Below are 144,179 nucleotides of genomic sequence, written 5' to 3'. Positions count from 1 at the left end.
TCAAGTAACTGTGTTCAGTTGCTAAATAAAAATGCTATGTATGTTAAGTATGACTTAAAAGAAATGTCTCTAAAAACTCCTGCTCTTTCTGAAACTCCGTCTTCAGGACGTCATCACAAGTGGCTCCTCTATTAACCCTTTAATGACATTTTTACTTACTATAATGAGCTCAGCAGACGCACCGTTCCACCGGGTGTTTGCTAAGTGCTGCTGGCTAGTCTGAAGGAGCCGACCGGGGGAGAGCTGCTCTGTGAGGCAGAAGCTTGGAGACTTCAGCTCAAAGGAGGAGCTGCGTCCTGAAGGCGGAGCTAGGCCCACCCAGGTGTTTTGCACAGCTGAACGGTTGCTATGAGAGATTAAAGGATTTCTCAAACATGCATGAAAGAATCAGGGAAACACGTTGGGTACATTTTTTGATGAAGGAACAACATAACATGATGCAAAGCTCAAAAAAGTCAATTTTATATAATACTGCCCCTTTCGTCCCCATTGTCTCCGGTTTGTTTTCACTGCCGTCCTGGAGGGAAGAGTGATGCAGTTGCCTTTTCTTTGCCCGTCTATGTTTAACCGTCGGGCTCCACCTGCTTACGCGGGACTTCGGGCACCCGGGCGATTGTTTTACACGAGGTTACAGGAAGGTCAGACCCGGGATCGATGGGGAAACGGCTCTGCTGCTCTGAACTCTTTATTTTTGCCGAGCAGGATCCACTCAAGGGAGCCGGGATATCGGAAGCCCCAAATGTGAGGATCGTTAACATGACTGGTGGAGGAGGAAGAGGGGGGACAAGAGGAAGAAGAGAAGGAAGTGAAATGAATAAGGGGAAAAAAAGAGAGCTGTTACTAGTGAAATTTGAATCAGACCGGTGGAAAAGGCTCTAATGGGCTTTTTGTAAGATGTTGCTCGAGCTAAGCAGAATATTATCCTGCAGATCCGATTCACAACTCAAATGACAAAATACTGACTAGCCTGTCATTTAAGTAAAGGGATAGTTCATGATTTTTGACCTGAAAATCTGCTAAAAAGTTGTAGTAAAGTTTATTTGTGTAGCACATTTTAGCAACAAGCCAGTTCAAAGTGTTTTACATAATAATAAAAAAAAATCCTATGGTAAATTATGAAGCAAGCAAAGTGAGTAAAATTGATTAAAGAATGCAGTGTTTTGATTCAAAAGTGAAACATTTCAGGGTTTAAATTTTAAAAGAAAAAGGTGAAGATGTTTTCAGAGGCAAGCAGAAGCAGCTGCTTCTGGTTCAGTTACTTTTCACATGTTCATGTCTTATAAATAGCTAAATCCCAAAATATGTCCAGTGGTATTTCCACCATAGTTTGAGAACCCAGGGAGTTTAGTATAAATCCAGATTATTCTGAATGCGGAAGCTAATGACTAGTCCGGGAGGATTTAGGACCAAAGTGCTCTTGTCTTGCACCATCTTAAGCCTCCGATTTCCAAAACGTCAAAGTAATCTTCCTGTTTGACACACGTACTGAAAATGGAACATGTGAATAACCGTCTTAAATATACAAAATTCTCACAAAAACAGTAAACATTTTTAATTGCCTGAAGAAGGGAATTGAAAGCAGAGTTAGAAAACCTCCTGCGCTCTGAAAACGCTGCGCCGCGTAATAATGTTCACTGCGCCTCATAGGAACCTCGGGGGGGTTTGCTTTAATGTTTCCTCTCTGCTGCGATGAAGAGGGGCGGATATTGCAGATTGGAAGCATATAGGGAGTTTAGAGCGTCTCGCGCCGATTATGAGCAGTGTGACATTCACTTTTTGAAATGCTGAACCAAAACGACTTTAGCTTGAACAAAGCTCTGAAGTTTGGTTCTGGTTCCGCTGGCTGCAAAGGAACAGAGCAGCCTCAGGGTGCTGGAGACTGAAGAAGAAGAAGAAGAAGAAGAAGAAGAAGAAGAAGAGGAAGAGGGAGAAAAGTCTCACCTATAGTTCACTTATGCAAGTCAGAAGCTTTTGATGTTTTTGAAAATGTGCTTGTTTTTTGTTTTTTTTTTACGTTGCTGCTTTGCTATTAGAGCTCCAGCTGACGAGTAAAAGTATATTTTTTCATACTTTATTTCAAAGTGGAGCTTCACATATCTGCTGATATTCTTTCCCTGCAACTGTCCTGCCCGATTCCTTCAGACTAGCGGCAGCAATTAGCAAACACCTGGTGGATCTGCTGAGCTCATACGAACTACTTCTCAGTGAAACAGGTAAAAACGTTGTACAAGGGTTAATAGAGGAGCGATGTTATGACTTCCTGAAGTTTCAAACAGAGCAGGAGCTTCTTAAAGAGCCAGAGACCCAATTTCAAGGAGTTACATTATGAAGTCACATTTCGTTTAAGTCATATTGGATATATATATGCAGCATAATTATAACATAACTGTAACGTAACATATTTACTTGATTATGCTTTAAAATGGCACCATGTGGCTGGAAAACACATAACACTGCTCCTTCAAAAACAAACTGGAAACTGTGCGCCTTTCTCCTTCCACTGATTAACTATTTGGTGTTGATCCATCACATAAAATCCCATTAAAAAAACAAAAAGATTGAAGTTTGTGGTTGTGACGACATTTTAAAGAGGCATAAATGCTGTTTACATGGCCGTTTTCCTGTCTACTCTGTGCACAACAAAACAGATCCTTCAGCAGTGCATCAGACGTCTCTTTGGTTCCAGGTCCATCTGTTTGACTCTAGCCGTCACAGTGAGGAGCGGAGTTTCGGCTGACGCTGTGGGAATCAAGCCATCCGAGCGTTCGTCTTCAGGCGATGCGTTGCGTTCAGCCTGCGCTCGAGAAAACATCAAATTACTGCAGATTGTTTTGGAGGCATTCGACTTCGGCGCGGCGGTTTGGCACAAGCAGCAAAGCCGATCCTGAGCGATGCATGTTTAGTGAGCTCTGACACGGCCCTTCCTTACTGAATAATCACATGTCGTTTGGGGGCAGGAAGATTGATGCTGCTCCCAGTGAACTCTAGGATATCCCCGTCCTCAGTCGGGCAACATTCTGGGGGTTTGTGGGAAACGGGGGGGGAGAGAGTGGGGGTGTAGGGAAACCACTTCCCCTGCTTGTTAAACAAGACCATTAAAAAGCATTATGCGCCGGTATCTGGAAAGGCTTTTTTGCGTGTCATTGCTTGCATCTGTTGGAGGGCGTCTCTGGGTTTCGCGTTTCTTTTGATTATTTGAAAATGCTGTAAATCTGCTCCCCAAGCGTTGCGGAGGTTAGTGGAAACAATGAGGCCAAAGAAGAGACGCAGCGGAGGGAAGCCGTGACACCAGACAACGCGTGGAAGCGTCCGACAAACGCCAGGCAACATCAGAAATTGTGTTTTGTTTCTTATTTCCTTTTTCTCGTTTTGGAAAAGAATAAACTGTGTAATTCGATTATGGTTATAGACAATAAATAGCCTGCACAAGCTCAGCGAAAGGCTGAGGAATGGAGATCAAAACTGACGTTTCTCAGGGTGGCTTCAAAGTGCATCTTTCCCAACATGCTGCACATCCCGTGATCTGAGCCATCCAGAGCCATGTCATATACACAAACCCAAATACTGATCACATGCTGGATTAGGAGGCTGAGAGAGATTTGGAAGAGGCCTCATAATATCCTTCCTGCATGGGTCAGCAGCTTGACAGATCACTGGATTTGTGGGTCGGATATCTTGACAGTAATTATCAGGTAATCACATTAGCCTTTTTCCCTGTCCAGACATTTAAAACTCAATACTTTAGTTGTTATGGAAAGTTTTCAATGGATCCAGGGTTGGGTTTTTTTTTTTTACGAGGGCTGCACCGATTAGTGAATCCTGGATAGTTTCTGATCCTTGGTTTCTGTAAAGCAGTGACCTGTTGAGTCAAGTGTAATATAAAAACAACATTTTTTACTAAAACTGCAAGCAGTTATCAACGGGTTCCAAGCCCTAACCAGCAACTGCAGCCCTTGCTCCGCCCCTCTCTGCACAATCTGCTCCACACATCCCGCCAGCCTGGCGTTTCCACTGATCATATATTTACGCAATTTCAAAAATAAATTCTCTTAATGGAGACGTGCAAATTTTGAAAAAAAAACAACTTGTCATTAAAAAGTTTGAGGTGGCTATCAAAACTGTCTTAACCTCACAAAACTTTAGTGGAAACACTTTTTTCCGCATCTCTCTAGTCACACGATCAACAACCACGAAGATGACGACGACATGAAGTAGTTGGGGGATCATGGGGTTTTTATCGCACAAACAAACTTATTCACATGCGATTTTAATTGCGTTTCTTATTTAATGGCAGTGCAGCCAGTGGGAAATTGTGTATTTTTGACATTAGCTGAATACCGACAAAGTTTTCGGTATGTTAGTATTAGAAACGCAGGTAATGCGTCTTTTAGCATGCGGGCCGAGTTGGACGTTTGTGGGACAGTGCTTACCTTAAAGGTGGTCCCGTTGCACTACATTTAGCTTCATGGGTGAAAGTGAACAAGTAACTCCAGCTTGTGGCCAAACCTTTCCTTGCGCCCTCTCCTCCCCCCAGTCATGGGCGCTCAGTAATCTTTTTATACCAGGAGCAGAAGTGGATCTGATTCACATCAGATAGAAACCAATCATTTAAAGCTCATCACACAGTCTGTGGGATAGTGTTATACTCCTAATGGGCAAGGTGATGTAGAATTACAGTCCGATATTATTAGAACACTTTCTTTTTAGCCACAGATCAAATATTGGTTTCCTTAAAATGTTTTTCTTTTTTTTTTTACTGGCAAGTTGATTAAAAAGCCATTTTAAAGACAGATTTATATTCCTGGGGTACCGGTTCTAAAAGCGTTGGAGAACAACAGAAAAGCTCCCTGAGCTGACAGCAGCTTGTACAATGCAAATGAACAGACACTTTGGAAGTTTGTCAGAATACAGGGAGTTATCAGATTTCTTTGGATTAAAAAACCACTGGCACAGAAATACAAACTTGGTCCCTTTGAGAAAAGGGGGAGCAGTTGTTTCACTTGCTACATTGTTCAGACTTCTCTCAATAGCTTAATTAGAAACTTAACTTGTAACTAAATCCCTTTCAAACATTTTTTTTGTTATTTTTTTAAAATGAGATCAGAGCTGTGGCGGAGCCAGAAAGCTTTCATAGAGGTGGCCAGGCTGGGACCGCTGCTCACGGCGGTGGCCAACAACCGATCACGCCAGAACCACAATATACATATTCTCAAAAATAATTGACTAAAGACTGCTGATATTTCCTTGAAGGCCTTGCTGTGCTAATAAATACAGGAGTATATTAATATTTTCACTGCTGCCACCACATGTTCATTGAGGGGAACTGCATGTTGAGTTACCTCACCATGGGAACAGTCACTTTGCAGGAGAGGATTCAATGAGTGGCCAGGGTCATTCTTGGCTCCGCCCCCGGATCAGAGTGTCTAGGAAACTTTACTTATCCGTGCCTTCCTGTTTCTGTCGTGTGTAAACATGACATGACACCCATGTCTCTTAGTCACTCTTCAACATAGGAAAGACAAGAGGAAATTCTGTTTAGGTATATAAACTTGGCAATAACTACATTCAGATCAATAAGTCAAAATGGCTCAAACTGGATGGAAGAAAAGTTCTCCCTAGCAACTATTTGGAGTTTACGTCTTTTACAACGAGAGCAAATTGTAGTAGATGGAGCTGTATACATGTAAAGCCACGGAGTGTTTGTTCAGAATGCTGTTTGATTCACGTGGATAAACGCAGAGAAGTGGAAATGACATACGAGGGGGGAAAAAAACCCCATCCTGCTGCGTACACTTTATTGTTGTTAGGAAACAATTAAAGTCACTCTAAAGTTGGTGTAGATCCAACTGTGGAAACTCTTCAAGAGTGCGCCATAACACAAAAGCTTTGCCGTGGAGTTTTTTCCACGCAGATGTTTATTTCAGAATTTCATTGCTATTCCATTATCTTTATCTGCCACAAAAGAAAAGAATAAAAGGAGTTTTTCCTAGAACATTTCCGTGACACATTGTGGTCTCAAAAAACCTGGCAGTGCGCAGCGGAGCTAACATTCTTGGACAACCTCTGTTTGGGCTCTACCCAACGCGGCAGAGCCCCGGGACCAAGTTCAAGTCGCAGGTCTGGCACAGAGCGGGGGGAAAAAAAAGAAAGAGGGGGGTTAATATGATTAAAGTTGCGCCTGGATAGAGACTTCCCCGTTAGAAGTCAGAAGAAGAAGGATTAGATTTGTCATATGCGCAGAGGAGCCTTTGCTGTGGTTGTCCACACTTCGCTGCTCAGGAAGAATCCGTTGAAGCGAGTGTCCGTGCTGTTAGGGATGTTCATTGGACAAAGTAATACGAGGGCAGCGTCAGCTGGAGAGGTACTGGGCCGACTGCCCAGAAATAACACCCTCGCACGCACGGATATTACAAAAGAAAAAAGCTTGCAAGCCGTTGAACACAGACGGCGCGTTATGCACTTCCTAGAGTCTTTAGGGCCATGAGGTATGCATGTTAACACATGATATTGTCTCGCATTGTTCCACCACCATTCCAGATCCAGGAGATGTCCCTCTTATTAGGTCAGCTGAAAGTGGAGAATTAGCACAATCCCCCCAGGCAGGGATTTATCCCACATCTCTTCCAATTAGCTCCAAGAGCTCCAGGAGATAATTGCAGTGCACTGGGAAGAGACAGTGGCTCCCATAACCTCTCTGCTGCTGCCGCTGCTTCCTCATTCCTTCTTCTATTTAACGGTGACGTCTGCACTTCCTCATATAGAAAGACGGAAAAGAGAAAAACTTAAGGAACTTAGAGTGTAACTATAGGCTCAACATCTCATCTCTCGTGATTAATCCAGCTCTGCGGCAAGCAAGCGAACCCCCTCCGTCTCCTTCCCCCGAGCCTGGTTCGGCTAAGTACTTACATACGCCACTAAGAGTTTGGAGTTGGGAGAAGTTTTTGCATGTGTTGTCATTTATAGCGCGATCATCTTTAATAACAGGGAGGGATTAGCGCCACTGCCTTTTGATCCTATAATCCGTGCTCCTCAGAAATCCCAAATTCTATCGGCTTGCCTCTCTGCCGGACCGGCTGATCTGCTGGGAAAGACAGAAATTGACCTCAAATGAGGTGGCGTCCTGTGAAATGCCCGACAGGTGACAGCCGTAATTCACGGCGCAGAGGAGAGCAGTTGGTCTGATGCGGCGGCCACGGGAGATGAGCCCGTTGGCTCACACAAGGGCCGTTGTCAAGGGAGATTAAAGGACCTCATAAATATGCCTTTCCATTTTTCGGTGCTATATATCACAGGGCTGCATTAATCATCACTACCCATCCATAGCATAGTGATTGCATGCGAGATGAAAGCTGAAGAACTTCATCTCTCCACCTGCACCACATGTGGCACTGCGGATCCATCACACATGTTTCCCGTCAGACCTGGAAATAACAGAGTGCGCATCACCGTCTCTGCTTCTGTGCAAGTATATTTGAAACCTTGAAATGTACAGAAATGTTTACTCTGTAGTTACCGATTTGGGACGACTTGGTTTACCTTTAAGTAGTTAAGAGAAAGAAATCAAAGCAAGATGGAAAAATGATTAAAACACTTGGAGAGGACTTCCTCTGGGCTCTTCATTAAAGTGACACGGACTTCCTTCCTCGGCATCGTCGGGATTGATGTTCCACTCGCGTTTGCGGCTCGCTCTTCTTCCCCGCAGAGCCTCAGACAGCGGGATGGAACGGTTCGGTTTCAGTGGCTCCGGATCGCGCACTGGAACTAATTAACCAGCCAGGCCTCAGTTTATGTTAAACAATGTCTGAGAGCCCCCAAAGCAAACGACGGGAACTGACATTACGTCGGTCTGGGGATGAGAGCAGCCGCAAAAAGGTTTTCGGTGGCAAACACTGACTCGGTTGCAGGAGCTGGAAAGTCTCACTGGCATGTTAAAGCTGTGGATCAACTGCTCTGCTGGCAGATTGGGGTGTTTCTTGAGGGACATTTGTGGGATTAGGTACATGTAGTAGAGTTGGTATCAAAACAGAGATGGCGACTCAAATTTGAGACTCCTACTCAAGTCACACAAAAGTCACAAGTTTGAGACTCGACATAGACTTGTGCCCTAACTAGACAAGTGATGAATATTGATAGAAAGGGTGTTTTCACACCTGATAGCCCGGTAGACTCGGTTTGTTTGGGGACACATTTTTGATTGTTATGAATATCGCCATGTTCTACAAACAAACAAGGCGATCAATCCAGTTTTTGTCATTTATTGATGATCTAAAAAATTACAGCGCCACACCAAAGGGAAAATAAAACTGATAAACAGGCGTAAAACAACTTTAAGCTGCTTATATTCTGCTTTTCTTCACTCAGTGTGTTGGTTTTACTCTACATGCCATGGTAACCAACAACACCTTTGCTAAACCCACAGAGGAGGGAGTAATATATTGACCAGAATGCACTGCAGTTAGCTTCCTGCTTTTGGAGCAGTCGCCGGTCCGCTCGCATTCGAACTGCGTCACAGTTCACTTCACTTACCCTAACCCTAACCCTAACCCTAACCCTAACCGAGACCGAAGTTTTATAGTCCGTATTAAGAGTTCGATTGCGCAGTCACACCTCCCCAATTGAACCGGACCTTCTGGATAAACAAACTAGAGTTTGATTTAAGTGGACTAAACTGGGTTTGTGTGAATGCAAGCAAAATCCATCCGATAAAATGTTCAATAGTTTCCATGGACTCCGATCCAGAACCGTAGGCGGGGGAAATGCTGTGGCTGCTGAATCTCTCGCGGCCGGCTTAGCTCACTCTTTGGTTACCTAGCAACAACAACTTGCTAAGTATCGTGATCAATTTTCAAAATATTACAAAGCAGGGCATAGCAGAACTTTTGGATGGTGAAATAAATGTTACATTAAAAGACAAGTGTTGTTGTAGACGTCAGGCTCAACTTGGAAAAATTAAATATTTCCACAAAGTGACTTTCTCCCTTAGAGGTCAGCATCTAATTGGGTCATACAGAAGTCACCTGACTCGTAGCTCCTCTGCTCACAGGCCTGTGGGGACTGACAGGAAGTGAAGCTGGGGTCAACTTGGGGCGCCTTTCAGAAATTGTAGCAGCCATAAAGCAACGCAGACTCCTGAAATTCCTTAGTGACAGATTTAGAAACGTCAAGCTGTGCAAGACGAAGCCGAGCTGCTTGGAGATGCTGCTCCTTGACACCTTCTGTACACCAAAGGAAGCAAACGTTACCTGCAGGAAACTACAGCACAAGGTGAGAACATGAGGGAGTTTAAGGCTTTTAACGAAGGACGTCATTAACTGAGGTTCATGCAGTGAACTATAAGCCTCATTCCTTGTGCCTTCTTTTATCTTCCGACACTTCAGAGGCTTCAAAGCTTCAAACCACTACCTACTTTCGCATCAAAAAATCTATGAGTCTTTGATTCTATGCATAATTTCTATTGAAGAAAAGAACAATCTTGAGCTACTTGATATGCGGGAGCACCCAGATATGCCTTTTCAGAGTAAAATCAGTCCCGGTTCTCGCAGGTTGTGGCGTCCGCATTGTTATAATTCTGATATCTGCAATAGGTTATTTAAAATATAGTTCCAAAAGGGAGAGGCAGGTTTTATGTCCAACATGAGAATACATTACCCAGACTCCGGCAGAGCCGACGCTGACAGTTTAATCTACTTATGGAAGCATTTTTGTAACTTTAACCCAGTGAATCCAATGAAAGGCCGACAGTCAGGCTTATTCTGAAGATGTTTATTTGTATGATATACTACATCACGGTAAAACAGCGCGCCATTACGATGGTTTATGCTCCGCCGTAAAAACAAAGTCCGTTTTGTGGGAGAAGACGGAATCAGTTAAAGCGGAGGAATGTGGAAAACTCCGGCAGGTCAACAGAGTCTCACTGGCCCAAAACATTTAGACGTTTTTTTTTTTTTTGTTATTTATGATGTCGGATTTCGGGCTTTCTGCGCTCCCCTCCATCTCACCTTCTGGGGTGGGAGGGATCCACAGGAAGCCTGAGACCAGACTGACTAACTTCTGGTAACAGGTAATGAGCAGAAAGGAATGAATTCTCCCCCACTGGTGACCAAAGTTTGGTTTTGGGTGAGTAAAGCTAAAAGCTTTAGAAGAAAAGTGAGCTCAATAAGAGTAGACATTTCTTTTTTGTTTTTTTTTCCTTCTTCTTCTCCTCTGGTTTGTGCTGCCTAACAATAACCATTCTGGAGAAATGACTGCCAAAGCCGCAGCTCTTATATAGGAAACTGTGACCATCTGTGACGCAGCTGCCTGCAGTCGACACGCCGGGCGGAACCGAACCGCCTGCATTCATCACGGCGTGCCGACCTGGGCATTTAAACCCCTCTCAGTGGATGCGGTCTGCAAGGTCTCACAACCAGTCAGGTCCCATCATCAGCCTCCCGCTCCGACGCTGCCATCCTGAAACGCGGAGCCGCTCCCGTTTAGCGTTTTTGTGACCCGTTCCCACTCGCAGCTGTCGCCAGAAAACCGCGTGGAATTCCCCCCGCGCTTTAAGGGGTGGGACGTGGCCTGTGAGAAGGGAAAGCTACTGTGCGGACGGGCCGTCGTGTCATTACGGGCTGCGGCGCGCGCAGGACGCGACCCGTATTTTTGTCAACCCCGTGATCAGCGACCGGCCTAATTACACACTAATCAATCAAGTGTAATGAGACCCGGGCGCTGGCAGGGCGGGGCTGAGCTCCACGCCTGATCCGCTGCGTCTTTTTTTGAAGGGCGATTCCGCAACCACGCTTGTTTCATTCACACACTAAATTTTGTTTTATGTTGCCGTTTTGTTGTTGTTGTTGTTGTTGTTGTTTTCGTAGCCCCGATCAAAACAAAATGTTACATGACAGGGGAAATGAAAGATTTCGACCAACTACAGCATAGTGTGGTGGACCGAGCTGAAAACAGAGGAATTATTAGAAAAATATGGTTTTTCTTGTAACCCCAAAAATTATATTTACAAAAAAATATATAAAAAATTAGCTCATAAAAAAAGGTGTAGTATATATAAAAAAATCAAGACTGAACTCTTGTAAAAATCTGAAAACACCAACTGGACGTACAAACAAAACACAACTGACCTGGAAATATAAGTGACGCACACGCACACACACACACACACACACACACACACACACACACACACACACACACACACACACACACACACACACACACACACACCCACACACACACACAGGCTGATCAGATCATTAAACTAAATGACTAAGCAATGCAACCACTAACTACAACAAACATAGTACAGCTACGTTTGTTCAAAAGAAAAAGTAGTGTTGTCAATCGATTAAATCAAGCAGGTAATGTAGTCTCCCAGTACTCAGCAGCAACTAACAGCACAAGTAGAAGAAAACTTTCTTGGTTGTCCAAGAACCGGATCCTGCACTAATCACTAAATGCACTCGAGTTTACTTTGATTTTATTTCACAGACGGTAAAACGTCCTGCCGTCCTGCTCCAGGTCAAGTTTACTTGTGTAGCACATTCCATCAACAAGGCTCTTCAAAGTGCCTTACGCCATGAAAACGTGACACAGTGACCAGTTAAGAAAAAGGTGATAAACATTACAGTTTATCATCAAAATCCATCAAGCAAACACACATCAAATATGCTGTTCAATTTTCCAGTTATTATGAATCAAAGGCAGCTCCTAGCAGGTGGGTTTTAGCCTCGATTTAAATCAACTCAGTGTTTCGGGTGTTTTGCTGTTTTCTGGTAGTTTATTCCAGATTTTTGGTGCGTAGAAGCTGAATGCTGCTTCTCTACGTTTGGTTGTGGTTCTGGGGATGCAGACCTGAAAAAGTATTTTGCTGTATTGTGGTGCTAAGCTGCTCTGTGATTCATTAACACATTTTACAGTCTATTCTCTGAGCTACAGTAAGCTGTAGTAGGAGGACTTTAGAATGGAATACAACAGAACAAATAAAGATGACACTGGATGGTATAATGGAAAGTTGTAGCTCTTTTTTGTTAGCCACCTAAACCTTGGATATAACTCGATACTTGTATATAGACATGAATATACAACATATAGATGCTGTTTTGACCCGACTTGTTGCAGTAAGGCTTTATTTCTGGACTCGGGAGCCAAAGACAGACTTCTCCCAACACAGAACTTCTAAAACTGTAAACCATCTGTCCGTGAGACGGTTTCATCACCGGACCAATGGTAAGGTAGACTGGCCTGAAAACAATGAAGCCATTTACCTCAAACATCCCAGATCTGGATAATAAAGATTTCCTACACCGACTCGTCTTTCACTCTATTCCCACAACCTCTCTGGGACAACCTCTGAAACATTTGTCCCTTCTTTCAGCTCCGCGGCGCTGGCTGCGGTTCTTTCATGACATTTCGGTAATTAAAGCCAAATGGCACGTTCCGCGATTAGACTTGCAGCTGCTTGCATTTAATTCCATACAATCAAAGTGTCCCGTTGAGCTGTCACAAGCTACCAAAAGCCATTTGTCACAGTGGCGGTAAAAGAAACACGCACGTCCAGCGGAGACGGAGCTGCTGTCGTTTTTAAACAGTTTTGTTGTTTAGAAGGAAAGGCTGTCTCAAAAACCCAAAGTAGCTGTTGAAAATGAAGTCATTGCCGTATAAACCATATTTTACATCAATCTCCCCCAAGACTGAATTGTTTGTCGAAAAAAAAATCCAAAGCAACAGAGTCGGGGAGGGAAACTTTTAGCAATCAAACCCTGTCAGAGACAAGAACACACATACAAGAGCTTAACGGTCCCAGAGGTGACACGTGTGGAAAAAAAAAACAAAACACAACCCAAATGTTACCTGATATTCTGTGTCATAGGTTCCTCCAGATGGGCTTTTCCCCCCCCCCCAATACCCTGTGACCTTTAGAGAGCGGCGATGGCATTTGATCCAGTGAACATCCCCTGAAAGGCCTGAATGCGAGCTTGTTTTGTTTTCAAATCTGTTTCCTTGTGTTTTGACTGTGGTGCATGTCCACCAGGGATGAGCGATGGGCTGATCTCATGCTTTTAGACATTACGCCACGCAAAAACACGCAACGTACGTGTTGGAAAGTATTCAGCCTCCTTTGCACTGATACCTTATGTTGTCATAAGACAATGTCTGAAGCTCTGATCATCTCACTGCTCTGAATTTGAAAAGAGCAACGACTGGACTGCAAACGAGACCTGGCAGTCCACCGAAGCCGACAGGTTTTTAGATCAAAGCGTCTTTATGTGTTAGAATGGCCTAGTCAAGGTATAGACCTAAATCCAATTTAGGTTTCAAAATTGAGTGCTTTTTTTTTTTTTTAAACAAAGAATGGCGAAAAAGACCAGGAAAGGAGTGGAGACATACCATGATATTAGGACAAAGGATCCCCAAAATCTGAATAGAAATACAACCCACACTTTTCAGATTTCTTTTGAAAAAAGAAGGGGCAGTATTATGCGTTTTTCGGACACATAGTGCCATTTAATAGCATAATCATGATACCGGGTCTCTATTTCTTTAAAAACTCCTGCTCTTTCTGAAACTCCGCCTGCAGGAAGTCATCGCAACATCGCTACTCTATTAACCCTTTAAAGTTTTTACCGAGCGGCTCGTATAATGAGCTCGGTTCCACCAGCTGTTTGATCATTGCTGCTGCTAGTCTGAAGGAGCTGATTGGTGGGGATTGCTTTCTGAGTTGCAGCTTGGAAACTGAAGCAGCTAGGAGGAGCTGCGCCGCGAAGGCACCAGGCGTTTTGCACGGCTGAATGGTTGCCATGGAGATTAAAGGATTTCGCAAACATGGATGAAGGGAACAAAGCAACACTTCAGGTATACTTTTAGTGAGGGAATAACATTATAACATGGTGCAGAGCTTAACAAAAAGTTACATAATACTGGCCCTTAAAAAAAATCTTTAATTTTTTTTTCATATGGAAAAATCAACATTACTTGTTAATGGACAATAAAACATAATTAGATTTGAGGTTGTAAAACGTCAAAATGTAAAAGCGCTACAAAGACGTTTGCAAGGAACTGTATGTGAAGTCATCAGTGATGCTCTGCTCATTTTTCACCCTCACATCACATCTGCTCCTCGGTTGAGTAATAATGTAAGAATAGTTCTGGTTTTTTTTGTTTGTTTGTTTTTCATAAAAATTTCCTGGCTTTGTACAGCAAATCTGAGAAAAAAAATAACTCAGGGGTTATAGGACAGAAAAGCACATCGCTGAGGTCTGTCTGTCAGAATGAAATATATTCCTTTTCATAAAAAGAAACTTTCCAGTCCCGTCTTGTCTTTTCTCGACTGTGGGCTCTTTCATCCCACTGTGTGTGTTATTTCATTTCTTTGGATGCAAGGCGTGAAATTTGAACGCAGTTTGAGAAAGTTGTTCCAAAGCGACCCCGTGTTTGGAGGACGATACATCGGGAGTCGGTACTTCAACGTCTTCTGGAAACCAAATGCTCTGCGAATATCGCCGCTTTTCAGATCCTCTTTCCACCGTTTGCACTTGCAAAGACACCGACGGACCGTCCTTCTGAGGGAACCCTGTGAAGAAACTCTTCCACTTCAGCACCGAGGGGGGGCCCCCGTGTCTCCTGCATCCTGGAGACGAGAGGCCTAAACACTTCAGCTTGAATTTAGTGCGACTGTTAAACTGTTCTGATGTAATTACGAGCCATTAAATGAAGAGTGGGATTGCCCTGTCGCCAGCGGAGCAAAAAAGTCAACCCACATGAAGGTGATTTCAGGAGATGCGGGGGCTTGTCCGGGGGGGGCCTGCCGGACCTCACACGCTCCCAACGCCAAACTGGGACTCCTGATGACAGAAATGTTCACCAGCTACAGCATGCAGGCGCAGACCCGCGCACCACGGGGCGACTTGATCGCGCTCCCAGCTCTAAGAGGGACCAGAAGATAATCCCAGAGTTTACAGAGCATGATGATTTGATTTAGCATCACATTAAGGGAACTCGCTCGCTGCGCTGCCGCCTCGGCATGAAGGCCCTCAACAGCAGCTGAAAACGTTTCTTCCTACTCTCATTTACGATGTCAGATTCAAACTTCTGTGTGATGGTGATGTTTCTGAAAAAAAACCCCAAAAACAAACCCAGAAATGCACTTCTTCCACAAGGATCAACAGCTCCACAAAAGACCAAGCTAAAAATACAGATTTTCTCAAATTACTTGGGAAGTCTGACTTGGCAGCGGATCAGTCCGGAGGGGTAAAATTACATGGTGAAAATACAGAGAGAAAACTGAGATAATCACAAGAAGAAGCTGGAGAGAAGGCAGAGCGGAGAAAGCCACCAGGGCAGATTCATTTACCAAACCGACACACATTTTCACAACACGCACAAACATAAACACGCACGCACGCAAGCAGTGCTCTAAGGTGCTAAAAACAACAAAAAAAGGAGAAGTGCTACTTTCTGCACCTAATTTACAGAGAATCAGAAGCAAAGTGTGTTGCGTTTTTATTTCACAGTTGGAAGAACAATAAACAAAAACATCCTCAGGTCAAAGTGTGAAAGGGAGCATCGGTGTTTTGTCGTCATCAGCTGCTGTTCTGTTTGTTTTGCTGCTTTTGCTCCATGTTCGACTGTCCAATGAAGCAAAGACGCACACGAGTTGTCTTCAACAAGTCCAAGTCAAGTCTCGACTGAAATAAACAGAGTCTCTCATCTGACGCATGTCGGACCTTACAGGGCTGCAGCTCTCGACTTCTGTTCTGTTTTTAGAACATTTAACCAAACAGATAAAAGCTGTTATGAATGGTTATTAAATGAGCAACATCACTATCTGGAGCAATTCAAATAAAAACTATTGACAGTTAAGTTACAAACAAAAAGCGACTAGGCTTATTAATAAAGTGTGATATCATGAACCAACTAATAAACTTTTTATTCAGAGAGATACTTTAATATTTAGACACTGTGAATTTACAAATATTGGAAATGATGTATAATGGATTGAACAAAACGTTTTCCTTCTGGACTTCATACATTAAGTTGAGAGTGTATATATATATATATATATAATTTATGAGGTTTGTTCATTTTTGAACATGCTGAAGAGAAAGTAAAGTAAAATCTAGATGCATTTCAGTTATTGGTCTGAAACTTTGGAAAAAATTCAAAGATCTGAAATTATGTGCTTCTGTGGCGAGCTTTAAACGAGTTAAAATGTAAAGTTCTAAAAGCTTACACTGTTATATAGATTTATATACGCATTGTGTAGCCATGGATATATGTAATGAGTGTATATTTATATGTATAAACATGATATTTAATCAAAATTCTGTACTTTCAACTGGATATTTTTGGCCCTTTACCAAAACGTTTGAACACAACGGCTGCACGCCGTTCAGACAGACACAACTGACTTTATGATTTCATTACAGGATCCAGTCTGGAGTGTAGATTTACACCAAGATAGGAAGTGAAATCTCATAAACTGGTCTCATCTCATGGTTCGTTTGACCAAAAGCAAACCAGGCTTCTCAATCGAAGCGTCAGGATTGTTCAACCTCAGTGATCTTATCGGGTTTCCCCATCATCCCCCGCTGTCAGACTCACAGAGGAGTCATTCTGCTCCTCATCCTCGCAAAAACATCCCTCCTTCGCCCTGTGGGGAGAAAGAGGTAAGGCTGAAAGGCTGCAAGTGTGACGGGTGTTACTGTGTGCTTTTAGATGTGTCCACACAGTGGACAGTTGTGTTTGGGTTTGACTTTACCTGCATTCTGGAGAGAGCCTTACACAACAGCAGAAAGAGGCAGAAACACTAGATTCGATTCTGAACTCAGAATTAGCTAAATTAGCCAAGTTAACTTATATAACTTCCTTTACTCAAGTCAACTGACTTTAAGTAGGAGAAAGATGGCTAACTTTCAGTTAGTTAGCTGAACGTTAGGCAAGGTTTGCTAACTTTAGCCAACTGACAGCTAACTTTCAGTGGGCTAAGCTTGAGCCCACTGAAAGTTAGCTAAGGTTTAGCTAACTTTAGCCAACTGAATGTAGTTGGAGAATAAATTAATCTTCATGTTTTTTCTTAAAATTAACATTTTGATTAATTTTTTCCTGGCGCTCAAAATACAAGAACATTTGCCTCAATGTAACCTTTTAGCCACAGCTTCTGCACGGCTTTAAGGGCCACGTCTTGCTCCACCCAAATATGCCAGTAAAACTGTTACACCTGGTAACCTTGTTAGATTATTGTATACATTTGCTTATTGTGTGAAGTTGTAACCAAGTATTTTCAAAATAAAACACATTCCTGTGAGGGCCGAAATTTAATAGTGTCAGATTTATACATGGTAACGATGAAAATATTAGCTTCAGGATATGTGCAACAGAATTTGTTAAAAATTCTTGACATCTCTTGACCAGAGTGACATGTTGCGTATGTCTATCTTGTCCTGTCCAGATGGGGGGGTATGGTGATGTTGTATTTTGACAATCAACATTTCTGCCTTCACTCTAGTAGCATTGCTTCCTTAGAAACCAGTTGACAGGCTCGGCTTCTGGCAACAGGGACTTGAGCAAACTCTGGCGTGAATGACGCTGAGTGGTCATTATTACAGACAGGGCAGATGGACATATGGTGGTAAGTGGCAGGTAGTAGAAAAGCAGGTCAACAACTACTGATATGCTTCTCTTTTGCCTAGGCAATGATGAAATGCCCCCAATCTGTCATTTGTTGACATGGTGGCAATCTTGACATGCAGAGATGTTTGGGAACCACAATACAGATTCTGAATCGATAGTTTTACTGTCGTGTTCTGTGTTTTCTGTGTGTTACTTACGAGTTTTCTGTGTCCTTGAGTCTCTTCGTTGTCCTGTCCTCCCCTTGATTGTTCCCAGGTGTGTCTCGTTCTGTGATTACCCGCTGTGTATTTAACTCCACCTGTGTTCCTTGTTCCTCGTCGGGTCCTTGTCAATGTCGCTTGTCAATTCAGTGTCGCGTCTAATGTGCGTTCCTGCCTGTTGTTTGGACTGTGTTTCTTCATTAAATTTCATTATTCAGCTTACCTGGGTCCGCTGCGTCTGCCTCACCACCCCTCACCGGACCACTTCATGACATTTACCTGATTTAGGACCAAAGGTTTCACTACCAGAGATGTAGCCACCAATTGGTTGTTCCTGTAAACAAAGGCCAGCAATCAGTAGCAATATTTTGTTCTTTTCAATAAAAATCCCCAGAATGCTATTTGGCAAGCTGACGTTCCCTGAAGGGTCATAAGATGCGTCACAGAAGCCTCATACTTTATGTCTGAGATATCCTTCAAAATATTACAAAAGCATAAATCACTCCTCTCAGTTAACTCTACTGTTCGCTCACCAGAAAAACAACTAACATGTAAATTTAATCCTAAGTAACCAGCCACTAAAATTTGCTGGATTTCCTGGAGACGTCTGCATCCACTCCAGATTGTTGTGATCATGTTGTCTCTGTGACAGTCTGTCCATTTTCTTCCTGCTTTAACCATAATTTCATTCCAACAAAAAAAAAAATGACATTGTGAAGCAACCCACTCTTAAAAGTTTGAAGAGCAAAAATCATAAAAGTACAACGTTTGACCTGTAATTAAGATTGGGCAACTTGGTGAAATGAGTTCAGATGTCACTATAGAAACGGACATTAGCCGTGTTCATCACACTTAAACCGATTACCTTAAATGGAAGTCTCCACGAGTCGCATCTTACTTGCCTTCTTGCTTGTTAACGTTTTTTGTTTTTTTTTGTCCTTACTCTACATTCAGAGCTCTGCAGGTTACTTAGCTTCTCGCTGCTCTGTTCTTGCCGACATAGAAAGGAGCCATCTTGCATATGTATGGCGATTTGTCCTGAACAAGAGCTGACCTGTAGCGCTCCGACGTGGTGAAGGGAAGTGACCCTCAGCCTCCCACCGGCACGACTCCCTTGCTGGTCACCCAAGAATATAGCCCTAATTGAATTCAATGAAGACAAACGAGTGTTAATTGGGAGGATAACGATGGCCGCGGCCAATTATTCACAGCAGAAGCAGCCTTCAAAAAGAGAGAGTGGGGTGGGGGGGTGGCCTCCTACCAACCACAGGCCTGTTCTTCCCAGCAGGAAGAGGAGGAAGAGGAGGGAGGCAGTGAAGGTTGTGGTGAGGAGGCTGAAAGGAGGGAGAGGAGGGGAAGGTTTTACAGTTTGTCGTGCTTCTTTTCTTTCGAAGGAAGCAATAAAGCACTAAAGCGCATGGTAAAAAGGGATAGTGCAGAGGTCCCCAGTGTTGTGACTGCCCCCTCCATGCCGATGGTAAAGAGTTGCAGGTGGGGGAAGCTTGGGTCGGTGTGAAAGATCATCACTGCGAGGCCTCTGTGGGTTTGAACTGAAGAAGTGTTGGACTTATTTGAAGTAACGAAGGAAGTCGTAACGCAACTCTTTTTTGCGGTGACAAAGATGCAGATTAAATGTATCCACCATTAAACAAGCTTGTGACATCACTATGAAGAAACCAAAACAAAAGTAATGCCTTACTAATAAGAAGAAGAAAAAAAAAACAGGTCAGGTTTCATTTTCGACAGTGTATGAATTACCCTGTAGACAAACAATATTGCATACGAAGAGAGCTGCAGGATCCAGATATTCATCTTTTTATTGCAGTCCAGCAGACGTCTCTCAATATTTAAAAAGTATGAAAGCGAAGGCCTCTGCTGCAGCTTGGCCTTCTTACATTTCTTATTGCTTTGCCATAAATTCTTCATGAGACAATATGATCACAAAGTGTTTGGAAACAAACAAATCCAAGAGGCTTTTCTGATTCATTTTTTGGACGCCTTTGAGGCATTAACTTCTGAGTAGAACTGAAATATTTAATGGTAAAGTTTAAAAGATAAAAAGAAAAGGTGGCAATACTTATTTTATATACACTTATTCCTGATGGTACTTTTATGTGATTTGGACTACGAGTCTGTGATAAAATCTCATACTTTCAAAGGAATTTGCTCAGATATTTTCTTTTAACATCCAAACAATGTTCTTGAAACTTTTCCTGTATCCCTTAAACCTATAAACAACTAGTGACACATAAGTTTCTACCATTTCAACTGGACATTTTCTTATTTTAAATGTATTCCCACCTCCGCATTAAAGTGAGGAAAGCTAAGCTACACGCCGCCCATCTTCAGCAGACCACAGCCATTCAAATCCAGAACCAAGCAGATGTAGCAGGTTCATTTGACTCCTAAATTCAAAATATGTTTGACTTTTATATTTGCAGTCAGACGACGACAGGAAGAAAAGGCTCTCAGACGTCACCGTCATGTCGTGTCGTTGTCTCTACAAGTCAAGTATTCGTAGTGCCATCGGTTTGCTACTCTCGTGGAAAATCTGCGCGTGTTGCTCCTAGAGATTCTATCAAGAAAAGTATGATATATATATATTTTTTTTTAATGTGCTACAATGATGAGAAAAGGATATTGAGTCATTTGCTGACAGGAAATAAACTGGTGGGTTTTGTTTTTGACAGGATTTAAAGCAACATCTCTGTATCTAGCTGCATGTAGAACGTAAGCTAGCAGCTAGCATCTGTTTGGACTTTGGTTCCAAATGTGAAAGAACACAAAGATATGTTTTAATCCTATTTTTTTTTTTTTTTTGGCACATTATGCTTTTACAAATGCTCCCATTTCGCAACATCTGCTGACACGTCTGCTGCTTTTGGAGGATTTGAACCAAGCATTTGTGTGGTCTTGTTTTGAAAGAAAATGAGTCGGACAGAGAAACGGAGGAGTTGCCAAACAGCACACACCTATCTGGTGTGTGCTGGAGCTCGTTCGGAACAACGTGTATCGCAGCCTGTGGCATTTTGTATCTGGATAAAATCTGTCATGAAGCAACCAGAGCTACTTGGGAATGAAATGGCAAAGGGGAAAAAAACAAGGAGCAGAAACGGTGGCAGCAGCAGTTTACCGACGCTTATGGAGCTGGCCTGTTGTGTCGTTAATATTTGGTTCGTTAGAAAAAGCCGACATGAGCTCAGGTCACGCTGGTGGTACACTACTAACAACTTTGATTTTGTTCTCTGATATGTTTAAATGAAAAACAATTTAAATCACTTCACAATCCCTTTCAACATAATTTAAAAGAAGCTCTTCACGGTACACTTTTCAGGCCAACTTTTAGGATTTATTTTCTGTAATTTGAATAACAAAAATAGAAAAACATGCGACTGCGAGAAGATTGTTTTTTATCCACATAGTTAAAACTGTATAGAAGGACAGCATAGAAACAGACATATATTAATTACCAGAAGCCATAAATAATACGCTAATGGACACTTGGCTTCAACAACCAAGGCTTTATTTATTTTTAAAGACCATCTTAAGAACAACTGATAAATGGAGGCAATTGTGTCTAATTATACCCCATGCTTTTTTATAAGATGCCAGTGTTTTTCAATTTAAATGCATTATAATGGTGGCTGAATCAATAATTAGAGATATGATCAGTGTTGATGATGATGCTCTACAGCCATTTCTGCACTGATTTATTGGAAACTGGAACGTTGTGGCTTTCTTTTCATGCTGTGATTCATTCACCCAAGAAAATCCAGATGCAGTCGAAGATAAAAGTCGCCACTATTTAGTTACGTAGGAAATCCTGAAATAAATGGCTTTTAGCTTTGATTTTTATGACGTACATAAAAACAAAAATGTGCACACCAAGAGCGTTCTCGTCTTATTAGTTAAAGCAGAAGTCAAGTTAACAACTCTGGCCATTAAGATCATCTCCTGTCAGTCGGCTCTATGGAAACAAGTTCTCTCTCTCTCTCTCCTCCGCACTGAAAGAAAAAAGCTGTTCATTTTACTTAATTTTATTGTGTACATCCGTCCCACACAATGCAAATAAGTAGAACCGACATATTTTCCCTCTTTCCCTCAAATACTTAAAGTTCGTCAAATCAACATATTTTATTTACATGAGATTACTTGAAAATATTAAGTTGAAACTACAAACATTTTATCTCTTACCATAATGTAAATATATTATGTATTATCAATAACTTTTTTTATGTCTCAGCAACACTATTGTAATGAATAACACCAGCTTATTTTTCATTGCCAGTATTACTCAATGAAATTGTGTTGGGCGAACACAATTCTATCATGTTAATGGAACACATGTTACAGCTTTAAATCCTACTTAATTTTTTCAAGTTCTCTATATGCTGTTCTACTGTAAAAAATTAAAGACTGATATTTGACAAGAAAGACAAAGAAAGCGAGTGCTACTGAACAAATTAGTTTTATTTGAAAGAAAATTTAAATCACACCATTTTGTACTTAACATATTTTAAATTGAAGAGACATACATTTTTTTAAATTTAGTAAATACAATTTTTATGAACATGAAGGAAAACCTGAGACATATTTCTATAAAAGATGTACAAGATTATGAAAAGTATGTCAAATTTCTACAAACTGTTTTTGAACATGTATTCAAATGACATTAATTAATGCTGCAGTACATAGCTTTACAGACTTTTTTAACATATTTGTTAAAACTATCAGTATGTTATGTCAATATGAGACAAAGCTAAACTTTTTACACCAATTATCTGTCACATGTCTTACTGATTACTATGTAATACCATAGTGATAGTCTAAACAAATGTGTAAAAACAAGAACATTTTTTTACAAGGGAAACACTACATCTTAAAAGTTTATCTATAAGATATTAATATGAAAGACTAAATGATTTAGAAAAGTATGTAAAATTTCTAAAACAATTCTGAACATGTAATTTGCATGACAATAAATCAGTGTAATGTAACTTTTATAGCAAATTTCTTTAACATATTTGTAACACTAAGTAGCAGTAGTGTTATAAGTAGCACTACATACTGGAACGTAAAAGCTGCTGAAGCCCAGTCTTTCAGGTGAACGTTCCTCATTAAAAAAATACATTTGTGTCCTCCAATAAAGAATACAACAAGAAATACAAAAACTGAACATGAGAACATTACCAAATTAAACATGAGAAAATCTCTATTCACTCATAGAGGTGGTTTTTAAGGGACAATGCCTTGTTTGACAGTTTACCTCCATCCAGTTCCATTACTATTTTCTGTAATACCTCGAAAGTGTAGCGGAGGTCAGCAGGGTAGGCGAGGTTCATTGCATATATCAGTCCAAAAAGCATTGCAACAGCTGTTGGCACACTATCCAAATTGGACAACACTCTGATGCCTTCAAGAACGACCCCGATGTCTTCATCTGCTGAAGAACAGTCTTTAAGATGAAAAACACCGATGGTGGTGGCTCCAATACCCTCTTCAATATTAGCTTCATCCACACCCTATGTGAAGAAATGACAAATTAATCTCTTTCTCTAGACCTAGCTGTATCTAGTTCTTGATATATAGATATAGTTAACATAACATAGAGAAAGAAATAGATATATAGATAGATTTATATAGATCGACAGTTTTAGAGATAGATTTAGAGAAATAGATAGTTTTAGATAGATAGATATCTCTAGTCCTTTCTCTACAGATATCTCTAAGTATACCTACATGTAGATATAGACAGATCTATGTGTCTATTCATGTAAAGATAGATCTATCTCTAGATATCTAGAGACATCTAAGTCTATATAGATACAACTATATGCAGATCTAAATCTATTTCTATATTTAGATTGATCTATCTATCACTAGGTGTAAATACACATTAAGATACATACCACATATTTATGGCTGAGCTTGGCTGGATCTTCTCCCATATATATGCAGACTCCCTTAATGACACACTCCTGTGCAACATCAACATCTTCACACTGAAGGAAATTCAGTATGAAAAAATTAGAATTTTTTTCAAGCCTTGTGCTTCACAATGAAGTTTAATAATGTACTTTACCCAAATGTTTTTTATGGTGAAGAGATAGAAACTAATAAAGTTAAAAGTAAAGTTTTAAACGAAAATAAGCAAGAGTAAAAGTCCAAGTTGACAACATTTAAAACAAGAAAAATGTAATTTTCTATATTATTAGTTGTGTTATGGCTACATCACTTACATCATCCATTTGTGCAACAATTTGTCTAAGCTTTTGTCCGAGCTGTCCTCCTCTTCTTTTGAAGAGCTTCCTCAGGTTGTCACAGTGGAGATCCAGTTGAGAGAAGAACTTTGAATGAAGCGGTATGGTCGTAATTCTCTTAAACTCAGCATTTATCTGAAAAAATGAGCACAAAGGAATGATTTTCAAATTATAAACATCTGGAAGAAGGCCACAATCACTCATGTTGCCAAAGTGAACAGTGAAGTAAATGTGCCTAGACATCTTAGATTAACACAGTATCCAAAAAAACATGTATGAGACAGGTCATACCTCTCTAATGTCAAATAGACCAGGCCATCTTGACATGAAAGCCTCCACCATCGGTGCATCACGAACAACTTCATGTCTTCTGTATGCAAAAGTTTGGACCTACTTGACACTTTTTCTGAGCACCCCTTACAACTCCACATTACCAGCACCACCTAAACCTGTAACACACAAAGATAACCTTGAGTGAGATAACTGAAAATCCAGCAGGTAACTTCACATATATAAAAAAAAAAATTAAAAAAAAATCTAAGCTCTTCACCAGATTACCAAAACTCAATGTCCTGACAAATATCTGCCATCAGCATAAAATTCATGGGTGCTAAAGTTTGGAAGGCACATTTGAAACTTAAATTTGTTTTTTTATACTAAATCATCTTGGCTTACAAAAATGAATTAAAAAAGCAATTCCTATCTAGGAGCCATAATTAATTTGCATCTGTTCTACAACCCAAATGTTCTAAACACTTTACATTGAGTCTTCCCTTAAGCTATTGAAAAAAGGGTGAGCTCTCAGACGCCGCCGCCGCTGGAGGGGCTGACACTTGCGGAGCGGCGATCGACAGCGAGCCAGAGACGACTGTTGGGCTCACAGTAACAACATCTACATGACAAACATTCTACCTGTCATTAATAAGCATGTCACATTCACAAAACAGTACTGTTCCGATGCAGGTGGTTCATAAATCTGTAAAAATGTTCCTAGCACACTATTTTTCGAATATTTCTATAAAAATTTTTTTAAAGAAAAAAAAAATGTGTTACCATATATTGCAGTTATCAGTAGATATTTACAAAGGACACTTTGCATAAGTCTTGAGAATTTGGAAAACATTCGGATTTTTACTCATACCGAATACTGTGCTCCAGCACTGCGCTGGACCATTGCGCCCCAAGCGAACTGTGCTGGATGGCCTTGGCATCCATACAGCGGCGCTGATGCAGTCGAACCATTACGTTAGCAAATTGAAATATGAAGATGGAGGGGATCATTAATGTTGCGCAGTGCACCACAGATAAGGGAAAATAACCCAGAAACCCGTCGAAGTACTCAAAATCCCTCATATTCTTATTTTGTCGTTCTGTCAGCGACGCTACATGCAGAATTGTTACCATAATAACGAATATCGGTTCTGTTAGTGTATCATGTTTCCACAAGGGTATAATCCCAGAAGAGGTGGCTCATTTGCTTGACAGTGCTAATATGAAAGAACAAAAAACATGCATTTTCTATACGAACAGAACATTGAGAAGCCAGTCGGTTCTAAATCGTCACAGTAGCCATGAGGGAAATAAAGTAACGGACACTTCTCCTGGTGGCATTTCACTGCTTGGAAACTATTGAAACCACCTCGTTGATCTATCCCAAGCACACAAATTAAAAATATGATCGGTAACAACCGTCTTCTGTGGACAACTTTGATGGACTATAGCATACTGTTCTGTACTGCTGTATTTAGCTACAGCTATTAGCTATACTAATAAGAATAGCTAGCAAAATGAAAACAAAAGAACATGCAGATAGTTTAACAACGAGCTATTATACAAGACAATAATCATGTGGAAACATTCTGAACTACAAAAAATATATATATTTAGATCACTTACCTAATCGATATTCCTCTAAAGATTTGTCTTAAACGTTCTTGTCGCTGAGGAGTCGGAAGAAACTAGGCGGCAATCGCGATATCTTTACAAATATCTTGTTTGGCTTCTGATTGGTTAAGATTAAAAAGACCGCTCTTATTATTGTCCAATCATATTTGATAGTGTCTTTTGATATATTGCATCATTTCCGGTGATGATAAAACATGATTACAATGGTTTTAGTAATGTAATATAATTACGTTAAACCAACGTAAAGAAAATGTGTAGTTTCATTATTGTTGATAATTAAGTAAATGATTCTTTATTCAATCGTGTAAATACAAGAGACATGATTGTCTTGTGTAGTATTAACTTATTTTGTTTGTGCAAAATGAAAGACCCCTCAATTCTCATTTTTTCAGTGCGGGAACGCAGCGGCACTTAATCACCCTCGGCGTGACCCCGGACAGTGGCACGAGTTCAAAGCTGCACACAACCCCTGCATCACCCAGAAGAATCTGTCCAATCACCTCTGCATCCCACTGCTTCCCTCATTGGCATCTGTCCTCTTTCCATATATCACAGGTGAGCCCCGGCCATAAAGGGGATTACTCTGCGGGGGAACCGCGCATCCATTTCCACCATTAAACCCGATTCAGGTGCGCCTTCTCCTGCTCTCCATAGGCGTCCGGTGAGTAATGGATACCCTTGTGCCTCTCGCTGCCCTTTCTTATCTACTGTGGAGCCTGGAGACACTCACTGATTCACGCAGACAGACGGAGACAGCCACACACCCGCGCACTAAAATAGAACCAGTCGCTTTCCGTCCGAGTCTGGATGCTTTTATACCAGAGGAGTGTGTTCAAAAGAGGAATTCTGGATCGTGACCCACTGCGTGACTGATTGGCCTTTTGGACCGCACCGCGTCCTTCATCCCCTGTCCTCCGGGGACTCATAGACGCGTAATGTGCTCTCCAGAGTTCTGCCATCGAGAGCTTTTCCGCGTTTTAGCGTTCTTTCACTTCAGCAGGACTCTTTCAGGTGCCGATTTCCATCTTTGGAAACAGGAAGGGCGGTTTGACTTTGCCATCAGCAGCGCGGTGCGGAGCCGCTCTGAACTCTGCGAACACGCTGCAGGGGCCATTTTAACGCTTCGCTGCTGTCGCGGTGCTAAAAGCCCATGTCGCAGAGCGAGGCCTGGACACAGGAAGGGTTTTCGCGGCTGCGAAGACGACGAGTCGCCCGATAAACCTCTTTGAGTGGATGCAGCTCTCTCCGATCCGAGGGAGTACGGGACAGAACCGAGCCAAAAGGTTTTAACTTTCATGAAGAAAATAGCAAATTATTGAGTTAAGAGAACATTAAGAATATTTTCATAGCAAAGCAAATGTTTACATCAGGGCTCAAAACACTTGGCACTCAAGACTTTTCTAGACAATTTCTAGACAATTAATCACAATTTCAGAATTTTTTTTTGACGGAAATTTACTCTTGTTCTTTTCCCCTCTGGCACGCTGTCATAGTCACAGCCTACACAGGCATACAGTCAGAGTCTTGACTTGTGCGTTAACTGCCGGGATGGCCTCCTGCTAAGTCGTCATTATGGAAATAAATGGAAACAAACAGAAGTGAACAGAATCTCAGACCAACAAATCCCTTAGATCATTAATCGAGAAGATAGTCTTACAAAATTTGCTCAGGACTGCCGGAGTCATTTTTTGTCAGCCATCTTGCTCAGCATGGCTGGAATGCTTAAACCAAAATATTTGGTGCTCACACAGCTTTAGCACACAGAGCATAAGTAAAGCAAAATTTGGCAGCAGGTAAAATAGAAAGAGATGCACAATAGCACCCATGACCGCTAACATACAGTCTGTAGCATGATGCCAGGTCTGTTGGACTCTACATGTCTGCATTGGCCATGATGGAAAAACCTGCTGTTATGTTGCCATGGTTCCATAAAGACTGATTAAGTCCAAAAGTACCTACAAAATGTTTTGTACCACTCAATGCCACCCTGTAGCTGTGCAGGACTGTGAGGACAGAGTTCAGGTAACAAAACTGTCCTCTGGAGGCAGACCGCCATGTTTTATGACGGACATGAAATGCTCCAGGAGAGTTAAAGGGGCAGAATTATACGTTTTCCAGCCTCCAGTGTCGTTTTATAGCACAATCAAGTAACTATGTTACCTCCAGTTGTCATGAAAATGCTCTATATATCAAACATGACTGAAGAGAAATTTGACTATAATTTAGGGTCTTGAAATTGGGTCTCTGCCTCTTTAAAAACATCTGCTCTTTCTGAAAGTCCTCAATTAACCCTTTAACAATGTTTTTATTAGCGTTTCACTGAGAAGCAGCTCCTATAATGAGCTCAGCAGATGCTCAGTTCCACCAGATGTTTGCTAATTGCTGCTGACTAGTCTGAAGGAGCCGAGTGGGGGGAGGGGCTGCTCTGTGAGGCAGAAGCTCAGAGACTTCAGCTCTGAGGAGGAGCTTCATCCTCGAAGGCGGAGCCAAGTCCAAGCAGGCATTTTGCACAGCTGGATGGTTGCCATAGAGATTAAAGGATTTCTCAAACAAGCACGAAGGAAACAAAGCAACACTCCAGGTGTGTTTTTGATGAGAGACCGACATCATAACGTGATGTGAAGCTTAAAAAAAGTCAATTTTCATAACACTGCCCCTTTAAATTATTCCTGCACAAAGCTCCATCTGTTGCCCTGTCATCACTGCCTCAATTATATTCAACTCTGCCAGCTCGGATAAAAGCATTGCCCTTACAGGCAGCTGTTTCGAGTCCCCAACCCTGCTGCACAATTACTAACCAGCCACCATTATGGTTCTTCTTCTGCTTGTTGCGCACAGACTCTATACGACTGAGGCAATGCCACGGATTCCCCATCAGACGGCTTCTATCCTTCATCAAAGACTCCCAGCAGACCCATAACCCCGGCGTCTTGTTCGAACAACACGAGGGGAAAGCTGAGGGAACACATTCTCCATTAAAAGCATTTTCGAACACCTGGAACAGCAGGGCTGCTCGCAGTAATGGGAAATTCCCGCCTCGTCAAGAGAGGTATGGCGACGTATCCTGAGGGTCCAGGGGAGAACCTGGTGCTGTGTAATTACGGGAGTGGAACACATCGCTCAGCGCACCACTCAGACCCCACACACTGTATCAATGTCACCACACAGATGAGAAAATCAGACGGGGGGCTTTTTTAAAAAAATGACAAATGAGGGAAGGATTTGAAAAATGGCATCGTTTCAACAAAAAACCCCGAAAAGAAACAAAAGCGAGTCACGTTGCATCTATTCAAGATGTGCCTTACTTTACTGAAGGAGAAGCAACAACATGACAATACCTTTTTATTTTTGTTTTTCAGTGATCAAATTTTAATCGCAGCATCGGTTGCGGATGAACAAAACGTAATTTCAGCCACTTCACTTTTGGTGCGTTGAAACTTCCTCCTGTACGTTTAGTCAGATTTTATCCTGCTTTTATTTAACGCTAAACATTACAAAACTAAAATTACAATGACCGAATGAAAAAAAAAAAAAAAACTTTCAGTAAATGCTGAAATGTAGTGGATATGCTAAACTTTAAAAATCTGAAAAAAACTCTCCGGGATTGAAAGCAAGTTGTCATGGCAACACAAACATCTTCAGGATGTCTTATTCTGCCGCAGATCAAACCCTCATCTGTGTGTTTTTAATTCTCAAAAACACTTTTTCTATCATTAGAGCACAGCGTTTAATAATTTGATGGCTTTGTAAACTACTTCCAATCTAATCTATTTATTTGCGTTTGAACAGCGTTAAAATCCCAAGACCAACTCAAATTAGAAAAAAATAAAAAATTAACTCAGTAATGCACTGAGTAAATAAAAGTAGGGTTAACCAATTAGCTCCTGTGTTTTAGTATTCCCAATCCTGCATTGCTTTGGTGTGGAGTGCATTAGATATCTTTCTACATATTTCCCCATGAATTCGGATAACCATCTATGTGTTTTAGTGGCGGAAAAGAAGAGCTGTTCCACCTTATATAAATAGGCATGTCAGCATAGCTTCGTAAAAGTCAGTGGTTGATCATACTGTCCTAAATTGAAGTTCAACATTTCTAAAAAAAATCAGCCGGTTCAGAAGAACAAGCCCAAGCCTCAACCGTATTAAAGTCTGACACGACACAGAACAGTCGTAGACAAAAAGGTCCAACGACAAACCGTGGCATCGTCTCTGCTGACTTCAAGAAAACACTAAAGTGTAGTCGGCGACGACAGAAGCCGTGTTTGTGTATCTTGCGGCGACTTTGGGCCTGAAAGCTGGGACGCAGGTCACCTCATGACACGTATGAGAGCCGGCTGACTGACAGATGCTGACGGCTGGGCCTTGTGCAAACATGCATGTTGGAGACAGTGTCAGTCAACAGCTCCGATTAGCGCTGAGGCTATTAGTCAAGTCACACATCCTCCATCTCTCCTTCAGCAGAACTTGATCACAACAGAACTTTAATTGAAGAGTCGACAACGTGAAATGACCCACAGCCAGCCGAGAATAGCGAGCAATATTAAGAATCGTAGATACCAGAGTGGCTATGTTGCGTGCAGGAAGGATCGACAGACGTGTGAAGGTGAAACAAGAAAGTTCTTTCATTGAGACGTATAACTCACATAGACAGATTTATGTCTAATTGAAATCAAAATATGTTCTTGTTTAAAGAGAGAGACGTTGCAGCACCTTGTGGGACGTTTAGGTGTCGTCCAGAGGAAATGGTGAGAGAATGGCATAACGGGTTTTTGTATCTCGTTAAGACAAGAAATGCTCTCGTTCTGAGCTTTATATTTATAAACGAGAACGTTTCTGATTGTAGCGAGATACTGCACCTGAAATCATCTCCTAAATCTGGAAGTTAAATGTTTCCGTAAAGCGTAACGGAGGCCGTTTGCAAAAGCAATCTTCCTCACCATCTAATAGTTCTCTTAATTTGGGCACCTTAGAAAAACTGAATCAGTTCATCAGAGCAGGTTAAACGTATCTCAACACCAGTAGCACAACATTCCTCTCTTCTGGTCAGCCAGATGGAGCTTTGCGGCACAAGTCGAATTCAAATTCACAAATACTTTATTGATCCAAAAGAGAAAATAAATGTTGTTGTAACTCCTTAATTCAAAGTCTTCAAAGAGTTATTGTGGACAGTGGCAGGAAATATTTCCTGTAGCTGTCTGTACCACAGTGAACTTGAAGAAGCCTCTGACTGAAGACGCTCTCATGAAGAGGAAGGTCAGGGTTGTCCACTCCAGCCAGCATGGTCACAGAGTGGGCAGGAGCGTCTCTGTTCTGTGTTTGCGTGTCGAATCGTCTAGTATTTCTCTGAGGATGTGTAAACGGTTTAGAACGGTAGATCAGTTTAGGCTTCACTTCTTCCACCGTCTACATAATAGTAAAGTTTGGAGCAAAGGAGGTCTTGCTAACGTCGACGACAGTGCAGCTAAAATGATGTAATTTGGCCTTTACTTCTTTTTTTTTAATAGCTCCTAAAAATATTTTGGGGTTTTTCAAGTTAGTTTCACTTCATTGAACAATTTGATTCCTTTTTGTGTTTAACAACTTTTTCCTTTCAACAAATGAAGTACAATCAGCTGGTGAAGGACGAGCTGCAATTCATGTGTTTTACCTCGTCTATGTCTGTCAACCATCTCTCTGCCCAATTGGTAGTACATATCGATGATTTAAAAAAAATATGAATGTAGAATTTGTTTCACGTTGTTGGAAATTGATGTGTCTCAGGATGTGAATATGATAAATGGACTGAAGTTAAGTAACGCTTTTCTTAGGAATGCTGAAAACTCAAAGCAATTCACTGTCGAGACACATTCGTCCAATAACATTCACACACACTTTTGGATTTTTGGATTTTCACTTTTCCCTTTTTTGCTAATAACCAACAACCTTTTAGTTGTTTTCTTTTGTTGTGTTTTCTTTGCCCCGTTTCTGGGATGAAACCGAATACCTCAGTGTAACACGGTGATTGCAAGGAAAATAATTTAATCTCTCAGCCCACCTTGCTCTCACCCCATTGCTATGGTTACATAAAATTCACAGCCTTTCAATGCATTGAGCGGCAACAATTCAAGTCTAACTGACCCCTACATTTTTTGCTCGTGTTTTGGCACTTTGCTTGAATTCCATCTCACTACTTGCCCTCATGACTTAGTCTTACCTCAATGTTTTTCGTGATTGTAACTCGGGCGTGGAGGCGACTCAACTCCTAATTTTCAAGGCACGTTTCAAAACAAAAAGCTGCAGCACGAGCCCGAAACCAGAGCAGCTCAGTGCACGTTTCGCTCATGCCAGAATTTTTCCACTGGAAAGGCATTTGTCATAACTTCTGCAATGGTACATTATGGGATGCTTTTTAGTTTTCCTAAAAATACTAAGGCGTCAAGTTTTGTGATTCCACTTTATTAAATATTCTTCCTTAAGAAGCATAACAAAATATCCGTACTGCTAATGTGAAAATAACTCGTTCTACAACATATTGGAAGAGGGGGAAAAAAATCAGCCGACGCATGTCACCCTTTTATTCTGAATGGATTGTGAATAGTTATTTTTGTTAATATCAATTTCTCCCGCATTCGAATGGATTACCAATATTATGTCTTTCAGCTCTGCTGGTGGTGAGAGTCGTCATTATGTTGTATGAATTGTTAGTGAGACAAACTCTGGAACGAAGAGGAACCCTGGGTCAGCCACAGAGAATCCAGCAAGTAATGACAGATAAAAAGTTCTGAAGTACTGAGGAGTGATCACTGAAATGCTTCGCAATGGCAGCCAATGAGGGGAGCAGCACTGAGAGAATGAGGGAAGCTGAACATTAAATGGAGCAAATACACGAGGATCTATGGAAACTAAAACAAAAAAAAACCTGCAAAGAAAAAGGTCTGCTACACAAACCAGAGTCTAAATTGGCATATAAGATATACTGGAAAGGACAAGACTTAATCAAATTAAAGCTCCACAGATCATGACTGAAAGGACAGACATTAGCTGTTACAACTGAATGCATCATGCAGAGCTACTGGGGCATTCACTTTGTACTCTTATGTAGGATTTTCTGAATTCAAGGTAGGAATTGCAGCAATAATGCCTCCTTAAGATGAAAGTCCGGAAGTTGGACATGGCCATATGTATTAAACATGACAGCCAGATATGAAATATAGTGAAGACTGCAAGTTAGAAGTGTATATGAGCACTTACTGAGCATGCATCACATTAAACTACAGGTCAGTGTTGTGCATAAACACAAAAAGTAGAGATGTCTTTTTCAAGATGTTTGAACTCAACAGTGATCTATTTTTACACGGCAAGCGTGAAAGTGATGTCAGCTCATCCTGACATCTTTGATTTTTGCTCCATGTGAGTAAAAAAAACAAACAAACAAGCTGCCGCAGTCATCGGTGTGCGACTTTTCAGGCGCACACTGAAATGACTGAATGTTTTGTTTAAAGAATTTGCTGGATTTTTTAAGATGGACACCTGCCTCGTGTAAAGCGCTTTAAAAGTGACCGCAGTTACAAAGGCAGCCCAATGTGACTGCTTTTCATCTGAAGTTACAACTGATCGATGTTCTGATGACGGATGGGCGACAGCCGCTGTTTTTGAAGTTTCATCTTTACAATAAAGTTTATCTTAACTAAGGCAACAGGATTTAAATCTATCACAGATTGAAATGGATTTAAAATGAGCTTTTTGTTACAGGTGAACTGGAACAACATTGTCAGTGGGACACAAGTTGTCGTGTTGCTATGTGAACATACTCCTTTAAAGTCTGAGCAGAAACCATGGCTTAAAATAATTTGTTTTTCAGCTTACATTGCTAAAAGATGTTAGCATGAAGAGATAATATAAGAATCCTGCAAGTCCCTGTTTTGCTGTAATGTGTTTCAAGCTGAAATTGAGTTTGCTAGCACATGCTACTGATTAGGAAATAACATTCTGTTCAATATTTTCCACCTCATTCGCCACCTTATGCGTCCTAGAAGAACAAAAAATAGCAATATAACTGCCTAAATGAATTATATTTCAATATCGTGCTAGGGGCATCTGATATTTGAGCTGCGGAGTGCAGAGCGGAGGTCACACTTCGCATCAACTGCAGTTTATAAAACCTGCATGGTGTGCTTTTCCGGGTAACGTCCCTCTCCGACTGCCACGGCGCGTTAAAATCTCCGTTTGGCTCTAGCCGTTTAAAACTCCCCGCTAGATTAAACGGAATGAAGGCGGCGGCGTAAAGCCATGCCGGTGGCTGTGGAGCGCCCGGGTCTTTGTTTGTGTTGGAGCGACGGGGCGTGCGTGACCTCGGGGTGGGGGGTGGGTTTGGGTTTAGCAGGAGTGAGCCTGCTGATGTTTTGAGAGCGTCAGAAAGTGGCCGGGCGGACGACGTCGTTAAACACAAAAACAGCCAGCAGAAGCGTATCGGCTTTCAGTGAAAACACGGACAAATCTGGGAACACGAGCTACCAGCACGAAACGTGCGAGGACGCTTCGACGGGGCGGACGGACGAGGCCCGCAAAGCACAATACGGCCGAGCGTGAAAGTGCACATGTGACGTCCACTGTGCCAAACTGTTGTGTTTTACAGATCCTGTCTTGCTTGTGAACCTACAGCTGGTCCTTGGGAGTATTTCTGCAGAATGAAATCACCCATTTTATGTATTTATAGGTCAAACTCCTGTGACACCAGTAAAAGCAACCTCTCTGTGTGAGGAGCTTTTTTTTTGTTGTTTTGTTTTTAACTGTGTAACCTGATGATTGGCTGGAGAAGCCAAGAACTGGGTTCAGATTTTAACATGAGAAAGCAAATGCTGTGTGAAGGACGCTGAGCTGTGCAGCCTGGACAGGAAAAGAGGACAAAATACTTATCTGATATTTCTAAAAAGTCGGATACAGAATGGAAAATATTGTCAGTGGGCTTATAAAAAGAGTTTAACGATAAAAATCTTTCTGTCCACGTTTTAGTGCAGAGTGAAAAATCTCACTGTAGTGGTAGGAGAGAAAAAAGAAACAGCTTTAGAACTGATTGTGAGGTATGGTGGCTCAGAAAGGCACTGATACCTTTAGGTTGCTCCAACCTAACTCTAACCCTGGCAACCACAAACCTCTGTACATCTTAGGTGGTTTGTATGACAATGCAAGAAAAAAAAAAAGAAAAAAAAAAGATAGACTTCTCTAACCAAATTTAAAAAAATAGATTTCCCCGCCCCGTAAGTGAAACAAATCTGCTAGTAGAACTAGTACTTTCTATCCATATTCAAGAACTGACTTTAAAACAAGCTCCTACGTCTTGTTGAAAAGTTACTAGTAAGTTTTCTTACTTCTAGTGTGCAAAGACATTTGCTCTAGAAACTAGACTAGAAATACTTGGTCAGATTTTGTGTGTTTTGCAGTGAAGGCAAAGTAGGTCATGTTTTCAAACTGAAGGAAAGTTGTATTTTGACTTTCCACGTAAGTTTTAAAGAAATTTGGAATCTTGTTTTTGGACTGCAGATATGAGAAGTACTGTTTGGCTGTTTGTTCAAGACATACAGAGACAGAGCAATGCTCAAGAACATTTCTGGGCCAATTTGGGGCCGATCATATTAGCAGTACAATATTTAAAATACAGAAATTACAATACATTAAAACACAATGGACATGCCATACAGAACAAATATTACAATTTCAGAGCTAGTGATTATTCCTCAATCATAATTTTACAATTAAGGTTAACTGAAGAAGAAGTACCATAAAAAAGACGAACATTTCCAACCTTTTGAAACTCAGAAAGATCCTTGTTTTTTCTAGAAATTTCTAAGATGAGATGTCTGATGTATTTGGCGGAAATTTAACCGCCCTGATACATAATTGTTACGGCCAGTGGCCATGTATGTCTTCTTCTCTTCCTTTTCTGTATATCTGCAGCTTTCTAATCAAATTGACTCCACTGGGAACTGGATGCGGCCCTCCTCCTGTGCCACTCCCTGAGGTCTACAGCAGAGCTGATTGGCTCACCAATTGTCAGCTCCACCAATCTGTGATGAGGCCTCCCTTTTTAAACCCAAGACTTCCTGGAAGAGGTGCAACTTGCCACTTTGTTGGGTGTTTGACTGCTGTATATAGCTTTGTCTTTCTGTGAGCTTTTGTAAACTTTGATAGCTTTTGTCCCTGGCTGGGTTTTGTATTGCTACTAGAGATTTGTAGTTTGTTTGCTTAACCTTGTTTAACCTGGACAAAAGGTGCAGTTTTGCTTTGTTAAGATCTTTGGTTTACAACTCTGATTGTTTTGTGGATTTTGTTTTATTTGGTACTTTTGGTTGTAAGCCCCTAAGTTTTGATTATTGTTGATTTTTACCTTTTTATTTAGTTAAACCCAAACAATAAACCCCAAACCGTTTAACCTTTAACATCTAGGTTTCTTTAACGTTACTTCTTCTTTCCCCCAGGATGAGCTGGGTCGTAACAATAATCCTCACAAATGTATTGTTTTTTTTTTTTTACTGCAATAAATAATATTTCCCAATTTAGTTTAGTTTTGTCCGGGTTCCCAGTCAGACTCGTGTAGAAGGTCGACCAACACAAATGGGAATCAGAATCAAAATGAGTAAAAGCAAGGTGTAATACAAAACCTGCAGATACTAAATAATATTAAATAAAATGGACAATTTCAACGAAAACAATCAATGGGCTTAGAACGGATACAAAATGGACCCTGCGGGGACCAAACAACGGGTTTCGTGTGAAGCTGGCCGGTGGAACTGGTAAGGCCTGTTGATCGATAAACGCCTGATGTATTTACTTTGACCAACAGCCTCTTGGTGTTTTGCTGGCCTAGTTAAAGGTGTCTCGTCGGAGCGCACCTCATCATCAGCGGGCACTGACGAGGGGAGGGAGATAGTCATGGGCCAGACTTCTTCTTCTGCCAGGAGGGGATCAGACTGCCAGCCCCGAACAGCTTCTGAGAGATACACGATCCACTGCTTATTAAACAAAACTGTACTTGTGATTAAATCTCTCAGATGGGTTTCGCCTGAGGTTCGCTCCAGGTCTCTCTCTCTCTCTCTCTCTCTCCCCGTCTGCCTCCTGAGAAGTGAGGAGTAATAGGTTTCATACTGCGCCACAGGGGAAAAAAAATAGAGAGATGGCCTTGAGAACGCGAACTCAGAAAATCTGAGTAAGGCAAACGGGCAATCATCATCATCATCATCATCATGTAGATCTTATCCCACCAATGGCACGGTTTGAAAGATCCTAGGAAAGCGCTCCGAGGGGAAAGCACACCGACCGAAATGATTACAAGGTGGTAGAAAAGCTCAGTCTGGAATTCCAGAAACAATTTGCGTGTGGTTGGAAATACCGGCTCGAGATGTTTAATCACAGACGTCAAAACGTGCGGAGGGAATCTCCAAAATGCCGAGTCATTATGTAATAAAACTCTGGGAATAAGAATAAAAAAAAAACAACTTATATATATATATATATATATATATATATATATATATTTTTTTTTTTATTTTATTTTTTTTTTTATGTATGTTTCGCTTCTGTTATGTACGACGGACGGACCGGCGTGGGTATAACGTAGCGTGCAGGTGTGCTGGCAGAGAGCGGTCCGGTCCGGTCCGGTCCGGTCCGGGGATCTGATGCAGGCCTCCGACACCTCTGCGTGTGAGGAGCTAAGTGCTTTCACAGAAACATCTGGCGGCCTGGCGACAGGTCTTCTCTTGCCAATTAGTGTTTCCTCACACTCCTCTACGTTTCCTTACAGGGCGCGCGCACCCACACACACACCCAACCACACACACACACACCACACTATATACACTCAGACTGTCGATTCCCGCGCGGCTGGCCACGCAGGGAAGCAACGACATGAAAAGAAACCAATTTAAAAGGGCTTCTCTACCGATTTTAAACATGGGAGTTTATTTTTACAGTCTCCAGCTGGGCTTGTTTCGAGTGTGTGGAAGTAATCAGGAAACTGAGGGAGTGAGGGAGGGGAAAGAGAGAAATTGTGTTCACAGGTCTGAGAGTCACTAAAGGCCCTGTGGATGAAGTGCAGAAATGTGTAAAAAGCCAAATTGAAATGTTTGGTCTGCTTGATGCGATCGCCTCCAAATAGATGTTTTGTCTTCGTATGATCAAAAAATAAAAAAGAAATTAAATTAAAATAAAAGGAGGGAAATTGCAACCAAAACAAAACCATTTGTGAGTGTATCGGTCATTGGTTCTGAAAAGCCTCTTCAAAGTGCAATGAGTGTGTTGATGAAATGCAAGAAAATACCTGGCGTGTTGGGGTGTGTGTGTGTGTGTGTCTTGGTTTCATTCATCGGGCCTACAAAGTGTTGGTTTGCAACTATGAGACCCGTTTGTACATTTTAATGTACGAAGACATAAAGACATACAGCAGAATGAAAATGTTGTATCGTGTGTCTTTATATGAGCAGAGAAAAAAGTTTTCCAGATAGATTTAGCAAACACTGGTAATCTATCTCCGTCATGAATGGAGAAAAAACAACCTTAAAGGGCAGTTATGTGTTTTACAGCCACATAACATTTTACAGCACAATCAAGTAACTAAGTTAACTTCAGTTGTTGTAAATATGCTATATATATACATCAAATAGGGCTAAAGAAATTTGATTTCATAATTTAAAACCTTGAAATTGGGCATCTGTCTCTTTAAGAGACTCCTGCTCTTTCTGAAAACTCCGCCTCCAGGAAGTCATCACAACCCGGCTCCTCTTTAATAACACTTTTACCAGCGTTTCACAGAGAAGCAGCTCCTATGATGAGCTCGGCAGATGCTCAGTTCCACCAGGTGTTTGCTAATTGCTGCTGGCTAGTCTGAAGGAGCCGAGTGGGGAGAGGGCTGTTCTGTGAGGTGGAAGTTTGGAATCTGCATCTCAGAGCTGCGTCTTGAAGGCGGAGCCAGGTCCAACCAGGCGTTTTCCACAGCTGAACGGTTGCCACGGAGATTGGAGAATTTCTCAAACTTGCTTGAAACAATCAAGGCAACGCTCCAGATCTGTTTTTGGTGATGGAATAACATTATGACATGATGTAAAGCTCGAAAAAGTCAATTTTACATAATACTGCCCCTTTAAAACAACTATTGTGACATTAGAAGCAGCGAGTTAAGAAAGCAGTAGACTGCAGGTTGGCAGTTTAGATCAAATTAGTTCATGGTTTACATTTTGCTCTTCAGTCATTAAGGCCGTATTATGACAGAGTGAAGCTTTAGTGGTTTTACTCAGGATTTTCAGACTGGCACTCTTAGGACATGGTGAACATGTTTGTAAAAGACTTCGCATAGTTCAAGGTCAACGTCATAATTATCCCACCCTGAAAGAAGTCATCGTCATGTTGCACGCATCGTTTGTACTCCTGTGATGGCTCTAAATGAAAACTGCAAATATCCAAAATAAGATTAAACGCGGTCCACTAGCAGAAACATTCGTCAGGCGTAGGAATCTGACGGAGCCAGTGGCCTTCCTCCACCCAGAGCATGACTCTGCGCTGCCCTCCCGGTTTGACATGTTGCTCTCCTGATTGATGTTCACCTTCTGGGGAAGGTGGCTCGGCGCTTTCATCAGGTCCTCAGCAGGCAGGCAGGGAGGCGTTCAGGGGGGAGAGAAGAACGAGCATCACCCGACTCCGCACCGAGAGATAAAACAACCGTCCCGTGTCACCGAGCGGCACATAAAACAAGGCTGCGCTTCACAGATCGTACATCAACGTTATACCGTCTGACGCCAGGAAGCAGCGAGGCATGCTGGGTAAGTGACATACCTGGAAAGATGGATTTCTGTAATCTTGATTAGCGAACGCATAAATCTTCAGGGAATACGTTTTGAGCACAAGTGCTGGCAGGTCGGTTTGGTTCTAGCTGAGGTGAACCAATAATTTGGTTTGATAAAGAAAAAGAATTCGCAACACGTACACGTTTCATACGTTGGTCTCATTTCAAATTCACAAATTTTATTCATGCGTCACGTAGTAACGAAGTGGGGAGGAAACAATATGTTGGTATCTAAAATTAAAACCCTTAGATATGTTCCCCCAAAATAAAAGCCAACGTGACCGACTGCCTTTGAAAGTCACCGAAATGAAAAGAAAAGTTTCTACCTGTTCTAAATATACTGCCACAATGAATCCAGCTGTCCTTTAAATTAAAAAATGTATTTAAATTCAAAAATACTTTATTGGTCCCAAAGGAAAATTAAATGCAGCTCATATTAATTAAAAAATTCTTCAACAAGTTATTGTAGATGGCGACGGCTGCGGTCGGGAGGGATCTCCTGTAGCAGTCCGTATTGCAGCGGTATTTGAAGATGACTCTGATTTAAAGGCCTCTGAGGTTTGTTAGACAACATAAGTGAACAAACAGCATCTTAAAGACACAGGGAGAAAGCTGTGGAGACGTTTAGGACAGGTTATTAAAACAAGACTGCAGCTTTGAAAATCACATAGGGAACAGTTCAATTCTTCAAACCTGGAACAAGTACAACTCTACTACCAACCTACCAAGACACGATTCGACTGCAGAATCTGTTTTCAGGAAAAGCTCTGGTCTTTATGGCAGAGAGTCTGGATTGTTAAAAGAAAGATTTTAAATGGTTACCCTTCATGTTTCCTACAAGTTGTAGGAAATACAGAGAGGAAGGGCAGATGAAACCAAAACTTTATTCCTCGGCGTGCATGCAAAATATATAACTTCAAAAGCACCATCACTTCTGCCAAACATGGTGGTCATCATTCGGTATGGTCGCTTTTCTTTAGAAGACGAGGAAGCTAGCCGTCACGAAAGAAAACCGATTTAAGACTGGAGACCAGAAGAACATGGCTTAGATTAGAGTTTATTCATGCCGTTCTATGTGTTAGAATGGCCCAGTCAAAGCCCAGACCTAAATTCAATTGAGTATCTGCAGGAGGACTGGGAAGCTGGTGTTCACAGTCGCTCCCCGTCCAATCTGACCGAGTCTGACCAAGAAGCAAAGGCAATGATTTCAAACCAGATCTAAATACAAATGTACAAATCATTTAAAAAAATAATAATAATAATTCATTTTTATTTGAGCAATCGTGTTTTGGTAAAAATCTTTTACGTTCATGTTTATTTTGGATTTCATATAACATCTAGAAATGAACTGGAAGCCAAAAGCGTTCTCGACCGTTTTGCCCCTGGGTGGGACTTTTTGCAGGGTTTGTGTGTTTGTGTGCGACGGCAACACGTCATCACCTCTCTGACCCTTTGGGACCGGAGGCCACATACTGCGGCGTCCCGCTTCAATCTGGGCGTCTGAACTCATCATCGTCACATCAGCGTCTTTCCCACGTGCGGCGCGTGCGTGTCCCTTTAAAAATGTTCAAAACGAAGCTTTAAATTCAAGAAAAAATATGTTAGGACCAAACTACGACTTTTAAATTAAAACCTACTCACAGAAATGTTGGATGGAAAACAAAGTGATGATCTTCTTCAAGCTTTCTGGTTTTCTTCCGTTGTCATGGTAAGTAGGACCTCGTTTATTTCATTGACTTTTACTCTAAAGCACACACTGGTTGCAAATCTGCTTTTCACTGCTGTGTTAAAACTTGGCTAAATATATATAAAAAAAAAAAGTGTTTTCAAATGAAGACTGACCTAGATTCTGTTTTTATTGCTCAGAATAGAAGGACTTTCTTCAGTTTTCTTCAAAACCATAAACAAACTGGATGCCTTTCATTTAAGGAAACATGCAAAAATAATTTGAGGGTTTGGATAGATAATCCCATCTCTACAAAAGAAAAAGAAAATCAGATTATTTAATATTTTCAATTAAAAAAGGTCATGCTTATTTTATTGTAAAAAATATATATATATATTTTAATATATAAAAATATATATATATATTTTTTTGTTGGTAATTTTAGTTTTGAAAAATTACATTTCTTTTGGCCCGCAAGTATATTTGCACTGCAACAACATAAAATCTTACCAAGTATTTTTGGTGTAGTTTCTTAAAACAAGCTCCTAAATCTTGCTGAAAAGTCACTTATAAATTGGTATTGTCTTATTTCAAATGCCCAAAGATATTTGCACTAGAAATTAGACCAAAAGTACTTTGTATGTTTTGATATTTCTGAAGTTAGTTGACAATTTTGAAGTTAGTGACGAATAGTTTGGAAAGCCCTGCTTTAAAGGATCGATTTCACTGTTATTTATTTATTTGGGGTTCTTTTGTGGGAGACGTTGCAGGGGGGAGGCACAGTGGGATGACTTCAGAGGTCTTCATCCTTCACCTCAGCTCACATACTATTCTTTTTTTCTCTCTCTCTGCCCTTTGCACATCTATTTCTCTCTGCAGGATACCAGAAACACATTCGGCAGCTCGCCCTCACGGACACTTACCCCGAGTTTGATCCTTCACCGATGCGAGCGGTTTCCAGTCGCGGCCTGACAAACGCTTGACATCGGCGTCTCATTGTATCACTCCGCAGTTCCTCCTCGTGTTCTCAACCTTTCAAACCCGATTACGCCTGATTGTTCTGTTACAGTCGGAACATGCCGGAGCCACCTGTCGTCCTCCCCGCCACTTAGCTAAATGTGGTTTTCATCTCCCGAAACGTGGTTTTGATCTCTCCCACCCCGAGCTGAAGGGCCTTCTCCGTATTTTGTTTTTCCTTCCACCGCTGTGGAGGAGATTATGGGGTTTCGTGTACACCCCACCGGCTGGCTAAAGGGAGGGGGGGGACTGTTTATTTGCAGAACCGGGCCCTCGCAACTGTCTCAACAACCTCTCAGTCAAGTGCAACACACTCGCTTTAATTGCAGGGAGTTTAAAATGAGGCTCCATTAAAATGAATGAGCTTCATTAAACCGGTATTAAGGGACAGATGCCTTTACTAGCAGGGTGAACTGGGATTTGTTGGGGGGAAGTGGGAGCACTTGTTCTGACTCCCAAGTGCTTGAATAAACGGCTCTGCAGGTTTTTCTTGCCTTCGCCCCGCTCAGAGCGAAGCCCCACTGCGACCGCCATCGAGATTACAACCACCTGGCCAGGCGTCCCGCTCACTCCTCCGACCCCAAACCACGCATTTTAATCATGGATGAAATTCATTTATATGTTGCGATAATTGGTCCTAATTGTTTCTTTGAAGGGGGCCGAAGCCGACAGCATCTGGCGGACATCTGGCCTGATGCCTGTGAGAGAGACTTTGTGCCCAGCAGGAAGCCGACTGTGGACCTGATCTGATCTATACAGCCCATTTAGCCAGAGTGTGTGGCGGACCAAGCTGTGCGACTGACAAAGTAACGGCTAACACATGAGGACGCCGATGCCCCGCACCAGTGTTTTTCTCCTTTGGAGATTTAGTGACATCAACGTCTTCGCTAGCTGCGTTTCCGTTGGCCGAGTAATTGCGCAAATTGGGATTACGAAAATAAATTAGCGTGACGCTCAAGAGGAGAGCAGCAGATGTCACGGTCAGACAACAGCGAAGGGGAGCGAGGGAGTTGTCCTGTCAGACTGTCAGTTCCCGAAACCACACCAACAATACAAACCTTGTAAGTCAATGGGACCCGCAGGGTAAAAACCTCTTAAGGTCCACTGGACCTCGTCTCTTAGGAACACGGGAAGGTTAACGGAAACACGGCAATTTTGAAAAAAACTCATGTTTTTCTATAAAAAGTTTTTGCACTAGAAAAAAACTTTTCAGTTATCGAATTTTTTGTATTTCGCAAACCTGCAATGGAAACACGTTTTTTTGTTGTTTTTTTTGCATCACACGAGTCACGTGACCAACAACCGGATGTTGCCACCGGCGGAAAAGATGAAGCAGACGACAGGAAGTGGTAGGAGGACGATGGGGCAACATTTTCTAAACGGCTTATTGCACGAACAAACTTAATCATGTGTGATTTTAATTGCGTTTCTTATTTAATGGAAACACTCCAACTGTGAAATTGTTTGGGGTTTTTTGCCTTTAGCGGAATGTTTTGTGCCCATTTCTAATGAAAAAGCAGCTAGTCCTGCTTCTTCCCTCCGTCTCTAAAACTACTCCTGTGCTCGTTGGACCAGATGTTTTACATCATGACTCTGGTGAAAGACTCAATGATTGCCCATTTTCAGTTAACAGGTAGAGGGCGTCGGACTTTTTTAGAATCTGCTCATATTTCAAAGATCTCTCGGTCCCTTGGGTCTCTGGGAGAGAAACAGCAGATCCCCAGATCCTCCACCATTCCTTAGAGATATGCAAGAGACGTTTCATCTTTTGTCTAACCTGGACCGTTTGTGGAGAAAAAGCTTAGTCTGAAACATGCATGCAGCTGTAGTCAGAGCCCTAGTAGAGGCTACCAAACTCCATGTGATCATGAAAGTGACGGTAGGACAGAAAAGGCCACTAAATATCTCGTGTCATCATGTGCCAGGTACTTTCCAGTGATGTTATTATTGTTATATATGTATATGTTTGTTTTTCGGTTTTGTTTTCTCTCTGTAGGTTTAGGGTCAGACTTGAAGGTTGTGATCTCTCCATGCTGCTCTCTTTCCTCTACTCCTTTCCTTTTCGTCTTTGTGTCCATTACATTTGAAATAAACACAAGCACATTTGTAATAAAGTTCTATAACTCTAGCAAATGGAGCATCAGCTTGTGAAAGTAGATCTGTCGGGCCTCAGCTTGACAACAATTCTGATCGCCGCACGGCAGGACAGGACTCGTAAAACAGATCAATAAAAATGTACTGAACTGGTTATTTAGTTCTAATACATTGCAGTGAAATTAATCTTCAACTGCACATCTGTAAAAACTGTCCGGAGTTGCTTTGAGTCATTGACTTTGCAGCAATCCCTCCTCCTGAGCAAAGCATGTGGCTTTCTTTCAACAGGAGGAACCCTCCAGTAGAACCAGACTCACCAGAGCAGCCAACCTGGCCTGGACACAGCAGGCACACAAAGAACAGAGAAGCACCGGTCCAGGAGCGCATTCCCAATGTTCGAGAAATAACAGCTGGTTAGGGTACAAACCAATTACTCAGTAATTGACACATAGTCGATTCCTGCTGGGTAAACTGGGCAAAACACAACTGATCCCAGGCCAATCTGAATTCAACACAAAGGCTGGTGTTGAAGTCGTTTTAATTACATTGACACACATAAAGTCGGAGTTTTGAAACGGTGGCGTGGAAACAGAAACCAGGGTAAAATGAAAACCCGGTGGGCGAGGGGCGCTGGGGTCAGGAAAAGGATAGAAGAGGTGTAAGAATGTGTGGCGTTATGACCATCATCATAACTACGGCCATCACAACCCCAAGCGGTTTCATGTCCAATGTGGAAAATCAGATGTGAAGTTTCTGTGAGCTCATCATGACAGTCGCAGAGATCAGAGGACTAGATTTTTGGTTTTCTCTCCTAATTCCCTGCCTTTTTTTGCTTTTACCTTTTTGTTGATACATCTGCAACTTTCCCTTAATTTCTACTTTGTTGACTATTTATTTCCTCCTCTTGTCGTGCCTACAGCAAAAAAATGTAAACCATTGTTGTGAAATGCCCAGATGCTTACATCCATATCCTTAACAATAACCGTTTTGTAAGATCTAGAAACTCAATTTTACCGTTGTGGGAAAGCGTACGCAAACTGCCGTGCAACACCAAAAGTCCCATTATGCTACATGTTTGCTATTTGTGAAAGTTTGTGCACATGTATGAATTGTAGAAATTGAAAACAAGTGCTACGCATTTTCGAATCATACCTCTTATATTCCGATCAAGCTTAAATTTCCCACTTGGACTAATAAAGGACGACCTTATCAGAAAGACATGTTGGGTTTTTAAATAGAGTTTGTGTTTCATTAATGAAATATGGGATTTTAAGAGGAAAATTCACAATTTATCCAGTTGTGTGATGTAGGTGTGTTGCTGTATTAAATGTTTAGGAAAGGTTTTCTAAAAAAAAAAAAAAAATTGGTAAAGGCTTATTAGCTTCTGAGTTTTGCTCCATTGAATAAATACACTATAGGTAAAGTGTAAAAAAATTTTCCACACTTTTTAGTGACAACACGCTGCTGCAATAAAATATTTCAGGTATTTTTTACATATATCTTTTCCAGATGTCCCCACAACTGTGTCTTTTTTTCTGTCCCACAAAACTTTTGACTGCCAGCACACACACACCCACACCCACACACCCACACACACACCCACACCCACACACACACACACACACACACATTTGCATAGTTACGCAGTAGTCTGCATTTGTCGTGAATGCGCAAAGTTGCATGATTTAATAAGACATCGTATTAACTTTCTGGTTTATTACTCTTCGCTACAGACAGTTCTGAACCCTACATTTGGTTCCAATTCGGTTTTCAACGCCCGCAGGTACAAAACATACTGAGGCAGAGCAGTGGAAACAGTTGTGGTTCTTTACTTTGCAAAATGTGCCAGAGAAATATTAAACAAAATGTTCGAACAGCTTATAAATAAACAGATGTTTGGGTGTGAAGCTAAATGTGTCTGTGTAGCAGAGAGTTCTGACGTTAGCCCGTTAGCTGGCGTGTTCACGGTCGCTCGCTCCCACAAGATGGATTGGCGCGTCTCTCAGTGTTTAGCATGTTGTCAGTCTAGCATGAGACAAAGCGCTTTTTCTAGAGGATGCAGTTTCTTTTCGGCCTCATTTAGTAAAGTCAAATTCATTACAGTCGGAAGAGGGAAGTGGCGAGCGTGGCGATCAGTCCTTCGTAAGAGCAACTCAATGAGGCTGCTCCGTCCTTGGCTCAAAGCTCTCTAGCGAAAACCGAAGGCCATCAACTGACTGTAAATTTCACCCTCGTCTTTCTCGCTAAATCACATTTTAGACTGATTTCAGTGACAAAATAAATTGTTGAAGAAAAAGGAATAGAATGTTGTGTTCTTTTTTGCTGGCAGCGATAACAAATGTTGGCTTTGCATAGACATGAGATTCTTACAGCATGATTACCTTTGGTAAAATTATTAATATTATACTAGAAGACAGTACACTGTGCCATGGTGCTAGCACATTTAAAACAAAAATACAAAACACCATCTAAGTAATTTATTTCAAACAGAAAAGCTACACACACAAAAAAAATATTGTGTTAGTGTCACAGCAATATAATGTGATTCCTGCTATAATAATGTTATTTGTTGCTCTCAGAAATAGCCAGATTTTGATGTTTTATTCTTTGTTTGAGGGAAAGATGTCGTGGATTTTTTTTCAGTCGACTGGCCAACAGTGTGCAGCACTTTTTAGGAGCTTGTTTTAAGTCAATAACGCCTTAAGTTTGATGAAAAAGTATTTGTTCCGCTGGCAGATTATTTCATTTAGAAACTGGGAAAAATGTCTTGTTACAAGTGAAATAATCTGCTAGTGGAACTGGTACTTTTTCATCAATATTACAGGAAACATTGACTTCAAACAAGCTTCCATTTCTTGCTTAGAAATGACTCATAAGTCACTTTTGTCTTATTTCAAGTGTACTAAGATATTTGCTCTAGAAACCAGACCAAAAATATGTAGTAAGATTTTGTGTTTTTTGCAGTGCAATGCTCGGACACAATCCTGAGTCCATGCATGAGGAGGCGAACCCAATCTTCTGCTGCTGGAAGGTTTCATTCCTGATACTCTTGCTGACTCGGTAGCCAGTCAGTAAGTTAACCTCCCCGCTCCTCTCCTCGTCATTGAATGAACACGTCACATCTGGAAGCTCTTCCCTGCGTCTGGCGCTCAGACGTTTCCCCGCTCTCTGTCCCAGGAGGCCAGATTGAGAAGCCTCGACAACGATGAGAGCGCCAGAGCTCTGAGGTGTCTCTGTAACTGCTTTGAGGGCAAAAAGGAATCGGTACCAGTCGCATTACTCCACCTGCTGTGCAGGGATCACCTTTCCTTTAATGATAGGAAGAGAGAAAAGGATAATAAAAATAAAAAAAAAAAAAGACGGGTGAGATGAAGAGGGTAGCAAACCGCTTCGTGTCCCGGAGTCTTTGACACCTCGTTTGGTGCGAAAGGTCAGAGAAGTGGAACCTGCTGACAAGGATGAGGGGCTTTCTGGCGAAATGCATCGGCTTTAAGCAGATCCAGAAATGTCTGAAGTGTGTTTTAGAAGCTTGTTAGCTCAGCAGGCAGCGACAGAGCCACTTCAGGCCGGTTTCCTGTGGAAAATGTAGGCTAAGTGTGCTGCTGTGTTGCAGCGAGGGTGTCTCCTTGGCAAGAGGAGTGAATGAAATAATCATTAATATGTCTGAGGGGTGAATGATGTCATTCCCAGTGAATACGTGTTGCTGTGAGGCCATGTGGGAAGCTCGCGAGGAGAGACTGACACTTTGGGCTATGGCGTTACACAAGGACAGATGTGTTACACACACACACTGCTCGCAAGCAAAACTCGCGCTCCAGACGCACGTACATCTGCAGGCCAGTTCACCGAAACCTGGGCACGATCTGCTTCCAGTTAGAGCGCGCTCGGTTCCTGTTCGGCAAACGTACAAAGGAGCGGCTCCGGTTTCAGGACGTGCTTCTAATGAAGCTCAAACAGAAACACGTTTCTGATTGGAGAACAAAGGGCCAGAATCAAAAGCTGTTGCGGAGGTAACCTGGGCGAAATCGTGCTCCCAACTCCAAACACAGTCTCTCCACGAAAAGGGGCACACTTCAAACGTTTGAGCCTCCTGTTGCCGAAAGGAGCGCCAAGCGACCCCGACAGATGCAGCCGGCCCTCGTGCCGCTGCGATGCGGAATGCTAATTTGTTTTGAAAAGTCCGTGGCATATAGGCAAACTACAATTTAGCTTGTTTGGGACTTTCAGGGACGCAAGGACGAAAATCTGAAACTACTGAAACGCTTTGAAGACAAGAAGCGTTATAAATATTAGCTGAATGAGCCACAACTCCTTCATGAAACGCACACATCTTAGCCAGTAGGATTAATTACCTGACGCACCCAGAAACGGTCTTTTGGAGAGGCTTTGCACACTGAAACATAGACATTGATCACTCCTGTCTTAAAAGAGTTTCTGGAGTGAAAGTTAATATTTGTTCAATGCTGTGTTTACTGGGAGTTTAGAACTAATCCATCAAATTGATCTTTAAATATGTTACAAAAACAACTTCTAACTAACTCAGATTCATTATTCCAGGATTCTCCGACCCGTGATCTACTGTCCTGCAGGAGATTCAGTTGTCCTGTATCCACACAACTGACACACAACATACATTTTCAACTTTTGTTTGTTCCAGTTATAGAGATTTGAGACAGATGCAAAGCAAGACGTAGCTGTGAAGTGGAAGGAAAAGAGAAGATGAGGTTTTCATCAAAACCTGAGAACAGGCACAGGAAAGCTGGTCAGAGTTGAGACAGATGGATCTAAATACATACAGGACAATCCTCCAAGAAGATATTTGAGATTGCATCCAATCTGACTGTTTCGAAAGAATTGGAGAGACACATCCGCTGTGCCAAGCACTCCGAAAGACCTGCAGTTGTAACTGCTGCTAAAAGTCCCAATGCAAAGTATTAACTCAAGGATTTATCTTAAAAACTCGAGCCACACTTTCTGGAGTTGTCCTTTTTTTTTCGTCAATAGTTTGAAAAGCATGCATCAGTCTGCTTCCACTTCACACTTATTCCCTGTGGGATTGTTTAAGACGTGAAACACATTGAGGTTTGCTGACAAAATGTGAAAACATTTGCTTGTGTGTCATCAACTTCCAGACTTTCACCTTCAAACAACTTTTATCTGTTCAGATCTTCCCTAAAACTCGCTGAGAAGTGCAAATCTTATTTATTGCCTCCATCGTTCCACCAGGCCAGGTCAGCTTCTCCACTGGGACCTCCGTCTGGTGGTCCTCCGTCCCCCCCGGGAGTCTTCTCGCTCAGTCTGCACCTGCAGCTGGTTGTGTTCCCGATTGAGGAAAAGAAAACAAATACGGAAAATAACTCTCCCCCTCAGCCTAATGGAGCTTAAGAGTGCCCTCGATCATTTACCGCAAGAGTGTTTAAAACGACTCTGAGCACAATGGCTCTTGAAGAGCGGCCACGAAGCGCGATGGGGCCTCCGCTGCCGCTGTGCATGAGTGGCCCGGCGATAACATCGGCCTGAGCTGTGTGGTAGGCGGAGGGCGAGATGTGAGGTTTGGCGAAGAGGTTAAACATACGGGCTTGCCCACATTTACCAGGAGAAACGAGCGGAAAGCCCAACGCAAACACCATTGTGTGCTACTGCAGCACACAGACGGAGGGCGGCGGCATCAAAGGCGGCTTCAAGGACGGACCCGCCGCCACGTGAAACCTGAGGATTTAAACAAAGTCTTTCATTTCTCTCTTTTTTTTTCATGCTTTTCGTTCAGATATTGTCCTGAAAAAAAAAGACAATAAAACTCTGCTGTAATGTTAGACAAAGGGACGGTTCTCTGCCTTGTTCCGCCTTGACTTTCATTGTGCTGACCGGCAACTAGATTTCCTCCAGCTCCGCCGACAGCGTTTTATTATAACTAGAGTGTAATTTATGGAGAGTCCGACTGCGCAGTAACGTGGGCCGGACTCACTCATTCCTCAGAGTGACGGGGCCCGGCTCCCGGGGATATGGGATCAAGGCTGATGCCTGACAGAGCACCGCTTGGAGGTGAGAAGGGGGTGGGAAAGTTAGCTGCTCTTCCCCATTTTAACCTCTTTCCAACAAGTGAACATGAACGCAGACTCCTATAAATCACTGGCTTCTGTCGACAGGCAAGGAGGCAGAGCCGGCTGATGTAGTACATGTGTGCCATCTTGTTTTTTTGTCCTCTTAATAAAATACAGGACGACGGGCCGGGCTGCCGTTACAGTCCTACAGACTCGGTATATTTACAGACAGTAAACGTAGCGGCTCTGCAGCGCTGCAGTCGGTTGTCTTGCACCAGGAACGTCCGCGGCTCTTTCTGCATGCATGGGCTCGCATGTTTACCTCGTGTATGCGTAGGTTCTCTCCGGGTACTCTGACGTCCTCCCAGTCGTGTGTGTCGCCCTGCAATAGACTGGCTACAGAGTGACGCCATGGGCCCCCGCTCTAGCATCAGGTTCCTTCTGGCTGTGAAAAGAGATCCGATGTATGAAAGGCATCAGAGTACAGCAGGAAACTCATAGAAAAAGTGAATGTAGAGAGTCATTCAATACAGAGACATCAATAATTAGCTAAATTACTAGAGTTGTCAGTTTTTTACTACAAGCATGGAAGCATGGTGCTGTTTTGGTTAAAGCTGCAGTATGTAACTTATTTAAAAAATTTTGCTTTTTTTTTTTTTACATATTTGTCAAAACTGTATGCAGTGAAAGTATAGTATGAGACAATTAATCTTAAAAAAAGATCTTCTCTGACTCAGCTCAGTCAGAAACATCCAAGCAGAACCGAACCAGGAGGAGGTCATGCTCGTGTACACGCTGCTTAGCCCTGATAGCAGAGCCTGTCATAAATGCTAAGGCTAGTTAGCATGTCCACCGATGACGGCAGCTGAAACAGGTTTTATGCAATGGTGAGTCGTTCCTCGGCCGCTAGCACATTTAGCAGTACACAGGCGGATTGACAGCGCTAAGTCCCTCCTCCTGGCTCTGATTGGTTGTTTGTGAACAGGAGAGGTGCATTTCTTCAGACGGCAACAGAAGTACCACGAGGAAGTAGAACTTGAGTTTTTCACAGATTATCTGTCTCATATCACATGGTTACAGTTTGAAACAAATACGTAGAAAACATTTTTTTTAAATAAAAGTTACATACTGCCGCAGCCCCCAGTCAGTATGCGACTATGGAACTGTACACAAGCGCTTCCTGACTGCACGAATACACAAAATACATAAACGAAACCAACTAAACAAGAAGTGGGTATTCCATTAATATTTGCGTGAATTCACCTCACCCTTCTGCGGCTGCCTTTGGCTTTCCCTCACATTTCTGTGGCTGAGCAGGAAGGGACACACCTAATGCCTCTGCGCACCCGACTCTTCCCTTCAGATTACAGACCTCAGGAATCCAAGAGTGAAATCTGCGCCCAACAGTCAGCTTCTGCCTCGCTTAAAAGTTGTAATCAGAACCAATTTAATTCTATGCAATTCCACGGGCGGCTTCCAAAACAACAGCGTGTGAATGCACGCACGCATTCATCCATCCATCCATCCACAAAACTGTGTTTATCTAGCGCTGAACCTAAACGGGTGTGTGGGAGTGATGGGGCCGTCTATTATTCTGGAGACCTCGATCGTCTGTCCACGCCGCGCTTCCTGTTAACGAGGGGAAGAGAGAGTGAGTGCCTGTTGTTTACTGTATGTGAGAGCAGGGAGGCAGACCGATGGTGTCACGGTCAGCAGGCCAACAACAATAGATTCACTACGTTTGTTTGACCAATAACTTCCTGTGGAAGATGGATGCGTTTTGGCCGCAGCAGCTGTTCTGACAAACAGGCGCTTCCCTCGCATCACGTCCCTGCATCCAGAGATTATCATTCTGAGCATGTCTGCTTTATACATGTGCAGCTATGTGTGTGTGGCTGATTCACAGGGCCCAGACAGAACCCCCCCCCCCCCACACACACACACACACAATCCCACCAAACACTTTTCAGGAGGGCCAACAGACACTGGAGCCCTCTCTCTCTCTCTCCCTCTTTTTTCAGTAAAGTTTGCATCCTTGTGCGAGTTTGGCCGCATGTGTGTGTGTTTGTTCACTGGACCGAAACCCAAATCAGCACATGAAAGGTGTGCATCCCAGTGTTGCCGCTTCTCCCGGCGCTCTGACAGGAAACAGGCGCCGGCGGCGGTGTACGGTTTCCCCGGGACTCGATTTTAAGGCGTGCTGCAGAAATGTAAAACAGAAACGCAGCATGAGCGGGGCGGGGCGGAGGGGGTTAAGAGGGGGACGACAATAAAGCCAATGTTATGTCACTGGCTCTGTTCGAACGCCTGCTGGTCCAAATGCAGCGATGGCGAGTGATTAAAAACAGGTACTGGAAGGTTGTTGGTTTTTTTTTTATATAAAGCAGCCTAATGACTTAATCCTCCTGCTCTCGAGTGTGTTCAGAGCGAATCCTCGTCTGAGTTCACGCTGTGTGTGTTCTCCCCGGTCTTTCCCTCCTGATTCTCCAACCCAGCGGGAGTTTGGTGTCATTTGTGCTGTGGCATGTAAAATAGGTCCCCTCTCCCCCCAAAGATTATGAGGGCTAACACAATAACAGAGGATGGGATGGGGAGCAGAGGAGGGGAGGATGAGCAACTGTCTGGCAAATGAGGGAAAAAAAAAAAAAGAGGAATTGCGTTTGATCTTTCACCACATTTGCACTAATGTTTTGGCTAAACCTGTGGAGTCGACTCCATCGTCACGCTCACCTGAAAAACAAATCCCTACCTGGAAAGGACAAGAAAAGCGATGCTAGCTGCCGGTTTGTGCAGTATTATTTAAATGGAGAGTGATAAAAAAAAAACGGCCAGGATTCAGTTTCTGGCAGCTCATCACAGGCAGCTTTGGCAAAAGTCAAAAAGTTATTGAATTTTGTATTTTATTGTTAACCCTAACCCTCTGAAGTCAACGTTTTTCCTTTTCTCCTTTGGCTACATTTGTTGAAAGGTCTTTGCAGCATGTGCAGCAGTTTTGCACATCTACAGACTTTCTCTGCAAAGACAATGAGCTTTCAAGCCTCGTCACAGAGTTGCAACTGGATGAAGATCTGCTCTTTGACTGGGCCACTTCGACACATGAACACACTTTAATCTAAACCATTCCACTGCAGCTCTGTCTGCGTGTTTAGCATCGCTCTTTCTGACAGAAAGTCAACCTCCCACCTCGTCGCACGTCTTTGCAAGTTAATGTTATGGAAGTAAAGCGGTCTTTTTGAAGACATTTCAGATTTCTGTTTGTCACAGTTTTTGAAAACCATTAGTTATTTTCCTCCAAATTCACAACTCTGCACCACTTTGTGCTGGTGTAGTGCATGAAAATCCCAACAGTACAATAAAGTGGACGCTTTTCCAAGGCACTGCAGCTAGAAAACGTGGGGCTATTTGCTTTTTCTCTTAAGGTTTAAAAACTAAAGGAGACATCTTCAGTATTTCTAAGTGTGTAATATTCAGTGTTTTACAAAGATAAAACGTTTTGCTCACATAAGCAGGTGGGGAAACTGTTGTTTTGACAGAGGTGCCAAAAACACCGCATGGCATTACTCCATCCCACAGTGTTACACTATTATAAAATACCCTAAATACATGGTTATACATGTCATCGTGAACATGAATACGGATATAGTAATTACAGATTTATTTTAGCCACAGAGAGGCAGCAGAAACAAGCTGCAAAGAAATCCGACGGGCTGCGATTGAAGTCAGGGTGGGCAGCACCTAGCTGCTGTCTAATGATAGTTCCTCTCCCAATTTCCTCCTAATGAAATAATCTCCATCTACCTAACCTAATTCCTTGCTGTTTTGGCCTGAAGATCAGATAAGATAAGAACAATCTTTGTGAAGTCACCAAAAGAGAGTGAGGGGGGATATTTGTAGGGAGAATGAATGTTTATCTTCAGAAGATTTCCCCCACCCCGGTTTGGTCTCAGACATTTTATCATCCCCTACTTATCAGTCAGAGGTTGTTTTTTTAAGGTATTCCAAAAGTAAGGCTTTTGACAGAATGTCTGGCAGTGCAAAAAAAAAAAAAAAAAGAAAAAAAAGTGAAAGCCCAGAATACCCAAACACACCCTGTCCCATATTATTGAAATCCTTCGACATGGCGCTCCACGCTGGGCACACACATTCCACATCACTCCGGTCCGTCTGGGGGGAAACCTGCCTGTTGCCCCGCAACGCCGGCCAAACACAAGGGTCAGACAAGCGTGTCTGGGCAATTCCTAACGTGACAGTGGCTCACCAGAAACCCGGACTGGCGTGGTAATGATACTCCTGCGCGGTGGGCGGGGCCGGCGTTCGCCTCCGCGGACGCTGGTCGCAGCCCAGTCTGGCCCGCACTCACAAACGGGGAGGCAACACAGGAAACTGGGGCTTCTAGTAAAAACATGTAATTAGAAACACATTGACTGGGAGCCTTGGCGTGATACACCCATCACAATGGAAGAGACACATGCAGGCTGGGATGCACACATGGGTTTAAGAAAGGAGAGACTGAAATGAACAATGGACGACTGAGAACGAGAAGGCTAATGCTGCTAAGCTAACATTCACACCTTGGGATATCTGCTTTGGGTTTTAAGGCAGGAGAAACATACTCTGCCTTAAGCTGTTGTCACATAGTTACATCAGGATATGTTTGCTTGTGAATGGAAAAACACACAATTCAGGTCTAAACATCAGGAAATCAATGGGTTTTGGAGAAACATGAAGTCCGGTTGTGTTTTTGAACTGTGTGTGGAAGATGCACTGCTGTTCTAGTCCGTGTGTATTGGATGAAAGTATTTCACTCTTGGAAATTAAGGTGCATTCGCACCAGCTGTGGTTAGCCTGCTTTAATTGAACTCTAGTTTGTCTGCCCAGAAAGTCCGGTTTGTTAGTGTGAACGCCAAAAAAAGTGAGCTGTGGTCTTGGTCGGTTGAAGTGAACTCTGGCGCAGTTCAAATGTATCCATAGCGCAGGGAACTCTGGGTAAATACAACCAAAACAAACACGCTAGTGGGAGAAAGAGCTTGCGGTCTATCACAAAGACAAAAGAGAAATCCCACAACCCTAAAACATGACAGCATCCCATTTTTGTTTACATTTCGTGAAGAAGGAAGCTGGGCTCTCCTTGTACGGTTTTTGTGTCGTTTCCTTCAGTGGTTCTTGAAGGAACCACAGGCGAGGAGAGGAACAGGATTTTCAAAGGGTTTGCTTTGTTTGACACAGTGCAGTGTGAAACTGAACCGCACCAGCTGAAAGTGTAGCAAATGTTGCAATTTTGTTCCCCGAATGAACTGTATCGACCGGACTATCAGGTGTAAAAAAGTCAAAGTCTAGCTTTTGAGTTTCAAGCATCCAGCATGCTGATCAGAGCTAGGCTTCTGAATAGCATAGATTGACAGCAAGCAGCATTATTATTGTGTTATTTATGAGCTGAATTTTGTAACCCTGGAATGCCAAACACAGGAAAGTTAGTGGACACTCTATAAAGGTCTTTCTGTGTTATATGTGGTTAGAATAACGGCACCAGACATTACATTTAACTTCTCGTGTGTGTGAAAATGAACAGAATTCTAATGACGGCTATGTGAACTGGTCTGGGGGGAAAGAGAAAACAATGGTATGGTTGGCTCACCTTGACCTCCATTGACTTGGTCGTCCTGAAAGCAACATGTGACCTGGTTGACCCAACAGCTCCATCCAGTGCCTCACTGGACAGCCAGCCTAATCAACGGTGATCAGTAGAGTTTGATCTAAAATGTGGGTTTTCCTGAAGGTAAAAACATTTGCGGTTTAGCTAAAGGCGGTTTTCTTCCAAAACACAACTACTGTGTGTCCTCGCTTTGGTCTCTTCAACTGTCCGTCCTTGTTTGTATGTCATCAAGCACAGGTGAAGCTCATCAGCCTAATAATCAAGGTGGGGTGCACTAACATGGTGCGTTTGGTGCTTCAGGACATTTGAGAACCAGAGGACGGCTGCACCACACGTTGTTTCTCACCCAAAAACAATCCAAAACTCGGGGAAATTTTCCTCAGACATGTCACAGACTGGCAGACAGGTATGAAAAGATTCTCACTGAAGTTATTTCACCCAAAGGTGGTAAAACTAAAATTAAAGATTAGGGCATCTTAACTTATTCCACAGCCGGAAAACAATAGGACACAGCAGAAAATTTGGCATTCACCTGAAACTGAATCTCCTTCGCTTCCAGAGACCATATAACTGCGCAATTTGACATTTCAAAAATAGATTTGCTTAATTAAGACACATTAATAAAAAAAAAAAACGTACTTATTGATAAAAAGGTTTTGGCGCTTGGATGAGGTGGATATTTTTAGCCATATCAAAATTGTGTCATTTCGCAAAACTGCCATGGAAAAACTTTTTTTTTAATTGCATCACACGAGACACATGATCAACAACCGGATGTCGTCACCGGCACAAACCACGAAGAAGACAACGGCACGAAGTGGTAGGAGGATGACGACTTATCGCTTCAACAACCTTATTCACGTGGGATTTCATTTGCTTTTCGTAGATGATGGAAAGTCCAGTTGCAAACTTGTGGTTTTTCGACATTAGCGGAATATAGACAAAGTTTTGTGCACATTCGTAATGAAAATGCAGCTATTGATATCTAAATATTTCTTTGGAGGGTTACTGAACATCTTATGGTGTCTCTTAACTGTTTTATTCTAAAGCCGTCAAGGTACATGATGACATTAGGACTCGTTGTTCCACAAACTTCCTTTCCTCACATTTAGCCCCACATAGCATGGGTTCATCGAAATGGGATCCGTTACTAACCAATTCCTGCTTCCGCAGCATAAAATGCTACTTTTGAGTTTGAAATTGCTTCAGTATGGCCCGGAGCCCTCTTTGCTAGAGAGCAGTAGGTTGGTGGCACAAGCGGGCAGAGGCCCGGTCGCCAGGCCGCGCCCTTCACCGCCATGCGGTGAACCCAACTCCAAGGGAACGAGGAGAGCCAACCGTGTTCCTGGCACGGACACCGGAGACTTCCTGCAGCTTTTGTTTCTGGCTCATAAGCGCGGATGTAATTGAACATGAGAGGCAGAAATGAGTTAATTGTTGAGCAAACAGTCACACTAAAAAACACGCACCGAAACATGCTGTAGCAGTTAGATGTTTTTAGGAAGCCAAAAGCGCGCACGCACGGCAAGATTTATTAAGCATGAACAACCAGGCCGCATGATGAGAACAGCTTCTCCCCGCCGCTCGTGAGAATCTCACAGATTTCCGCGTGGATATACCGAAAGGAGCTGGGGTGGGAGGAGGGGATGGACGTGAGAAAGAGTCTCCGCATCCACAGAGAGGAAACCATCAGAGACGCTCTTTAGTGTGTGGCTTTACAGATCAGGCGAGTGGTGACTGTGGCCTCAGAAAGAGAGGAAAGAAAAAGAGCCTTAATTAGCCTCCACTCCCGTCAGACTGCCAAACTCAGAATAGGGGTTAGATTAACGAGAAATGAACGCTTTTAATCAACTCTCAAAAGCCGATCTTTTTTTTTGTTCTTCCCCCATTTCCTTCCCCCCTCAGTGTCAACAGTTCACAAACACGTAATTAGAGTAAGTGGGGGGGAGAAATGGCCGATTTGGTAGGTGATGAGGTTTCATAACATCTGAAAACACAAAAAGTGTGAAGTGACAATTCACATTTTCCAGATGCGGCGCAAACAGCTGGATTAATCATGAGGACGCCGAACGAGGAAGGAAGAAGGAAGCGGGAATAGCATTGGGAAAAGAAGAAGAAGAAGAAAACGCTCCTGAAACATTTTCTTTTAAAAAGAAACACTGTATTGAACAAGGATTAACATAAAAGCACGTAAACATATTTTATAAGGCACAACATCTTGGGCGACTTGCACATGAAAGAGAGATTAAAGAGTCTCTAATGAACGTAAACAAAAACTTTGGTTCTTCTTTAGTCCCTTTGTAGAAAACCGATTCGTCCACAAATGTGTGGAGAAAAAAGATCTTTTGAACTCGGAGTGAATTCATCTTACGCCAATGACGGAGTTCAAACAGCAGAATCTGCTGAAAACGGAGAACAAAGAGTACCTTCCTAAAGTATTCACACCCCATAAACATCATGACAACAAACCTCAGTCGATTTTTATTGGGATTTCACGTGTTAGATCGAAACACAACAGAACTATTAAACCGATTGGACGAGTTTAGTTTGCAAACTGTTAAAGCGAGAATCTGAAAAGGGAGTTAGGTGAATTAGCAATCGGCCACCCTTCTTCTGATTCCTCTAAATAAAATTCAGCACAACTAATTGATGAATAATTAACCAAAGTGCGATTTAAACTAAGTGGACATACAGCTGTTCTTTTGGGCCTCGGAAATTTGTTACACTATATCAGTGTTGGCAGGACTTTTAGTTGCGTTCCCCCCAAAAAAATCTTAGCCTTGTGTAAAACAGAGGAGAAAAAAAAACTACTGATGAAAGGAAATCATGAGAAGTCCCAATAAACGTTTGGCAAAAAGCAACACGTGGAAGAAGGTGAATTTGTGTAATGGGGCAAAATTGAATCTACACGCTGAAAACACAAAAGTATTTTTGGTCCAGTTCCTGGTGCAAATGTGTTCGCACCGTTGAAATAAGGCAAAACTAACTTACAAGTAACTTTTCAGCAAGAGATAGGAGCTTGTTTGAAGTCAATATTGATGAAAAAGTACTCGTTCCTTTGGCAGATTATTTCAATTACAAGAAGGCATTTTTCCCATTTGAGAAGTGAAATAATCTGCCAGTTGCACAAATACTTTTTCATCAATATTAAGGAATTGTTGACTTAAAACAAGCTCCTAAATCTTGTTGAAAAATTACCTGTAAGTTGGGTTTTCTCTTATTTAAAGTACACTAAGACACCTGCATTAGAAACTGGACCAAAATTACTTGTTAAGACTTTGGGTTTTTGCAGTGCCATTCGGATTTTTCTTTTGTAGAAGAAAAACACCGTTCAAAGTTCTGTGCTACTTTGTGTTTGTCTAACTCCAAAAAAATCCCACTAATACGCACTGATGCTTGCAGTTGTAACAGCAAAAACAGAAAAGAAAAAGTTGCAGGACTGCTAATGCTTTTCCAAAACCCTTTATGTCAAACATGGAGTGAACTTTAACCCCCCTTAAAACAGTGAAAGAGTAAGTAGATCCAGAACAACAAAGCTGCAGATCTGACTGATGAAAGCCTGTTTCTACTTTCTGGGTTTTACGTAAACAAAAGCTGAAAGTTGTGAGTCGGTGCAGATCGCGCAGCGACTTCCTGCTTTCACCAGTACGGTTCCATCGCATGTACAGTAAGCTCCAGAAATAAAAGGCGCAGATCCGAGGAGGTCTGGACGCCTCCTAAGAGCAGGCGTCACTTTAAACAAAAGCAGTGTGAACGGATGCAAATAAAACCAGGAGAGGGAACCTAAAGGGAATCGGATCACTGGTTTCCTTCAGATCTTGGCCGCTGGCCACAAAAGCAAAAGTCGAGGTACAACGAGCTCTGGTTGAAACGGAACAAAGAGAAAGAGGTCGGAAGGATTTGACGTGAAATGCAAGACGTTCCTGGGAGCAGACACAGCGGCTCCGGAGGCATATATAACATATGGGAATCTGTTTGTTCGAATATTAAAAATAATGCGGAAACAGGATGACGAAGAACTTCGGGGAACGGAGGGGGGCGGGGGGATAGAAATGTTCAGCTTCCACATGCCTGCCTTAATGTTTCCCATATTCTTACATGGCTCTATCGGTAATGCCAATAAGTCCAGCTATCTGTTCATCTCTACATGTTCGTACTTTACTGGTGCGTAAAACGCGAGACAGGGCTTTATCTCGGGGATCTCGCTTGTGCTCCTGTAATTGGCTTTAGCTCTCCGTCTCGCCGTGGACGTTCTCCATGTGGACCTTGAGGTAGTCGTTCCGAGTGAACTTCTTGTGGCAGAGCTGGCACTCCGCCATGGGCCGGTTGGGGTTGTGGGTCAGCTTGTGTCTGCTGAGCATCTTCTTCAAGCTAAAGGAGAGATCACACACCTGCAAAACAGGACAAATGTGGGCTGATAGGGGTCATGACAGCAGCAAACTGAAGAACTAGAAGAGCTACCAGTTTGCAGAAGTATTCGTATCCATTGAATGTTTATGAATTTTGTCACTTTACGTCAAGAGTTTCTTTATATTTTATTGGAATTTTACATTACAGGTCAACACAAAGGGACGCATGATTCTGAAAGATGCTTAGAGGTAGAAATTGTAAAAGTTCGACATGGGTTTGTGTTACATCCTCCAGTTGCCCATTTTTCTTTGCTCATCATTCAGACTACATGGAGAGCATCCTTAACCATCATTTTTAAAGTCACAGTTGGACTCAACCCGTTGCTATTAAACGTCCCTCGGACTCGACTTAAGAGCAAAGGAAGTCGTGCTTCCTCCGTTGTTGCTCCCGTTCTCTGGAATAAGTTACCCTTCAGATTAGATCTGCCCACAGTCTGGGTCATTTTAAATGACTTCTTAAAACTTTTTCTTTTGATGGCATTCAACTGAGGTCTGACGCTGTAACTTTTCTGTTTTCTTTTCTTTTGTTTTCTTTTCTTTTTGTCATTTTATTTTATTCAGATTTCATGTCTTTCATGTACTTTGGTGCAGTTCTTACATTTCTTCAACCTTCCTGTCTCAGTGTTTCTTAGTTAACGTTAGTTATGTTTTACATTAAGCCTCTGATTAATATAAAGCTGCTGGATTTACACTGAGATTACATTAAACACAAGTGACATATTTTAACTAATTAGATGATTTACAGACAATCTACTGCACTTTATTTTATTTAAAGGCATCTTAGTATCCTAAGTGAAGTTGCCCTCCCACACTCACCTTCTTCAAATTAAACAAAAGCGTTTGTGCAGCAAAATTATTTCTTTGTGCTGCTATCCTTTGAAAGATATCGGTGAGTGTTTCCAGAGGTCATCAAAGGTCAACCAGCACATTTACAAAACGAAGCATGTTTGGTGTCAATAAACTAGAGCTACAAAGGAGGACAGGTTGATCTCTGGTGACCTCTGGAAACGTTTTCTTTTTTTAATCTTAAAAATGCGCCGCAAACTAATGTTTTTGCTGCTCAAACGTAGCACAGTTGATTGACACCATATTTCATTTGAATTTGCGAATGTGGATTGGCTTGTTGAGCTTTATCGACTGCTGGAAACATTTACTAATATCTTTAAAATAACAGCGGCACAAATTAAATTGCTGCTGAACAAAACATGGACACCATGTTTCTTTCATTTTGTAAATATAGCTGGGTTGGTTGACCTTTGATGACCTGTGGAAACATAGAGATATCTTTAAAATGATAGCGACACGATTTACTTTTTTTTTTGCAGCACAAACCAGCACAAAAGTAGCACTGTTGATTGACACGATATTTAATACGACTTTGTCGATGTGGCCTGGCTGGTTGACCTGTGATGACCCTTGGAAGCATTTATTAATATCTTTGAAGCGATTGCGGCACCAATGAAAATTTTTGCAGCACAAACACTTGACACCAATTTAGTTTCATTTGAAGAAGGTGACGAAACAACTTCAGACAGGTTTGACAGATTTCATCTGTATCATGTAAACTGTTAATTATGTTCCACTCTGTTGGTCTGTTGTGTAAAATCCTCATTAAATCACATTGAATTTGAAGCAAGTTATGAAGCAGTTCAATGGGTTGGAAAACGTTTGTGCTTCCACTTACTGAGTTCTTTGGCTGACAGTGAGGTTTGGCTTTAGAACAGTGACATAGGCTCATTTATAAAGAAGACATAAAGTATGAGAACTCCCCTCCCTCCACCCCCTTCAGGGATGGGAGAGATTGTACGGCACTTTAACATTTATCCTAAATAAGTCATTTTGCACTGATGACTCCTCGCGCTCCCCTCTCTCCCCCCCCGTATCAATCAGGATAATCCAGCATTGGCCGGAATACCGTTTTGACATAAAGCTGGGAGAATCTCAGCATGCGTCCTCGGCTCCATCTGCGAATTACATTTAGAGAGTCAGACAGCACACATCTGTGGCTCTGCGGCATTAAACAGCCGCTCTGATAGCAAAGCGGATCACATCGGATATCTACATCGACGCGCTACCTGGCTGTTGCTAACCGCGGCTCGACAATCCGCATAACAGACCCAGCGTCGGCGGGCTATTTTTACTTTTTACAGTGACAGGAAGCTGTTGAGCAAAGAGCCTCGGCGTCTCCTGCCTCGACAACGTTTCGGTAGTTTTGCGACGGACGCCGAATCCGCAGGCTCTCTTTTCACGTCCGTAAAACGTGTCTTGGGAGCGTGCGATCCCTTTCTGTCTGACTCGAACATAAACCGTCTCCTCTAATAAAATCCAAATGTCATTTCTGTTATTTCCACTGGTTCTTAGGATCAAATTAATGACATGGAAATATCTCTTTTGAGGCTGGAGTAAAAAAGCAGCCAGATGAGTGTTTGATATCTTTGGGGGTCAGGAGGGAGCCTTTGTGGTGATGCTTAATTGTCAGTGAATGGGATGCTGATTTTATGACGTTTAAATAAAGCTGCAGATGGGTCTCTGGGTAGATGGGGTTCCTGCTTTAAAGCTTTCTGGGTCTTAAATTTGACATGTTTATTCAGGAGTTCTTCTGATGGTCACTCGTTAATAAAAACATTCAGTTTCTATGTTTTCTGCTGTATATGGTACAGAAATAAAAGACCAAAGGACACAAAAAGAGGTGGAACACAGTATTCTACCTCTTTAATCCCAATATGAAATCTGCAAAAATACTAAATCTTACCAAGTATTTTTTGTGTAGTTTTTAGTGCAAACATCTTAGTACACTTGAAATAAGACTAACTAACCAACAATTAGCTCTTCATCAAGATATGAAGAGATTAGTAAATCCTGAATATTATTATATTATTATTTTTACTAGTACTTTTTTCACTTATAAGAAAAGTGTCTTATTGTAAATGAAACAATCTGCCAATGGAACTAAAACTTTCTCATCAAGTTTAGTCTTATTTCAAATGTATTGAACTAAACTAAACTACACTTCTAGTGTCTTGTTTCACTAGAAAAGAAGATACAAATATCTGGTAATATTTTGTGTTTTTGTAATGTATTTCCACTGGCAGGTTATTTCAAATCAATATGACGGATTTATTGACGTAAACATGTCCCTATTTCTTGCTGAAAAGTCTCCTTCAGATACCTTCAGATACTTACAAAAGTAACTTGTAAGTTACTTTTGTCTTATTTCAAGTGTACTAAAAATATTGGCACTAGAAACTAGACCAAACAAACTTGGAAAAGGTTTTGTGTTCTCGCAGTGTGGAAAGTTCGCAATGAGCCGGATGAATGGATGGATAAACTTTTTTTTTTCAGATCCACTTTTTTCTCCACAGCTATCAAGAAAGGAAAATGCGGAAATGAAATTCCTGCTGATGATCTGCTGTTTAGCATCAGTGAAACGAGATAACTGCATCTGAGCAAACTGTTCCCTGTTTGCTTAACAATTTCTGGTTTTCTCGTTTTGGTTCAGAAGCCTTAAAAACTCAAAATTCAGAAGAATCAGATGTTTTAAGGTTTTACTGGCTTCGGTTACTCGCTTGCTGATTTGTAACCCAAACCCATTAGGGAAGTTTGGAATTGTGTTTGGATAGTGGATAAGTGTTTTTGGCAAGACTGTCTGCAAAATTTCATTTGGTGGAGCCAACTGAAAGAAGACCAAGCCTGCAAAGGTCTTCTTTGATCCTCTTTCAATGAGGGAAAACTCTCCAGATCTCATAAACAGTAACTATCTCCATTAACATCAACGCAGAGCACCACTGTTGTTAGTCATCTAACCTGAGGCCCAGCCGCTCTCTCTCTCAAGTGATTGGTCCTAGCACCTCCAGTGCAGTGCCTTTCAGAACTGTTCATACCCCTTGAACTTTTCCACACATTTACCACATTAAAACCTTGACTTATGATGTATTTCACTGGGATTTTATGTGAGAGACCAAAAGACGTAATGCAGAATGCAGAAAGAAGAATTCCACACCCAAGGACCCAAATAAGACTAGAAGATGTAGCAAAAATTGGTCTTGCATTGACTTTAAGGGAAGAATACAGACACTCATGCACTACTTTTTCTTGGTCCATCACCTAGAATACCATTAAATACAATGAAGTCTGTGGTTTTAACGTTACTCAATGTGAAAAGGTTCAGGAGACATGGACAGTTTTGCAAGGAACTGCAAAGTACGACAATTATAATCCCACAAATACAGCAAGAATCCAGTATCTCAGCGAAGTAAACAACATTTGGTCATATTTTAGCTTGGACTATTTGTTCTTACTTAAAGAAACCAGAACATAAGCCGTTACAGGTATTTAGCCTTTAGCCGCTACGCTCGTTAGCCGTGAAAAGCTACGCTACTTAGGAGAATCCTCCTCTGGAGTTTTAGGGAACATCTTTTTTAAGATTTCAAAGCAAAAAAAAACAAAAAAACAATTCACCCGTGATATATATCAGAGATAACCGTGTCTTTTGGAAACTGTTAGTCACACTGAATATAAAAAACATGTGCTTGTTCAGATGTGATGCCAAGCAGAAGTAGTTCATCACAGAACTGATGAGTAAATCAGCAGTAGGAGCTCAAAGTCACAAGGCCACATCGTCAAGAATCATATTTTTGTCAAATTATCTGAAATTGTGCCCCTGCGATTTCTTAGAGCTGCTTTCTACAACTGAATTATTGTTTTTGGTTTCAGTAACTTAGCAAAAGTTAGAGACAGTTTTCAGCCTGAAGGTTTGGTCGTAAACATGTCACAAACGTGATAAGGTTTTGGTGGGGGTGGGAATTTATCGTATCATTTAACATTTATCGTGATAAATTTCTTATCGTGATAGGGATTCTGATTTATCCTTGTCACGATAAATTCTAATTACCAATGTTAAAAACTGTTTGTCGATTGTTAGCTTTTCTATTTTCTCCACTGTTTGTTCAAAGGCAACATCAATAAATTTGAAAATGATTAAATGCATTTAATGCATATCACTAAACTGTGTGCAGTTTAGTGATATAAATAATACTGTTTTATGACTGGCGTTCTAATGAAAACCTAAATAACTGGTTCTTACCGTCACTTTTATCACGAGCACAACATTTTGTGACAAATCTTTAAGTCCTTCCTAAAACAGCTACAAAACACTGACAGGAAGTTCTGTTGCGTGTCTCTGCGAATAATTATTACTTCTGCAGTATTATAAGCAGAGGGTAATTTATCCCTCTGATCCTCTCAAAGTGTTTACGTGAGATCTGTTCACTCTGCCCCTCCGGAGAGGCAAGATCCCTATCTGGCTCGAACCGAGCTCCGCATCTGGCCTCGTGCCAGAACTCCATCACATGTCTCCCCCCCCCCAAAAAAAACAAAAACAAAACAAAAAACAGACGAAAACAGGGAGGAATCGAGAAATGAAGGGAAGCCTGCACTCACGTCGCACTGGAAGGGTTTCTCTCCCGTGTGTGTCCTCATGTGCTCGTCCAGCCCTCTTTTCTGGCTGAAGGCCTTGTTGCACTCGCTGCATTTGTACGGCTTCTCCTGCGGAGAGACGGAGAGACTAAAAGAGGGCACTTTGTATGACAGAACGCGGCCAGTTTTCATCACATATGGACAAAACCTGGAGGGAAAAGGAAGAAAAGGGAAAAAAGAGTAAACGACACACACATGTTGGAGTGTATACGCAGAGAGAGAGGAAAACAAACAGGCATGCAGGAAAGATGTGGAAGTGTCCCAGGTTAACTTTCACACCCGGACGCTCTGCCTGTACGCTCGTGGAGATGGGAAACGGCCAACATGGGGACCATCAAAAACACATGGATTCCTAAAAAGAGTAAAGAAAAACAAGGAACAGAAATTTGCTTTGAACGTGTTTCTGTAGCAGATTAATCCTCTGTCTCCACACCTCATCAGTTCACCAAAGAACATTTCCTCTGCTGCTTTTGGAGGCCTTTCTTAAGTCACACTGCAAAAACACAACAGCTTACCAAGTATCTTTGGTCTAGATTCTAGTGCAGATATCTTAGTACACTTGAAATAAGACAAAACTAGCTCATAGGTAACTTTTTCACAAGATATAGGAGCTTGTTTAAATCAAAGGTACTGGTTCCACTGGCAGATTATTTCACTTATAATAAGACATTTTTCCCATGTTATAAGTAAAACAGTCTGCTAGTGAAACTAGCATTTTTCATCAAATTTAAGGACTTATTGATATAAAACAAGTTCCTATATCTTGTGGAAAAGTTACCTATGATCTAGTTTTGTCTCATTTCAGGTGTACTAAGATATTTGCACTGGAATCTAGACCAAAAGTACTTGGTAAGATTTTGTGTTTTTGCAATTCAGCCAGTAGCAGCTATCTCGCCGTGGGTGTGTTGTCACAACTATACATGTGTGTGGGCGTGTGTGTGTGTGTGTGTGTGTACAGTATGCATGATGAAGAGGGAGGACGGTAGGCGTGTGCTGCTCGCTGAGGGGAAACACCGCTGACACTTTAAAGACTTTCAGGAGAAACGAGAAGGAGATAGCGAGGGGCTGGTTCCCACTGCCGCTCTTTCTGACAAGTATGGCTGATAGCGGAGGCTCTGCCCCATTTTGGGCTTAGTTGTCATGGGAACAGGGTGAATGCAGGAAGCAAGGGTCCTGGGAAAGGCGCTATCATGTGGGCTGGGCAAGGAGTGCCCAGTGACACAAGAGACAAAGGGAGGTAAAGATCAGGTTCACTGCGTATAGCGCTTGCGAGCGGCTTTAAGGATGCGACTGTTTGTGCGTATGTGACAGAGCGAAGGGGAAGCGGGGGGGCGGAGAGGGACAATGGAAATAAAGCCCCCTGTGTGTGAGAAGCCCTGCCCGCCCCACGGAAACGGATTCTGTTCCGATTAATGTAATGCTAATTCCCACTGAAATCCCTCGGCTTTCACCAGAATCAGAAGTTTTCCACAACTCCGAAAAGTAAAAAAAAACACTAAAACAAAAACCCATGGATGGACTTTTTAAGTAACACCCACAATGCATCACTGTGACCCCGGTAACATCAAACATCTGTACCTGGTGACCTCCGGCCTTTGAGCAGCTGTTCGCGCTCTGACCCCTGACCCGACCTTTCACCTGAATACGACCGGTCTCCTACAAAGCGCACATCCAGCGAAGCGCGGACCGAGTCTTGTGTGTTCAGTCCCAGAGCAGCAGATCTTCTCACGTGACGCATTAAATATGCAGGTATTTGTAAAGCGCCATGCGAGCAGGAAGCCGCTGTGCACCGACGGCCTTCAGGTCACCAAGAAACCAACAACCAAAAGGATTTTTTTTTTTTTTTTTTCAGACAAGCTGGCAACATGGCTTAAGGCAGTATCAGCCTGTCAGGAACCCTGCAGGATTGATTGCCATGTTATTGTAGGAGAAAAGCTGACTGGTCAGAGTGATGTAGTGCTTTTTCTACTGGGAGCGCAATGGGATCAAAGCTGCAGTATGTAAGTTTTTTGAAAAAAAAAAAAAAAAGAAGATTTTTTACATATTTGTTAAAACAGTCACTTTGTTATGACAGTATGAGACAGATAACCTGGAAAAAACTGAACTCTTCCACTTCCTCCTTGTGCTCCTACTGCCATCTGCAGAAAAACAGACAGCTTGGTCAGAAACAACCAATCAGAGCCAGGAGGCTGTCAATCATCCTACCCCTTCCACTCTGCTACGTTAAAGCTAGTTCCCCACAACGAAGCCTGCCATGAATACTAAGGCTAGTTAGCATGGCCACCGATGGCAGATAAACGGTTTACCTGGAAACCGTTTATCTGTTTGTCCACCACATTAATTATCCCATACACAAGGGTGATTGACAACGCTAAGACATTCCTCCTGGATTAATTGGTTGTTTCTGACCAGGAGCAGTGCGTTTCTTCAATAGTAGCGCTCGGCAGAGGAACTCAAACTTTTCACAGACTATCTGTCATGACAGAGTGACAGTTTTAACAAATACTGTATGTAAATAATGTATTTCTGTAAACTTTGCATATTGCATTTTTAAGGTAAAGAGAAACGTTTCAACCATGACAAAGTTCAAATTATAATTGTTTACAATGATTTGTGTCTCTGTGAATCACATTTGTTTCAATCCAGGTTCTCATGTAAAGACGTGATTTTCTGGAAGAGCAGTGAACAAACAGAAACTTCTCAGCTGTCCTACTTTAGCTCGTTTCACGGTAAAGTATGCAGATGGAGAAAGTGCACTGATTTGTTCACAGCTGATTAGGAATGGCTGACACCTCATCGTCAACAATCAAGTTCAAAAAAGCTTTCAAATTCGCAGGAAATGGTACAATGTAGCGTCTTTGACCAGCATGTAGGTGAAACTGGGAGCACGGCACATTGATGAAACCAAAGAAGTCTGTGAGCTCTATTGTTTTTTGGATTAAAAAAAGACTTGTAGGTCTGTTACAGTAACACATTTTTTTATGTACGATAAATTGTCCCAAAAATTATAAATGATAATATTGTCATTTTGAGACAATTTTCAAGTAATAATAATGCAAGTTTACCCTGCCAAAGACTAGAAAACTTTAATTTTGTAGAGATTATTTCATATTGGAATCAATCAATCAATCAATCAAATTTTATTTGTATAGCACATTTCAGCATCAAGGCATTTCAAAGTGCTTTGCATCATATCAAACACAGAAACACAATGCAACATAGAATCAACAATCAAAACACGACATTAAGTCAAGTCCCATCAATAAATTTATAATTGATTACGTTTCAAATACAATCCTAAACAGGTGGGTTTTTAGTCGAGATTTAAAGGAAGTCAGTGTTTCAGCTGTTTTACAGTTTTCTGGAAGTTTGTTCCAAATTTGTGGTGCATAGATGCTGAATGCTGAAGTCGGAGACATTTTAAATATGCAAAATAAAACAACAACCAAACCAAAAACAATAAATAAAAGGAAATAAAAACCACACACAACAGAAACTATAAATAAAAGGGATTATGAAGTCTCTGTGAACTGAATAGCTTTGCAAAAAATATTAATCATGAAAATGGAAATTATCAAACTAATTGATTATGCAATTAATTGATGAATTGCTTATTGTGACAAGCTTGGATTTGGTGTAATTCTTTATTTGCTTGTTTTTTGTATGAGTATCTCTAAATTTATGTTACCATATTGACTGTATTAATACAGAATAATTTTCAGTATATTTAGAAAAAATATTTTGATATTTATAGTTAAAGAGACATCAATATAGGGTCTCAAGAGTTTTACAAAAAGCATGGATCATAAATTGGCCATAAAGTGACTAAATTGCGGCACGTCTACCACTAATTCCCTTAAACCGTTGTTGTAAGTTGTCAAACTGCCCCAAACGATTAAAAACTCTGTTACAAAAACGTTTCATCAGTCAGAAGACCTGATTGGATAACATCCATTTAAACGTGAAATTTAAAAATGTGAGAAAGTAAAACCAGAAGCCTGATATCTGCGTCTGACATGTTCCTCCCAGGTTTGCCAGAGATGTGGTTTGTTGGATGAAACACACGAAACCCCGGCCTCATCCATCTGAAATCATGTGTTCATTAACGGTGAGCTGCGGCTCCTTCGGCCAAATGACATTAATTTTGGGGGGTTTTTTTTCCAACAGTGACTTCATCCGGCTCTGCTGTTTGTAACTGTTCAGCCCATATTTTAGAGAACCGTGAGCAAAGGCAGGTCTGGGAATATTCAGAGCAAAAACATCAGTCAGTCTAATCAGCAGCACACCGCTAAATTACATCTGCCTGTTTCTACGGAGACGGACGACTTGAGTGGGATACCTCCGCTGTTGACGCGCTGCAACAGGCAGGGCAGCGCGCTGTACTCTGGACAGCATTAAAAACGGGAACAAAACGCTTCAGTGAACAACGCTGACAGGCTGCAAATGTCACAGTCAGACTGACGATGGAAATATTATATAAAACACATTTTATGTCGATTTTGTCATAAGTAGCACACATGTTCAGATGCTTAGATGGTTAGAGAGTTTTGTTTTGGCTAAAAGCTCAATAAGTTGAAAACTGATGCCGAGGAAGGAGCAGCGTGTCCCAGCTCTGGAAATAAACTTGTGAGACATGAAAAGCCTGCCTTTAAGGCTTTAATTTTTCCCACCCTGAACACTGACTCACATTATGTTTACTCTACATCTTCATTTAGCTTTAAAATCAAAGGAAAAGCAGAGGGGAACAGCAGAACTGCTCGGATATCCCATATCGGTTTGAGGCATCTTTTTAAATGACAAAATTGCTGAGGGTGTACAGCGTTTCAGCCACCTCCAAAGTGATGCGTGCAACAGTGCTTGCCATAGTAATTTGAAAAGAAATGCTGCATATTTTTGTATACATGGCCAGCAAAATGGGTGTTTATATTGTTGTACTGATTAAATTGTTATTTTGTTCCCCAAAAAATTAGCTTTTTACCCATAAGAACAATTTCCCCAGTAAAAGAGAATACTGCAGCTCCTGTGTACGGATAGCTCTCGACGTAGAGGATAAAGCTCTCCAGAGAGCAGCTGAAACTCTAGTCATTAAAGTTTACGATGTTCAAAGCAAATCACTCAAGTTGCCTTGCTTTTAGCAGACAGCGTTTTTTTGTTTTTGTTTCTTTCAAACAGAAAGCAAGTTGTTAAAGTTTGTCCATAAGTGATTACCTGGAGCTACACTGACATGTTTCGAGCTGAATTACCAATGAGTCCCACTGAAGGTTACATGTTGATCCATAACGTAAAGAAAACTAATTTAATTGTTTGCTATTTTCCACTTTAAAAATGTGTTCAACCCAGTATAAATAAGTGGTCATCTTTTTCACTTGTTCTTTAAATTTTACTGAGTTCAATCATTTAGCTGAGGATGAGTTCACATCAATCGGCCATAACTGTGAGTCACCAAAACAAAAAAAAGGACGATAATGCTTCATCTTTCCATAAGAGTTTAGGTGTGATTATTTGATTTCTGGATTTTGGAAATCATTTAACACTTTGTGAATGGTACTGGCCAACAAGGTCTGATCATGCCCGGACACAAAGCTGTATCCATGACAACAGAAAGGACAGGATGTCCAGAAAGGGGGACGATTCTTGTTGTTGGAAACTCAAAAGTCCAATCATTTATTGAACAGTGAATCCATCCTGACTCTTTGATAAAGAAGCCGTCGCCGAGAAAAGAAACAACATCAGGGAGGTGTTTGAAAAATGAAGCCAGGGGAAGCAAAGAGATGTAAATGTTTTTAAAAGTCTCTGTGTTCAGGTAAGTGTCCACTTTCTGTACAGGAGTTACACAGAGAGATTGCAGTTTACACTAGCTAGCTAGCATGGGTGTGTTAGCATTGAGTTAGCATTAGCCTCAACCATCTCAAGTCACACTCAATGAAGATGTATGAGAAAGTTCCACAAGAAAAAAACAACATAAAACATACAAAATTAAGACAAAATTTAAGACCTATGATTATTAACGTTAAAAGTCAACTTACTTTTTAAAAATGAAATGAAGACATTTTAAGGCCTTAACTTTATTAAATGGATTTAAGGCATTTTAAGACCTTTGAAGGATTCACGAATACCCTGTATAAAAAGCGTGACAAAACTTACTGTAAGTGGTGAAAACAAACATACCCGAGTGTGGGTGCGGATGTGCATTTTCAGGCCGTCGTTCTTGCTGAACGCTTTGTCGCAGTAGGGGCACTGGTACGGACGCTCACCTAAGACATGAAAATCAGTTAGTAACACTCGAACTATAAAAGACTATTTTCGGCCAAACATCAACAACTATTTAAACTACAGCTTAAGAAAAAGCACATCTCTTAAACAGCTTTGTCTCTTTCTTTAAATGGAGTTGCTAAAAAGTCCCAAAATAAATGTGACTGAGCTGGATGTGTGGAATAGTTCATTCTCTCATCAACTTTCCACTGTGGATCTGAAGCCTGTGGTGGTTTCACTCTGTGGCTTGCTATCTGAGCTCCAACTGGCCAGGAGTTTCGGAGCACATTCAAAGATATCTGGCTTCTCCTGGCCGGATCAAAAGCACTCCAGTCGAAGTCTTATAGATCCTATCTGAGCGCACGCTGCAGATGACAAAGAGAAAGTGACGGGCTGTCAGTCAAACGGTCCGCTGACACATGGATCTATTTACTATGTGCTGATCCACCGGCCTGATAAGAGTCCCAAGAGTTGATTGCTTATCTATGGAGGAGAGTAGAGGTAATAACCTACAGAACTGTGCAGAAATTAAAGCAACACGAAGCTGACCCCCAAAACAGAAATGACTTAATGATAAGAAAATGTTGTTTCAATCTTTCCAAACCGATGTTCAAATCAATTCCTCAGTCAAAAGAATAAAAAAATAAATAAAACTGGAAAACATTCATCTGTCGAATTTACCGTTCTGGTTAGAAATTTGCATCGTGGCCAAGAATATTAAGCTAATTTACGAGTTTGATTTTTATACCTACAAACTGAATTATCATGTAGATTAAAGATGATGAGATTTGCCAATGTTTGAACCGCGTATGTTTGAAATTATTGTTAAAGTTTCGCTCGTCCAGCTGCATGCATGCAGACAGACTCAAATATCAACACAAACCCCAAATAAATTTTGGATGAATGACGTTTAACAAGTTAGGGGAAAAACTACACACTTTTTGTAGAAATGAGAATAACTCTGTCTGGTTATTTGACCACTGAGACAACATGGAGTTTATTTAAGCCAGCCGGTTTCCAGGTGCAATCTAAATTTTTTTGTGTAGCCTGCTAATATTTGAATACCGTTTGGAGCATTATCATTCCAGATGCTTAACATTAGCCTATTTATTCACCACAATAGCAATTATAACAAAGTTTGTCTCCGACAAACTTTTATTCAATCTGTACTTTGAGAGCAAAGTGAAGCTAACGTTAAACGTCAGTGTCAACAAGAATGGTTAACGAAAGTGTGTCACAATTACACCGGCAGTCATAACCCAAACAGAATGATGTCATCAAAATAAATAAGATGTGCAGAAATGTAGAAGTAGGGTACACCCCAGTATTGAGGGGTACAGCGAATGCTTGACCACCTCTACAATTTACCTTTGACCTGGAAACATTGAGGACAAACTGGCCGGTTGACCTGAGTGCGCTCTACAGTGTGTGGATTACCACTATGCAATTACCAAGCATAGTGGTGGCAGCGTCATGTGAAGGGTCTGTTTCACTTCCACTTGTACTGGGAAGTGTCACAGTGTCAAGAATAAATAATGACAAATGTTGTAGCTCCACTTCAAAACAAGAGCGACATGGCAGACAATGATCCAAACACTCAATCTAACTGGGCTTGTAAATGGATAAAGGAGGCTACCAGTGGGCTTCAGGGGAGGCTTTGACCTCAGTGTATGGACTGGGCCAACAGGTGGGTGTGTCCCCACATACAAACCAATTCAAACCAATCCTACCAATTCTGACAAGACCTTGGGTTGAACATTCTAATTCGGATGTGTATTGAGCTTGGGTATATAAATTTGACTTTACTGATTAGAGAAAAGTCAAGGTTAAGTTCAGAACTTGTGCACCTCTTAAAGTAAACCACTGAATTAGCGATGAAACCACCTCACCCAGCGAGAGCAATGGTTTAAGTTCATCTTTAACAGCACTAATGTAAAAGATGAATTTCTCACTGGTACCATGTTCACATACATAAAATTAAACACACTGACATAAACATTTTCTTAAACAGAAACATAATAACCTATTGTTGCTTAGTCCTTCCCTACAACAATTTAATCTCATGCCTGCTTTGCCCGACCGTAATCTGTCTTCGGTGACTTGATGTTGAGGAGGCAAGCAAGTAATTTTATTGATGGGGGACATGTGCTGCCCTTTTAAATAATAAGGTTAATTAGCTGTGTTTCTTTGGGATTCAAAATGCAAAGATGCTTATTGGATCACAAAACTCATCGTGGGAATATAAGAGGAGATTGATATTATCCCAGGTTATAAACACGGTTGTTCTAGAGGAACATTTTTTTCTCCTCAGGTTCAGATTCAATCCAGATCCAATCCGAAACCCTAAAAGGTTGATCCGACAGCACAGAAAATATTTAGTGGAAGTTTTGTTTTTTAATCTGTTTTATGAAAAGGTCAGCTCAGGAAAAAGAAATCATGTTCAAGGACTTTATCCTGACACTTCATATTTACGTCCTACAAAGCGCGTCTGTCAACGGAAAAGTTACAACAGCTGTCATGTAGCAGATATACAAGTCGACTTCTAAACCCACCCACCATAAATCCCCCACAAGAGGGCTTCAGAGGAGCAGCACCAATGACACCGGGTAATAAAACGTGCAACCTCAGGTTAATGTGGAAAGGGTTAACGTGACATATGCGGTCTGATCACACGTAGTGAAACATGCGCAGGAGGACAGCTTGGAAATCCGTCCCAAATCCCTCTTACCCCCGCAGTTCGGCAGGAGGGGTTTTTTTTGTTGTTGTTGTTGACAAACAGCAAAATCTGAATCCCAGATGTGTTTTGAGAAAGAAGAAAGCAAATCTTCGGTTATATGTAGCATGTGCGGTGTCGGGTTAAGGCCCCGCGTTAGCCTCGGGTAGTCCTGTTGGAGGCATTACCGCGCTAATGGCATGGTGTGGCAGCGTACTCTGCGGCTTGGAGAGCGTCCCTCGCAGGAATCTGGCTATTGTCAGCTAATGCACAGCACACACTCTGGCCTGCAAATGCAAGACTACACACCAATTCACCTACTTAACCTATACACTCTCTGGTTCTGAACATGTGTGACTCATCTGGAAAACGCAGGGAGACAAAGTGACGGAATTTGGTGTTATATAAGGAGGCCGTTTCCGTAAGGAGCATTTGAGTAAACCACTCAAGGCTACTCGAGTTTATGGCTGAAATGGGCAAGCTTGGAATAAAACACAACCTCTTAGTTGAAATAGGAAACAAACAAATGCTACTTGGAAAACTGCGGTGTTCCTCCAGCGTCGGTGTCTGTCGAGCGTGCCAGACGATGCGTGTCTGTTCTGCTGAGTGTTACTGTAACTAGAAACCCTCCCCCACCCCACTTATTCTCCAGATTGAGCCAGATTGTTTGGGGATTACGAGGGGTGGCTGCGAGCGCTGAGCCGGGGCTTTATGTGGGCCGAGATGGTAACTGATTTAGCATGTGCTGAAACTGTACACCGTCTCTTTGACCCTGGGTGTCTCCCCCTCCTGCCTCCCGCCCCCCCGCTGCGGCCCTCACACCCCTAGTCTGCTAATCGATCCGTTTGGCACAGACTTGTGTGTGTCGTATGCGTGTGCACGCCTGTGTGTGTCTGCGCGTCTGGTTAGCAGATGGTCGGCTTTGTCATTTTGCCTGCCGCCTTGTGTTCGTGTTACGGAGAACGCTTTGTAGCTCCGAGGCTCCGGATCTGAAAGACATTAGCGCTGTCCGTCAGAAATTAATTCTGGGCTTCCTCCGGTTGAAGCAGACAGTGACCCTCCACTGTCCCGGTCTCTGCGCCCTCTGCCTCATGCCGTCAGGGGCCACGGAGGTAATGCGATATAAGCGTCCTGAAGATGACAAGAGATTCCCATTGTCCCAAAACCTTCACACTTGACCTTTTTGATGAGGTCAGGGCATCAGAAGATTTCTCCGCTTTCTGAAACTGCCTGTTTAAAGTCGCTTTGGTGGAAAAGCTAGTCACCTTTGATCTACATATAAATCCAGCTGTTCTCTGAAGGCTCCAGAGGTTTGTTAGGGGAAAGCATGAAGACCAAGGAGCACAGCAGAGAGGTGACAAATAGAGCTGTGGAGAAACTTAGACCAGAAGACTGGGGGCGTGAAAACAACATCCAACGCGTTCATCTCACACAGCACGTTTCAGTCCATCTTTTGAAACTGGAAAGGGCATGACACATTTGAAAACTGACTAAGAAAATGGCCACCCACCTAACACTACAGGCCAACAGGGCTATTGCCACTCTCAGAGAGCTGCAGAGATCAAGCGGGAGAATCGCAACACTTCTATTAGCTAAGAAATCCTCAAATCTAGCTGCACGAATGCCACGGTTGCCTGGGTTGTCACACTTCAGTTTTTCGGAACATCAAACCAATGTAAGTATAAGTAAAAAATATCTTTTAAATGAAGGCGTTTATTACTAAGGGAGAAAAAAATCCAAATCTACATGGCATTGAGTGAAAAAGTGAACCTGATAATGGCTTGTGCCGCCCTTAGCAGCAACAACTGCAACCAAGCATTTGCAGTGAGTCTTTTCCAGCTGTGGAGGAGTTTGGAGCCACTCATCTTTGCAGGACTGATGTAATTCAGCCACTTCAAAGGTTTTCACAGCATGAGCGGTGTTTTTTATGTCATGTCACAGCATCTCAATAGGATTCAGGTGAGGATTTTGACTAGCCCACTTCAAAGTCTTCATTTTGTTTTCCTTCAGCCATCCAAAGATGGGATTGCTGGTGTTTTGAATCATTGTCCTGCTGCAGAACCTAAGCTGGTTTCAGCTTGAAGTCGGCAACAGGCAGCCGGATGTTCTCCTTCAGGATATTTTGGTTGACAGCAGAATTCATGGTTTCATTTATCACAGCAAGTCTTCCACGTCCCGAAGCAGCAAAAAAAGCCCCAGAACGTCACAATACCGCCATCATATTCTAAAGCTGGTGTGATGATCTTTATCTGAAATCCGGTGTTACTTTCACGTCAGACGAAACAGGACAAACACTTTCCAAAGAGTTCGCTTTTTGTCTCATCAATCCACAGAATGTTTTCCTGAAAGTTTTGTGGGGTCATCAAAACTTTTAGAAAAGCTGAGATGATTTTGCTCAGCAGTGGTACCTCTGCCATGCAGGCTATCTTTGGGAGCAATCACGTCTTCACACATGATCACGTAAGTTTGGATATTTTTCCTTCGTAATAATGAACAACTTCATTTAAAAACTACATTTTCTGTTTATTTGTGTTGTTTTTGATTGGTAATTAAATCAGTTCAGTGTTCAGGACAATCTAGGAAGAGGGCCTGTTGGAAGCTGCAGAAACCATGCGGCTGCGGTGGAAGAAAACAACCTTAAATATACACAGAGCGCTGCAGTTTAACCAAAACATATCCCTGTGCTAGAATGGCTGAATACAAAGGCATTACCGTACTGCTCGGATTTTTATTTGTAAAAGAAATATTGAAATAAAACTGTGATCGTTTTCCTTCCGCAACGCAATTACGCACTGGTTTATGTTGTTCCATAACAAAAACCCGATACGATGCGTCGAAGTTTGTGGTTGTAACATGAGAATTTGTGGAAAAAGTTCAAGGTGCATAAATACGTTTACACGGCACAGTAATTACTGCAGATCTGCAACAAAAAAAAAGGGAGGGGGGTTCTCAAACTCAGTACACAAAACAAGCCATAATCATCAAAGCAACAGCGAATAATTCAGGATAAGTTGCTTTTGCTTCAGAAGATTGTAACCATGACCACAGCTAAGACAAACAAAGTCATCTGTGAGTAAATAACTCCAGAGTTCTGCCAGATGTTAGTTGTTTTGGGGCAGCTGTTCTGTTGCAGACTCACTTGCTGTTTCAAAACATAAAAAAAAAAAAAGTGCCGTATAAATAGCCGCCACAAATACGACACGCAAATGACGCACTGCACAACTTGTAGTGTGGCTCTGAAAGTACGCTCGAAACGATGATTACCGCAGTTTTTCATCCGATGTTTGGACAAAGAACAGAGAGCTCCTTATCTCAGGCCACAGAACAATCTCAGCAGAAAATGCACAAAGAACATCTTTTTTTTTTTCCTTTGGGTCATTTCTATAATTATACAAATATTTCAAAATTCACATGGCAATGATTTACTCATGTTAAAAAAAGGCTGCACCGCTAGCCTTTGGTTCGCCGAGGCTCACATCAGAGCAAATGTCAGTGAACCACCCCTCATTCAAACCGGGGCTGAGGAAAAGCAGACGCCGGGATTTCCCCGCCCCCCCCCCGCATGTCAAAAAAAACCTACTGTAAACAACCTGTTAATAACGCAATATAAGGTTTGTCTGTAATTATTACCCGGTGGTTGGTACCAGTGGGAATCCGGCCCTTTCCACTTTCTATTTGGGTGTGAAACAATGTAACATAAAAGAGTGTTTACATTCGCCAACATATGGCTTTATTCAGACATGTCAGGACCTCGGTGGTGGAAAGATCAACACGCGAAGGCGAGCGCTGCTGCGGGGAAACTGTAATAAGATGAAGACTTTTAATGATCGCTTATGGATTCTGAACATAAATTCACCACCAAATCTCTAGCCCGCCACCGTCATCGAGACCACAAAGACCCCCCGGAGCATGTTTTTTTGTCTCGTGTATCCTTTTTAACCCCTGTAATCAGTTTCACTGTTTCCCAGTTTGAAGTCAGATATGACCCTTTGAACCACAGACAAGCACCGAGACTCGTTTTCACCGGAGCTCCTTCCTTCGCTCTTGCAGCTGGCTTTGACTAATGCTGAAAACATTGAAGAGGAGGCAGCGGGTGTGATCATTGTTGAGGTTGTCTAATGTTTTTCTTTTTTACCCAACCAGCTGTCTCTGTTTCATCTCAGGGCTAAGTGTTTTTATTGGCTAATTCAATATTCAAAGCATTTCCATAACAGGCCTAAATTCACAGCCTGAGCTGTTGCAAAGTGTTCATACCCCTTGAACTTTCCACCTTTTCTCATGTTGCAAACATAAACTTTGATGTATTTCTTTGGGACTGAAATGTCTGAAAAGTGTGGCGTACATTTGTATTCATTCCTTGTGTCAAGATGCTGTAAAATCAACTTTCAGAGTAATTAAAGCTGCAGGTTGCTTGAAGGCTGTCTCATCTGGTGCATTCAGTGCATTTAAGGTGACCTGCAGTTAGTTTTTTTTATTTTATTTTATTTAATGTTTATGGTAAAAAGTTCAGTCTTGGTCAAATCTGACCAGAGCACTATCTTCCACATTTGTGCTGACCCTGCATGGCTCGAGGTAAACTGCAACCTGGACATTTAATAGCTTTAGTTTTAATGATGGCTTTGTTCTTGCCACTTTTCTAGTGGGTGCAGAACTAATAGTATCTCCTTCCAGAGCTGTGCCGCTCCTCCAGAGACACAATGAGCCTCTTGGTGGTTTCTCTGATTAATGACTCCTTGCCTCTCAGATTGGATGAATAAGCATGTTGTAGTAGGTGTGAAGTTGTACTGGACTCTTTGCAAACAGGTGAACTCTAAGGAGTTTAAGTAAAGGTGCAACACGAATACAAATGTACACCGAGGACTGCTGTAATAAGTAATAAATCATATTTTCTCAATAATTTTCATTCTGATGATTGATATTTCTTGATTGAAATTTTTAGAGACTTTATATTCCATTTTATTTATGGTTTCTGTTGTTTTATTTTGGATAATTTAAAATATCTTCTGGTTTCTATGTGAAGTGTTCTGTACAAAATTAAATATATTCATCTTTGAGAGGGCAAACTTCCGTCATTATGCCATTATTATCAATATATTGCTTGAAAATGGTCTCAAAACAACAATAATATCGTTTATCGCGATAATTACAGGGACGATATGTAATCCATCTAAATTTATTATTGTGACAGGACTATCCATGTTCCCCATTTTATATTTGTTAAAAATGGAAGAAAAAAAACTCAATTTTTTTCATTTATCTCACATTTATGCATCACCGTATGTTGGTCTACAGCAGAATCCAAGAAAAAAAAATCTTGGTAGTGGAAAAGCTTTATGGATTTATGCTGTATGCATATTTTTCACACCAAGCATCTATCCATGCTGACCCACATTGGCACATCGCAGCTCTGACAGCCGTTAACAGTAGACGTGTCCTTATTCTGCTCCTGCTCTCTCAATTTGTAGGAATCACTGACATAAACATCTATAAGCCTCTAAATGCTCTTTCTAGACGCCGAATATGGGCAAAGACATTGAAGTCAAACTGGGACCCGTCCCCAGATTAATTTTTCCATGAGCTGAAACACACACCAGTTTGTTGCACCACGGCTCACAGACTAACAATGATGCTAGCTGCCAACATGACATGTCCTATGATGTCAATGTGACGGCGTGTCACTAGGTTCTGTCAACATTTCCCTTGGCAAGGATCGCTTTTAATGACCCCGCGACGGTTATTCACCACAACGTGGCACACATGGTGGGAAAGTCTGCTCTCACCGAGCTGTGATGTGAAGTAGTTGATATCTGCATTGCCGCCGGGCCAGAAAGAATAATTTAGAAAATGATAGAAACATCCATCATGAGCGCTAAGCTCCACGACGCCTCGGTCCAGCGTTTTCTGACAGCTCACACTTTATGGGTTGTCAGTGATCTCATAAAATCGACTGCTTTCTCAGAAGACGCCAGCCTCCGTGGCACTTCTGCTAATTTGTTCGAGCCCAACACGATGTTCCCTGACCAAATGAAACTGAAACGCGATCCAACTCAAACACACATTGCGTGCCTTTCTGTACCGCTCCATGTATTGGTGTTGATGTTCTTTCAAATTTCCCTTTAATCTGTTTCACACTACGCGAACATCGCTTGCCGACTCTGCCGGTGAAGCGCCGCGGTGTTTCGCGTAAAGTGATAGGGGTCGGGAGGAGATCTCCAGGGAACCCCCAACAAAGTCCTCAGTGTTTAGCAGGTAAATAATCAATGCTGACTTGTTCCTGTGAAGCAGGAAGATAAACAAGATTAAGCTTTCCTGTCTGTCATACAGAGGAGCAGGAGAGGTGAGGGGCTGTAACTCTGAGAGTGCACTGCAAAAACACAAAACCTTACCAAGTATTTTTGGTCTAATTTCTAGTGCAAATGTCTCAGTGCACTCCAAATAATGCAAAATTAATTCGCAAGTGAATTTTCAGCCAAAAAATAGAAGCTTGTTTTAAATCAATAATTCCTTAATAATGATAAAAAGTAGAAGTTCCACTGGCAGATTTTCTCACTTAGAAGATGGGAAAAATATCTTGTTATAAGTTCAATAATTTGCCAGGGGAACTAGTACTTTTTTTTTACATCTATCTTAAGGATGATGATTTTTTTTTTACTTAAAAAACAAGCTCCTAGGTCTTGCTTAAAAATTACTTGTGAGTTAGTTTTGCTTTATTTCGAATTGTCTAAGATATCAGCTCCAGAAACTACACCAAAAATACTTGGGTTTTTGAAGTGTGGTCTAAAGGAATCTTTAAGCTTTATCTTCTTTTATTAGACCCATTTTTTTTACAATTTGGGTCAAATTCAGGAGTCATATCTGCAATATATGTGTTTAGATGTATCATGATGTATATGATAATATGATGTCAGGGTTGTCACTTTGGGAAGGAGCAAGTTATTTCTCCCCTCATATACAAAAACAACAAACAAACAAAAAAATCCAACAACTACAGAACCAGAGGACAGATTTACAGCTAGTCGGGGTCGAAGGTCGTGCGGCTGGATGCTTTCTTGGCATGGTCTTTTCTCTGTTTGCTCCTTTCTTTTCCTTTAGGTGTCTCTTCGGCTCCCACCCCTCCCCCAGCATTCCTCGCTTTTGTTTATGCCATATAAATACAATCAGAGCGGCCTGCAGACCACACTGGTACACATTCTCTCTTTCTGTTGGTTTGTCCTTCACACGTACACATGTACGCAAACACACGGATCCGCCGTTGGCACGACACAAAAAGGAGCTGTTGACAAAGTGCGGTGGGCTTGTTAAGGGACCACCAGTCAACACACGCAAACACTCTGACACAGTAATCTTACATGCAGCTGCGACGAGTGTTTAATGGGCTTTTATAAGACTTATTTACATGTGGAGCTGTGCATGAGGCTAGCTGATGAGTAAGTTTGGTCAGTTTTTGTTTTTTTTTTTCTGTTGATAAACTCCATGCAGCAACATGGAGATGCTTCATCAGGCCAGTCTGTGGCCACAAATGGAGAGAAGACGAAAGAGGGACGTGGCACAACGAGGCACAGAAAAGGAAAAAGTTTACAGAGCTTTGAAAAAGTATTAATTCTGTCTTCTTGTAACCACAAGTTGTACTTTATTTTTATGTGAAACACAAGTTGTAATCGGAAAATCAGATTGCACATGAATTAGGAATCGCTCTCAAGTATCATCTGGAAAGTAAGGTGTGCATTTTTGTTCAGCACCCCTCTATTATGGACGAACCAGGGGCAGATACTACAAGCTCATGCTTCTTTCTGCTCCGTTTCATTTGTGATTTCTTTTAGTTTTTACATCAACTATTCATGAAATGAAATGAAAATTACTGGTATTACTTAACATTTATTTCACCTTAGTGTATGTGTATCCCATGCACATAAACTAAGGCACATATGATGCACATGTGATGCACATGTGAAAACGTGGGACTCACATGTAAAAACATGGGGATCACGTGGGTTTTTTCCACAAAGTATTCCAAAATTACACGTAAACGTGTGAAAATTTGTGTGAACCACATGTGCATTTGTTTATGTGGTACATGATTTTCAGGTGTGATTTTTACATGTAAAATTAAAGAGATTTTTATTACATATTCAGTATAATCACTCAATGTTTACGTGGAAAAAAAAATCTGATCATACGTGGTGCACATGCGAGAAATATGTGATCCCATGCGACACACGTGATTCCATGTTGAATAAACCATGGATCACATGAACGAAATACTTTATCACATGTGGAAAATGGGAACCACGTGTGAATGTCATGGGATTGTTTTGTAAGGCGAATATTTCGACTGTGCGAAGTGTTGCATGATTGGTCAAAATTCGGTTGCCGTGTTTTATGCGGAAATGCGCTCGGACAGCAATGTTGATATTTTTCTTCAGCTAGTCACCAAAATCCGGTTTTGGTATCCGCGGAAGACATGATTACTATTGAGAAACGTTTATTTGATGCGTTGAGAAATTGTGTTAATTAGTTCATCACTAAATAACCAATATAAACTCTGCCTTGCCGGCAACCGCGTGACGGCTCGTCGTCTGTTCGGTCATCCGCTGGTCGTGTTTGTGGACTGTGACAAAAAACCGGAGTTCCCATGCAAAAACCGGTCTCGAACCCAGAACCTTCGTCTTGCAGGGCAACAGAGCAGCCCCAGACGTGTTTTTCAAGTTTCACCATTTCGCCATGATGTACTGCTTTCTGTTGGCCTGTCACATAAAACCGCAATAAAACACAATGACATTTGTGACTAATTGGGGAAAAAGGTCCAAGGGGTATGAATACTTTTCCGAGGCTCTGTAAGTGGGAATAAATGAGAAAAAGGAGAAGACGGCCAGGAGGCAGGCGGAGAGACAGAGGGAAGAAAAAAAGAAGGGGATGGAAGCCAAGAAGCGTCTGTGTGGCCGAGCCAGGCCTCTGCACCAGTCTGTTGGTAAGGAAACACACAGGAATGTGTAGCTTTAGTTTAAAGCAGGCTGATGAACATCCAGGGCTCAGAACTGTGGGGGTGCAGGAAGCTGATGAAAGCAGCGCTGCAACATATTGCATCTTTCTAACGTCTAAACACGATCCAACCAGATTTGATGTACAGGAGAGGTGCTGCGAACTGAGATGTTTAAATCTTTCTGTGCCAAGAATGGCCACTGCGTTCTTAAAAGGATTGCTATGCCGCACAAGTGTTCAATCATTTCATGACCAGATTCATTTGACACCAACCTGTATGGCTGCGGATGTGAACCCTCAGCGTGCCGTTGCTGGCGAACTTCTGTCCACAGTAAGGGCAAATCTTCTCCTTCTCCCCTGTGTGAGTCTGACACAGAAATGATAAAGAGAAACATGTGGTGGATAGGAAGACAACATCAGAAAAAAAAACCATTCAATCTTTGATCCTTCCAGTGTTCTTAAAATGTGATCCAGTGTGACTGATGGATTTTAATATCAGAAAGTGTATTTGTCAGATACTCGTCATCTATTTGTCGACACCAAATCTGCTGCTTCATTTCATCACAAAAACGCTGTATGTGCAGGTTTTAGCCAATCACATGCAAGACTTTTTAAGACATTTTAATGCCAGCTTGAATGAAAGTTAAGACCGAAGAAACTATAAATATCGGGAATGGCATTTTCCCCAATAACCCAGCTTGAGGTTTTTTGGTACAAAATGCATCCAGCCTCGTGTGGGTTCGCAACAAAGATGAGGATGCAGCAAAAACAAACATCCGTAACTGGCAACAAATTTGTGCTTGCAAATTTGTGCAAATTTTAGCACAAATAACACACTGAAGGCGACGTCGCTTCCTTTCCTATAGAACTTCCATAATGAGAGGACAATGGACCTTACCAAGCTCCGCCCACAACCGACTAGTGGCCGCAAGTCTCTCAAACAAAGCCTCGCGGTGCGTTGTTTCTATGTAAACATGGCGTCTTCCACGTCGACTGATTCTCTGCAGTGTATTTCTGACTCGATTAGTGCATCATTTCTACCGGATTTTCACAATATATCAGCTACTACGATGGACAGAGGAACTAAGAAGTTCATGTCATCTTTTTTGGATGAGATCAAGGTGTTTGAGCCACGCGATGCCTCCAACATTGTGCACGTCACAGCAAAATGCTTTCGCTCGATGAGGAAAACGGCAGATCCACACACCCTCTACATCAATAGAGGATGCCTATTGTTCTTGCAAGGCTGGGTAAGTCGGGCATTCATCGTTTTGTAGGTTACTTTTGAAATCAGTCGGTGATTCCCGTGGTTTGTTGGCAAATGTTTGAGTGTGCCTAGGCCTGATACACTGTACTTGGTGCTAGAGTGGCTAACACGAGTAACAGTTTAGTCCAAAGCCTTTTCTGCTAAAATAAAATCTTTAGTGTATGTCAGATACAGACACGTTGCATATTGATCTGTTTAGCTAACGTAAGACTGTGTAGCAGACAGGCTTCAAGGTGTAGAAGTTGTATCAGTTCTGCCATTATGCTGTACTTAGCTAACGGGAAGCTAAGTGTGTTTGTGAGACGGCCACGCACGTGACCACGTAGAATGGGCATCAGCCAATGAAAAGCGGCCCCTGTGGTAAGGTCCATCGCTTGCCTTCCTCAAGACAACTGACTGAAGTGCTGAGCTCCTACAGGCATTGCGATGCGACATGAGAAATGTGAAAAATGATAAACTTTTGTCGCGCTTTGTACATGGGGTTTCACCCCAAGTGGTAACCACTTCTGCCTGCTCATCGCTCCCCATTTGACGAGCTCATCAACCATGACGGACACAAAAAAGCTAGCTGGCTAGCACGGACATATTAGCAGCTAGTTAGCGGTAGCCTCAATTGACTCAAGTCACATTTGAGTTGTCTGTATGGGACTGAAACTAAGATTAAACAGTCTCGTCAGAGCAAAATGTAAGACTTTAATTTTATAGATTATTTTTTATTCTTAAAGAGTTTGTAGTTAGCTTTTTCTTTGCAGGAGAGATGCACATTCTGACATCAGCTCTGCAAGATCACAGACGGCACACAGATGATGGAAATTTGCCAGGGTCCAAAGATCCTTCCAGCTAGGAGGCAAAGGTTTGTTTTTAAACTACTCCTCCTTCTCCTTCCCCTCCTCTCACTTTCAAAACCCGAGCGCGGCTGAGCGCTACGAACCAAACCAGGCTGCACACGCAGCTCCCACATCTCTGAGTTCCTGCTTCCCAGGCTGCTGTAAATCTTTTGAAACAACAATGACACTGAAAGGTCCAAACTCAGAGCGACAGCTTCAACAGCCGTACGGCGGTGCAGGAACACCTCCCCTCCGGGGCCCCCGTCCTTCTCCCCGTCGCCCCACCACGTCCCTCTTGACACCTCAGGTGTTTTGTTACAACCCCCCTACCCCGTCCTCCCGTCCACACATGCTCAGAGAAAAGCTGACACAGACGAGCAGGCTGACGCTCAACAATGCACAAACAAAACCCACTGATACGAACACATGGGTTCCAGATGGATCAATGCGGCTCGTACAACAGACAAAACCTCACCGGTATTTTTACCTTCACGCACCGACAGCCCGAGGGAGCGTCACCTGTGTGGAATTTATTGACGGTTGTTTCTAATTACTGCGTGTTTTCATTATTTTTATTTTATTTTTTTTCACATGAAGAAACAAAACCAAAAAAAAAGCAACCCAGTAATTTTCAATCATTTGTGCATTCTGCACATTCTTGTACATACGTGCAGAGAGGACACGGTGTCCGTGTTCACGTTGACAAGAACACACACGTTCTCATATAACGTGAATCCAGGCTCGTGGTTCGGGATGACTCATCGCTTTATTCTGAAGTGGCACAAGAGGACTGTAAGTGAGCCTGGATAATGGCCGTCACTCAAAGCCATCCTTAACCATGATGATCTTGTTTTCTTCTCCTTTCTCCTCCTGGAGCTGCTGCTCGGTAAACCGACACTTGATTAAGCCCCCAGAGGCCATCAGGCGCTCGACTAATGCCTGTGCATGTTGACAGGAGGCTTTACCCACAACTGTGGAGAAGTCTCATACCACTTAATGGTTTTATTTGTTCAACTGCTCCAAACGGAAAAAAGCTACGACTCACAATAGAACTGGTGCGGCTTCCAAAGCCAGGGAGATAAAAAAATATATATACAATCACACATTGCAGATGTACGTATTTCCTAGTAGGGATGAAATGATTAATCGGATTAATCGTGATTATTCGTCTCATCTAATTAAGTAATTGATTAATCCTTAACTTGAGCATAGAGGCCATTCAGAGAGGCAGTGATTAAGACAAAACTGTACATCTTGCATCTAAGATAAAGGTAAATATTTTCTTCACAGAACTCCTCAAATGGCAGTTTTAGTTTCACATGGTTCAGAAAAAACCTTCCATAAAGCACCTTTAGTTATTTAATTATTAATTGGTAAATACAAAAGGAATAATCAGCAGATCAGCTCTGCACTGTGTTGATGTTAGAAGTATTTTCTTTTTATCTGTAGATGCATCCTTCGCCTCAAAAAATTGAGTTCACATTATTGCATTTTAGGAAATACTTTTTTTATTTTCTTATTAATAAACTAATATTAGAAATAATTTTTTTTAAATCTATTTTTAAATGTATTTCTAATATGTTTCTTGCTTTACTAATTCGGTGACATCTGAAATCAGTTGCTTTCCCTGGATTTTCTTTAGGGGCGTCGTAGGGGGAATCACAATGGAAAATTGTACTATTTGAATTCTCATTTGTAAAGATTGTATATCTATTTGTGAAAATCTTGATAAATACACTGGAGTGTACAGTTGTAAAGTGAATATAGGTCAAAAACACAAGGTTATTAATACTGTTTCTCTGCAGAGATTTACTTAAATATGTCAAATATTTCATCACATTTTTTCTAACAAAAAATATATGAAGAATGGCTTTATGTAACTTGTAAAGTTTGACTTTAACCATATTGCGTGTTAATGTAAATCCAATTTTTATTTGTCTCATGTCGAAAAAACATTCAGAAATGCATGGAAATCTAACGTAAAGCTAAGCTTTCTTTGTCAAATGTTTGGTTTATAACGATACTTATGCTTTTTTATATACTTAATACATTTATAAAATATTTGTTGACCAAATTTGGGGCAAAGTCACATTTGCGATGACAATTTGGGAGAGCACAAAGTTTCCAGAAGCAACTGAAGTGTTGTGGTCAAATGGGGCGCATGTAAACACAGCCAGCAAGTCGTCGTCTCCTCGGCAACCTGACTTTGATCAGGCCCGGGCCCCAGGCGGCCTCCAGACGCTGGTCAGCAGCGAGGCAGTTCAAGAGTGGCTGTCTTCGGGTCCTACTGTTCTGGTACTTTTTCCCTTTTGCCGCGTGCCAAGAAGCTGCTTGGTTTCAATCTTGATCCACAACCGTCCCGGGCGGCGTCAGGTTTGGGGCTCGTAATCTGCAAAGAGATCTTTTTTGGAGCTGTGAAGCCCTGCAGAGCTAATGTTCTGACTGTCGTTTCGAATCTATAAAGGAATCCATTTGATAAGCGGCAGAAATCAAGATGGATGACTACACCGAGTTCGATAATCTACGATATTGCTGCAGATGGCCGCATCGCTTTATGATGACAAGAGGCCTCTTGGGATTTCAAACAGTGGAAGGTTTTTGGAGGAGCAACAGGGTCAGCTAGCAAAAGGTTTAGGTTATGAAACAGCATCACAAGCTTTGACCATCTCACAGAGAAACATTTAACCGTTAAGAGAATGTCAGAGCTGAACACCTACTGGCTGCAGGACGACAGGGACTACACTGTAACAACACAAAATCAAAGTATTTTTGGATGAGTTTCTGTAGTGCAAATATTTTAGTACATTTGAAATAAGACAAAAGTAACTTACAAGTTACTTTTCAGCAATAAATAGGGGCTTGTTTTAGGTCAATAGTTCATCAATTGTGATGAAAAAGTGCTAGTTATAACTGAATAGTAATCTGCCAGTGGAACAAGATAAGACTCGTATTATAAGTTCAAATCTTTGTTCCACTAGCAGAATATTTCACTTGTAATTTGTCATTTTTCATCAATATTAAAGAATTATTGACTTAAAACAAGCTCCTACATGATGGTAAAAAAGTTTCTTGTAAGTTATTTTTTTCTTATTTCAAGTGTGATAAGACGTTTGCACAAAAACTAAACTTTTGAAAGATTTTGTGTTGTTGCAGTATAAGCAAGCGCATGGAAGAAGGCACTCTTGCATGCAAAACATGATGGAAAATGAACACTGAACATCACCCTGTCATTGTTATATTGAGTAGGTCATTCCTATGCCAAAACATGGTGGTGGCAGCATTTTGCTGTGGGGCGGATTTTGCTCAGCAGCTGGATGGATCTAATATGAGGGAATCCTGGAAGAAAACCTGTTACAAGCTGCAAAAAAACCTGAGGTCGACCTTCCAACACGACGATGACCTTCTGTTAAAATGGCCTAGTCAAAGTCCAAATATAAACACAACCAGATTTGAAGCTACTTTGTAAAAAAAAAAAAAAAAAAAAAAAAGAGAATAAAAGAAGTTTTCCATTAAGACTTGAAACTGCAATTGTACCTATAGCTGGTTCTACAAGCTAATGACTCAGGGGTGCATTCCTCATTTTTCAGGTTTTTTAATCGTAAAACCTAAAAAAAAACAAAAAAACATTTTCTTTTCACTATTTGGTTATGAACAGAAGCCGAGAGAAGTTTCCCCATATACTTTTTCCCAGTTGTTTTCTCGAGATAACGAGTTGATGGGTGTGTGTGTTAAACCTGATTCTTCAGATGCCACCACAGCATGCCATGATTTCTAACTGTGACTCATGGCATCTTTATGTAACCATGACTCTTCATCTTGAGAAAACCATTGAGGAAAAAGTAAGATAATCATCTTGTTACCAAGAGAAAGGAATTAATGTCTTCTCCTGATAATGGAGGAAATGATCTTATTATTGTGAGAAACCTGTCGTTGTTTTATGATAACATAAATATCTCGTTATATTGAAAAAAAGAGACTGCAACCGTTCTCAACTTTTGTAGCTATGCCCCACTTCACATCTATTAAATAAAATCCCAAACAGACTAAAAAACTCTCCGATTTACGGTTTCATAAGTATGTTTTCTTTCACTTTATATAGTTTGAACTTTACGACAATTGTCACGACAATTTCGTCTGAACTCAGTTTAAAGAGGCTGCGGTCGCATAATCACTGCGTGCGATTGAAGCCCGCTCCACTCACCTTCTTGTGGCTCTTCAGGACCGACGGAGTGACAAAGGCCTTCTCGCACAGGTCGCACTTGTACTTCTTGTGGCCATCGTGCACCACCTGGATGTGGACGTTCAGCGTGTCCTTCCTCTTAAAGGTGGCGTCGCACTGGTCACATTTGAATGTCCTCTCACCTGCAGTGAGGACAGGGAGCCCGCTTTAGAGGGAGCTGCTTTGTGTGAGCTATTGTTGTCGCCTCTTTACACCAAAACAACGAGCTGGACCCCAATTTCACCATTGTGTGGGCAGAGAAAACTATAAAGAGAGGGCTTTTTCAGCTCCACACAATGGTTTTTCAGAATGGTCTGGCTGTGCTTTACTCTTTTTTTATTATTATTATTCTTTTACTGAAAACATACCCTGTTTTAATAGTTGTTCTGCTAACAGAGCTGAAAAGGGCTGCAGTCAGACAGCATGCAGACAACCCGAGCAGCTCCCGGCGCGGAGCCCGATGTCTGCCTCGGCTCTCTGCCTCCGCACAACAGCCTCTATTGTTGGGGAGTCCGTGTTTCCATTATATGGAGATCATTCAATTTCCACAGCCTTCTTCGGATGGAGTCTAGCGAGCGGTTTCAAGCCCGGTGATGGTCAGTTCAATAAGACAGAACACAACTTGGAAACCGAGGATCGGCGTGTTTTCGATCAGCCGGAGACGTTCGCCTGCCGGTGATAAATGTCAACAGCGGATCGCGCGCAGATTCTATTAATACGCAGAGCCGGGCTTTTTGCTGAATCTGAAGCTGTGCATGTTTCCACACAGTAACACACACGCACACACCCCCACATGCATCCCAGTAATGCACACACGCACATGCATACTTACAATGAGTTATTCTCAAAGCCTGGAAGTAGTAAAAACACAGGTGGTGTAAAAAAAAAAGAAAAGAAAAAAGAAAATCATCTTATGCAAGACTGAAAATGTATGTTCAGGAATTTTCCCGAATTTGAAACTGGACTGGATGACATGAATATTATCACAGGTTTCTTCAGTCATGCTTAAAGGGGCAGGATTATGTATTTTCCAGCCACATAGTACCATTTTATAGAACAATCAAGTCAACAATGTCACCTTCAATTGTTATAAAAATGCTATGTCAAAAATGACTTAAATCTGACTTTGCAATTTAACACCTTGAAATTGGGCCACTGTCTCTTTAAGAAACTCCTGCTTTTTCTGAAGCTCCGCCTTCAGCACGACGTCATATCAACGCATCAATCCAGTTTCTCAGAGTGCTGGATTGAGAAATAGTTCACATAGTGAGCTCAGCGAGTTTGCTAATTGTTGTTGCTAGTTTGAAGGAGCTCAGTGGGAGAGTTCACAGCTTTGACCACAATGCCAAAATTAACTGAAGAGTGCAGCAGAAATAATGTCCAACCAGATTGTGACGTTGACCTCAAGTGTACTCAGGTTATAAGGCACAGTAATGATTCAAAGCACACCAACAAATCCGCATCTAACTCGCTAAAAGAAAGTTTTGGAGTGCCCTAGTCAAAGCCCGAACATAAATCTAATTGAAGCGGTGAGGCATGATGCTAAATATCTGGTCAGCGCTCAAAATTCTTCCAAAAGTAGCTGAATTAAAACAATGAGTCAAATGAAAGTGGAGCAAAATTCCTCCACGCTGATCTAAATGACTCATTGGTAGTGATTGCAAACGTGATGGCAGTTATTAATGATAATATTGGTGATCAGCACAGGTTTAGGGGATCAATTACTTCTCTTCTAGTTGGTTGGGATAACTTGAAAGAACCATTTGAATTTGTATGTATTTAGAATATGTGACCTGAAATGTAAATGTGACAGAAAACAGTAAAACAGAAGATGCATAAGGGAGAAATCATTTTGTGCTGAATACAAATATAAACCAAAAGTAAACGTGTAACATTCACACATATTTAATAAGTAATACTTGTCCTAAAAAAGCTTCCACCACATACAAAGCGGCTGCAGCAGCATGTTGCTCCAGTTATTTTTGCTTCACAACATAAATGTTCAAAAACCCCAAGTACCCAACGTCTGCTCTACGTTCTGGAGCGGATTTGTTCCAGTTGTAACTCGTCTGGACTTAATACTTTTTATAACTTGATTTATGATGGATTTTAAATAATGTGACTTCTTTTTTGGCTGTATATACTATGCTGTGATTTTTGGGTACCCGTCTGCAATAATTGATTAAAATAAAGTTCGTGTAGCACACTTTCTTTCTAGTTTAGTTTTAGTTTTCATTCTGCTTCAGTGTAACCACTGTGAAAAAAAATAAACTATTGCTTGCGGACGCAGAAAAGCAAGTTGCAATCCTGATCAATATCGTTCTCATTAAGCCTTTGCAAATACCAAAAGGGTTTAAGTCACGGAGTAAGTTGTTACAGTTACCCTTTAGGAAAGTTATAGAGTGAAGGCGCTATGAGAGAATTATTTATTTTAGTTTCATTATTGAAAGCAGCAGATTTTTTCTTCATGAGGAGACACTCTTTGCTTTCCTCTGTACTATAGGAAATAAATGTAGATGAATTCTTTTTCTATTTGAAGCACTTATGCATCAGTGGAAGGAGGGAGCCGTCAGAGTCGATGCACATCATTTGCCCGAACAGCAGGGCTGTGCACAGCAGTGGAAACACACAAAGCAAACCACCAGGATAGATTAATAGTTCCAGGTGAATAAGTTTGGGAGGACAAAAGTTTAGGGCAGAATAATGGAAATGCACCTATAGAAAACAGATTAATAATGTAATTCTCCCTCCCAGAGTGCGGTGAAATCTGCTAGTATACTGCCTGCCACCTGGGACAGCAGCAGGAAATGCCTCCAGTTTTACAATCTCCTTTGTTATCTGGCTCTGTGAGAGAAATGGTGCTGCATCCTGCCAAGCCTCAGCCACAGGGTGTGTCAGCCTGACGATCTCTCAGAGAGAGGACACATGTTGTTAATCAGCCACAGGGACGAGCTGATAACTCATAACAATATGGGAAATATGGAAAGAACTATAAAACCCACAAGGAGACCAGATCCAGTGGGAAGGAGTAACATTTCTGGACCAGTTCATGGCGAAACGCATCGTATCTATCTGTCTGTCTATCTATCCAATAATCAATCAATCAATCAATCAATCAATCAATCAATCAATCCATCCATCCATCCATCCATCCATCCATCCATCCATCCATCCATCCATCCATCCATCCATCCATCCATCCATCCTCTTCACTTAAACTGGATCTCTGGGGAACAGAAACCCAGACATCTCTGACCCTGCCACCACTCTTGCGCTCATTTTTAGTTGACAAAAGTCAATCCAAATAAAGAGCATTCACACCAATATATTTAGATTTTTTTTCGCTTATTGAAAGGTCTACAACAAATAAGCACTTTGTACCAAGAAGAAGCCTCAACAATGACATACAGTGAGATTATGCTGCTTTTAAGAGAGGATGCAACAAATTCTTTCCCTCAGTACAGTTACATTCAGACGCAATTACATGCCTCATTACTCTGTGAAAATACACTCCAGAATTCTGCAGCTGCAGCCTTTATGGGTCTGGTATTGATAGTACCATTTGCTGGCTACTGTTTGCTAAAGCTGGTTGATTTAAAGTCAGCATAACATCTATAATTTTTTTTAACCAAGTTATTTATCATAGTTTTTAGGCAGCCTCTCATTTTTTTAAAACTTGTCACTACAGCTCTGTTCTCTTAAAGAGAAACAGATAATAAGATAATGTCCCACTGCAGTGACAGGCTCCTGCTTCAATTTGACCGTTTTAACACTTTCCACTTTTAACTGCAGACAAAAATGCATAATTGATGACGTTGCAACAGCACTTCAGTAAATATGGCATTGAGAAGGAAAAAGTAGAAGATCCCTTTAAGTGCTTTATTGATTTTTTCCCCCTCTTCCTTTTGTTCTTTTTGGTATTTCTACAGAAAGCAGAACTTAAAACTGGTTCGGTCTTAGAATAACTCTTTGCTGGGTCAGAGCGAATCAACTCTTGTCAGATGCAGGGGACAATCTGCAGCTAACATGGAGACCAACAACAAGCAATTATAAAGTTTCAACTTCCCATACTGTAAATTTCCCCATGCTTTTTGATTCACAACTGGAAAAAAAGAATTATTAACATTAAAAAGAAGATGAGCAACTGTCTGAAATCTTCCAGCAAGCATTGATGTGAATGCAGACCGATGTTTGCAGAATCAATTAGACTTAACAGGACATTGAAAATGCTGATCAGCATTGCAAAAAGCTTGCAGAAACACTGACTAATGCTTAGAAAATGAGCATACAGTCCTTGAATTTTTCACATTTTATCAACTTATAACCACAAACTTCAGCTTCATTTTTATTGAGATTTTATACAGAAGCTCAACATAAAGTAGTTTGAGACACTTTGAGACTCGCGAATAAACTACTTGATTGGGGGAACCTTTGTGGAATTTAATCCAGGTTTGAAAGTCCGATGAAGGCCTCCGAGGTTTGTTAGAAAACATTAGTGACCAAACAGCTTAATTAAGACCAGTGAACACAGTAGAGAGGCCAATGGGAAATATGTGGAAAACATTATAACGGAGTTGGGTCATAAGACTATAACAAAAGCTTTGAGCATCCCTAGAGCACTCTTCAATCTATCATCACAGATCCACAGCTCTGGTGGGAGAAACTGTTGACAGGACAAATCTTGGTGGATCAGTGGCAAGAAGAAAGATTGGGGTGAAAGAAAGTAGTAGTGAAAGGTGGAAGGTCACCTGGCTGTATGACCCTAAACATACAGCCAGAGCTACAATGAGAACAGAGCCAGCCAGGTTTCCAAAACTGAGAATCACCGACTTTCTAAATCTGCCTTTGCCTAATTAGGGAATGCAAAGTTGGTTGAGGTTTGTGGCTGTAAAATGTGGAAAAAATTAAACTTTTGTAAGGGACTGTGAATGAGCAAGCAATCTTTGAAGAACATGGTCCATACTTACTGTTGTGGATGAGAAGGTGGCGCTGCAGAGAGAAGGGGGTGCGGAACAGCGCCTTACACTCCTCGCACTGAAAGGGCCTTTCCTCGGAGTGGGTCTGCAGGGAAGAGTCGGGCAGAGTCAGCGTCTCTCCTAATGAGCAAGCTGAGCCGCCTCCTGCCTCAGCTTGGCCTTTAAGACGGCTTCATAAACTGATTTTAATGGATCGTACATAATAGCAGCACCCAATTAGGTCTGGTGAGGTGATGAAGACAAGCGGCTTAAGGGGATTCTTGTGCAAAATGCTTCTGTTTCACCTGACCATGCCCACACCGCTCCGCCCCGCCATCCACTCCCCTATCAATCTGAATGACACCTTAATCCCTAAAGTAAACACGAGGAACCCGGAGGGCTGGAAAGGGCCAGAGACCCCACAGATAACAACCACCAACGAGACCCTGATTGATTACAGCCTTGCTAATGACTAACTTTGAAGTGACAGATTGTCTCCCCAAAGAAAACAATGAATCTATAAAGAGAAGACCTCCTACTCTAACTTAATTTGCTAAAAGACAAACAATAGAGCTCTGATTCTGCGTTTGCTCACCTTCTTGTGATTCTTGTAGACGTTGCGGTGAGCGAACTCTTTTCCGCACAGCTTGCACTTATACGGTTTATCTTCGCTGTGGATGATCTTGTGAGCCGTGACCTGATCCAAACGCTTGAATGACCGACTGCAGATCTCACAGGTGTAGGGCCGCTTCTCTGAGGGACAGATTGATGCAAGTTCTGCTTAGTTAGCAGAAATGAAACTTAAGAAAAGTACAAAAAGTTGAAACTAGATTGTCTAAAAACCACGTGACCTAATTCATCTCATTGTTTGACATTCAGTCAGACTAAAAGTTTCCTGTGTTAGGCCAGTTGGGATTTCTAAAATAATTTCTAGCTCCTAAATTTTAGAACAATGAGACATAGAATTTCTTCTATTGTTTCCTAGAAATTCAGAAGGTTATATGTAGCAAGCTGAACTTGCCAAGTGTAGACATTTTTGGGAACAAAAGCAAAAAAGTGAAGATATGAATTGAAACAAATCCTGTAACCACATGGGCTGAAAGACTACTCTGAGGCGAAGTAGCCATTATTCAAAAAATAAATGGAAAAGGCCTGATTACACCTTTGCAAAGGCACAGAGGGACAAAGACTCTATTTTATGGAGACATGTCTGATGAAACTAAGCTTGTAGTTTGGCCATAATGACCATCATTATACGTTGGAGGTAAAAGGAAAAACATTACCAGTTTAAGAACTTCGAAGTAAAAGCTGTTGCAGCGTCGTGTTGTGGGAGTTTGTGCTTCACAAAAAAGATGGTATTCGTAATGTTGGGATATTGAAATCAACATCTGAAGACATCAGCCAAGAAGTTAACGTTTGGCGGATGACCCTCAGTGTCCAGCCAAATTCATTACAAAGTGTCGGATGGAAAACAAACTCAGTGTTTTGGAGTTACCATCACAGAGCGCTGATCTCAGTCCCGTAGAAAAGGCGGCCTACAAACCTGACTCAGATACTCTAGTTCAGTAAGAGGTCTAGGAAACTTATGAGAAGCTTGTTGATACTCGAAGTATAATACCAAAGTCATACCATTCAAAAAGGCAATGCTACCAAAAACTATCAAACCTGTACATAATAATGTAAAGTATTACAAATTCTCATTGTTCTGGCATTTAGCAAATAGGAAATTGAAAATCCCAACTGACTTTAAACAGGGCACGTTTACTCGTGTAATAATCTGGTTTCCACTGTGCTCATTTGATGGAGTGTTTTCTTACCAGAGTGTGTGATCATGTGGCGTTTCAGCTGGTTGGTTGAGATGAATTTTTTGTCACATGCATGACATTCAAATATTTCGTGTATCTACAATAAAAAATAAATGACAATGAGTTTATGTTAAAGCCATGCAAATGTTTTTTGTTTTTTTTTCTTCCTTTAAAGCCAGGGCCGACGGGAGCTCGGGGGTATAATTCTGGGATGGTCAACTGTTGCAAAAATCTTGACTGTTTTCATTAGACTGATGTCCACACACAGAAAAGCAATTAAAGTGATGAAAAGTCTCAATCCCTTCATTGCTTCAGTGCGTGCTTCCAATAATAGCGCTTTTAATAGTTCCCACAGCTACAATAGCATATGCTAATGCAACACAGCTCCTCTTGTCAGTGCTGCTTCTGCAGAAGCTTGTTCAGCTAAATGATGATAATGGAAGTCTTAAGCTGCTTTTCAGCTAGAGTGTCATTATGGAAAGTTTGATTGCTCCTCGGCTTGAAAAATACTTCATGCTCGGGCGGAATTGATTGAAGTTGTGAGAACATGCCACGTTACGCAGTCATAAATGTGCCATATTTATAATAACACTTTATGTTTTGGTAGGGAAGGGATTCTTTGGAGCGTTTCCACCTTCCAGGGGAAAAGTAATTTGTCAAGATCTGATTCGATGGTGACACAAATTCTGCCTCTCTGATGTTTGTGTTATGACAGGCAACAGATCACTGTGTGTGTGCGTATGCGGGCGTGGGTGTGTGTGTGACTCAATTTAAATTACTGCCTCGTTTAATGGCTTGGTCTGCGAAACTGGTCGAGGTACAAGCGGCATTCATGACAATCTAGATTCACATCTGGATTTACGTGCATAAAACAATTTGGAAAAAATTAATGAAAGAAAATACAACGCTTTCAAAAAGTATTAACATTCTCTTAAAAACTTGTGCCCCATGAAGTCATAACAACCACAAACTCTAATGTATTTTGTTGGGATTTTCTGTGATAGATGAACATAAAGTATCATGTAATTTCGAAGTTGGAAAAACTGGTGCATGGTTTTGTACAAATAAAAACCCAAAAAGAGTGTCAACCATTTAAGATCAGCCAGGGTTAAACTCCAGCAGAAAGGTAACTCCAAACATAAATAGTCACAATTGAACAGTTTAGATCAAAGCATATCCATGTGATGTAATGACCGAGTCGCAGCCAGGAACTAAATCCAATCCAGAATCCATAGCAAGACTAGAAAATTGGTGGCAGCAACGGCTCTCCATCTAATTTGTGGCAACTTTAGTTAGTATGCAAGTGCAGAAAAACACCAGAAATAAGTCCATGCATCACTTTGTGTTGATCAGGTCACAAAGAATCTCAATAACATGAAACAAGGTTTGTGGCAGTAATTTTTGAAAAGACTCATGGGACAAAACTGATGCATTTTAACGTTATATTAATCTATGTATGAAGTCTAAATACTGGAAAAAAGAATGTCTTTTGCTGCTTTCTAACTGCAGTGAAATTATTCTGTCACAACTTTGTCAACTAGAAAAAGCTGTTATAGTTCTCCTAAAAAGTTCTTGCATAAAACCCACACATGAGTTTGGCGAGGTCGCCGTACTCCGATCGATTCATCAAAGTTTAATGCTGTTTCCTTAAGCTAGTTATATATTTTACTGTCTCTGGTTTTGTTGCTGCAATAGGATCAAAACACTTTTCCAGCATCCGCAGTGAAATAGTGATTCTCTGTTTCAGTGGCCACACAGGAACATCTTACTCTTACTGCAAAACACAAAGGAGATTTTAAACAGGAGAGCTCCGAGTCAAAGATAGCTGAGGTAGATTAAACGCCCCAGAGGAACAACCGTACTGTAAATCCCAGCTTCCAGGTGACTATAAGTCTTACAAAGTGTGGCATTCGAAGATGAACAAGCCAACAGGGGTTTTGTCTGTAGCTCGATCTGAGTGATGAATTTTGACAACAGAAAATTACAATTCCCAATTACCACCATTTTTAATGAAAGCTAAGCGATGACAGCCGCTGGGGTGAGTTATCGGAGACGGCCAGGATGCTCATATGTAACACCAAAAGTCTCTCAATGTGCAGCTTTGACCTGGCTGAAGAGCAGCTAGGATAACAACACGTCCAAAAGAAACTCCTCGAACATTTTTTATTTGGTTTTACAACGGATGTCATAAAGAATAAGAATAGACTGCAAACATATTCAAATCTCCGTAAACTTTAATATTCCCGGGTAATATTGCGAAAGACTAACAAAAAGTAGTGAAAAGGAAGGAAATGATACAATATGTTTTACAACTAAAAATATGAACAGTGTGGCCGGAGATTCCTAACAAGCTGTCGGCCATATTGATAGAGACCAGTTAAATAATGTAAATAAACTCATTTGTAAACATAAAATGACTCATGTCATGCTGTATATTTCACATGCACTCACTCACTTTTGCAGTACATGACGAACAATTACTCTCATTACTACCTGTGCAGATGGTTTTTTTGAACTGCTGAACTCTCAAATGTGCATTCATCTTCACAATGAGGTCATGTAAAATCATGTTCTGTATAATATTTCAACGTAATTGCCGACAGCTAATAAAGTCTGATCCCATAGTCAATTCCCTGGAAAACATGAGTGTTTTTTACGCCATGGCTCTAAACTGAGAGCATCAAAGCCATCAAATGTTCACTGTGGATCAAATGTTTTCTTCTGCAGATGTGACTTTATTAACGACGAGCCGTCGTTTCAGCAGTGAAACGACGGCTCTGTTGTGCGAGTATTGCTATTTACATTTTTTGAATTAGAGGAAATTATACAGAATGGTTCACCTTCAAGTTTGTTCACGAGCATACACTTCGACGAGCCAAACCTCCGTGTGTGAAATCACTGAGTGCACCACAACAACTCTTGATCATGTGGATGTAGTTACTGAGGGAAGAAGACTCACATTTTGCCTTTATTAAGCATCAGTGAGATGTTTAAAATTAATTCTAAATGGTTTTTCTACAAAACACTAAGACATGTTGACGGTTTATTTAGGTGAGAGATTGAGACTTTCATCAGGTAACAAAGAAATGGAAATGTTGACAGCGATTTGGAAATATCAGATTAAAATTTCTACATTCTGTTGGGATTATATCCAAAGACAGATGTTTACAGGTAGCCATGCTAACTGTGCTAATCATGCTAATCAGTAAAATTAGATAGCAAAATTAGAACTCTGTAGTCATTTCATCATTGCTTGAAAAAATTAGTAAAACTCTGTTTTACCACCTCTGTTCTCTCATACACCCAGTGTGACATCACCTCTTCCTGTATACTAAATACTCTCACCAGAAATGCTATAAAGAAATTTTTTGAACACTTTTACAAAACTTATAGAAAGGGGCAAATTGAATGTCGTCAATGAATTTTGATTGGTGAATCTCTCACTATTAATTTAAAACCAGTAATGATCTTTTCTTGTAGTTATTTGGACATTCACTTGGAGAATGACAGGACAACAAGCTAAAAGACTACACATCGGATCCCTGGTATTTGGAGATGTTAGGGATTACGGCCGCCAGCAAATAGATAAAACTCCGCAAATACTTCCTCTGATGTATCCTCAAGTGACGGAAATTAGGAAGACTGTGGTCTTCCTAATTTCCGTCACTTGAGGATAGTTCATTAGTTGAAGTGACCGGGTAGCAGTCAGTAAGCTTTTGACATCAACAGATGGTCTGAGCCTGAATCAGATCTTTGTCTGAGATCTGACTGAGGTATTACACAAAAAGTACATTTTAGTATTGTATTGTTTTGATGCTGGTGATTAGAAGCCAAAAGCAGATCAGAGCCAGACTCTTGATGAAAGATGAGGATTAAATCAAAGACAGGTGACGGAAAGCTGGACAGGAACAACAGAGGAACCACGAAACCAAAGAGCTGAAATTCTAGGCGGAGTGATTTCTGACATGGAAACCAGGTGACTACAATCAGCAAAATGAATGGCAGCTTGAGTGAAGAAACTGTGAAAACTAGAGCAATGGCAGAACAGAAACGCAAATAATTAAAAGCGCACCAGTCCGAAAAGGGGTAAATATAAAAACTAAAGAAATAATTTGAAATACTAGAGCCAAAATGCTCAGCTACATTTTCAAAGTTTTTCCTTAATATTTATCACTAAACTCAATGCATTCAGTGACCAAATGAGCAATTTACAGCATTACATAGGAGAAAAGCTGAATATGACATTGCCAAGTAAGGACTTGAGCTAAATGTTCCAAAACGTTGTGAAGTAAATCCCATACTTTCAGTGGAAAGCATTGCACTTGGGTTGTTATAAATGTTATAACCGATTATTTAAAATGATTTATGTAATAGCAGCTAATTGCGCTAAAATTACAGCTGTGTGACTCAGAGGAATGCAGTCTGATGAGTACTTACCCAAACATGAGTGACCAAAAGCGCGAAACAAAACTAGGAAGATATCCACAGTAACAAAAGCAAACATTTGTCTGCATAAAAAAAATAAATTGTGGGGGGGGGAATTATTTAAACAGCTGTGTTCAAATCTGCAATCCATCAATAAGAGGGAGAGAGGATCCTGACGCCAAAGTTAAATGCTTACGGTCTGCCAATAGAGGCTCTTAAATTTCACAAGACCTGTTTGGATGAGCCAGTGAAAGAGGAACCAGCCCACTGCTCTGTGTCGCCCAGCATACATTTGCAACAAATTGATCATAAAGTGGGGGAACAAATGATCACAGGAGCACATAAAGCACTGCAGAACGTGAGATAAAGAGGTTAGAGTGCGTTACAGACGGCGTACGGCGGGATGGAAACGAGCGAGCTGGAAGAAACGGCTCCAAAGAGAGAGTGCTGTAAAAACTGAGCGAGCTGAGTAAATCCTCAGCAGATCCAAGCCTGTTCTCCGTCAGGCTGCATGAAGAGGAGCGATATTTAACAGCTGTCACCGGTCCGGAAATGTATTTAGATCTGGACTTAGACTAGGCCATTATACCACCAGACCATGCTTTTTTTTTTCCCCCGTATTGCTCTGGTGGGGGTTTCGGGGTCGTTGTCGGGTCCCGGTCTCAAATCTTTCAGCAGTTTTTAACCGGTTTTATTTCGGGAGAGCGATTTATATAGCTCCATAAACTTTGCCCTGTCCATGCCGAACAAAAACATCCTCTCGACGCAAAGCCACCATCACCATGTTTCATAGTGAGGACGGTGTGTTCAGGATGATCTGCAGTTTTAGTTCCAGTCACTCAAGACGTTTTGTACCACAAAGATACATTTTAGTCTCGTTTCACCAGAGCCCTTCTCCACAGTGGGGTGGTTTCATTTTCACTGAACACACAGTGAAAAGTGGCATTAGTTAGGGGTAGGGATGCAAATATTCAACTTACAAGTAATTGTCTTTTAATATTTTGTTAGATTAAAATTAGTTCCAATCAATTAACTAGTTAACGTCTGCTCAGATCTTCTTTTAGTGTTTTAGTTGGGCTGCGACCTGGAAGAGGGCGCTGCTAGTCATCTTTAAGCGGAGCCAGTCGATATAGAAACAAAGATGGCAGAGCCATACCAGAACGGGAAAGAGAAACAGGCAAACAGAGTTCAGCGTGGGATACAAAATGCTCTTTACGCGGTTCTGTTTTGAAATGTAAACACTCGACAAGATCCCAAGGTTTCATTTTCATAGCGCTCATTCAACCGAGCCACAATGACGGAGCAGCGTCAACTTTTCAACCAAGAACTACTGATGTGATACGAGGGTGAGGATGTGATGGCAGAGGAGTAGAGGGGGATAACGCAGAAAAATGGAAACATTGTGGGGGAAACAGCACGATGAGAATAATCAAGGTTGATTTCTGAGGGTTGCCGTGAGTTAAAAGGGAAGTTTTAACATTTCTTCAAGAGCAACCACAGACTTAGCATCTCTGTTACTGGGGGTCAAGTGTTTCATTTTTTATTTTTCTATTCAGTGACCTGCGAGGTTCTTATTTTGCTACATTTTATAAATATCTCTTATGTTTGATAACGTGACAAATCAGCATTTAACAGAGTTGACTTATAATGATGTTACAATTTAATAATGTTTTTTTTAATTCGCCAAATGACGGGTATCACAATAAAGACCACCAACCTGAGTACGTTTGCAAGATGCTGTGTTTGAGAACGTCTCACCTTTCTGTGCTCCTGAAGATTCAGAGAAGAAGAACATTTTCTGTTGCATATGGTGCAAGTGAGTTTCCGTCGTGCACTTCCTTAAAAAAAACAAACATAAATGACAAAAGTAGAGCCAAATTTATGAATGAGCATGGATCAATAAAAAAACTGACCAGTTTATGATTGCATGTACAGTAAACCCACTGTTTTGTAAAGCCTTTATCCCCATTTAAATTACCAGATCAACATCTGTTGTGTCTGATCCGCTCCCTCCCTCGCCCACACACACACTCTCCCCATCCCCACCACGTTTTTGGAAAAGAATGAAGGCCCGACTTTCGGCTCCATCAGCCTCTCAGATGAATATCTTAATCTCTCTTTGATACGCGATTCATATCCGAGGCTCTCGCAGATTCCGCGCTGCCCTACATCCCATCATAAATAGCTATGAAAGCTCAATTATCTGGCGGAGCAAAGCCGCCCCAGAAAACACAGGTCAGCAATTACGGAGCTCATGTAATTAGAGACGGGTCTTAACACTGGAGAGGTTTTAAACTGATCGAGGTCACGTTCGTTTTTTGCCTTTTTTCGTTCCTTGAGCGTTCATGGGCAAGCGCGTTCGTTACATGAAAACAATAATTGATGGGGCGGTAGTTGTACGTGAGTGCATCGGGAGGAGCAACAGACGGAGAGCATCAAAGACAAAGGCACCGCGCCGAGCGCAAACACAGATTCCTACCTGTGTGAACGTTTCCTTTATGTTTCTTCAAAGCGTCCTTGCTTTTGAATCGTTTTCCACAGCTTTCCGCTTTGCATATGAACCTGGCGTCTCCTTTGCATGCTTCCTTGTGCTGTTCGAAACTGTGCAACGGGAAATATGGAAGGGAAATTAGGAGGAACGAAATAATTCAGTTTCACACGCAAGAAGGGGTGTGTGTGTGTGTGTTACCTGGATTCTGAGCTGAAGGTGTTGTGGCAAAGGGAACACTGATGAGCTTTAGAGTCGCCCGACGGGTCAAGTGACTCAGAACAATGTAAAACGCTGAGGAGGAACCACAAATGTAGAACAAATCAGGTGCAATCATGAAATAAAAAAAAAAAACAATATAACAACAGGAATTGTGCAACCCACAGCTCGGCATCTTAACTCTCTCTGTTTGCTGTAACAATGTTACAATGTTACAGTGTCTAGTCTTATAAAAGACTAGACGCCGTCCTATTCCATGTATTTAAGCTAAACACAGGATTTTTCTATATTTTTCAGTCTTTGATTACGCTGCTGCCTAACAACCAGCTAAGTGACAGATGAATAAACCCACTGGCGCTGCAGAGCTTGTTTGACAGGGAACTTCTTGCCACAGTTCCTGCATTTGAAGTCCTTCTCCTCGGTGCTGGGCCTCTGGTGCAGACTCTGGAGGTGCGCCGCCAAGATCTCCTCACTGGGGAAGCTGCTCTCGCACAGCAGGCAGGGGTGGTCCTCCTTCTTTATGACAAGTTCTACACAGATATGCAAAGACGTCACTCACAGAAGAACCCAAACGGGGTTCCTTTCTCGTGGTTTCGTACACCGATTGAGAGCGATTTGAGTTTACCCATTTCCACAAGATGTTTGGCCTCTTTGCTGTTCTCGTCCTCGTCTTTCACGACTTCTTCCTCCTCCTCCTCCTCCTCTTCTTCCATGTCGCTGTCCAGGTAGCCAATCAGGAGCTCTGTGTCTGTCTCTATGTCATCCACGGCCAGGTAGAAGATGTTCTCTCCGTCCTAGCCCAGAAAACAGAACGTCGTCACGTTTGATAAGGCATTGCGATAAAATGGGAGTGTATCGTATCGTATTGTTTCTCATTTATCGTGATAAGATTTTGGTTTATTGTTGTCACAGTAAATTTGAATTAGGGATATTTAAAAACCCCTAAAACCGTCCTCATTATCAGGATTACTTTTTTTTTTATCCACTGTTTGCTCAAGAAGAATATCAATAAATATAAAAAATAATAAATTCTGTCCGTTAAGGATTAAAAGGTTCTGTTAGAAAACATTAGCAAACACGGAATATGGACTTAGAATTTCATCCCGATATTTTTTGGTAGCATTGTGATAGCAATAAAGATTATAATGAAAAAATAAACTACTAGGGTACGTTAAAAAGTGTGATTTATATCTATAAACTGCGCACACTAATTGCATTTAACCATATAACCATATCAATTTCTTGATTTTTATTGGTGATGTTATGGAAAAAAACAGTGACAAAAAGCAAAAGAAACTATTTATAGAATATAGAATAGAAGTACTTTATTCATCCCAGCAGGGAAATTACTTCGCAGTTACAGCATAGAGACAAGACAAGACAAGAGACAAGACACAATAACAACGTCCGGTGTGTTGAGTCTGGAGTTTGGCTGTGGCAGAGCTGATGACGTCACAGGCCACCGCTGCATCAGCTGATGGGGGAATGTAAACAGCGATCAAAATGGCAGACGTAAACTCCCTCGGTAAATAACACGGCCGCATTCCCACAGCCAGAAGTTCAATGTCCGGGCTACAAATCTGTTCCTTCACGTTAACATGACCGGGATTACACCACCTCTCACTCACATAAAGTGCAATCCCGCCGCCCCTCTTCTTCCGACTCTTGGAAAAGTCCCTGTCCCCGTGCACCAAGGAAAATCCAGGAACCTCCACACTGTAGTCCGGAATAAGCGAGTGCAGCCAGGTTTCCGTGAAGCAGAAGATACAGCACTCCCAGTACTCCTTCTGGGTCCTAACCAGCGCCGTGAGTTTGTCTGTCCAATTTACCAAAGACCTCACGTTCCCCACAATAATCGCCGGCACCGCTGGCCTGCGCCGCCTCCTCCTCTACCTCCGTTTAACTCCAGACCCGCAGCCCCGTCGTCTCCTCCGTAACTCCTCTGGGACCACAGGCCCGTCTCTGGGCAGCAGCAGAGGCCCACACAGCGCAATCAGCCGTTCACACGACCAAACAATGCCGCTACTCCGCTCGGCGAGGTTCTCCACAGCCAAGAGTAGAAAAAGTAGCAGAAGAACGCGGAGAACATCGACAGAACCACATCCAGCCATTGTGGAAAGCCCAACTGATGATCCATGGGTTCTTCAAGCACGGATCCTTAATCGGTTACAGCAAATATACACAGACAAAAACACACGACGGGAGCTGCGTCTGCAGGCAGCCAGCTGCGCCGGCGCCATCTTGACGAACGAATCCTGTCTAATAGTCCTGTCTGTTTAGTTTTTTTTTTGTATTTACAATCAGTAAATGAAATTTATCATGAACACAATGAATCAAAGTTACTGGAAGCTAATCCCAGTTGATGGGAATACGGACGGAGCCACATACGGCAGCAAAGCTTTCTGTCTAGGGCGGAAGTTTACTTTCCAGAACGGCGCGAGCTAAAAAGTGCACCCAGAGACATTTCTACATGTAGAAATGGCCTAGTCAAACCTCAAACGGTCCAAGAAGCAGCAAGACTTGCAGAACACGGTGGAACGTAGAGACAGAAACACTCTGACCCGGTTCTAGAACATTTTATTTTACAGTCAGTCTACCGAAGCCTGCCGGGGGTGGGGGGGACTGAACCCATTACACCCAGACAACACTCGTTTAAAGCCTGATTGAGGCCACAGGGCAAAGGCATGGAACCTTAAAAATGTGTTCATTTACTCTGCTTGTCCTGAAAGGTCATGTTAATAAAATCAAACCGTCATTTTGTTTTAATTATAGGATTCTAAATGTACATAAATAATGATTACCAAGAGGAAAACCAAACAATAAATGTCACTGTTGATGAAACACAGAGGTCTAACTCACATGCGTGACCTTTAAACAACCAATCACACTGTGTGTTCCAGCATTAAGGACAGAAACTTGGCCCTAAGACCTAAGTGTTCATGTTCTTTTCTTTCCTTCTCTATTTTTCTTCTGTCATGGGAGAGCTATCTTTTTTCCTTCTTTTTCTTTTGTCTTTTTACACTAAAGTGCAAGAGGTGAAGTTTATGAGCCAGAGCTCTGACCTCACATGTTTCTCTGTCCCTTCAGAAATGTCGTTTATGTTTCTCTTTTCTTCTTCTTCAATTCATCTGATTTTTATTTATTTTTTTGCTAGGAAGCTGCAGACCTGGCTACTGTTGTTGACACATCATTTATCACAAGAGTCATATAAAAGATATGTTTTCTCAGCCATTTAGGAATACAAAATTGAGATAAGGAATTTTGCTTCGTATCCAACTTTTCACCCCAAATTACACTCGTAATGGTTCCAACATCTGGCTGCAGAGGGACGCGGCGTCCAAGGAACATATTCAGACCATAAGCATCCTTTAAGCAAGCGATTGTATTTGTGAAACATATTTTTATAATATAAAAAAAATAATAATAATCGTAGCTGTCAACGAGGATTTCCTGTCAGTTGTCAGTGTTTGCTCCAGGCTTGTCTGCTCCAGTTCGTATGAATGTAAATTAAATTCACATGACCTCTTGGTTGTGTTTCTCGGTGCTACGCAAAAGTATGTCAATTATTTCACACTTTGTCCTTTCACAACCACACATTTCAGCCTATTTCTGAGGGATTTTATGCGATGGATCAACACGAAGCGCTGCGTGGCCGTAAAGTCCAAGGAAAATAAGACGTGATTCACATTTTATTAACAAATAGGTCATAAAAGTGTCTCGAGCGTTTGTGTTCAGCTCTGAGTCGACACTCTGTAAGGACTTCCTCTCACGGCAATAACAATTTTTTTGTGGCATTTCTCTGACAGGTTTCTACGTCTATATACATTTTTGCATAATAACACAAGCTAATATTAATAATGTTTTCGTGTTCTCACAATTAGTATTTTTAGGAGTATTCTAATATCCTATTTTCTGCTTATGAATAATTTGATTGGCAAAGTTTTGATGGCTTTAAATAAACCATGACTTTTTTTTTTTTTTTTACTTTTTGTAATTTTCTAAAATTGAACTACAGTATTCATATTTTTACACATAACCCATGGTGTAAAGTTTAGAGAATATGTGACATGGCTTAAAAGATGAAAAAATATGAATTTGGGAAAAATAACTCGCATCTTACGGCGCTTTTGCACAAGCAAATATCCTTCTAAGCTCTAATAAAGGACACATTTGACATCAGAAGTTTAAAAAATTTGCTCATAAATGAATTACTATTACCGCTTGATTAAAGCAGTGGGTTTTTTATATTTTGCGTCCCATGTGGCCCAGGTGTGAGCTTCTCCTCTCCCTTTCACTTATCTTTACATTGTAGCTTCCAAGCAAATCACAATCATTTTTCACTTCCAAAGGCAGCTGGCTGTAATGGATTTTATTTAGCTGCACCAGAGTGAAGCGGGTGGAATACAAAACCAAGCCACACTTTAAAGATTTTTGGAAGGAAACATTTTTTTTTGAAAGCCATGTAGTCACTTCCTTCCACTTGACTGTTACGGGCTACGATTGTTTGAGTCTGTCAGGTAAAATCCAGACGAAACACATTAAACTTTATGGCTGTGACGCGATGAGATGAGGAGAACTCGGAGGAAAATGGACGTATTTGCAACGGCAAACGTCTGCCCAAAACTACGAGGAAAAAGCGAACATTTTGGATTATTCCAGGAAAGCGCTCGAGGCAAAGAGACACGTTTCTTTACTCCCCTATCCTGCAGCCTGTTTTATTGATCGCGTTAAGGCTGAGGGATTCATTGTCTGCTGAGTGGAAATGTACCTGAATGGCTGCCAAGTTCTTCTGCTCCTGTGAAGGCGCCTGATGGACAAACCGCAGCCAGTTGGCATGGCGAGGATTACTTGCATCCAGAATATACAGAACATCCCCTTTACTGCCACGAACCTGAAAAAAAACAGAAAAGGAAAGGAAAGAAAACAGAGCGACTGTGAGAGCTTTCAGAAACGAACAACTGCTTCTTTTTTTAGCTTCTTTCTCCTCCCGGCTTGATGCCTTGAAGATTGGTCCTCTGCACAACAAAGAGCGCTGGCCTTTCCCGTGAACACCTGGTCACTGAACGCAGAACAACAGATAACTGCAGCGTTTTCGCCGCGGGTTGTCACCAGCTACTTCGCACCCAACAAGTGACGAGAGTCAGCCTTTACATCGGCTTTGGCTCATTGATCTGCTACGTAATTAAATGTTTCCTTTATCACACAGAAGCAGAGAATCTCTTTGGTTAAACCTGCGTTTTTGAAGACACCTGTGTTCTCCGATAAAGGATGCATTTTTTTTTTCTACTTAATTCCAATGACGTTTCCGTGCTAGGGCTGCGAACTCTGTTCACTTTTTAATTCTAGATACTGTTAATTATAAAACGTTTACGCATGATCTGTCATAGCTGTTAGCTTAACCTCACATCTGTACTGTTATAGTTGACGTTTTTAATAAATTTGTTTTGTGCAATAAAACTAACAAAAAACAAATAAATGTCATTGCACAAAATCAGCTGAAAATTCAAACTTTTCCTTTTTTTAAATTATTTGTTTCTATACAGTTAGCCCTTTATATTCATGGCTAGTCTTCCTCCAAAAGTTTTTCCCTTGCTCTCATTCCTCCGATCTTAAACACGCCAACATCTGCTGACATCTGGCTTTTGAACGCACAGGGAAGCAGTTTGATTGGCATTGGGATAGCATGAAATTTCTCCCCAGCTGTCATGGGTATTTGTCAGCTCTGGTCAGCGTTGATGGAATAACGACCTGGAAAAGGAACAAAACAATCTGACAATAACATATTTATAATCGACAGCAACGAATCACGGGGGAGGAGGCAATATAATAATAATTTAGATCAATCAGGTGTATTTCTCCCAACAGCTGCTCGCTGTATGTGGCAAATGAAAAGGTATGTAGCGTTAGGTGATGTTTCATCGTTAGCTTACTGCTTTCTGCTCTGCCCCAAACTGAGCAGGTCGCCGTGACAGCTTGAATTTTAAGTTTTTGAAGATTGTGTGCTGAAAAGTGATTTATTCGGCTTATTATTGTTATGAAAGAAAAAGGTCCGTATCCGCTTTTGCAAAATGAGAACGATCCAAGCGCCTCATTACAGAATTACGGCACACGTCAGTAAAACAAAGCTCCAATGTGATCAAACGCTCAAATACAAAGTCCTTAAACCAAATCTATCGTTCCAGGCATCACCTGAAACTAAATAATAAGCGCCACTCTGACAAAAATATGTCTTTTTATATATTCTTATGGCAGTTCAGTGGCTGTCCTACGTAAAAAAAAAAAAAAAATTAAAGACAAATACTCTATTTTCTGTCAATTCAAGCACATTTTTTTCTTTGATAATAATAATAATAATGATAATGAAAATTCTTACTTACACTGCTTTTGAAATACCAAGATCACGTAAGGAAAAACAAATTTCAACATCATATGTTTATTTTAAAAATCCAATGTTTAAAATAGATATCTGTGCATATTTTAGGCCCAGATTGGACAGAAAATAGCGACACAGCTGATCAAGAGCAACACTGTTGTGTTCGTTTAAATGAAAAAGTAAAACACATACTTGTCAAACTAAAGAAAAAAACCTAACAATAATAATAATAATAATAATAAACAACAAACTGTTTGTAAAGGAGTAAGTATTAAAAGATTTTGAGCATTGAACTTATTTTATGAAATACAAAATAAAGAAAATATCTACTTGTTTTTTAAACAAACATGAAATTTGAATGATATTTCATGGTTGTAACTCTGGTTTTATATAAATATGCGTATCTTCCAACATGGGATGTGGGTCCACTGTAAAAACAGACATGGTTACAGTACGCACCAAAGCATATTTATGTTTGAGTGGTCCAACGAAAGTCCAGGCTTAAGTCTAACTGGCACCATCTGTTCAATGTGACTGGACTATTTTTGCAAAGAAGTAAAGATGTGGAACGCTGGAAAAACACACCCCTAAAGACCTTCAGCCGTAAACGTACTCAACTCAGCAGGGTTGAACACAAATGCACACCACACTTTTCAGATCGGAGCATGAAAACTGATTTCGAAAATAATTCCTCCTTTTACTTCGTGGCTGATCCACTACTACATGTTCCAACGTCCAAGTTACCCAGATGTTTCCATCGTCGCGTAACGATAATCCTTCACTTATTACAACTAGTGGGGGCGTGTTGGCTTTTTGTTTTCTTGTTTTAGTGTGTGTGTACAACTGAACGGTGCGCAGCACAGCATATAGTGAACGGTTCATTCACCTCCCACATCAGCCTGGTGTCCGAGCTTTCATCCAGCTCACTGGGCAGCTTTTTCTCACCGGCGAACGGACCAAACTTTTCCCCCTGGAGCATGAAGAGAGGGAATAAGTTCAGTAAAACAACGAAAACACGGTCATGGGAGACTTACGTCAACACGTACACTGTTAACGTGATATAGAAGTATAGTAAAAGACATTTACAAGGGGCGTGGTTAAAAGTTGTAACATTGTATTCAGCTACCACCTCGTATTAACAATTTGACAAAGCGACTCCATCCCCGCTGACGCATGAACCCCGTCATCCTCTGACACGTTTCAGAACTTTAGGAGTCTCCTCTGCATATACAGGAGCGTAATGGATGTGTGTGTTTTAAGTAAAATGGCGCTAAAAAGGTTGGGGAGGGGGGAAAAAACCCCAAAAAACCAATGGATAAATGATTATGAACGCGGAGGCGCGAGACAGCTTCCTCGCGGACGTGACTCCATGGAGGAACCGCTGCAGTTACTGTAGCTACGTGGCATCTAACGTCACAGCAGCCTGGAGCTCACAGCGAGGCTTTGACAGCGACTGAGAGAAACAAGGCGAGCAAACAAACTATCTACAGCGCGACGGGGAAAAAAAAAAAAAAAAAAAAAAAAAAAAAGCTTTTTAAAAGTAACTTCAAAACGCCTCCGGTGTACAAACTCAAACCCATTAGTCGTCGCAGTCGGAAAACCACAAACCTTTTTCACTCGCCTCGCCGTGTAAAGACCGATTCCATCCTGGACCTTTGACGATTTCAGAGAAAACCTGTCTGGCACGTACATACCCAACATTGTCATCACTTGGAAACGTTTCCTTCAGTGATAACTAGTTGGTTGTTTTGTGTGTCAGCGGCAGTGGAGGAGCTTTTGGCGGTTTTGAATTGAAAGCAGAGCGTTTCTCCTCAGAGCGGGTCCAGGTTGAACCTCTCTGTTGGTCCTGCTTGTGGAAAGGCAAAGCAGCGTCCTGATTGGTCCAAAGTTCTGCAGCCGGGGGGCTACCTTTCTGCCCTGCTGCACGCCGCAGCCTGCGTTTCTCCCGGGCTGCACCGAAGAGGCTGCTGCTTCTTAGCACAGCAGCTGGGTTGTATACACAGCTGCAATGGTGACCGGTCTCAGTGGCGTGGTGACTTCCCAAAAAGCAACTAAAAACAGGAAAAGTTAGGGGATGGAAGAAAAAAAAAAACTGAGTAAGAGCCTAGTAAGCAGAGTTGGGTGGCAACTAGTTACATAAAAAAAAAATTGATTTACTTTTATCTGAAAAAATTTGCTTTTAGAAGTTGTTGTTTTTTTTTGTTTGTTTTTTTACTACGCTGTACTTTTTACTTTTACTCGAGTAATTTTATTATGACGTATCGCTACGTTTACTTGAATACAATTTCTGGATACTCGACGCGTTGTGTAACTTCACTGAATGAGGAACAAACATGTTTTAGCCAAAAATCCACCAGACAGACACACACGCCTGCAGTTTTTGTTCAAGTTTCCTATGTTCTTTTATTAAAAGAAACTAATTAGAGTTTTTTTTTACCCGATTTTGTTATTTTTTTTATTACTTATATTAATTATTGTCATTCCCGCCCTTAAAATACCGAAATTTCCACTTAACTTTATGTCTTGGTCCGTCTGATGATGTTATTTTTAAATATTAAAGAATTGATAATTTCATCAGTTGCTCAGTACTTGAGTAGACTTTACTATACTTTTTTTAGTCTTGCTTGAGTAATTTCTTGGATGGCTACTTTTTACTTTTACTTGAGTAAAGACATGTGGAAGTACTGCTACTCTCACTTGAGTACAGTTTTAAGTAAAATGTCTTTGAAACATTGCAAATTGAAACTATTGTAGCATTATTATTGGTTTTATCACTGAGTAGCAATTCATCACATGTTAAAATCTTAATTTCTAAGCTAAAACTTAATTTTATTTTTTTTTTTTTTGCATCAGAGAGCCATAATTCTTCAGTTATCTATAAACAACAAAGGAGTGGTGTAATGGCAAGTATATAACCCCATATGTTTTTGTTTTGGTTTGTCTTTATGACATTAAATCAGAATAAACTTTTTCTGTTTTAGGTCAGTTAGGGTCGCAACATTTCTGTTAGCTAATTGTTAAAATAATTAATAGATTTTTAAGAATTTTTTTTTCAAACTTTGAACTGTACATTCCAACATAACTATGCCTTCAACCCATCTGGGAAAGCCCAGATGATGATGTTGTGACTTTGCAAGCTTATTGAATTTAAATGAGGCACAACGGTCAATGTACAGTATTTTAGGGCAATGCTTCTTCCTTTTGCGATATCATTAAAAACTCTGAATGAATCAGCTGGTGTGAATAATTTTGTGATAACACTTCTAGATTCCTCAAGGTGCCACATTTATGAGTTCAAACTATTACATGCAAATGTAAACACGTCCAGCCGTACTCAGAGGCGTTTTGATCCCATACGTGCAAATCTACGCCAGAACAAAATCTGGAGACGTTGTGAAGCAGCTAAGAGAATGTCAGTATTTATAGCGAAGCTCCCTGAAAAGCCGCTCAGAGAGGAAGAAGCCATGACTCCAAAAGCAACAGAAAAGCTGGCGTACAATTCCACAAAGACCATTCTTGCACTTGGAGGAAAAAGGAGAGAAGCTTACAAACCTGAGAACTGTTGGTACAACTTCAAATGAGGTTCAATCTGGGATTATTCTGCAGAGTTTGCATACTCTGAGCCCCACAGTCCAAACACAGCTCTGTTAGGTTAACCCGTCTCTCTAAATTGGAGCAAGTATGAATTTGTCGGATGACGGATGGATGAAATCCTGAAATCTTGCTGAACTGTCACAGTCATACTTTGAAAACTTTGTTTTTTACCTGAGGCAGCACTTTCTATAAAAGGTTTGCGAACCCAACCCCTCCCCCCACCACCACCACCACCCCCTCAACCCCCTCTAAAAAAAGCAAATAAAACACAGAAGCAGCCATTTGAAACAGAACTGATACGGGGGGTGTCCCAACTACATCCCGAACCGGAGCCTAATGAAGGACCTCCAGAGATCTGAGCACGGTTTTGCATCGGTACGTTTTTTGGCCGAGCTCGTCAGCTTTATAAAGAGGAATTGGACAAACGTCAAAGAGAAAGGTGTGCAAGGAAAGTCCAATCATTTCCAAGAAGACTTGAGGTTTTTTATTTTCCCCAGCGGTGCTTTGAAGGTGTACCAAGGACTCTTTGACATAGATGAGAAAGAACTTCATGTTCACTTGCCCCACTTACCTTTAGCGTGAAATCAAACGTTTTAATGTTCTGTGTGTCTTGGCTTGAATTCATCTGTGGTATTGTGGTTCTTATGGTTCTGGCCTGAAGCCAGCAGCAAAGCAGCCTTATGGTTGGTCCCACAGGAAGATACACGACAAAACAAAATCATACGCAAACAGAAATATACTACGCTGAATGAAATCAGGAACTCATTTCTTCTCGATCAAGCAGAATAATGAAAATAATACTTCTCATTGTGCTTAATAGCACACGTTTGGGTGGTAAATCATCCCTTCCATAGTTATTGTTCAGTGTTCAGAATTTTTCAGCTGTCTTGTTCATTAACACACATTTCTCCTGGCATAATTCCACACTTTTCCAGACTCTGGTTTCATTCCATTCCTAAAATAGTAATACAAAACTTTGCTACGATTTGCTTATAGGCCAGGCTTTTAAAATAAAATCTGGAAAGAAAAAAAAACAATCACAAATTGAGATGGACAAAATGGATGAGAAAAAATAATATTTTACCACACTTTGTATTCTTTCTACGTACTCGGAGGAATCTAAGTGTGCTGCCACTAGTATGTCACACATACCGCTACACACGCTTGAAAAATATTTCTTTTCATGTACCACTTTCGTATCACCTTTTGAAAATGCCGATGACCAGGAGTCTCAGCTTGTGTTCTCTTTTTCTGAGTCCCAGCAGTTTTGAGCTTATTAAAAAATATGCAAAGAAATAATGTTGTAGTTCACCCGTTCTCCCCTCTGTGCACCGCCCAGGTCCGTTTACCAGTTCCAAAACCCCTCAGTGTAATGCCCACAAATGACCAAATGTTACAAGCCATGTAAGTCATACAAATGGAAGACAAACAAAGTGACATTCACCGTCCACTCAGTTCACCTTGTGGATGTAACCAAGTGAGGCAAAGATTGTGGTGTGAATATATTTTATTCTCCTCCTCATTCGGTACCCTCCCTGAAGGTTAGTCTAATCAGTTTCATTTTGTTTATGTGTGACTGTCGCCGGTCTTATGTGATATGGTTATGTAAGCGGCAGAAGTGTGTGTGTAAGCAGATGAAAGAGATAGAGGAAAAGACACAGAATCCGTAAACAATAGTATTGTTTAAACAGAAAACAAGTCAACGATCATCAGGACTTGACAAAAAAAAAAAAAAAAAAAACACATTTCAAACAAACTTTTTCTATTGCATTGTTTATGTGCACACAGATACTCTGCTACTCTGCTTCTGGCCTTACCGTGCACAAAATGTACCGTATTCTGTGGAACATCATGTTGCGTCACAACTTTAAAGAATCGTGTTGCTTTAGCTGCGTCGCTATCTGTATTGCGCATGCGTACTGGGAAAAGTGGTGTGGAACTTAAAGTCGCCTACTGCCTACGTTTGCGACAGATGTTGCGTCTTATTTTATTTCTTAAATAGTCATTTGCTGGATTAATCAGAAAGTAGGTCGAGCTGCCTTCAGTTGGAGCCACTCCAAGTATTCGGTTTCCAGGTGAGTCCTGAGCCGCGTAGACCACAAATCTGCAGGCGTTTGACAGAGAGGAATATTTGGTGTGTGAGAAAATAAGTTAGCATTCTGAACACAGATGTCCTCACTGTGTCACACTTCCTGTAACCACTTTGTATTATAGTGAGGCGGGGGACGGGGGGAGGTTAAAGCCTATCTCAGCTGTCAACTGGCGGGAGGATGGATTATAAACAGTGAATTAGTAAAAAAATAAAAAACATTAAAAATGTTTTTGCTAAGCTTATCTAAAGCCTCTAATAGCTTAAACAAAACACAGAGAGATCAGGTGACTCTTAAAAGCAGGGGTTAATGGAGCCGACATTGGACAGAAGAGTTACACTGTTGTTCTGACTGCTGTCTTCATCCTCTGCGACAAACAGTTTCAGCTACCAAGGCTGGCTTTATTGCGCTAACCTTTCTATCAGATTGAGCATTGAGCATTACAAACTCCTCCTCCCCGCCAACGAAAATGCACAGGGGATTCAGTATGTGTTCACCTCCTTTTAAATGACAATGATTTTCAAATAACAACACAATGCTAAATCACTTAGCCTGGCACATCCTGAAAACAATTCTATGGAAAAACAAGCTAATCTGTTAGAGGGAAAACTGTTGATTGCAACTATCATAACCTGGAGGAGAAGGAAATTCAATTGCACTCAAACACACATTAGCCTTGTTTAAAGCAGCACACAAAATGTGTTTACCCTGCTAGTTACTTTCCGCTGTGAAACGTTTGAGGGCTTCCTTTCAAGCTCCATGTTAAGTCACAGCATCTCAATGAGATTGAGGTGAGCTCAGACTCAACCCAAGACTTCCAGCGTTTGGTGAATTTCGTGGTGTATGGTGGGTAATCAGCATGATACGGGACCCAGATCTGCTTTAGCTAAGATACCTTTACAAACGGTTTCAATCCTTACGCAAGCGTACATTCACACTGTAATAGTGATACAGTAATAAGCAGATCAATAGGCAGGTTGGGGTTAAGTGCCTTGCCCAACGACACATCAATAATTTGAGTTGAATCTACAACTTTTTTGGATGACTACTCCCAAGGGCATGCTGTTGGACCAATGATGGCGCTTTAGGATTTTTGGAGACATCTTTCAGCATCTTGTCGTCTGCTTTCAGGGTGAACTTCCTTGTACAACCAGACATTGAATACAGGCAGTAGTTTGGAACATTCTCCACTTATAGAGCATTTTACATACAGTGTAGAATCGCTGATCTCATATTTATACACCGATGTGTGACTGTAGCAATTTCAGTGGAAAGAAAATTATGGGGTGTCCTAATTTATTCGGCATCGGGAACTGCACTTCGCCTACTTTAAAAAGTATATTACTCAGTCTGATTGTTAATTTTTCTTTAATTTTTTGATATTGAAAAACACGGCTTGTCATAAGGTGTGCTAATTTGTTTTTCACATGAATGATACTGAAGTTTTGTGGGTGAAACCTATTTATGAGGCTTGAAAACTTTTCCAAAGCACTGTTGTATTAGGCCTATTTAAGAAAGCGTAGGTTAAAACCTTCAACAATTTTTTGTTTGAAGAAGTCGAAACTACCTTGTTCAGTTAAAAAACGAAGAAAAGACCCGACAATTTAAAGGATGTAAAAGAAAAGCGCTTTAAACACTAAAGAATGACCAAACAACTTATAAATACATTGCCATAAATTGCTGAAACGCTCAAGCGGATCTCACATGTTCTCCGCCATTGTCGATCTGTCTCCGCTCACCTTGATTTGTTGACTTTCGCTGTACGGACAGAGATTAGCATCATCTCCAATCACTCACTGCTTCTGTATGCTCGGTTTTCGGGACACCTCTTCCACAAACCTCCAGCTCCTCTTTAATCTGCCCTGGTTTAGTGTTCCGGCGGTTCTGTTTACTGCGTTTGGACCCTGTGTTTATGCGAGTTGCTTCCTGTTGGGCCGCGGCTCTGTGCCCAACTGCTCCGCGATTGGCCCAAATGACGAGCGTTGGTCGGCCATTTCGGCGAAGGCCGAGTCACGGTGCGCGTGTTTACGAACCGGTGAGTCTGAGTGCACGAGCTGCAGTTTAGGAAACGTTTCCATTTTGAAGTGGTGGTAAACAAGCCCTTTCATTCCTGGGACGGATGTCTTTATCTCAAACAATTACATGTGAGCCGCCTGGAGTCACATTTCTGGTGTGTGTGGCGAGTTAATCCACAGCAGAGGGAGTCCCACCTCGGTAACAAGTCTTATCGCGGTGTTTTGAAGGTCTTTGAGTGCATTCACAACACCTACGTCCTGCTTGGTCCGCTGCTCTGCCAGTGACTCGGCCTTTTAGGGCAGAACTATTTAATGTCATGACGTTCCTTTTTACCTTTAGAAGACCTCTAAAGACCCTCCAAACCATTAACTTTCACTCTGCTTTCTCTAAGATACCGTAGTTATTATCTCTCCACCGCTGATATGTAACACCTGCACAACAAGACGGAGAAGATCCCACAGGGAGATCCTTGCCGCGCTGCAAAAAACACAAACTCTTACCGAGAAATTTTGATCGATTTTCTAGTGCAAATATCTTAGTACGCGTGACATAATACAAAGATTACTTTCCGGCAACAAATAGGTGTTTTAAATGAAAGATTTCCTAATATTGACTGAAAAGTACTAATTACATTGGCAGATTATTTCACTTACGGGGAAAATGTTATGAGTGAAATAATCTGCCAAGGGAACAAGTTCGCATTCTACCTGAATTGGGATATTTTGGCCTCATCGTGTCTGTGGTGAAGGGGACTTAATGGGTCTGACTAATTTTTCACTTTCCACGAATAATAAATGTGTCAGAGCTGCAGTTTTATGCTTTTGCAAGCCATACTGGTTGCAGCTGCTGCCCTTTATTGTGAAATTGTTCACGTTTTGTATATTTCTAATGTCTATTTTTGTTATCTTTGTTTACTTGTTTGCCTTTTATGGCGTGTGCTAATAATGCCTTTCTTGGCATTATTAGAAAGAGGTCTTGTGAAAGAGGTCTTAATCTCAATGGGTTTTTATGTGGTTAAATTAAGGTTTAGTAAGAATAACATTTTTAAAACTATTGTTTTTTTTTTATTAATAATAAAGAATTTTGATTAACCGACATGTATTTCATGTAGTTTATTAAGGTTTGGCGCAACGTGTAGCTAATTCCAAAGAGGTTTTGAATATCACCTCGTCGAATTTGAACCCGAACCAATCGAACGCTGGAACCGAGCCACTCGGTGGCTAAGCTGTAAGCGTCTCAGAGGACCAGGAACTGCAAAAAAATAAACAATAAATAAATTTTAAAAAACGCATTGGTTTAGGACACAGCAGAGGAATGAACTGCGCTGAAATAAATAGTCGGGACTTCTTCTTTTCTTTTCTTTTTTTCAAAGTAAATATTTTCACTGAGGGAAAACCTCACTTTGGCCAACATACAAGTGGTTTCATACGAGATTTTTCCAAATGGATCTGTGCATTCTTCTGAAATCTCCCAAACCTGATACTGTAGATTGAAGGGCCAGACCACCTTTTGTTTCATGTTTCAGAAACCCTCACCGCAGCTCCCTTTTTCAAGGCTGCTGCTGCTGAATAGCCGGCAAACCATTTCCTGAGGCTTCGAGGCCACTGGATAAACGATGTTTTCATTTGACAACCTCAGGTCGCCGCTGCAAGGAGGGTCTTCAGAGGGAGCCCTTTGAAATTACAGTACTGATGAAGCATGAGAAATTACAAGCACTTAGATGTGATTTCACCAGCACAAGAGAGCAGAGGGGGGGACCACCCCCTGGGCAGATCAGGCGAGAGGGAGCGGTGGCAGTAAGTGGACACACACACACACACACACACAATCTGAAATCCCATTTATGTGCAGACATCTCTGAACCCCAACCATGTTCTTATCCCTTAATTTTTCTCATGTGTACAGGATTATTTGGTTACGGCGATAAAACGGCGTAAATATAAAACCGACCTTGCAGTTTAATATGCAGCAGAACCGAATGAAAGTTCCACTTGTGAAGTCAGTCGTTTCTTTTTTTTGTGAACTGCATGAATTATCTCAATGGTAATCAGCAGTGATGAGCAATGCCCCAGGGCCACTGGTGCCTCTCCACCCTTCCTGGGAATGGAGCTCTTGGTCAGCACTGGTTTGGAAGGAAGCCTCGGATTTCTTTTTTTCTTTTTTTAGCTGAAACCTCTAAAATCAGGGCTGAGTGGAGTCGAAAACTGGGTTGGACTTGATACTTCAGTAATTAATCTATCTCCCGGAGAAGTTGAAGTGAAATCATTTCAGTTTTGCTCTCCTCATGCTTCCTATTTGTGTGGATGTTCAAAATTTATAAGCTCATGATCGGTTTTCACACTTTAGCTGCACCAATTTAAACCAATTTGATTGCTGATTAATGTTATTTTTATTTCAAATCCCCTCTAATTCACCTTCTCCTTCAATGCCAGTCACCCAATCAGTCCGACAGTGTGGGTCTGACCCAGGAGATTTACTTAGCTCTGTCCCAGTGTGTCTGTCTGTTCCTTGCCCTCTTTTCACAACTTGCGCTCGAAAGCATCGCTCAGCTCTCAGTTGAGCCGCAAGTGCATTTTATGTTCATGTACACAAAACACACTCACAAATGCCAAAGTGCAAATGCTCTTTAAATAGAGCGAGTGGGTGACCTTGGGCTCTCTGGCTGCACTAACGCATACATTTCGCAAAGCAGAGATTTTCTGCTACGTTAGCCCTAACTCAATCTAAATATTTGGAAAGAAACAGATCTTTAAAAGTGCTCCTTTATTTGTGTGCTGGCTTTATTTCTTGGCTGCACATCGATTACGCAACCTCCCTGTTTCACCAGATCTAAAGGTTCTCTGTTGGATTAAGATCTGGTGGCTGTCATGTCACTGGAGTACAGCGAACCAGTGAAACCAGCGTGAGAGAATCTGAGCTTTGTTACGTGGTGCTTTATCCTGCAGGGAGCGGCCATCGGGAGATGAATTTGTTACAGACGGACATGAGCAGCAGCGATGCTCAGGTAGGCTGTGAAGTTTCGTGAAGTTAGCATCCTCAGGTAGCAAGATGTCGTATCATAAGGAGGTTGTTCATGTGAATGAATTCCACAGACTAGTGAAGAACTAGTCAAGATACATTCAGTTTTAGGTATTTCAAACAACTCAAACTGTTTGTGTTAGTTGAAAGTAATGCTATATAAGCTAATTCTAATGCAGACAATTATTCTCTTGTTCAGTCAAACCTTCACTAGAACTAGTCAAGACGCTTTCTGTTTTAGCCAGTTATAACTACTTCAAACAACTCAAACTGAAAGCGTTCATGTTAGTGGGATATAGTGCTATGTAAACTGATGCTATGTAAGCTAAATACTAATTTAGAGAATTATTCTGTTGTTTAGTGGAACATCCGTATTTCTGTGTGGCGTTTCGTGGGTTGAGCCTTCTGCTTGTATCAGTCCACTGGGTAGGATCATGTCTAAACACCTGCAAGACCCAGAACGTAATTTCCATCTTGAATGCTTCCGCACCACTGACATCATGAAGCAAAACCTAAAGGTTTTTCCCATTGGAGGAACTAGAGAGGAGTAACAGCTAATCTGGCAGAATAGCTCCATTTCCATTAGAAATATGCACAAAGAAACAGGAATGCAATTAAAATCGCATGTAAATAAGTGTGCTCGTGTGATAAGTCATTAAAAAACATGCCATGATCCTCCTACTACTTCCTGTTGTCTTCTTCTTTGTGGTTTGTGCCAGTAGCAACAACCGGTTGTTGATCATGTGACTTATGTAATGCAAAAATAAGCGTTTACGTTTCAGTTTTGAAAAATAAACCAATTTCAAAACGGCAAAAAAAAACACCTCCTCCTAGCGGCAAACCTTTTTATCAAAAACATTGTTTTTTTCAAAATGGCCATGTTTCAATTAAGCAACATATTCCAAAATGTCAAATTGTGCCGTTATATAGTCAGTGGGAAAGCAGCAAGAGATACACATCCCTCAGTTTTAATCAGGATAACTTCATGGAGGAACACGATAATGAAGTTCCTCCACGAAGGAACATTTTGCACCACAGTGGGACTGTTAATATCTGCTGCTAACATGGAAGTCAGATGAAAAATAGTCTACTTAAACACACATAAATCTTAACCCTTCTCATAATTACACACTGCTTCACTATCTTTGTCAAGCACTTTGAAAATTGATCCTGCTGCTAAAGTTCCAACATGTGTGACACCAGGAAGTCTGTTCGTATGTTTATTGAAAACAGAACAAACCCTGTAATTAGATCACAAAAGTTGTTCGGACATACACTAAGGTAACTTAAGAAAAAATAAAATAAAAAGATTTATTTCTATAAAGTATTTAAGTTCAAAGTAAATCCAGGAACGTAGTCAAGGATCCAGATTCTGCAGATTCTACTAATTTGTACTTTGTGAGCTTTAAAGAAAAAAAACAAGCTTTAAATTTGAATAGCAGTCTGTCTAATCCAGAGTTGGACACATTTGAACTGAGTCCTCCGAAGAGGAAGGTCAGGCCCACATTAGTCCACATATCCACACGTCTGCGGCGGATGGAAAAGCTCACTCTTGTCCGACGCGGCCAAGAAAAGCAGCTATTTCTCAAAAAACGGCCATGTTTCCATCCTGACTGATTTTGGGTAGCTGCGCTCCCAATTTACCGCCACAGTTTGCTGTCAGTCACGGGGGCTCCTGGTTGCAGGAAATGCGCGGAGGCCCCACCTGGCTTCCATTAACCTGTCGTTGCCCTGGAATAATGCGGAGGGGCTTTCAGAGAGCTGTGGGAGTTATGGGTATCCTGCTAATAAAGCCGGCCAGCTCTGCTCAAATGCTTTCCCCTGCATGTGTGAAGGATATCAGCTGTGAAGCTTATAGAAATGTCCCGCTTTTAGTTCGGCCCGAGAGGAGTGAGGCAACCAACGTGCTGCAGGAAATCCACTGGCGAGCCTCCACGTGAGCGCCTACATCTGCAGTGTTCCCTGTGTTTATCCTTCCTGTAGTAACGAGAGCCGGACTTTGATGCATGGGTTTTGTATATATGTGTGTGTAGATGGGCTTGGACAAGGAGCGGAGACAGACATGCAGGGGCATGTCACCACTATAGGAGTAATCACTGCAGCGCATGAAAGAGCTGACCGACTTATGATATTTTTATGGAATTAAGGATTTATATATTTGACTATGGTTCCTTGCATTGTATATATCCTGTTGTACATCAATGTATCCTTTTAGTTTAAAGGATGCTTTGCAAATTTAGCGGAAAAGGACACCACAGCTAGCATCTGCGCTTAAAAGCAACATAGAGATAGAGCTTATTAAAACCGCAGTATGTAATACATATTTGTTGGAACTGTCACTATGTTGTGACACTTTAGTATGACAGTATAATCTGTGAAAAGCATCAAGGTCTTCTGCTTTCTCAGTGCTAACTAGAAACAACCAATCAGAGCCAGTAGGCAGGTTTTTGCGCTGCCCCTCCCTCGCTTTCTCTCTGTCCATGGCTGTAGTAGCTCCTCTTTTTTAATACTAGTTAGCATAACCACCGATGACCGGGGATAAACGGTTTTCCTGCCATGTTAAGTTGTTTCTCTGCCATTAGCAAATTTAGCAGGTCGATTGACAGCGCTGAGATGCTCCTCCTGGCTCTGATTCTTTGTTTTTTGGAGCAAGTGGAGAAGCTTGACCTTTTCTCAGATTATCTGTGTCCTACTGTCACGACATGGCGATAGTTTTAACAAATATGTAAAAATAATAATAATGATAGAAGTTACCAACTGCAGCTGAAAAGGGTCAGTTTGTATTTTTTGTAGTGAGTTTCTGTGAAACAAATAAGTGAACCACTATCAGTCGTGGCTCGTTTCCCTGTAGCGGAAATGTGGCAAATCACAGCAAGTTTGTTGAAAAGTAAATCAAACCTGGGAGTGGATTGCTTTTCCCTGTGGCTGTTGTGGCCTCTTCTTGTGGCATGATGTACTAGTTTTTGTTGTGTGTTTTTTAAAGTTATGTATGATTTAAGAAAGCAAATGATGCTAGCTGACTGCAGAGTAATAATGTGTTAGATAGAAGCCATTGAAAACAACCAATTTTTTCTTGATTAGCTCCAATTGATAGGTTGGTCAAATACTGGAAAATTTAATTTTAATTTATTTTTTTTCAATTTATTAATTATTTCTGGACCTCAATAAAAGCATTTACTTTGATGTAAATGTTGAGTTCAATAAAAATAAGGTTATGGAAGTTAGTAAAGATTATTAAAATGTAACAGGCCCCTGTTCAAGCGACTTGTTACCCTTCCTTGGACAGGTTAGGTTAGGACTGTGGGCTACACAAAACATATTCATTCCACTTTGCATAAAATCATTCTTGCATAATGCTCAGTCCTGCTCAGTTCTGCCTATTTTGAGCTTCATTCAGAATTATCTGTTTTAGGGCATCTTGTCACTTTAAATTCAAATAAGCTTCTGCTACCCACGCCTCCTGTCATTTACCCTCGCACGTGAAAATGGCTGCAAACAGATGCACAATTATGCGACCCCTACATCTTTGAAAAGCAGAAGTACTGCCTCCTGCACAACCAACAAGAATCCGGCAAGTGGTTTCTGAAAGTTAACAACAAAACACTAGTCTTTTCCAGCAGCCATTGTGCAGCACATACAAACCAGCTGACGAAAGGTCCTGGAGCTCAGTGTGGGTTGCTAGGTAACGACTGGGCTTCCCTGGGGTTGGTAAGTGAGGGGTAGTGCCTGTTGATTTGTGACGTTACATTCCGGAGGTTTTTGATATGGCTCATTTTCAATACGCCAAAAAACATGAATGTATTGCCAAAAAAAACAAAAAGACACCCGGGTGTTTTTTTAAGCACTTGGGTTGTTTTTAGAAGCAGAAGAAACCCAAATGGAAGAACATTCAAAATGTGATATTTGCATAATACATCCCCTTTAATGTATGCTTTGATCCATAAATGGCAGTGGTTTCGTAAATCTGTATGTTTCTGTTGGATTCAGTCTCTGTCAAAGGAAATCAGGATTTGTTTAAATCGATATCAGCAGGTCGCATTTCAACGTCCACCGTATGAGGGGTCATGTTGGATGATGGGTCATGTTGGATGAATGATGGGTCATGTTGGATGATGGGTCATGTTGGATGAATGATGGGTCATGTTGGATGATGGGTCATGTTGGATGAATGATAGGTCATGTTGGATGAATGATGGGTCATGTTGGATGATGGGTCATGTTGGATGAATGATAGGTCATGTTGGATGAATGATGGGTCATGTTGGATGAATGATGGGTCATGTTGGATGAATGATGGGTCATGTTGGATGAATGATGGGTCATGTTGGATGCCTCTCTGGATAAAATCCCATTACTCTGAAATCTATGTCATTTTATAAAGAACAAGGTCAGTAAATTTCTTTGGAAATATTCATCTATTGGATGCATGGTAGTTTGTCCTGTGAGTGTTGACCTGGGCAGGGCCTACCCCACCTCTCACCCAATGACTGCTGGAGATAGACACCAGCACACCTACGACCTGCTAGGACACCTGGGCGTAGATAATGGATGGGTGGATATTCATCTACTGCAAATGGTCTAAAGATTGTTTCAAAAAGTGCTTTGAATTAACTTTCTGAGCTGTTTTAACATCTTGGAAGTCCTTTTTTTTATCATCGGCATCACTCACGGGCTCTTAAGTTGAAAACTGATCTCTGCTTCATCAAAGCGCCAGATATTCGAGATTTATCAAGTTATTTTACTGCATATTGTCTCCTCATCCAGTCGTGGCACTGGTATTTTTCAACACTTTATCTCTCAAATACCTTTTTCTAGCATAATGCAATACAAAAACAGTGCATTATTCTGCACTGTTTTTGTATTGCTGCTACGCCCCACGTAGATCTCAAAAGGAACCAAAAATTTAAGCTCAAATTGAACATAGCTATTTTTTTGTTAGAAAACGCAAGTCCTGCTTGTTAAATCTTACTTTCGGCAATGATTTATCAAAACTGTTTTGGATTTTTACATCTGATATTTTGAGCGTCGGGCTGTCATTTAGAAAAGTACGCAATGCTATTTCAGGTCTCTGGAATAAAACGCACAGTGTGCTCCATCATCACAGAGCTGTGAATGCGATGTTAACTGCTTGGTGAAAAGAACTTGACACCCAGGGTGACACAGGGATTACTTGTTCTATATTTAGGCTTTATGTACATGAATATTGGCAGGACATTTCTGTACATGTGACACACTCACCCCCGCACGCACTCACACACGCACGTGCACACACAGCGATACAGTGATAACAACGCAGATCTCCAGCACAAAACAGAATACATTTACAAGATGGGCTCTAGAGGAAAACACTGGCTGGGATACAAAAAGGGAATGTCTTGAGCTACAGCTTCCACATAAAAACCGGAAATGATCTGGAACAGCCGACGCTGTCATCAATAAAAAGAGACGATCAAAAATATAGACACAAAGTATAAAATAATTTAAATTTTCTCCTAAAACATGAAACGAGTATGCAGTTGAGAGATCTATACAAAGCGGGAAGCCTCTGGATCTCCTCCGGTCGCCGTGACTCTTACCGAAGGATGTGACGGACGAAAGCAAACGTCATGCAGCGACACAGGAACCGGCGCGGGAGGAGATGTGATTTTTCGCTTTAGTTCGGCCCCCCCTCCCTGGCGGCAACTCGATGTCAAGACGACAAGCCTGGTAGGAAAAGCAGCTCACGCTTCGGGCCTCTCGGACGCGCCGAGATAAAAATGTAAACATAAATATACAGGTTGATATCTTTCTCTTTCTCTACAAACAGTTGAGTCTCTACTACGGGCCCATCAGCTGCATGAGTAGTCAGTCTGTGTACACTTCTTAGTAGAATATCACTTAGTGTTAAATAAACTTATTTAATATATATATATTTATATAATAGATTTATTCTTTGCAGAGTCATTTAGCAGTATTTCCTCGTTTTCACCAGTTTGCTCTGGTATCTTACTGAGTGGCCACTGTGTCCCACCACATAAACGTCCAGCAGGTAGGTCTTGCCTGGCTCCAGACCCGTGATGGTCTCTGTAGTCACAGCTTTCTGCAGGTTCGGGCTGTGGAAGTACTTGCACAGCACCTTTTCGGACTTCCTGCGGGTCTCTGGCCCGGCACACTGATTTTGCTCCCTGCGTCGCTGCTCTTCCCCGAAGCTGTCAGCCACCTCTTTTCGATAAATGCAATACTTGTTGCGGTCCTGCGTGCCCAGCCAGGCCACGGTGACGGAGGAGCAGGTGCGCAGCTTGTCAAAGGCCTTGATGCGGGTGTCCTCGGGTAGAGAAGGGAAGGGTTGCTTGCTGCTGGGCCGCGTGGTGGCGAGCACCTTCAGCGTGGAGGCCCCTTTCCGGCTTCCTCGAAGGCGGATCTGGTACTTGGCTTTCGGCTTTCCCCGTAACTGGAACTGCCGCACCCCTTCCACGTTCTGCGACAGCAACAGCTTGCCATCTCGCCTCACCTGCACCTGGACCGCGTCCAGACACGAGTGCACAAAAAGCGTCACCCTCTGGTGCGAAGACACGGGAGCAAAGCGTAGAAACTTTGTGCCCTTCCTCTTGATGAAAATGTCCGACACTTTGCCGTCCTTCAGCTCCAGGGTCTTCTGACGGGCTTCCTCTTTGGTGCGAGCAAATGTTCCTACGTACGCTGTGCTGGTGTTGGTGGCCGAGTTCACGGCAAACACATCAAAGTAGTACTGCGTGTCTGGTTTAAGGTCTGACACGGTGTAGATGTTTTTGTTGCCAATGCACACCTTCTGGATGTCAGACACTTTGGGTTTGGCTAAATATGCTCGAGAAATCTTGTTGCTAGTAAGGCCTCTCTCCTTGCCAAACCCATTGTCAGAGGGAACAAAGCCAAAGTGCACAAAGTCAAAAGGGCTAAAGTCTCTGACGGGCTTTGGAGCCAACATGAAAGCATCATCGGCACTGATTTTGGCCTCAGCGGCACACATGCTTTTGAAGTTATGCTCCTTGTTAATTACCACACAGTACTGGACAGGTTGGCCCATCAGAAAGCCTGTTGGCGTCGGCTTCCAGGCTAGCGTGACTGTGGTGCGACCCAACGCAGTCACATCAACACGGGGGTCGTAGGGCAGCTCCGGATAAGGCTGGTCAGACTCCGGAGTTGTGGTGGTGTACACTTTGAAATTGCTGTCTTTCTCAGTGGACAGCAACTCCAGCTGGTAGAGACCAGAGGGCGTGCTTGTTGCCATGTAGGACTCCACATCGTTTCCCTTGTAGGTGAAAAGCTCTGTGCCTTCGTCCACAGTCACCTGCTGTTTCTGCTGGTCCAGGGGTTCAGGCTCTCCTGGAAAGAAAAGCAAACACACAACATGAGCTCCTTGCGTGGTGTTGCATCTCCGCTAGTTTATCATGAATATAAATTAGAAGTGTAGAATATCTTTCATGCTTTATTCAAAAACATTCACTACAAGAACTGTACTGCTGTTAGATTGCGATGAAACTTATAGATAATTTGGCTCGCTCGCGTCACGGTTGTGTTTACATTCCAAACATCCCCGAAGATCACAGGCCAGCATTCACTCACTTGGCCGTCCGAGAGAAGCTATGCCACAAAGAGGCGCCTTGTAGCTCCAACGTGAGAGAGACAGTCCGAGCTCCAACTCCAACTTAAGCCAGAAACCATAATATTATGTTTGTCAGCCAGAGAGTGTGCTCAGTGGAGTGCTAAAAATTAATGCTCAAATATCTACTCCCCCTGGAGACGCCAAGACCAAAGACATTAAGAAATTCACAAGGTTAACTCTTGCTGTAGCACCTTTTTAAAGTCAGATTCACAAAACTGATAGTGTGTTGAGTTTTGGCATATATCAAATATTTGGTATATCAAAACCACTACTTAGCTTTAAAGGGGGTAATTCTACAGTTTTGCACAACTGGTAATTCAGTGTTCTCTATGTTTTCTCATCAATGGTTTGATATTTTTCTTAAAGGGCGTTTGGCAACAATAGCAACCTCAAGTTGCCCTTGAAGACCAGGCTTTGGAGCGTTTGTTGTTGGGTAAGACGCTCCAAGATTAGCACACCTGTTTTAAAATAATCTTTTCGATTCCTCTCTGCAGATCCTTTTGAGCTCATTCGGCTTGGATTCAGTCAGTTTGAACTCTCCCCGTGTTCAACTGGAGTTCAGTCTGGGCTGTGGTTGGGCCACTTAAACACATTAACCAATGGGATGCTCATAAAACCACTCCTCTGTGTGTTTGACGTCATTGTCAGGTTGGATGACAAACCCTCTCCATATTCTCAGGCCCAGACAACTTCAAAACAGGTTTTCCTGAACACTCTAAATGTTTGGATGTTGTCAACTTGCCTCCTATGTCTGGTTGCCCACATCACAGTAATGATTTTTATAGCCAGTTGATGAGGTTCTATTTTAGTTTCGTCTGACCAGAGAATTTAGCTTATCATGGTCTAACCCGTTCTGTGTTGCTTTTTGGTCAAATTAAGCTTCCATGTCCATCTGGCCGCCGTACTGTAAAGATCTGGTCGGTGCAGTGCTTTAGCTATAGCCGACTTTCTGGATGCTTCCTTATAGTATCTCCACAAGGGAGATACATGATTATTTGACATGCTATTTTTGACATGGTATGTCAAATAATCAGGGCTGCTGATTATTTTTTGTTTGTGTCCAATTCTCAGCTAGGTGCTTTGACATAGTCCAGTCTGTGAGGTCGACAAGTAATTCCATCGACTTCATTTCATGGTTTATCCTCTGATATCAACTGAGAGCTTATGTTCGGCTCCAAATTATGTTGAATAATCTGAATGTACGACAGGTGGGCTCCAGTGAAGTGGCTGAAATATCTCAAGGATGATTAGTGAAAATCAGAGACACTTGAACTCGTGTCATAGCAACGGATATGATGACTTTCGTACCTGTTACGGCCAAGTGACATTTTTTTAATGTATTAGAAAATGTATAAAAATATATAACAAAAACAGTTTTATACCAACTATACATTTGTTTGTGTGAAACTTCAATTTCACAGTTATTATAGTTTCACACTTTGCCCAAGCATAGCCCAGCTGGCATTGTTCTGCATTATTTGGGTTCAGGATGAATTCTTCTCTCCTGAGGTAGGGCTTGTGTAAACTTACTAGTTTACTGGCCAATTATCCATTTTAGAGTATTAGACCTGACAATGGCAGAGGCGCAAACAGGTGCTTGTGCATTAACATTCAAATATATGCTCACATCACACTTCTGTAATCTAAACCACTGCCTTAGTCGTCTGGCGAGGCCTCTCGTGCTCACAGGACAGCTTCCATACGGACAAAGTTTTGAAGTGAGTCAAAAAAATAAAAATAGCAGAAGGAAGTCGGACAGAACAGAGAAGAGTAGGATTTAGCTTGGAAAAGGCCAAAAACGCTTTAAGCAAAAGGACGTAATGACTTTGATTCAGAAGGCTGACTAGAGAACAGCCGTCTTTTGAAATTATAGACGTCAGTTTGGGACAGGCCCATGCCTCATTAGTGGTCAGACTAGACACTACGAGTGTGACTTAATTAAAACCCTCCAAAACACCAAGCCTAACATTGCCGCGCAGGCTAATTATGTATGGGGGATAGAGATATTTCCACATAGCATGTCATTAACCTCTTCCACTGCTGTCTGATGTCAAGTTATACCTGATCCTTCCCCACTGGACTCCTCCGGCAGCTCCTGCAGGGTCAGTTTCCACTCCAGAGGAGCATCACAAGGTGTCACTGTCACAGACAACGGGGTGTTGTCTTCTTCCACCACAAAGTAGTACCTGTGGAAATGAACATTGGCGCTTACGATTCATTATAGTCTGATGTTATCCAAACAATATGCACAGGCCATTTAGGACACCGACGCTGAAGAACACGGGGATATTATACCGTCGACCTTGTTTGCTCTCCCACACTGACATTCTCATCTATTATTTATTTCTGCATCGACTCGATAGATCGCGTTACAGAGGAACATCTTATCTTCCTACTTATTTATAGGGAGAAACCATCCACAAATGGGATATTTTCTTCCATGCCGAGTATGAATGAGCCACCTCAAGATGAAACTGACTCGTTTTATTCGGTCTTGAAGAGGTCACCAGGTTCATGTCAATCAGTCTGCCACTAGGTGTCTTCAGAGTGCTAACCTTTTTGGCGTGTCCCTGAAGAGGTAGCCGCTGATCTCAGCTCCGTCTGGAATGACGGACGAGTCGTGGAACAGCGACTTGTCTCGGATCTGCATCTGAAAGAGTCCTTCGTCTCTCGTAGGCAGCTTCTGGGCCAACGACCCCAGGCCCAAAACCATCAGCAGCACTAAGCTCCAGCCTTTACACTGCCTCATTCTGAAACACACAAAGACGTTGCCACTATAAGAATCGAACCATGCATCACAAGTTACTGTTTCTTGACTTGACATGAACCACCGTATGTTTGGGAAACCAATATGAATTTCCGGTGTGGGGTTGAAACGATTTCAGAGACAAGATCTCAGGATATTAAAGCAACGCAAAATTTCTAGTCACCGTGAAGTTTGCTGTATCTTGCGATTTTAATTTATCTAATGAAATAAAAGTGTGTACTTTAAGCTCGATGTCCTGTATGTATGTTTGAGGCTTTTATTTTGATTTAAAAAAGGAAATATTTCTGCAGTCGCCTCGTTACGCTAACAGAGTCCACTAATGAAGACCTTCAGTCATGAAACCATCAGAGCAGCTTCTGCTACTTCTAAATCTCTTTGTAGTTTATTTTGGGCTCTCAGGAGAAAAGGAAATGCTAACAGACAAGATACAAATGATTTGTAAGCACTGTGAGTGTACTGTGTCATTAGCGGCTAACCGTTAGCCGCTAGCTGAACTAAACTTGCCATCTTCTTTGGAGCTTCAGCATTAAACAAAAGGGCTACTTCACAGTTTTTGTGACCCAGTCCGTAGGCTACTTGTTTATATGTCTTTGAAAAAATGACATTATGGATTATTATTTAGAAAATGTAGGCAACATTTATAGAAGTTAATTTTATTGGAGAAACCATTTCTTTAAAAAAAAAATAGCCTCTTTAGAAATACTCTTTTGCATCCACACCTCCTTATTCAAAAATATTATGTTTTGTTCTCTTGAACTTAGTTTTCTGTTGTGTCTCTTGCGCTACAATGAGGATGTCACCGTAGCAACTAATACCCAGCCATCAATCAGTTTGATCAATCAACAGTTTCAACAAAGGAAAAAGGGAAGTCTGAGTACATTAAAAATGAAATAAAGTCCTGTTGTGCTAACAAAAATCCACTAATAAAGACCTATGAAACTACTGAAGGAGCCTTATTAACGTTGTTATTTTAAGTACTCAACAGAAAAAAGTAACAGTGACAGACAGAATCCAAATTATTTGTAAGCACTGTGAGAAAACTGTCATTAGCGGCTAACCTTTAGCTACTAACAACCCAGCTAAATGCAATAAATAGATGCTGTTCTTGTTTGGCTCTTTGTCATGTCATAAAAACCACGTCTTTTGAGTTTTATTGTTATTTTCCCGTTCCAGGAAATCATGTTTATCTGTCAATACGCATTCGTATCAAACAGTTAGGTCAAGCTAATCTTGGTGCCAGTTTTATGGTTAGTGCATATAAATGAGTACTTTGTGCAACTTACTATTATTTTTTTTTAATTCTCACAAATATACCTTTCTTTAAGGTCCAAGTATTACAATTTAGCAAAGTACAACTAAATGCATGAAGCTACTGTTAACTGTTAAGGCTAAGGTAAGCTAAATTAAGTTATTTGACAACTGCTCGTGGTTTGATGTAAAGCATACAGACAAATGAGACATTTCAACTTTCTGTTCTGCACAAAGTCAGTTAGCAAAATAATTAATGGCTACTTTACAGAGTAAACCTGACTTTTAATGAGCTATTTACATAAATAAAGATCTCCAATATGACTTCCAAATATTTCGGTGCAGCAATTTGGCATCACTTATGCCTTATGACTTTGTAATTTAGTTCTACTGAGCAAAATTCTTACAAATTAATAAATGACAATCCCAAATCACAGCGAGAATCACCGAAAACGGAGCGCTAACGAGAACCCCAGGCCTCCTCCTCCGAAAGAGAGAATTGATTAGACTTTAAGTGGGAACGTGTGAGAGGGGAAAGACATCACCTCTTGCCCCCGGGGAACCACACTGCAGTATTTCACAAAACCCTCAACATAAAATCCTCCGGTCCACGTCGTTTAAGTTTTATTGACCCCAATATAAAAAGGCTGGTGGCGCAGTCCACAGCGATCTGGGCCAGGTGCAGCTGACCAAGGCCAAACCGCCTCTCGCGTATCGCCTGTCTATTGATTTTTGCCCCATTGATTGCAGCTGATGGGAACGCCAAAATCCCCCGGGATTTAATCAGCGTAATGATGGCAGATTAGCCAGATACTTTACTGCCATTTACTGCGAGCGAGATGGTGTCCTTTTAATGACCTCTTTCCCTCTCTCTTTCTCTAGCACTCCCGCCCTCGCCTGTTGATCGCAGGTTTTTTTCCTTTATTCTTTTTTTTTTTCCCTCTCCATCAAACAAATAATCCCTTTAACACTCGTGCACACACATCTTTCCCTTTCGATTCTTTGCGGTTTCTTTCACTGTCACTGTAAACGGGGGCAGATTAATACAAATCTGAGGATTTAAAGTGATGAGGATGGACCTCCATTGAAAAAAAATTCTTTATTTCTTCGTTACAGTCTTCTAAAAGTGCAGGCAAGGGTAAAAACAAAAAAAAAAACCTCGACAGGTCCTGTCATTGTCTCGGTCTTGGCTGTTGTCTAAGCCAAGCCCGCTGTTGTACCGCCAGACATCAGAGAGCAAAAGAAAAACCACCTAAGTGGTACTTTGAGGTTTGACTCAGACAGAGAGCGGAGATCCTTATCGTCTCGGCTTGTCTCATTCCGCTTTTCAAAAAAAAATTAAATAAAAATAATAATAACCACGTCAGTTAGAACAAAGACGTTGTCTATTAATACTCGAGACGGCAGGGGAGGCGGTACGCGCATAGCTGCCCTCGGCTGCCAGTCATTCCACACAGACACGGCGAGGACCCCATCCGCCTGCGCCAGCCGTGGCCCTGCGCGCTGATGTCACCCGGCTCATATTCCAAGTATTTTATCACCCCTGTCATTAGCACATTTGATAGGTGTCTTCAGAGCGCTCCTCGTGTGTGACACCCCTCCCACAGACACCGAAAACACTCGCTCCTTCATCGCAGCGCGCCGTACAACACAGAGGGATGACATCTGAATGTCAGAGCAGCTGCGGCGGGTCACTGCAGTCGCGCGGACTGTCGCAGTGTCAACACGGTCCAGGCTGCGGCAGTTTCTGCGTGCGAGCCTGCTGTCCACCCGCCCCCAGAGCGCACGCACGCACGCACGCACGCACGCACACTCCCGTGCTCTACAGTTAACCTACCAAAACAACACATTAAAAGCGAAGCAGCATCTGGAAGAAATAAAGTGCAATGTTTAATTAGAACACAGAAGAATTGAGTCCATCTCAAAGACCAAATCATTTTAAGACGAACTAACCCGCAATCGTGTTAACTTTGTTTCCCCGCTGCTTTTGGTCTGCTTATTTATATATTTATAGCTTTCACTTTGTTTTTTTGTGGGAATCAACAGGAATTCAAGATGGGGGGAAAAAACCATCTTGCGTGTGTATAATGGGCAAACTGGTGCCTAAGAGGCTCCGTATAATAGGATTAAAGGACAAAACGCAGCACTTTGGTCATCATTTCTCTGTTTCCATGACACAGTCTTTTCAACGTCTACAGTAACGGGAAAAAAGAAAAAGTTCACCAATGACCTCCACACCCTTTCTTTGAGGAATGACACTCCGCTCTAAAGACTTGGAAAAGCTTTGAACCTGCTCTGATTTGTGGACGTTACAAATCAAATCACGCGCAAAGCCGGAGTAAAACGTTCATGCATTGGATTCTAAATGGACGCTAAATGATCACTAAACTATTACCAAGCAAACCACTCATACAAAGCAATCATCCCAAATTAGCGCATAAGTAAAGTTTTGTGTGATGAGGCGGAATAACAGAACGAAATGTGTTGCACTTGTTTACCTACATGTATTAAATGTACGGTTGAAAAGCGTCTCTTGATGGTGACAGCTTGAATTTCTCTCTGGGATTTCATATCTTTTGACCCACTCCTCCAGGCAACTGTCTTCAAATCTTGACTGGTCAGAGGACTCTAATCTTCTGCGCCACTCTATAAACTGTTTTCTTTGTCTGAAGCTAGTTAAGGGTTTCCTTGGCTGCGTATTGGGGAACCATTTCTTGCACCTTCATTTCAGGTCGAGCATTTAGGAAAAACGGCATCCGATTCCTGTCCCGGCACGTCAGTCCAGGACAGGACTTCCTTCAGTTCTACGAAGTCTGGCGCTGAAAATATCACGATTCTGTCTCCTCCAAACTTCACCGTGAGCATGGTGTCTATGGAGTGATGTACGGCGCCATTTCTCCCCAATATCACGTCCTTGGTGAACGGCATCCGAATGCGTTGAAGCACAAAGGCTTCAACACGCCTTTTCTTCAGCAATGGAGTCTCGCACAGTAAACGTACAGATTTCACTGCGGTTGAGCGCTCTACTCATTCTCTTTGTGGGGAAAAAGAAAAGACGATGCTGATTCCAGCTCTTCTGCAAGTGGCCATTGGACCTCGAACAACCAGTTATCCCTTTGGCTTCCCATGACTGGTCTGCGGTAACAATTTCATTTCGCTCACTTCTAGATTATGGCCCTTAAGGGACTCAGTGGAACTTTCAGAGGCTTCGATTGACGCTTGTAACCAACAAGAAGGCTGCGAAGGTTTTGAGAGAGCCCGTTGCTTGCTTGTGAATGTGTTGTACGTGTGGATTGATTGGGTTATTGTCAACATCCAGTCTGAATTTCAAGTCAGTATGTCTAATGAGTTAGATACTTCCTAAGAAAAAAGTCCAATGCTCATTCTCCCTGCTGCATGTGCTCACCAATCTGTCCTCGGCCTCCCCTTCCTCCCATTACTTTTCTTTTTTTCCAACCTTCCTCTTTCCTCCTTCCTTCCAGCTCCTTGTCAATATGGATAAGCTTCCTGCCTGCTGACACATGGAGCTCATTAACAGAACGGGAAGGAATAAAAGGCAGTTTAATTTTTACACAAATAAAGACACATTTCGGATTCCACCCAACAAGACGCCTGGCGGGGGCCCACACGGGACCTCTCTCTCTTTGTGTGTGTGTGTGTTTTCTTAAAGGAAGTCTGTGGGGGCAGATTTACGGTGGGTGCTGTGCAGATAGTTCCATCAGCGCTGTCACTTCAGGGCCAACGTGGGGAATTGCCGCCCAATATGGTAGATTGGTGATGGAGTGGAAGAAGGGAGAGAGGAAAATCAAGAGTCAAAGGCAGAAGAGAAAAAGAAAAAAAAAATCTGCACAGGACCCGGACCTGCGCAAGAGACCGGCCAAACCAAATCAGGTCTGGATCTCTTGGACAGCGAGAACAGCTCGTTAATGGTTTGGTAGAGACTTGTGGTGTGCGGGGGACTTTGGAGCCAAGAACAGAGACTTTAATCTTGTGTTTGAGTGTGTATGTGTGGGCGCGCGGTGTGTGTGTGTGTGTGTGCAGTGCAGTGCATCCAAACCATCAAACTGCACTGTTCCACCCTCTGCGCAAAGTCTACATCATCACTCAGGAGCTGTCGCCTCGCCATCCACAACATCACTCACAGTTTGAGTTTCTGAACCGCGTCCACATGATCAGAACCGCTCGCCGCCGTCATGGAAATTGGGGAGCTCAGCTTCCTTCCAGCTCTCTCTCCCCTTCTTCTCCTTCCTCGCTCTCTGCGTGGCCCGACGTCCGACCTTGGGGTTTTCGCATCCTGGAATGTCCCCCCTCCCCAACTCCGAGCAGGGGTCGGGGTGGGCTTTAAGTATCCACTCAGAAGGAACTGAGTCTGACTGATGTGGCTGGCATTGTGATTGCCACAAGGGTGATTGTAGATTACAAGACAGAATGCCCCCCTCATGGGAAAGTCATCCACCCACTGCCCATCATTTCGGATGGTGTGTGACGGGGTGTGTGTGTGTGTGAGGGCAGATAGGAAAAAGCAGTCGGTCTGAGGGAGAATAATAAGGGGGCTTCGCAAAGTGAGCGTGGCGGTGGGTGGGGTTTGGAGGGTCAGGAGGCACATGAGATATAATGAATAATTTAACTAGGAAATGAGGGGAAAAAAACTTGCACGCTCTGACTCTGGATGTGTGACAGAAAAGCAAAGGAGACTGTATGCACACACAAGCAGAAACCTGTCACCTCTCAGGACGCGAGCGAGCGACCGCAGCAGCAGCAGCAGCAACACTGGTGGAATTCTTTCAGCCCCAGAGTTTTCATATGCAAATCACGGTTTAGTTACGGTATGCGACGCGGACCTTCCCATTTTAGGATTGTTTTTCTCCAACCCCCCAACTCCACCGAACCCCAACCACCACTTTCTTTTTCTTTTTTTCCCCCCCATCTTCGTGATTCATTCTCCAGAGAAAGCTAAAGAGGAGTCGGTGTGTCTTCACCCGGCTAAATGCAGTTATTCAGCTCTCCCGGGCGTACGTCCCTCATCAAACACCCGACAGAGCGGCTCTCAGATGGACCGGACGAGGAAAGCAACACAAGGTGTCACAGAGCTGGAATGAATCACTTCAATGAATCAAAAACACATCAGCAGGTAAAACAAAAGAAAATGAAAATAAATAGAAGTTCACTGTAAAAAAAAAAAAGAATTTTGGAGACGGTTGAATTTTGACTAATTAACTACCTTATTATCACATTTATCATCGGCCATCGCATGTGGTGCTGTAAGTGTGGGTTGTAACGTAAATGAATATATCGTCTTCGCAAAAGTTAGCAATTGTCATAAGAGCTTTTAGTTGCGCGGTGTTCTTCCTCGGAGCAAGAGCAAAATTTTATACCATTGTAAGAATTCATTCCCACTGTAGGAACTTTAGCCACGTTTATTTTATGAAGAGATTTCCACTGTTGAGGCCAACTGAAGATGTTGGTTTCTGTTGTTGGGCGAGAGGCGGGGTACGCCTTGGACATGGCATTAAAACTTTAAAAGGTTAGGTTGAGAAACGTTTTGAGCTGGAACAAAACTTTGACCCCCACTGCGTGTCGTGTTGAACGTGCTAGCAGGTCTGACAGCTAGCAAGCCATTGGCAGACTGGGGTTCTTTGCCAACGAACTCCAATCTGCGGTTCTATGGTAAAAAAAAAAAAAAAGAAAGAAAAAGCCATCATACCACCATATTGAAACAGGTTTTAATAATGTTTTACGCCTATACCACGGGTAAGCCTTAGTTTTTGCGTCTCCGTAACAAGTGAGGACTTCATGAAAGTAACAGTGACGAGGTTTTCTTCTTAAGGACCAGCAAAGTTACATAGTTCTGCATCTGTAAAGCCCTTGTATTGTATCGTTATTAATCAGGTGTTCTGGTATTGATGAAAGAAGGTTAAGGTTAGGGTTTGGGATAGGTTAAGGAAGTTTTCTTTTCTCGATTGAGAACCGTCATGTGATTCTCCTGCTGTTTTTTTAGCTGTCGATTGTGCGGAAGTTTTCATTTAATTTAGTTAGATGTCATTTGATGATTATTACAGGTTTTTTTTTAAATTAATAGTAATTAGTCAACATAAAGTCAAACAACTGTCACCAATCAAAATTTATTTGACTTATCAATGACAATTAATTTGGAACATAAAAAGATCTTAATTAGTTAGAATTGAACTAACTGGGACTGGTAAGTACATTTTAAAGCTTGGTTAAGGTTGCAAAAGAACTATTGGTTAAGATCTAGCTAAATGATAGGCAATACACCGAATATCTTGGTTAAATCGAAACAGTTCGGTTTTTGTAGTGTAGCTCCGCTTTCAGCGCTCCTTTCGTCCCGGACTGCGCTCTCACAGGTGCGCAAAAGCACCCATAGGTGCCAAAGGTGACACAAAAAATGTACACATTCAACTTTGTTTTTGTTTTTTTGTTTGTTTGTTTTGGGGAAGGGGGGGGGGGAGAAAAGGAGGAAACAAAAAAGTTTTGATACTAAAAAGTTATGACAGGAGCAAATGTCAGAAGCAGCGCGCGTGGAGTTTGGAGACGTCCTGCGCGTAATGATAAATCGCCTTTTATTGGGTGCTGGGTCACCCCTGGGAGCATGGGAACCCAAACCGACGGGGAGGGGAGGCAGGCACAAAGGCGAAGAGGATTTTTCTAAAGTTCATCATCTCCTCCGCACCGTGTGTTGCCGTGCCAAACCCGAAGATAAACGCCAAATTAAAACAGCATGCGAGCCGGGGCTTGATTTCATATGCGTTTGAAACTTTTCACTTCCCGCAGTTGTAAGCCGCAAAAAAAAAAAAAAAAAAAGAAAGAAAGAAGAAGGAAAAAAAAACATTCTTCTTTTCCTCCGCTCTCTGTCTCTCATTGCCAGACAAGAAGTCCGATCGGCTCGGATCTTAAATATAGAAAGAGAGAGCTGCAAAGAAAAAAAAGGGGGGGACGCGGCAGAGAAGTTTCACAAATAAAAAAAAAAGTTTTCTGGTAATAAAGGAAATAATCCTGGATCAGACATAAAGCCAAATAATAATAATATTAATAATAATAAAAATAAATAAAAAATCTTCACATCAGCCTTACCTCTCTAAAGATGGTGCCTCTTGTTGGCCAAAACTTCCCTAAAATAAAATGTGGGAAAAAAACAATTTTTTTTTTTTTACCCCGATCTCACAGTGAGGGAGGGAAAAAAATAGAATCAAAAGAGCAAGTTGTCCTCTGCGGTGTCCAGTAGTTCCTCCAGTTTTCACGCGTCTTGTCTGGACCGATCAATCGGATTAGGCGACCGCTCTGATGCGCGTTTGCAGTTTTCTTGCGGATTTAACTGGTCTCCAGTGGGCAGGAGTGTGTTTGTGTGTGTCTAAGAAAGACAGAGAGAGAGAGAGAGACGAAAGAGAAGGAGAGAGAGAGAATGCGTGTGTGTGTGTGTGTGACTGAGTGGGTATCCCGAGTGCTGGCAGTGCGTCCCTCCCCTGCCGCGCCGCTGCTATTGAAACCTCCTCTGGATTGGAAGCAAAAACTGGTGCGAACTTCTTCCTCTGCTTTTTCTTCCTCTTCCCTGCGCGCCGGGACGCAGATACCAGAATCAGCCCCCGAAAACAGGCACTTCTGAAGCCCAAACTTTAGGATCAGATTAACAAAGTACACACACACACACACACACACACACAAAATATTATTATTAAACAAAAAAAACCCTGTAAATTAAGATGTAGAATATTGTAATTTTAAAGATGGTGTGGGGGTTCCCAGTCAGAATCGCAGATTATCCTTCCTGTGTGTTTACTCTCATGCTCCCAGGAAACGATCAGTGGAAGCGGTAGCGGCGCCCTGCCGGAGTCACGCAACCCTCGGGGGCTTTTGGCGTGCTGGGCGTGCTCTGTCACGGGCCTCTGATACCTGGGCGGGTGTGCAGACAGACACAATCACAACAGCAGCCTGTAGTTTGGTTTTGGCCCGTGCGCATGCAACCGCACACCGCACCAAAGCGACGTCTTCTCCTGTTCTCCCCCGCCCCGTCCTCCTAACACCCCCACTCACCCCCCCCCCCCCCCCATCTCTCTCCACCTCCACTCCCGATCAGCTGTGGAAATTCCCAGTGAGCCATAAAGTGCTGTTATTGTTGGCTGGGAAGGGGAAGCAAACATTTATTCAAGATAAGAGTCTCGGAACTGAAGAGTCTCCCGAATTTACGGCCTAGATTCGATGGAGTGGTGGTGGGGGGTCCCCTAACCCCCTCACGCCCCCCCCTGGATTTAAGGGGATGCGACTGTTTCCTGCAGAAATGAAATGCAAGGTTACAAAATCAGCTTCCTCTTCATCTACAGGGTCATCAGAGGGACACTAATGACTACTCGTCTTCTCTTGATCCCTGAGGAAGTAACTACGTTTGCGTAATCTGACGACAAAAAAAAAACAAGACCGTAAATAAAGTTAAACTAACTGGTAAACACAACAGCGTGCTGTTAGAAATCTATATTAATCTTCATAACAGAAGACGAAAAGATATTCTCATTCCAAATCCGTTCATTCATTCATTGTCAGTATCTGCTTGACTGCGATCTGTGTAGGCAGCTAAATCACAAGACGCAGTGTTGATACAACAGCGTCATCTAGCGTCAGCAACAGTAACGACAGGGATTTGCATGTGGAATCAACTCACGTTGTTTAGTAAGATAAATGTAGTCTGCCTTTAAAAAAACCCCAAAAACTATGGCATTTTGCTAAAGTATTCGCACCCTGGACACAATCAAGTGATTATGTTACTTTCAGTTGCTGAAATATGACCTAAAAGAAATTTGATGTAACGCCTCGAAATTGGGCCTCTGTCTCTTTAAGAAGCTCCCGCTCTTTCTGAAACTCCGTCGTCACAACGGGGCTCCTCTATTAACCCTTTAACACTGTTTTTATCAGTGTTTCTCTGAGCAGTAGCTCCTATAATGAGCTGAGCAGATGCGCAGTTCCACCAGGTGCTTGCTAACTGCTGCCGGCTAGTCTGAAGGAGCCAGCAAGGGCTGCTCTGTGAGGTGTAAGCTCTGAAGCCTGTAAAACTGCAGCTCCTAGAAGGAGGAGCTGTGTCTCGAAGGCGGAGCTCGGTCCAGCCAGGCGTTTAGCACAGCTGAGTGGTTGCCACAGGACACTAAAGGATTCCTCAAACATGAACGAAAGAACCAAAACAACACTCCAGGTATGTTTATGATGAGGGAATAACATTATAACATGATGGAAAAAAGTTGATTTTACATAATACTGCCTTTTTAAAATGTTCTCCCACATGTGTTTTATGTAAACTAACTTCAGCTTCATCATTAAGTAGTGCATAATTGTATCCTAAAAGTGTAGCATACATTTGTATTCAGTCTTCTGTTATTTAATACACCTAAAAAAAAATCCATATGATTAGTCAGCTTTTGCATAACTGTATAAATATAGCTGACCCGTTTTTCATCAGACGGTTTGTTGGAAAAGAGTAGTGAAGACGGAGAAACGCGTCGAAAAGGTCAGGGATGAAGTCATGGAGACGTTTAATGCAGGTTCAGGTTGAATAATCATCTGAAAATGGAAGAGAGCATGGCAGAAAAACACAGCCAGAGCTGCAATGGAATGATTCAGATCAAAGTGTATTCCTGTTAGAATGGCCCAGTTAAAGTCCAGACCTAAATCAAATTGAGAATCTTGGGCAACAAGCTAAATGCTTTCAGTGTGTACAGTAGATGTGCAAAGCTGGCAGCTTCCCAGAAGACTTGCAGCTGGCAATGCAGGGAAAGGTGGCTCCGCAGAGTGTCGGGAAGGATACAAACGCGCTCCACACTTTTCAGATTTTTACGCATAAAAACAAATTCCAAGCCAAAACTAAATAAGTAACACTGTGTGTTAGTCTGACACACAAAACCCAAACAAAATGCCTCGAATTTTGTGGTCGAAACGCCACGCAAGTTGGAAATGTCACAAGGAACGAACACATTTCAGTGCTTTCAGATATACATTTTTTATACAGATGTTTTATATATATATATTTATATTTATATATGTTTTTATCCCTGGTAGTCATAAATGCTACCCTCATGACTTCGGCATCCTTGACCGTGAAACCGAGGCCAAACTGAATGTGCTATTTGCCCCGCCACTCAGCTGTGAAAACAGATCAGCTCTCGGGGGCATGTGCATTCACAAGTCCCCCAATTATGCACATGGATATGGACGCACAAAAATGAACTGAGGCGCGGTGCCGCGGCGCTGAGTCCTGAAAACGTATCCACACTGGGGAAGATTTATAGCGCAGATGGAGAAAATGATCTCCTCCATTAAAGTCAATGAAGAACTACTTTTTTTTTTTTAAAGTTAGATTTAGGGGAAAAGATTGTTCACAAAGCCCTTTCTGTTGCTTTTCCCCGCTGCGTAGCGCGCCGTACGACTCGGGCTGTTTCACAAGCAGAGCGCTTCACATTTTTACTGTGATCCACAGTCGGGAAGAAAACATCTTCTTGGCATGAGTTGTTTGTTGTTGGTTTTTTTAGTCAAAACCACGCAACAGTAAATTGTCCTGGAAAAAAACAGGGCAGCAGTATGTAGAGGAATATAATTATATTAATAGTTAAAACCTCGATAGGGTTAGGGTTAACCCTTACCCTAACCCTTACCCTAACCCTAACCCCATTTTTAAGTCATTCTACCGTATAAAACTACCTGTGCTGCTCAGCAGTCACCATGCGCCCACCTTGAGGGAAAATGCTGGGTGAAATATTCACAGTTTGACCCTGAACAACAGACTGAATCCGTCTTTACCCCCAAACAGAGCGGTGGTAAGTGATTTTGCCGGTGAGCTACATTCATTTCACGTTTAAAAAACAAACAACAAAAAAACAACAATCATGAACCGGTTCATTTGAAAACGGTCCCTTTGCATGGCTTAATTTCAAACTGTTGAGGAGTTTGTCTCCTGTTGGACTCCGGAGCATTTTGGATGTGCAGAGGAGTTCATGGTTTGATTTAATCTCGTGGTTAATTCAGATACGCTTTGACAAACCTGCGTTGTTTTGGTTGATCGGCTTTAGAAAACAATACCTCAGCTCTATAGCAACCTTTCTCAGCAAGACACACTTTGCCTTTTTCAGCCATGAACTTTAGCGTTGAGCCTGC

At 41.8% G+C, this 144,179-nt stretch overlaps 3 protein-coding genes across 7 annotated transcripts; all 3 read right to left on the bottom strand.

Moving 5' to 3' along the window:
* Nucleotides 1-22,369: 22,369 nt before the first annotated feature.
* LOC111609678 lies at nucleotides 22,370-41,320 on the bottom strand. 4 transcript variants are annotated; one of them, XM_023339277.1, is made up of 5 exons: nucleotides 41,241-41,320; nucleotides 24,377-24,534; nucleotides 24,065-24,220; nucleotides 23,735-23,827; nucleotides 22,370-23,347 (listed from the first exon to the last, which is right to left on the bottom strand). In XM_023339277.1, exons 2-5 carry the CDS (start codon nucleotides 24,425-24,427, stop codon nucleotides 23,042-23,044), a joined length of 606 nt encoding a protein of 201 aa, XP_023195045.1. In that variant the 5' UTR covers nucleotides 24,428-24,534; nucleotides 41,241-41,320; the 3' UTR covers nucleotides 22,370-23,041. The 4 variants fall into 4 exon arrangements, with proteins under 4 accessions (XP_023195045.1, XP_023195047.1, XP_023195046.1 ...); XM_023339279.1 differs by lacking the exon at nucleotides 41,241-41,320 and adding an exon at nucleotides 25,982-26,267; XM_023339278.1 differs by lacking the exon at nucleotides 41,241-41,320 and adding an exon at nucleotides 25,227-25,261.
* A 17,120-nt stretch (nucleotides 41,321-58,440) lies between these two features.
* prdm5 (PR/SET domain 5) lies at nucleotides 58,441-112,706 on the bottom strand. 2 transcript variants are annotated; one of them, XM_005812741.3, is made up of 16 exons: nucleotides 112,286-112,706; nucleotides 111,564-111,647; nucleotides 109,073-109,195; nucleotides 104,930-105,098; nucleotides 104,657-104,834; nucleotides 104,287-104,379; nucleotides 104,077-104,198; nucleotides 103,356-103,435; nucleotides 97,185-97,269; nucleotides 95,963-96,120; nucleotides 95,380-95,473; nucleotides 90,395-90,555; nucleotides 84,373-84,466; nucleotides 72,324-72,409; nucleotides 66,120-66,224; nucleotides 58,441-60,662 (listed from the first exon to the last, which is right to left on the bottom strand). In XM_005812741.3, the coding sequence occupies exons 1-16, from the start codon at nucleotides 112,382-112,384 to the stop codon at nucleotides 60,498-60,500; spliced, it is 1,896 nt and encodes a 631-aa protein (XP_005812798.2). In that variant the 5' UTR covers nucleotides 112,385-112,706; the 3' UTR covers nucleotides 58,441-60,497. The 2 variants fall into 2 exon arrangements, with proteins under 2 accessions (XP_005812798.2, XP_023194887.1); XM_023339119.1 differs by lacking the exon at nucleotides 112,286-112,706 and adding an exon at nucleotides 111,807-112,269.
* Nucleotides 112,707-126,555: 13,849 nt separating this feature from the next.
* ndnf (neuron derived neurotrophic factor) lies at nucleotides 126,556-140,953 on the bottom strand. Its single transcript, XM_005812739.3, has 4 exons — nucleotides 140,124-140,953; nucleotides 131,572-131,766; nucleotides 131,078-131,202; nucleotides 126,556-128,736 (listed from the first exon to the last, which is right to left on the bottom strand). The coding sequence occupies exons 2-4, from the start codon at nucleotides 131,763-131,765 to the stop codon at nucleotides 127,340-127,342; spliced, it is 1,716 nt and encodes a 571-aa protein (XP_005812796.1). The 5' UTR covers nucleotide 131,766; nucleotides 140,124-140,953; the 3' UTR covers nucleotides 126,556-127,339.
* Nucleotides 140,954-144,179: the final 3,226 nt, after the last annotated feature.

Source organism: Xiphophorus maculatus, chromosome 9 (genome assembly GCF_002775205.1).
Source record: "Xiphophorus maculatus strain JP 163 A chromosome 9, X_maculatus-5.0-male, whole genome shotgun sequence".
NCBI lineage: Eukaryota > Metazoa > Chordata > Actinopteri > Cyprinodontiformes > Poeciliidae > Xiphophorus > Xiphophorus maculatus.
This window is presented reverse-complemented; position numbering and strand designations above follow the sequence as displayed.

Coding starts and splice junctions, on each gene's coding strand:
- LOC111609678 (XM_023339277.1), bottom strand. CDS start 24,427: ATGGTGGAGGCTTTCATGTCAAGATGGCCTGGTCTATTTGACATTAGA. Junction 24,221..24,376: donor GTCTATTTGACATTAGAGAG/GTATGACCTGTC, acceptor TCATTTTTTCAG/ATAAATGCTGAGTTTAAGAG. Junction 23,348..23,734: donor AGCTCAGCCATAAATATGTG/GTATGTATCTTA, acceptor TTCTTCACATAG/GGTGTGGATGAAGCTAATAT.
- prdm5 (XM_005812741.3), bottom strand. CDS start 112,384: ATGACAATGTTGGGTATGTACGTGCCAGACAGGTTTTCTCTGAAATCG. Junction 104,380..104,656: donor AAACAAGCTCTGCAGCGCCA/GTGGGTTTATTC, acceptor GTTCCTCCTCAG/CGTTTTACATTGTTCTGAGT. Junction 103,436..104,076: donor TAAAGGAAACGTTCACACAG/GTAGGAATCTGT, acceptor GTTTTTTTTAAG/GAAGTGCACGACGGAAACTC.
- ndnf (XM_005812739.3), bottom strand. CDS start 131,765: ATGAGGCAGTGTAAAGGCTGGAGCTTAGTGCTGCTGATGGTTTTGGGC. Junction 131,203..131,571: donor TTCAGGGACACGCCAAAAAG/GTTAGCACTCTG, acceptor TCATTTCCACAG/GTACTACTTTGTGGTGGAAG. Junction 128,737..131,077: donor GTCCAGTGGGGAAGGATCAG/GTATAACTTGAC, acceptor TTTTCTTTCCAG/GAGAGCCTGAACCCCTGGAC.